Source organism: Spinacia oleracea, chromosome 3 (assembly GCF_020520425.1).
Source record: "Spinacia oleracea cultivar Varoflay chromosome 3, BTI_SOV_V1, whole genome shotgun sequence".
Taxonomy (NCBI): domain Eukaryota; kingdom Viridiplantae; phylum Streptophyta; class Magnoliopsida; order Caryophyllales; family Amaranthaceae; genus Spinacia; species Spinacia oleracea.
Window position 1 is genome coordinate 29,694,310 of NC_079489.1, and position 144,179 is coordinate 29,838,488.

At 37.3% G+C, this 144,179-nt stretch overlaps 2 protein-coding genes and 3 long non-coding RNA genes across 6 annotated transcripts; 3 read left to right on the plus strand and 2 right to left on the minus strand.

The window, feature by feature from the left end:
* Positions 1 to 35,589: 35,589 nt before the first annotated feature.
* On the plus strand, positions 35,590 to 49,649 carry LOC110788820 (proteasome subunit alpha type-2-B). The gene is made up of 11 exons (XM_021993457.2): positions 35,590 to 35,755; positions 35,893 to 35,969; positions 40,212 to 40,276; positions 40,543 to 40,589; positions 41,030 to 41,105; positions 41,706 to 41,773; positions 42,996 to 43,065; positions 44,027 to 44,112; positions 46,399 to 46,461; positions 48,091 to 48,156; positions 49,356 to 49,649. The coding sequence occupies exons 1-11, from the start codon at positions 35,715 to 35,717 to the stop codon at positions 49,402 to 49,404; spliced, it is 708 nt and encodes a 235-aa protein (XP_021849149.1). The 5' UTR covers positions 35,590 to 35,714; the 3' UTR covers positions 49,405 to 49,649.
* A 16,076-nt stretch (positions 49,650 to 65,725) lies between these two features.
* Positions 65,726 to 68,154, plus strand: LOC130470752 (uncharacterized). 2 transcript variants are annotated; one of them, XR_008931474.1, is made up of 4 exons: positions 65,736 to 65,922; positions 66,027 to 66,274; positions 66,930 to 66,994; positions 68,018 to 68,154. It is a non-coding gene; the product is annotated as an uncharacterized lncRNA (long non-coding RNA). The 2 variants fall into 2 exon arrangements; XR_008931475.1 differs by having other exon boundaries at positions 65,726 to 66,274.
* A 2,531-nt stretch (positions 68,155 to 70,685) lies between these two features.
* Positions 70,686 to 92,109, plus strand: LOC110788819 (squamosa promoter-binding-like protein 7). The gene is made up of 10 exons (XM_021993456.2): positions 70,686 to 71,502; positions 76,715 to 76,887; positions 77,839 to 78,038; positions 78,122 to 78,196; positions 78,289 to 78,396; positions 79,537 to 79,651; positions 81,796 to 81,931; positions 83,890 to 84,052; positions 86,274 to 86,852; positions 91,430 to 92,109. Exons 1-10 carry the CDS (start codon positions 70,970 to 70,972, stop codon positions 91,727 to 91,729), a joined length of 2,382 nt encoding a protein of 793 aa, XP_021849148.1. The 5' UTR covers positions 70,686 to 70,969; the 3' UTR covers positions 91,730 to 92,109.
* Positions 92,110 to 107,450: 15,341 nt separating this feature from the next.
* On the minus strand, positions 107,451 to 109,752 carry LOC130470753 (uncharacterized). Its single transcript, XR_008931476.1, has 4 exons — positions 109,610 to 109,752; positions 109,276 to 109,517; positions 108,698 to 108,761; positions 107,451 to 107,672 (listed from the first exon to the last, which is right to left on the minus strand). It is a non-coding gene; the product is annotated as an uncharacterized lncRNA (long non-coding RNA).
* Positions 109,753 to 114,438: 4,686 nt separating this feature from the next.
* On the minus strand, positions 114,439 to 116,894 carry LOC110788803 (uncharacterized). Its single transcript, XR_008931477.1, has 4 exons — positions 116,597 to 116,894; positions 116,263 to 116,504; positions 115,686 to 115,749; positions 114,439 to 114,660 (listed from the first exon to the last, which is right to left on the minus strand). It is a non-coding gene; the product is annotated as an uncharacterized lncRNA (long non-coding RNA).
* Between the last annotated feature and the right edge of the window lie 27,285 nt (positions 116,895 to 144,179).

Below are 144,179 nucleotides of genomic sequence, written 5' to 3' on the forward strand. Positions count from 1 at the left end.
AATTTAAATACAACTGAAATTAAATTAAACTTTTTTGGATTCAATTATAAATTTATATGAGCTTTAAATTTTAATTAAATTTGTATGTTTCCGGTTAGACTAGAAATACATTTTTATGTTTAAAATTAGTAAAGCATACGAATTTATTGGTTTAAGTGGGAGCCCTTTTAGTCATAAACTCTTGATTAGGTCTACAAATCCTTAAGGTTAAAACAACTTGATTAGAATTAATAAGGACTGAATAATTGGTAGATTATTGGTGCCCTTGATTAATTGCTGCAAATGTTTACGTGATGCATAATGTGTTTTACTAACCAGCTATGTGGGCCATTCATGATAATGAATGGGTGAATGGTATATATATGTATATGTACTGTTTTGCAGGTTATGAAGTGACTAGTATGGCCCAAATAGGATAGAAAATATGGTCTACGCACCATTAATTTGAATGTAATTGGTCTAAAGTACCAAAGTTATTTTTCAATTCAAATATGGTCTGCGTACCATCAAATAGTTGTAATTAGTTATAGCTTATCCTATTTGAAGAAAATGGTGCCTCCCACGGAGATTTTCAAGACGGACTTTGAAGTCAAAGCTTCAAGATGAAGTCGGGCCATACTAGATCACATTTATCTTATGCATGCTTTAAGTTATTTATTGCTTTAAATATGTCTTAATTATGCATGAGATTGTGGCTTGATTATGTTGCATGATTAAGCATTTTAGTTCACTTAAAATCTAACCAACATAGTAAGAGCCTTAAGTTCCAAACTTAAAAATTGAGTTAAAAGGTGCCATGCCAAAATATACACTTGCTTGGATATCCTTTACATCAATCTAGTAATAGTTTTCGCTCAGCGAGGTGTTACTTATTGGTCCTAAAGGGGCAAGGTACACAAATAATTGTGAGTACATGTTAGTTTTGGTGAAACTCAACGATATAAGTAAGGAGTCCTTTTATGTCGTGGCAAAATCGATAGGTTTACCTAATAAGTTCTTAGACGTACCTATCAACCAAGAATAGTTTCTAGACTATTAGCAAAAGGCTTTTGCTTACCTAAGATGTTCTAGGATTAAGTCGACAAACTGCGCTTAGTTCTTCAATGATTTTAGGATCTTGGAATCATTTTATTCACACCTGCCGGAACACATAACTTGAATAAAATGCTTAATAAACATTGAATTATGCATGTATGCTAGAATTTAAGTTTATTAAGAGAAACTGTGAATGGTTATTTATTTGTTTATTCTTTTCAATTGTAGTTTTTAATATGGCAAACAACAATTCATTCAACATTCGATCAATTCTCGAAAAGGAGAAGTTGAACGGGAAAAACTTCCTTGACTGGCAAAGGAACTTGCAAATAGTTCTTATGCAGGAAGAAAAGGAGTATGTCCTAGATGAGGCGATGCCCGAAGCCGCAGGCGACGGGGTCACTCAGGCAGCCCTCAATCGTTGGATTGATGCCAACAAGGATGTGAAATGTCTAATGCTCGCCACCATGAGTGCGGATCTGCAGAAAACGTTCATCAACTCAGATGCTTTCACAATCATCAGTGAGTTGAAGAACATGTTCCAAGATCTGGCTCGAGTCGAAAGATTCGAGACTCATAGGCAAATTCTTGAGACCAAGCTTAAGAAAGGCGAGCCCGTAAGTCCACATGTTCTCAAAATGATTGGACTCATTGAGAATATGAGTCGGCTGGATCAGCAATTTTCTCAGGAAATGGCTATAGACACCATCCTCCATTCTCTTCATAGCGGGTATGATCAGTTCAAACTGAACTACAGTATGAATAGTCTGGACAAAACGCACACTGAGCTTCACGGTATGTTGAAGACCACTGAAAAGACGCTCAAAAGTGATAAGAAGGATGTGCTTATGGTGTGTGGGGGCAAGTTCAAGAAATCTGGAAAGAAGAGGAATGCTAAGAAAGGTGGCGACAAGGCCAGCCCAACTAAGCAAACTAGCGCCAAATCTGTAAAGAGGAAGGTCAGTCAACCCACTTCTGAATCCGAATGCTTCTACTGCAAGAAGAAGGGGCATTGGAAGAGAGATTGCTTGAAGCTAAAGGAAGATCAGAAGAACGGAACAGTCGTTCCATCTTCAAGTATTTTCGTTATAGACTGTATACTTGCTAATTCAACTTCTTGGGTATTAGATACAGGTTGTGGCTCACACTTATGTTCCAATCCACAGGGACTAAGAAGAAGTAGAAAGTTAAGCAAGGGTGAAGTCGACCTACGAGTGGGAAATGGAGCACGGATTGCTGCATTAGCTGTAGGAACTTACTTTTTGTCGTTGCCCTCCGGGCTAGTTTTGGAACTGGAAGAATGTTTCCATGTTCCAAGTCTTACTAAAAACATCATTTCAGTTTCTTGCTTAGATGCTAAGGGATTTTCTTTTTTAATAAAAGACAATAGTTGTTCGTTTTATTTTAAAGAGATGTTTTATGGATCTGCTAGATTAGTCAATGGACTTTATTTATTAGATCACGACAAACAAGTATATAACATAAATACCAAAAAGGCCAAAAAGGATGATTCAGATCTCACCTATCTGTGGCATTGTCGATTAGGCCATATAAACTTGAAACGCTTAGAAAGACTTCAAAAGGAAGGAATTCTAGAACCATTTGACTTAGAGGATTATGGTAAATGCGAATCATGTTTACTTGGCAAAATGACAAAGCAACCTTTCTCTAAAGTTGGAGAAAGAGCAAATGAACTATTGGGTTTAATCCATACAGATGTATGTGGACCAATGAGTACAAATGCTAGAGGTGGTTTCAGCTACTTTATCACTTTCACTGATGACTTCAGTAGATATGGTTATGTCTACCTAATGAAGCATAAGTCTGAATCCTTTGACAAATTCAAGGAATTTCAGAGTGAAGTAGAGAATCAATTGGGCAAGAAGATTAAGGCACTGCGGTCTGATAGAGGCGGTGAATATCTGAGCTATGAATTTGATGACCATCTGAAAGAATGTGGAATTCAATCAGAATTGACTCCTCCTGGAACACCACAATGGAACGGTGTGTCGGAACGGAGGAACAGAACCTTGCTAGACATGGTCAGGTCAATGATGGGTCAGGCCGAACTTCCATTAGAATTTTGGGGACATGCACTAAATACAGCTGCACTCACTATAAATAGAGCTCCGCCTAAAGCTGTCGAAAAGACTCCATACGAATTATGGTTTGGAAAGCCTCCAAATGTGTCTTTTCTTAAGATTTGGGGATGTGAAGTATACGTCAAACGATTAATTTCAGACAAACTTCATCCAAAATCTGACAAATGTATCCTTGTGGGCTATCCAAAGGAAACAAAGGGGTATTACTTCTACAATACATCTGAGAACAAGGTATTTGTTGCTCGAGATGGTGTCTTTTTGGAAAAAGATCACATTTCCAAAATGACAAGTGGGAGAAAAGTAGACCTCGAAGAAATTCGAGTCGAACAACAAACTCTAGAGAATGCTCAAGATGACATTCAGGATGAAACTCAGAGATCTTTAGAAGAATCTGGTGAGAATCATGGTCAATCTAGAAATGTTACCCCGCGTAGATCGCAAAGATATAGATCTCAACCGGAAAGGTACTTAGGTATTTTGACGAACGAGAGCTATGACGTTCTATTACTTGAAAGTGATGAACCTGCGACTTACAAACAAGCTATGACGAGCCCTAGCTCCAAGCAATGGCAAGAAGCCATGCAATCTGAATTAGACTCCATGTCTGAAAACCAAGTATGGGATTTGGTCGATTTGCCAGATGGCTACCAAGCCATTGGAAGCAAATGGGTTTTCAAACTGAAAAAGGACAAGGATGGGAAACTTGAAGTTTTCAAAGCTAGATTGGTTGCAAAAGGTTACAGGCAAGTCCACGGTGTGGATTACGATGAAACCTTTTCACCAGTTGCAATGCTGAAGTCTATTCGGATAATGTTAGCAATCGCTGCATATTACGATTACGAAATATGGCAGATGGATGTCAAAACTGCTTTCTTAAACGGCGTTTTAACAGAAACTGTGTTTATGACACAGCCTGAAGGTTTTGAGGATCCAAAGAATGCTAAAAAGGTATGCAAGCTAAAGAAGTCAATCTACGGATTGAAGCAGGCATCCAGGAGCTGGAATATACGTTTTGATGAAGCAGTCAGTGACTTTGGTTTCATCAAGAACGCGGACGAATCTTGTGTATACAAGAAGGTCAGTGGGAGCAAAATTGCTTTCCTAGTATTATATGTCGACGACATATTACTTTTCGGAAATGACATTCCTATGTTAAACTCTGTCAAGATTTGGCTTGGGAAATGTTTTTCGATGAAGGATCTAGGAGAAGCACAGTACATATTGGGCATCAAGATTTACAGAGATAGATCTAAAAGGATGATTGGACTTAGTCAAAGAACTTATATCAATAAGGTGCTTGATAGGTTCAAGATGGCAGACTCCAAGCGAGGCTACCTACCCATGTCTCATGGAATGACCCTAAGCAAGACTCAGTGCCCAAAAACACTTGATGAGCGTAGACGAATGAATGGGATTCCATATGCATCATTGATTGGTTCAATAATGTATGCTATGATATGTACACGCCCAGATGTTGCGTACGCACTCAGTGCTACGAGCAGATACCAGTCAGACCCAGGAGAGGCGCATTGGACTGCTGCCAAGAACATTCTGAAGTACCTGAAAAGGCACAAAGATGACTTCCTGGTCTATGGTGGAGATGATGAATTAATTGTTAAAGGCTATACGGACGCAAGTTTCCAAACCGACAAAGATGATTTCAGATCACAGTCTGGGTTTGTCTTCTGCCTCAACGGAGGAGCAGTAAGCTGGAAAAGTGCTAAGCAAAGCACCATTGCGGATTCTACAACTGAAGCGGAGTACATTGCTGCACATGAAGCAGCAAAGGAAGCTATATGGCTAAGGAAGTTCATAGGAGAACTTGGTGTAGTCCCCTCCATTAAAGGACCAATAGCCCTGTATTGTGACAATAACGGAGCTATTGCACAGGCAAAGGAGCCTAGACACCACCAGAGAGTCAAGCATGAACTTCGTAGATTTCACCTTCTACGAGAGTTCGTTGAAAGAAAAGAAGTCGAGATAAGCAAAATTGGAACTGATGACAACATATCAGATCCATTGACTAAACCTCTGCCGCAGGCGAAGCACAACTCGCACACTGCAGCTATGGGAATCAAGCATATTGGAGAATGGCTTTGATGTCTCTGTTTAATGTTTTAAAGTTTTATAGTTTAAATCTTTGTAAAACACTATTGGTTAATCATTCACAATAAATGAAAAGAATTCATTTTTCCATTTAATTTGTGGTTTATTAAATGATGAGTCCCTTCAATTTGACGATATATTCAAGATAGACTGTCAGGACCAGTCCTGTGACTAAGAAATGTCTATCAAGTGAACTTGAAAGTCAAAGGTTGAAAATGGTCCCTAGTCGGAGTTTTCTATAAAATTGGACGCATAGAAAACGTTAGACGATTGGAATGCAAGATGACTAGTAGTTCTGTTTCTTGAACTATGTGGACATGGCAATGTCATAATCATTTGCATAGATACTTACTTTGGGAAGACTAGTATCGGACAAGACCTATGAAACTTTACTGTAAGAGATGAAAATCTGTCATAAGTAAATTTCATTAAAATTATTAGACACTAAATCCTCAATACCTGAGTGATTTGAGATTACTTGTTTGAGAACTGGTTGCTTTGACGTTGACCAACCGTCGCACCGTAAAAGGAGGCTATAAAGGCAACGCTCAGGTAATCACCTATCAAACGAAGTCTAATCTCAAGATCGCAAGATTGGGATTGTCCTCCCATAAATCGGGATGAGATGCTTAAAAGTTGTACAAGGCCACTCGGAGAGCTAGAAACTGTGAAATGCATGGCCGTGCTCGGATGAATCATAGGCTATGATTATCTGTCTATTTGATCAGTTGAACTCTGAAACCGAGGAACACCTCTAGACATAATAAGGATGACAACTCTTACCTTATGTTCAAGAGCAAGCATCGAGCGACAAAGGATTTAGGAAATGCACACTTGTCCCTAAGGACAAGTGGGAGACTGAAGGAAATAATGCCCTTGGTCAAAGTATGCATTCTATGTTAAGTCTAATAAATGCGGTTCAGTATTAATTAACAAGTTAATAATTCAGTGAGATCAAGTGAGCTGAATGCCTAGCTAGAGGCCGCTTCAGTTCAAGTGGAATTAATGATATTAATCCGCAGCTTACTCTTGACTGAACCCGTAGGGTCACACAAATAGTACGTAAACGGATCAAGTATTTAATGGCATTAAATACTCCATCTATGGATATTCGGAATCGACAGATCTTGGTTTCAGTGGGAGCTGAGATCGTCACAGGCAAGAAATGAATACTCCGGAAACGATGATATTGCCGGAAACGGAAATATGGATCGTATCGGAAATATAAATATTATCCAAGTCGTAGATGTTGCAGGAAACGGAAACATGGTACGTATCGGAAAATATTATCGGAAATGGAAATATTGCCAGAATCGGAAATATTGCCGGAAACGGAAATATTGTCAGAATCGGAAATATTATCGGAATCGGAAAATAATTCCGGAAACGGAAATATTAAATATTTGTTCGAAACGGAAATTAATTCCGGAATCGGAAATATTAAATATTGTTCGCATCGGAAATGAATTCCGGAATCGGGAATTTAATCGGAAGCGTATCGTACGAATTAGCATCGGACGAGGCCCGCTAGACGAAGGCCCAGCACGAAGCCAGGCCGTCGCCCAGCGAGCCAACGCACACCAGCGCACGCCAAAGCCTGGACCAGGCCCAGCGCAAGGCCAGGCCCAGCCAAGGCCTTGGGCGCGCGCGCGGAGCACAGCAGTGGGCCGAGCGCTGTGCGCCTAGCGTGGGCCGCAAGGCTTGCGCGGGTGTACGATGCTCGTGCATTGCTTGTGCGGGAATCCTGAAGCAATCAGGATTCAAAGTGTGATTAAATCCTAAAACTATTAGATAATGATTATTTAATTAGAGTCCTAGTAGGGTTATAATTAAATAAATTAGTATCCTAATAGGATTCCAAAACCCTTTCCATAACTCTATAAATAAGTGCCTAGGGTCACATATTTTCATAGATTATTCAAGTATTCAAAGTGAGTTTTTGAGAGAAAATTCAGACACATTTCTTGACCTAAGAGTGCCGAAAATCTTTAGTACCTTAAGGGCGATTCTAGTTGGTCAATCTTAAGGCGGATCCGGACGTGATGTGGACTATCTACGGAGGGACGACACTTGGAGTCCTAAAGACTTGTTCTTGTTCGGTTCGGGCGCAGCTAGGGAAGGCACGCAACAAAGAGTATGCATCTAAACTATGCTATATGATTATGTGTAAATAATATGTATTCTTGGCTAAATGGTTTTTCCGCATGATTTATGAATTGTCATATGTATCATAACCTAACAATAAATGCTTGAAAAGGAAAGCTAGCTTATAAAATCTAAGTACAGATTTAAGCAAGCAATTGGGAATTGGAACTGTATTTTAAGTGAAGCTAATAAGCATTTTAGTTTCATAAAATATACATGATTCTTATAGATATATAAGAAGTTTAGTGGGAGTACTTAAAACTTAATTGGTCCTATGTGTATTACACACATATCTCTCTATTGTGAAATAACATTCAAATGCTAAATACTTAGATTTGAGATTATTCATCAATGATGGACCATGGCGAAACTTAGTACATACTGGGTATTAAGATCTATTTACAAAGATCTTATGATATTGTTTTGGATTAAGTAATGGCATTTACTAAATCAAACACGAAAGTCTCCATTGGAGATATTCGACCCATGTGAATAAATCTAAGTAAAGGATGTTTGAACTATGTATAAGCATTTACTAAGTTAAACATCAAAGGATCTAAATAAGATTCTTAACCTATATTATATGTCAAAGAATTTAGCTGAATTTAGTATCTACTGAAACTAGATAAGCTAAAGTTACATGAATAGAATTCAATTGGGAATTATTCTGCAAAAGAATTTATCATGTATGATATAATATGAGGATCGCCAAAAACGTATCGTATGACTTTAGCCATGACGAACATATACCAATCTCTATTGATCTAAGTAAAGATCAACTAGATTGAGATCAAGAATACTTATGGTACTTGAAAAGGTACATAGGAATAGTTCTTGATTCAAGGAAATAAATATATGCTAAATATTGATGCTACACGCATAAACACTGGCAAAGGATCAAGCAAGACCCTTTGGAGTTAACCATTGATAAGGACGAGCTATAGAGCATCGTGTTTTGAAAATGGCAACATGGGTTGGAGACCATGAGTTGTTGCGTGGGAAATTAAAATAATAATTTCTATGTTCTAAGATATAGTTGGAGAGTCTTCCACATATCTATGAACTGCTTGGATAGGTAAATCCAAACAAAGCATCACTAGCAACCTATACAGTTGAAGTAAAAGTAATTATTGCCTAAGAAGCAATAAAACAGGGTTGTTTAAAGTTCTTCACTGAACTTGGGTAGATCACCTATCTGCTGGCTTGATGGTTCTTCATTGAAAAATGCGTAGAACCACTCTTGAAGCAAGAAAAACGTCTGCTAACTTGATGGTTCTTCATTGCAAAATGAGTAAAACCACCATCGAAGTAAGAAAGACTAGATCACATAATAAACAAACTCGAAAAGATCTTATCATCATATCTCAAAGAACATTCGATGAAAAGGATGTTAAGATTGGCAAAGCATGATAACTAAACCTATGCAACAAGTGAGAAGCAACACTCACGTTGTAGCACTGGAAATCAAGCATAGCTTTGAATTCCATGAAATGTTTTAAAGATGGGTTAGAGGCCCATGGTTGTAAAACATTGGGGTTGAACATTTATCATATATGAAATGAATTTTCATATTCCATTTAATCTTGGTTTAGTATTAAATGATGAGTCCCTTCAATTTGACGATATATTCAAGATAGACTGTCAGGACCAGTCCTGTGACTAAGAAATGTCTATCAAGTGAACTTGAATGTCAAAAGTTGAAAATGGTCCCTAGTCGGAGTTTTCTATAAAATTGGACGCATAGAAAACGTTAGACGATTAGAATGCAAGATGACTAGTAGTTCTGTTTCTTGAACTATGTGGACATGGCAATGTCATAATCATTTGCATAGATACTTACTTTGGGAAGACTAGTATCGGACAAGACCTATGAAACTTTACTGTAAGAGATGAAAATCTGTCATAAGTAAATTTCATTAAAATTATTAGACACTAAATCCTCAATACCTGAGTGATTTGAGATTACTTGTTTGAGAACTGGTTGCTTTGACGTTGACCAACCATCGCACCGTAAAAGGAGGCTATAAAGGCAACGCTCAGGTAATCACCTATCAAACGAAGTCTAATCTCAAGATCGCAAGATTGGGATTGTCCTCCCATAAATCGGGATGAGATGCTTAAAAGTTGTACAAGGCCACTCGGAGAGCTAGAAACTGTGAAATGCATGGCCGTGCTCGGATGAATCATAGGCTATGATTATCTGTTTATTTGATCAGTTGAACTCTGAAACCGAGGAACACCTCTGGACATAATAAGGATGACAACTCTTACCTTATGTTCAAGAGAAAGCATCGAGCGACAAAGGAATTAGGAAATGCACACTTGTCCCTAAGGACAAGTGGGAGACTGAAGGAAATAATGCCCTTGGTCCAAGTATGCATTCTATGTTAAGTCTAATAAATGCGGTTCAGTATTAATTAACAAGTTAATAATTCAGTGAGATCAAGTGAGCTGAATGCCTAGCTAGAGGCCGCTTCAGTTCAAGTGGAATTAATGATATTAATCCACAGCTTACTCTTGACTGAACCCGTAGGGTCACACAAATAGTACGTAAACGGATCAAGTATTTAATGGCATTAAATACTCCATCTATGGATATTCGGAATCGACGGATCTTGGTTTCAGTGGGAGCTGAGATCGTCACAGGCAAGAAATGAATACTCCGGAAACGATGATATTGCCGGAAACGGAAATATGGATCGTATCGGAAATATAAATATTATCCAAGTCGTAGATGTTGCCGGAAACGGAAACATGGTACGTATCGGGAAATATTATCGGAAATGGAAATATTGCCGGAATCGGAAATATTGCCGGAAACGGAAATATTGTCAGAATCGGAAATATTATCGGAATCGGAAAATAATTCCGGAAACGGAAATATTAAATATTTGTTCGAAACGGAAATTAATTCCGGAATCGAAAATATTAAATATTGTTCGTATCAGAAATATATTCCGGAATCGGGAATTTAATCGGAAGCGTATCGTACGAATAACGAATAAGCATCGGACGAGGCCTGCCGGACGAGGGCCCAGCACGAAGCCAGGCCATCGCCCAGCAAGCCAAGCGCGCCACACGAACAGCCAAGGCCATGCCAGGCCCAGCGCAAGGCCAAGCCCAGCAGGCCGTGGCAGCGCGCATAGCGCGCGCAGCTGCGAGCAGTGGGCTGCGAGCATTGCTGCAGCTCGCGTGGGCTTGTAGCTCGCGTGGGCCGTGCGGCCGTGTGGGCTGTGCGCGGGCATGGCCTGCACGCTTGCGGGTCATGCTCGCGTAAGTGTTTGTGTTCGCATACGAAACCTAAAACGTGCAGAATTCATTTAATGATTAAATTCCTAATTCTATTTGATAAATTAATTAAATAAGAGTTTTATTATAATTCTAATTTAATTAATTCGTATCCTAATAGGATTCCAATTCTCTTTCCATACCCCTATAAATATGTGGCCTGGGTTCACAATTTATAACGAGTTATTCAAGTATTCAAAGTGAGTTTTTGAGAGAAAAATTCAGTCACACATCTTGCTCAAAAATGCCGAAAATTTATAGTATCTTAGGGGCGATTCTAGTTGGTCAATCTTAAGGCGGATCCGGACGTGCTGTGGACTATCTACGGAGGGACGACACTTGGAGTCCTAAAGACTTGTTCTTGTTCGGTTCGGGCACAGCTAGGGAAGGCACGCAACAAAGAGTATGCATCTAAATTATGCTATATGATTATGTGTAAATAATATGTATTCCTGGCTTAATGGTTGTTTCCGCATGATTTATGAATTGTCATATGTATCATAACCTAACAGGAACAACCACGAATTAATGTGATTGGGCGAAAAGAATTGAACGAACGAACAACGAAACACACACACACACACACAATCGTGTGTGCGCGTGCGCGGGCGAAGGGACGAAGGCAGCAGGCACAGCGGCAGCGCGCTGGCGCGCGGGATAAGAGGGCGAGGGCGCTAGGCGTGCAAGAGAAGGGTGAGGGACGTGTGACTGGCGAGAGGCAGCGGCGCACACAGCAATAGCACCACGCGCACAGCAGCACACAAGGGAAGGCGAGATGTGCGGTGCGGCGAGAGGGAGTGGGCGACGAAGGAAGGTGATGGGCGAGCAACGAGGGCACGAGCACGCTAGTGTTGTGCGGCATGCGGGTGATCCGGACAAGAGAGGAGAGGGAGAAGGAGTGTGGGGCAAGAAAAGCAAAAGAGGGTTTATGAAAAATAAGGGGATCCTTTAATGAGGGGAGTCCTATTTATAGGCTCCCAATTTCTAATGGGCTAGGCTTAGGAAATTAGTATTGGGCTTAGGGAATTAAATGATTGGGCTAGCCTAGAGGTTTGAATTAAATTCTTTTGATTGGGCTCGTTTAATAAAACGAGTTGGACTTTTCATTTAAAACCCAAACCTTTTAAAATTACTTGCGACCCATTAAATTTCCCGACTCGAAAATTAAATTATTTTCGTAATTAATTAAAATAATAAATATTATAATTAATTAAAATACATTAAAATAATATTTAAATGCAAAATAAATTCTAAAAAATCGTAAAATGCTTTATAAATATAATAAAATATATTTATAAATATTATAAAAATACAAGGTATTACAGTTTATTCATTATTTTGGTGTGTGGTTGGCTTCCAACACCTCTCTTCCTTTTATGGATATTTTCTTTTACCCGTTGGAAGCTAATTCTTAATTAATATGTGAGTCAAGAGTCGTGTCAAGTGTCGAGTCTTGTCTCCATGATTACTTGTTATTAAATGGAATTTGCATGTAGATTATTATATTGTTGAGTGAAGCATGTTAGTTTAGGATTCCATTCTAGCTTGTTCGTACTCAACTTTCGCTGACTTCGTGCTTCATGTTTCCTTCGGTCATGGCCTTTGCCTTAATGACCCTATGATGATCCATCATTGAATTTGCGTTGTTGGGGAGTAGATTTTAAATAACAGGTTTGTAGAGATAACTTGCAGGAGAAGTTATCGACATGGGATTGAGTTTGAGAGATTATTCCTCTTCCGCATATATAAACTCTATAACTATTTTATAATCATGATACTTTAATTACTTAAACTTTTAGTTAATGGAATTTGAACTATTTAATGTTTTGTTTTTGGGCCTTAATGGTTTAGAGCTGTACGATGGCCATAAACTATTTATTATGTTTGAAACTTAGTTAAATTATGCTGCTTAATTCTGGTAAATAGCCTTAGCCGTTATCATGGTGGCGGTAATATCTTGGTAATTCCTGTATTTACGTTGCAAAATGGTTTTATAAAAATAAGGAATTATTAGGGTGTTACAAAGTGGTACTTGCAGAGCTCTAGTTTAAGAGCTGCTTTGCATTAAATAATAATTCAAGGTGGTAATTCCTTAAACTACGATCTAAAAACTACTTAATAGTAATTCATACTATTTGAATGGATTTGCTGAGCTTTAGGATGTTTGAATTTTTTTTTTCTAAAGTTAAAACGTTATTTTTGAGTACTCAAAATTTTGAAAAGTCAAATACCAATTATTTTAAGTTATTTGAAATTAAGTAAAATTTCGAATTTTATCGATTTAATTTTAACATTAATCCGAATTTATTAAATTCGAAGTAAATTCGAATTATTTTCGAATTTTCTGATTTTATTTCTTTTGAATGTCTGAATTTTCAAATATTTATTTATTTATTAATTAATTAATTATTTATCCGGAATTATCAATTTTTAATTCATTTTGAAGAATATCACGATACAACTTATTGATTTTGAAGAATATCAGGATACATGATGAAAATAAGACCTCGGCTAAAATCATCAATAAGACCTCATTGATTTCTGATTCCTTTCGAAAAGAATTTTAGCTGTTTACCACTCTATAGGAATCAGAAATCATGTAATAATATGAATAATACAGGATGAAATCAATATTAGGGTGTCTAAAGGAACGAGAAATCATGTAATTTGATAATTAAGAATGTAATTAATTGAAGGATAAAGATGTAGAACAAAATTAAGAATACAAACCATGAAATTCGGAGTGTGGAGAGTCGACTTCACCAGATATTGAAAGGAAGCGGCGGTACAGCAAGTGCATCGACGAGCAAGCGGCGGCGATACTGGCAGTGATGTGCGGTTACGATTTGGATTTTGCGGGAGGATGAGTTCAAGGGTTTTTGCGGGAGGTTGGAAATCTAATACTTAGAAAGTTAATTAGATTAGGTTTTTGGTTTTGCGTGTTTTTAAAAAAATTTAGATTTTGTTTTGCTGCGCCATGTTAAATTGGCGGAGTTTGTTTTTAAAAATAAAATAAAATAAACAAATGGGAATATAGTACACCCTTCTCACATTATTCAAAACACAGCTTTATATGTTATTATTTTGTATACATGTATACAGTACATATAATTATTTTTTATTATGGTAAAAAAATATAAAACGGTTACATAAGCTAACTGTTCTCTATTCTTTTCCCACAGAACTGTTATTAGTGAAACCGTTCTCTATTATCCTATGAAACGCTTAACACATGTAACCGTACTCTATCTAGCGTTACTTATTTCGACTTTTGTAGTAGTGAATTATTTTCAGAAATTCGAATAAATCAAGTAAATTATTCGACTATTTATTTTAATTTTCGATTTTAATTTTAATAATTTCGCTTAGATTTGAAGTTATTTATTAAATTAATTTTGAAAATTTTCAACTATTTCTAAGTGAGAAAGGGTAGATTAAGAAGGAAATTTAATTTATGTATGCATCTAACACTACTACAAAAGTTGGAATAAGAAACGCAAGATATAGAGCGGTTAAGTTAGAAGAGTGTTTTCCGCAAGTATACAAAGCGCCTATCTTAGTTCACTGTTATTTGAGAAAAGAAATACAAAGCGCCTACCTTGATAACTGTTTTTAGTGATGTTCTCACAATAAAAAATTAAAAACTCGGTTCATCCGCCTTCATTCACCCTTCTTCACTGCCATGGATAAATCGTCACTTTAGATCTCCCCTCTCTCACATTAATTTGTCAAATTACCCTAACACCTATTTTCAAAATGGTTTTATTCGATGTTTTCAGAGTGCTTTTATTCGAAAAATGGGGAGATTATCTCTCTTTGTTTTCGTCAACCTTTCGATCTTCATATTAAGCCTATTAACGCTCTATCCTTGTTGTTCGTTGGTTTGTAAACATAAATAGTGATGGAATCTTTGGGTTTTTACTTTTGGTTAATTACCAATATATTTAATGGGTTCTTTCACCATTTGAAAGCCTTGGTGTTCCTGGTGGAAGAAATATGTCGTTATATCTCCTTGCCTCAATTCGTTTATCTTTCCATCTTCCAGGTAAGTTTTAACCAAAGTTTCTTATTATTTACTTTTTTTGTCTATTGCAGATTTAATTAAAGGAGACGAGAAGATTAGCCGGAACTCAAAGAATTTTTTCTGTTCTCGTATGTATTTGTTCTTGATTAAGAGGTAAAATAAAATATTTTCCATGATTTGGTTATTTCTAGATCTGTATTTTTTTTCCGATTGTAATTTCTCAGTTGACTTGAATGTATTCAAAATATTACGGAGTATTTAACTCGTTTAGGTCTAAATTTTCTTTTGGTACATAACTTTCTAGATTTTGTACGGATAATTTGATTGTTGTACTTTAAAAAATGATGATGATTTTGCTTGAACCTAATTTTCTCCTTTTTTATGCAGATTAATCAAAGTAAGAACTCATCAGAGAACTAGAATCGAGTACTTTGAAGATTTTTGTACAATTTATATTTTCGTAGTCTCTTTGTACAATTTATTATTTTCGTAGTACTTTGAAGATCCTCTTTTGTCCATTAAAGAATACTATGTATTTCAAATGTTGAATTATATGAAAATTCAATTACGAAGTACTCCGATGTTTTAATATATTTATTTTTTCCATATAATTTGTATTCCACTTTTGCAGATTGAGAATTTAGATATTTAATTATTTTATGGAAATAATATACCAAAAATGGTGGCGTGTTGCTACTAAATAATATAATTTCTTTTTTAATTTAAAAACAGGGAATATAGAACGGTTGCCTTTAACAACTGCTTTGTATGCTAATGGAAAAGGAATAGTAAATAAAGCAGTTGTCTACGTCAACCGTTACGTACTTTAATGTTTATTTTAACGGTTAACTATGATAACCGCTCTATATTCCTTCTTCATTTATTGTTTTTAGGAAGGGTATATAGAGCGCTCTTCTCAAACCACTGTAATGTATGATTAGACATATAAAGCGCCTCTTCCAACTGCTTTATAAAGCGTTGAGCAGGAGAGCGCCTCTAAGGCGCTTTATAAAGTCTATTTTAACAGCTCTATATTCCCATTTTTGTAGTAGTGTAATTAAGTGCTAAGTGTTAAGTGTTGATTGTATGATTAGGTATTTACAGTTTGATCATGTTTTATCTTGCTTTATGTGATTAATTGCATCATAATTCATGATTAAGCATGTATTTGTGCATTGAATATGTTAAAGTTTAATTATTTTGGGGAATTGGATTATTTTGTTTGGAAACGCGTTAGTAAGACGTTTAAGTTGTGTATTTTCAGGATTTAAGATGTTGCTTTCAAAGTTCTCAACCTAGGACACCTAGAGAAGTTGGATTGTGAGACTCCACACATTTATGCAAAGAAAATTGATTTTGCTTGTAACTACTACGCTACGGTCCAGAATTCGCCTCATCTAAGGAATACGGATGTCATGTCTGAGATGGTTATCCATTGCTTGCCTCATAAGAATCCATACATAGAGCTTAAGAATCGATTTTATGATATGCATTACGAAGATGGTACTCCTAATTACTTTAAGTATGGTACTCCTGATGGTAGATGGAGGTATGACATGGAGGTCATGACCACTATTTTAGAGCTTGCAGAGCAATGTTTTGAGGATGGTAAAATGGTAGAGAATATCAACTTAAATCACATGGAGGGTGATAGTGATGTGGAGAATCCTATGAATGAGGATAGTGATGGAATTGTGGATGAGGGTAGTGATGATGATGTTGTTGAGATTGAGAATCCTAATCCTATAATCCCTAAACCAACAATTGAGATTTCTAGTGATACTGAAGTTGAGCCTAAAGCTAATAATGAAGTGATTAGTGTGCTACAAAAAATGAAAATGATGAGGATATGGAGTATGATTCTGATCCTGAAGAAGACATGGATGATCCTGAAGATCAAGATTTCACTCCAGAGCACTACAACGAGAGGAATGATCTTCGAGTTGCCTTTAGCATTTGAGTATTGTAATAGTTAGTATTCATTTATCTTGGTTGAATAATAAAGTAGCAAAGCTACTACTTATGGTTTTAGTAATTCATTATTTATGGTTTTAGTGGAATAACGTATGATCCAAAGGATGTATAACTCTTTCGTTGAAGTAATAAAAGAATTTAGATTCTTTTCGTATGCTTAAATTATAAGTTCTTATTTAAGTTGAGTGATTATAGCAAAGGGATTTATTGTTATTTCTTCAATGAAATTCTACATGTGTGGTGGTTGAATTTTCTACCACTTAATTTTGGTGATGCAAACAAAGTCAGGAATTGGCCCAAGGGTGGCGCCACTTTTTCCCTTAGGTCCGAAATTTTCGTGACCTTATGTGTGATTGTTTTGACTTGTTTTGTTGAGTAATGCTTTAGTAATGTCGCATCCAACCCAGTCTTTAAAGTTAGTCTTTTATTCTATTCAGGAGAAGGAACATGGCTAACCAAGGGATTGCGGATGTGGTTAGGCAATTAGCTGAAGTAGTACAGAACCTAGCTCATGTTAGAAATAACCCAGTGAATGATCCGGCTGGGGAAATTTTTAAGAAGGTGGCCTAGAGTAAGCCTCCTCTATACCAAGGGGAAGTTGACCCAAGTATATTTAAGAACTGGTTAAGGGAGTTCGATAAGCTAATAGTAGCTGTGAATTACCCAGAGAACCTTAGGGTTAATATTGTTGTATATTACCTTAGGGGAGAAGCTGATCTATGGTGGCAAAGGTGTGAAGAGACCTTGAAAACTATGCCTAACTTTGGGTGGTAAATGTTTAAGGTTGCCTTAAGAAATAAGTTCTACCCACCTTACCTGAAAAAGAAGAAAGCCCAAGAGTTCATTAAGCTGAGGATGGATGGGTTGTCTGTGACTGAATACTATTCTAAATTAATAGAGCTGTCTAGGTTTACACCTGAAGTAGTGGCAACGGAAGAGCTCAGGGCTCAAAGATTCGAGAGTGGACTGACTATGGATTTACAGTTGATGTTAGTTGGAGAGACCTTTACTAGCCTAGATACCCTGTATGCGAAAGCTTCTCATTTGTATGGCTTGCAACTAAGGAGGAACGGAGTTGGTGAGAAGAGAAAGGATATTGGGAACTAGAATCAGGGTGGTAACCAACCAAATCAGAATAACTTCAAAGAGAACAAGGGGAACAACCAATTTCAGTTCAAGGGAAACAATGGCGGAAACCGGAATAACAACTTCCACAACAGTAATGGAAATAGAAACCAATATGCAGGAAATGGAACAAGGGTTTACGAGTGCAGACGCTGCCATAACAATCACCCCGAAAAGGATTGTGATGGTAATCCAGTGATCCGTAGGTTCTGTGAGAAGCCAGGCCGTAGAGAATTTGAATGTTGGGCTAAGAATGGGAAGCCTAACCAAAACAACTCTCAGAGCAACCTCCAGAACAACAACCGAAATAACCAAAACCGGAATGGAGGGAATAATGAGAATAATGGTGGAAACCAGAGAGGTTACCAAGGTGGTAACAACAACAACCATGGCCAGAATAATGGAAAGTCTGGGGGAAGCTATCAGCAAAATGGGAACCGAAACACCAATGGGAATGCCAATGGAGGTGGCTATAACAAAGGAGTTACCCAAGGAAAGCTGGATGTGATTACTAGGCAAGAAGCAGAAACTTTGTCTGACGTTATAGCCGGTAATTTTTCTATTAACTCCATTTTAGTTAAAGTACTATTTGATTCTAGTGCGACTTATTCGTTTATATCAGTTGGTATTTTGGAGAAACTAGGATTGAGAGAACCTGAAGCAATTGAAGTTCCTATAGTAATACCAATAAGTAGGATAGTAAAGTGTACTAGGATCCATAGAGATGTACCTTTGACCTTAGCCAAACCATATTCTTATCTAGCCCAATCGAATTTAAATTGGGGGAACTAGACGTGATTCTAATGATGGATTGGTTGACAATGTTCAAAGCCAAGATCGATTATGAGAAGTAGAAGATTCATTTGAGGTTTAGTTTAGGGAAAGTAGTGGCCTGTCGTCGTTTAGGGAAGCCTAGAAGTGTAGGAATCATCACGACAATGGAGCTAGTGAAGCTAGTCAGTAAAGGAAACCCTATGTTCTTGTGCAATGTGAGAGACCTTGAATATGTGATGAAGGAACAACCTGAGGACATCGCAGTAGTGAATGAATTTTTGGATGTGTTTCCGGAAGAGATCCCGGGAACGCCGCCCAATCGACCCATAGACTTTACCATAGACTTAGCATATGGAATTGCACTCATTTCAAAAGCTCCTTACTGGATGGCTCCAGCAGAAATGAGTGAGTTGAAAGGTCAGTTGGAAGAATTGCTAGAGAAAGGTTATATCAGACCAAGTGCATCGCCTTGGGGAGCGTCAATCTTGTTTGTGAAGAAGAAGGACGGAAGTATGAGACTCTGTATAGACTACAGGGAGCTCAATAAAGTCACAATCAAGAATAAGTATCCTTTGCCTATTATAGATGATCTGTTTGACCAATTGAAAGGAGAAGGAACCTATTCCAAGATTGATTTGAAATCAGATTATCATCAGTTGAGAATCGCAGACCACGATATACCAAAGACTGCATTTTAGGACTAGATACGATCATTATGAGTTCACTGTTATGCCTTTTGGTTTAAGCAATGCACCTGCTATCTTTATGGACTTAATGAACCGAGTATTCCATGCATTCTTGGACAAGTTTGTAGTGGGTTCATAGATGATATATTTTAGGTTATGATACATATGACAATTCATAAATCATGCGGAAACAACCATTAAGCCAGGAATACATATTATTTACACATAATCATATAGCATAATTTAGATGCATACTCTTTGTTGCGTGCCTTCCCTAGCTGCGCCCGAACCGAACAAGAACAAGTCTTTAGGACTCCAAGTGTCGTCCCTCCGTAGATAGTCCACAGCACGTCCGGATCCGCCTTAAGATTGACCAACTAGAATCGCCCCTAAGGTACTATATTTTCGGCACTTTTGAGCAAGATGTGTGACTGAATTTTTCTCTCAAAAACTCACTTTGAATACTTGAATAACTCGTTGTAAATTGTGAACCCAGGCCACATATTTATAGGGGTATGGAAAGAGAATTGGAATCCTATTAGGATACGAATTAATTAAATTAGAATTATAATAAAACTCTTATTTAATTAATTTATCAAATATAATTAGGAATTTAATCATTAACCGAATTCTGCACGTTTTAGGTTTCGTATGCGAACACAAACACTTACGCGAGCATGACCCGCAAGCGTGCAGGCCATGCCCGCGCACAGCCCACACGGCCGCACGGCCCACGCGAGCTACAAGCCCACGCGAGCTGCAGCAATGCTCGCAGCCCACTGCTCGCAGCTGCGCGCGCTATGCGCGCTGCCACGGCCTGCTGGGCTTGGCCTTGCGCTGGGCCTGGCATGGCCTTGGCTGTTCGTGTGGCGCGCTTGGCTTGCTGGGCGATGGCCTGGCTTCGTGCTGGGCCCTCGTCCGGCAGGCCTCGTCCGATGCTTATTCGTTATTCGTACGATACGCTTCCGATTAAATTCCCGATTCCGGAATATATTTCTGATACGAACAATATTTAATATTTTCGATTCCGGAATTAATTTCCGTTTCGAACAAATATTTAATGTTTCCGGAATTATTTTCCGATTCCGATAATATTTCCGATTCTGACAATATTTCCGTTTCCGGCAATATTTCCGATTCCGGCAATATTTCCATTTCCGATAATATTTCCCGATACGTACCATGTTTCCGTTTCCGGCAACATCTACGACTTGGATAATATTTATATTTCCGATACGATCCATATTTCCGTTTCCGGCAATATCATCGTTTCCGGAGTATTCATTTCTTGCCTGTGACGATCTCAGCTCCCACTGAAACCAAGATCCGTCGATTCCGAATATCCATAGATGGAGTATTTAATGCCATTAAATACTTGATCCGTTTACGTACTATTTGTGTGACCCTACGGGTTCAGTCAAGAGTAAGCTGTGGATTAATATCATTAATTCCACTTGAACTGAAGCGGCCTCTAGCTAGGCATTCAGCTCACTTGATCTCACTGAATTATTAACTTGTTAATTAATACTGAACCGCATTTATTAGACTTAACATAGAATGCATACTTGGACCAAGGGCATTATTTCCTTCAGTCTCCCACTTGTCCTTAGGGACAAGTGTGCAATTCCTAATTCCTTTGTCGCTCGATGCTTGCTCTTGAACATAAGGTAAGAGTTGTCATCCTTATTATGTCCAGAGGTGTTCCTCGGTTTCAGAGTTCAACTGATCAAATAAATAGATAATCATAGCCTATGATTCATCCGAGCACGGCCATGCATTTCACAGTTTCTAGCTCTCCGAGTGGCCTTGTACAACTTTTAAGCATCTCATCCCGATTTATGGGAGGACAATCCCAATCTTGTGATCTTGAGATTAGACTTCGTTTGATAGGTGATTACCTGAGCGTTGCCTTTATAGCCTCCTTTTACGGTGCGACGGTTGGTCAACGTCAAAGCAACCAGTTCTCAAACAAGTAATCTCAAATCACTCAGGTATTGAGGATTTAGTGTCTAATAATTTTAATGAAATTTACTTATGACAGATTTTCATCTCTTACAGCAAAGTTTCATAGGTCTTGTCCGATACTAGTCTTCCCAAAGTAAGTATCTATGCAAATGATTATGACATTGCCATGTCCACATAGTTCAAGAAACAGAACTACTAGTCATCTTGCACTCTAATCGTCTAACGTTTTCTATGCGTCCAATTTTATAGAAAACTCCGACTAGGGACCATTTTCAACCTTTGACATTCAAGTTCACTTGATAGACATTTCTTAGTCACAGGACTGGTCCTGACAGTCTATCTTGAATATATCGTCAAATTGAAGGGACTCATCATTTAATAAACCACAAATTAAATGGAAAAATGAATTCTTTTCATTTATTGTGAATGATTAACCAATAATGTTTTACAAAGATTTAAACTCTAAAACTTTAAAACATTAAACAGAGACATCAAAGCCATTCTCCAATATGCTTGATTCCCATAGCTGCAGTGTGCGAGTTGTGCTTCGCCTGCGGCAGAGGTTTAGTTAATGGATCTGATATGTTGTCATCAGTACCAATTTTGCTTATCTCGACTTCTTTTCTTTCAACGAACTCTCGTAGAAGGTGAAATCTACGAAGTACATGCTTGACTCTCTGGTGGTGTCTAGGCTCCTTTGCCTGTGCAATAGCTCCGTTATTATCACAATACAGGGCTATTGGTCCTTTAATGGAGGGGACTACACCGAGTTCACCTATGAACTTCCTTATCCATATAGCTTCCTTTGCTGCTTCATGTGCAGCAATGTACTCCGCTTCAGTTGTAGAATCCGCAATGGTGCTTTGCTTAGCACTTTTCCGGCTTACTGCTCCTCCGTTGAGGCAGAAGACAAACCCAGACTGTGATCTGAAATCATCTTTGTCGGTTTGGAAACTTGCGTCCGTATAGCCTTTAACAATTAATTCATCATCTCCACCATAGACCAGGAAGTCATCTTTGTGCCTTTTCAGGTACTTCAGAATGTTCTTGGCAGCAGTCCAATGTGCCTCTCCTGGGTCTGACTGGTATCTGCTCGTAGCACTGAGTGCGTACGCAACATCCGGGCGTGTACATATCATATCATACATTATTGAACCAATCAATGATGCATATGGAATCTCATTCATTCGTCTACGCTCATCAAGTGTTTTTAGGCACTGAGTCTTGCTTAGAGTCATTCCATGAGACATGGGTAGGTAGCCTCGCTTGGAGTCCGCCATCTTGAACCTATCAAGCACCTTATTGATATAAGTGCTTTGACTAGGTCCAATCATCTTTTTAGATCTATCTCTGTAAATCTTGATGCCCAATATGTACTGTGCTTCTCCTAGATCTTTCATCGAAAAACATTTCCCAAGCCAAATCTTGACAGAGTTCAACATAGGAATGTCATTTCCGATAAGTAATATGTCGTCGACATATAATACTAGGAAAGCAATTTTGCTCCCACTGACCTTCTTGTATACACAAGATTCGTCCGCGTTCTTGATGAAACCAAAGTCACTGACTGCTTCATCAAAACGTATATTCCAGCTCCTGGATGCCTGCTTCAATCCGTAGATTGACTTCTTTAGCTTGCATACCTTTTTAGCATTCTTTGGATCCTCAAAACCTTCAGGCTGTGTCATAAACACAGTTTCTGTTAAAACGCCGTTTAAGAAAGCAGTTTTGACATCCATCTGCCATATTTCGTAATCGTAATATGCAGCGATTGCTAACATTATCCGAATAGACTTTAGCATTGCAACTGGTGAAAAGGTTTCATCGTAATCCACACCGTGGACTTGCCTGTAACCTTTTGCAACCAATCTAGCTTTGAAAACTTCAAATTTCCCATCCTTGTCCTTTTTCAGTTTGAAAACCCATTTGCTTCCAATGGCTTGGTAGCCATCTGGCAAATCGACCAAATCCCATACTTGGTTTTCAGACATGGAGTCTAATTCAGATTGCATGGCTTCTTGCCATTGCTTGGAGCTAGGGCTCGTCATAGCTTGTTTGTAAGTCGCAGGTTCATCACTTTCAAGTAATAGAACGTCATAGCTCTCGTTCGTCAAAATACCTAAGTACCTTTCCGGTTGAGATCTATATCTTTGCGATCTACGCGGGGTAACATTTCTAGATTGACCATGATTCTCACCAGATTCTTCTAAAGATCTCTGAGTTTCATCCTGAATGTCATCTTGAGCATTCTCTAGAGTTTGTTGTTCGACTCGAATTTCTTCGAGGTCTACTTTTCTCCCACTTGTCATTTTGGAAATGTGATCTTTCTCCAAAAAGACACCATCTCGAGCAACAAACACCTTGTTCTCAGATGTATTGTAGAAGTAATACCCCTTTGTTTCCTTTGGATAGCCCACAAGGATACATTTGTCAGATTTTGGATGAAGTTTGTCTGAAATTAATCGTTTGACGTATACTTCACATCCCCAAATCTTAAGAAAAGACACATTTGGAGGCTTTCCAAACCATAATTCGTATGGAGTCTTTTCGACAGCTTTAGACGGAGCTCTATTTATAGTGAGTGCAGCTGTATTTAGTGCATGTCCCCAAAATTCTAATGGAAGTTCGGCCTGACCCATCATTGACCTGACCATGTCTAGCAAGGTTCTGTTCCTCCGTTCCGACACACCGTTCCATTGTGGTGTTCCAGGAGGAGTCAATTCTGATAGAATTCCACATTCTTTCAGATGGTCATCAAATTCATAGCTCAGATATTCACCGCCTCTATCAGACCGCAGTGCCTTAATCTTCTTGCCTAATTGATTCTCTACTTCACTCTGAAATTCCTTGAATTTGTCAAAGGATTCAGACTTATGCTTCATTAGGTAGACATAACCATATCTACTGAAGTCATCAGTGAAAGTGATAAAGTAGCTGAAACCACCTCTAGCATTTGTACTCATTGGTCCACATACATCTGTATGGATTAAACCCAATAGTTCATTTGCTCTTTCTCCAACTTTAGAGAAAGGTTGCTTTGTCATTTTGCCAAGTAAACATGATTCGCATTTACCATAATCCTCTAAGTCAAATGGTTCTAGAATTCCTTCCTTTTGAAGTCTTTCTAAGCGTTTCAAGTTTATATGGCCTAATCGACAATGCCACAGATAGGTGAGATCTGAATCATCCTTTTTGGCCTTTTTGGTATTTATGTTATATACTTGTTTGTCGTGATCTAATAAATAAAGTCCATTGACTAATCTAGCAGATCCATAAAACATCTCTTTAAAATAAAACGAACAACTATTGTCTTTTATTAAAAAGGAAAATCCCTTAGCATCTAGGCAAGAAACTGAAATGATGTTTTTAGTAAGACTTGGAACATGGAAACATTCTTCCAGTTCCAAAACTAGCCCGGAGGGCAACGACAAAAAGTAAGTTCCTACAGCTAATGCAGCAATCCGTGCTCCATTTCCCACTCGTAGGTCGACTTCACCCTTGCTTAACTTTCTACTTCTTCTTAGTCCCTGTGGATTGGAACATAAGTGTGAGCCACAACCTGTATCTAATACCCAAGAAGTTGAATTAGCAAGTATACAGTCTATAACGAAAATACTTGAAGATGGAACGACTGTTCCGTTCTTCTGATCTTCCTTTAGCTTCAAGCAATCTCTCTTCCAATGCCCCTTCTTCTTGCAGTAGAAGCATTCGGATTCAGAAGTGGGTTGACTGACCTTCCTCTTTACAGATTTGGCGCCAGTTTGCTTAGTTGGGCTGGCCTTGTTGCCACCTTTCTTAGCATTCCTCTTCTTTCCAGATTTCTTGAACTTGCCCCCACGCACCATAAGCACATCCTGCTTATCACTTTTGAGCGTCTTTTCAGCGGTCTTCAGCATACCGTGAAGCTCAGTGAGCGTTTTGTCCAGACTATTCATACTGTAGTTCAGTTTGAACTGATCATACCCGCTATGAAGAGAATGGAGGATGGTGTCTATAGCCATTTCCTGAGAAAATTGCTGATCCAGCCGACTCATATTCTCAATGAGTCCAATCATTTTGAGAACATGTGGACTTACGGGCTCACCTTTCTTAAGCTTGGTCTCAAGAATTTGCCTATGAGTCTCGAATCTTTCGACTCGAGCCAGATCTTGGAACATGTTCTTCAACTCACTGATGATTGTGAAAGCATCTGAGTTGATGAACGTTTTCTGCAGATCCGCACTCATGGTGGCGAGCATTAGACATTTCACATCCTTGTTGGCATCAATCCAACGATTGAGGGCTGCCTGAGTGACCCCGTCGCCTGCGGCTTCGGGCATCGCCTCATCTAGGACATACTCCTTTTCTTCCTGCATAAGAACTATTTGCAAGTTCCTTTGCCAGTCAAGGAAGTTTTTCCCGTTCAACTTCTCCTTTTCGAGAATTGATCGAATGTTGAATGAATTGTTGTTTGCCATATTAAAAACTACAATTGAAAAGAATAAAAAAATAAATAATCATTCACAGTTTCTCTTAATAAACTTAAATTCTAGCATACATGCATAATTCAATGTTTATTAAGCATTTTATTCAAGTTATGTGTTCCGGCAGGTGTGAATAAAATGATTCCAAGATCCTAAAATCATTGAAGAACTAAGCACAGTTTGTCGACTTAATCCTAAAACATCTTAGGTAAGCAAAAGCCTTTTGCTAATAGTCTAGAAACTATTCTTGGTTGATAGGTACGTCTAAGAACTTATTAGGTAAACCTATCGATTTTGCCACGACATAAAAGGACTCCTTACTTATATCGTTGAGTTTCACCAAAACTAACATGTACTCACAATTATTTGTGTACCTTGCCCCTTTAGGACCAATAAGTAACACCTCGCTGAGCGAAAACTATTACTAGATTGATGTAAAGGATATCCAAGCAAGTGTATATTTTGGCATGGCACCTTTTAACTCAATTTTTTTTTTAAGTTTGGAACTTAAGGCCCTTACTATGTTGGTTAGATTTTAAGTGAACTAAAATCCTTAATCATGCAACATAATTAAGCCACAATCTTATGCATAATTAAGACATATTTAAAGCAATAAATAACTTAAAGCATGCATAAGATAATTGTGATCTAGTATGGCCCGACTTCATCTTGAAGCTTTGACTTCAAAGTCCGTCTTGAAAATCTCCGTGGGAGGCACCATTTTCTTCAAATAGGATAAGCTATAATTAAAACTAATTACAACTATTTGATGGTACGCAGACCATATTTGAATTGAAAAACAACTTTGGTACTTTAGACCAATTACATTCAAATTAATGGTACGCAGACCATATTTTCTATCCTATTTGGGCCATACTAGTCACTTCATAACCTGCAAAACAGTACATATACAATATATACCATTCACCCATTCATTATCATGAATGGCCCACATAGCTGGTTAATAAAACACATTATGCATCACGTAAACATTTGCAGCAATTAATCAAGGGCACCAATAATCTACCAATTATTCAGTCCTTATTAATTCTAATCAAGTTGTTTTAACCTTAAGGATTCGTAGACCTAATCAAGAGTTTATGACTAAAAAGCGCTCCCACTTAAACCAATAAATTCATATGCTTTACTAATTTTAAACATAAAAATGTATTTCAAGTCTAACCGGAAACATACAAATTTAATTAAAATTTAAAGCTCATATAAATTTATAATTGAATCCAAAAAGTTTAATTTAATTTCAGTCGTATTTAAATTAATTCATGATTTTAATTTTAGTAAAATAATTAGAATAAATAAAATATATTATAATTACAATATTCAAAATTAAAATCCAAGAAAATAATTTAAATTATTAATTTTAAAATTAATTAAAATTACGTAAACTGAAATTTTCAAATTAAACATTCAAAACGATCTAATCGCAACGCAAACACCCTACGCATCGCACGCCCATGGGCCACACGCACACAACCATCGCTGGCCATGTGCGCGCAGCCCATGCGCTCGTCGCATAGCTGCTGCATCTTCCCATCGCAAGCCATCGCACAAGTGGTGCTCGTTGCGCGCGCGCCAGCGCTCGATGCACGCGAGCCATCGCTCGCTGTGCGCGCTCGCCAGCGCTTGCTGCGGGCGCTCCAGCGCTCGATGCACGCGAGCCATCGCTCGCTGTGCGCGAGCCATTGCTCGCTGCGCGCGATCGACGCTGGGCGCAGCGCTCGTGGCACGCGAGCTTGCGCTCGCTGCGCGCGAGGCTGCGCGCGCTTGCGCAAGGCAGTGCGCGTTGTGGCGCAGCTCGCTTGCTGCCCACACGCGACTGCCGTGCCTTGCCTTCGCCCAAGCCCATTCGTCCATAGCTCGTGGCCCACGACACAAGGCAGGGCTGCTGCCTTGTGCTCGTGCACCATGCCCTTGCTCATTGCATTCGTGTCGCACGGGCGACGAGCTCCCTTGCTCGTCGTCGCATGCCCGCACTATACAACACCCCTTAAGGGTAACACGTAGCGTCCATTGCTTTGTGCGTGCAAGTTATATGAACGAATCGCATAAAAATTTAAAATTTATATTTAAAATTACTGACAAATTAATAAATTAATATTAATTTCATAATTTTAGGGCGAAAAATCGAAAATTTATTATTCAATTGATTTCCGATTATCATGGATTCAAGCCTAGGTCATAAAAATTTAAAATTTATCATAAATTTACAATTTTTATGGTGGTTTTTAATCATAGGTTTCTAATTAAATTATAATTAATTATGAAAATCAAATTAATTCTAAATTATTCTAATTTTCAACTAATTAATCATAATTACAAATTAGATTGCATAATTAACAAGGCTAGGCATTCAAACTTGTTAAACATATACAGTAGGTCAATCAAAAATTCAAGATTTATCAACAAGAATCGCAAATATTTAATTTAACATCTTAAATTTACGAAATTTTGCATTCGAAAAACTAAAACCTTCGAAAAGTCATAGTTAGGCTTCGAATTTGAGAATTCTGGGTTCGGCAGAAAAATACTAATTTTGTCAAAATTTTAGAATGCCTTTTACATGCGGAATTGACACAAAAATTACTCGATTTGGATGAGTAACGAAGAAACTGCCGAAAAACTGCGTACGTATAATTAAATAAACGCAATTTGCAATTAATTAACAATTACGAAAATTAATCACCCCTTTTAATTCTTGCAAATTTGTAATATTTAACCATGTTCATGCAATTTAGATTATGAAAATAATAAGAGGCTCGTGATACCACTGTTAGGTTATGATACATATGACAATTCATAAATCATGCGGAAACAACCATTAAGCCAGGAATACATATTATTTACACATAATCATATAGCATAATTTAGATGCATACTCTTTGTTGCGTGCCTTCCCCAGCTGCGCCCGAACCGAACAAGAACAAGTCTTTAGGACTCCAAGTGTCGTCCCTCCGTAGATAGTCCACAGCACGTCCGGATCCGCCTTAAGATTGACCAACTAGAATCGCCCCTAAGGTACTATAAATTTTCGGCACTTTTGAGCAAGATGTGTGACTGAATTTTTCTCTCAAAAACTCACTTTGAATACTTGAATAACTCGTTGTAAATTGTGAACCCAGGCCACATATTTATAGGGGTATGGAAAGAGAATTGGAATCCTATTAGGATACGAATTAATTAAATTAGAATTATAATAAAACTCTTATTTAATTAATTTATCAAATAGAATTAGGAATTTAATCATTAACTGAATTCTGCACGTTTTAGGTTTCGTATGCGAACACAAACACTTACGCGAGCATGACCCGCAAGCGTGCATGTCATGCCCGCGCACAGCCCACACGGCCGCACGGCCCACGCGAGCTACAAGCCCACGCGAGCTGCAGCAATGCTCGCAGCCCACTGCTCGCAGCTGCGCGCGCTGCGCGCGCTGTGCGCGCTGCCACGGCCTGCTGGGCCTGGCCTTGCGCTGGGCCTGGCGTGGCCTTGGCTGTTCGTGTGGCGCGCTTGGCTTGCTGGGCGATGGCCTGGCTTCGTGCTGGGCCCTCGTCCGGCAGGCCTCGTCCGATGCTTATTCGTACGATACGCTTCCGATTAAATTCCCGATTCCGGAACATATTTCCGATACGAAAAATATTTAATATTTTCGATTCCGGAATTAATTTCCGTTTCGAACAAATATTTAATATTTCCGTTTCCGGAATTATTTTCCGATTCTGACAATATTTCCGTTTCCGGCAATATTTCCGATTCCGGCAATATTTCCATTTCCGATAATATTTCCCGATACGTACCATGTTTCCGTTTCCGGCAACATCTACGACTTGGATAATATTTATATTTCCGATACGATCCATATTTCCGTTTCCGGCAATATCATCGTTTCCGGAGTATTCATTTCTTGCCTGTGACGATCTCAGCTCCCACTGAAACCAAGATCCGTCGATTCCGAATATCCATAGATGGAGTATTTAATGCCATTAAATACTTGATCCGTTTACGTACTATTTGTGTGACCCTACGGGTTCAGTCAAGAGTAAGCTGTGGATTAATATCATTAATTCCACTTGAACTGAAGCGGCCTCTAGCTAGGCATTCAGCTCACTTGATCTCACTGAATTATTAACTTGTTAATTAATACTGAACCGCATTTATTAGACTTAACATAGAATGCATACTTGGACCAAGGGCATTATTTCCTTCAATATATTAGTGTATTCAAAGAGTGAAGAAGATCATGCTGAACAATTAAGGTCTGTGTTGAGTACATTGAGAGACAACCAGTTGTACGCCAAATTCTCGAAGTGTGAATTCTGGCTGGAGAAGGTTGCATTTTTGGGACATTTTGTATCTAAAGAAGGAGTTGCAGTGGACCCTGCAAAGACCAAAGAAGTTAGTGAATGGCCTACACCTAAGAGTGTCACGGATATTCGAAGCTTTCTTGGTTTAGCTGGATATTATAGGCGTTTTGTGCAAGACTTTTCTAGGATAGCCAAACCAATGACGACCTTGATGAAGAAAGAAGCTAAGTTTGAGTGGAATGATAAGTGTGAGGAAGCATTCCAAGCCTTGAAGACGCGATTGACAACCGCGCCAGTGCTAACTCTGCCAGACAAAAGTGGTACTTACTATGTATATAGTGATGCGTCGAAGAATGGTTTAAGATGTGTATTGATGTAGAATGGGAAGGTGATTGCATATGCGTCAAGACAGTTGAAGATGTATGAATCCAATTACCCTACCCATGACTTAGAATTAGCTGCCATAGTGTTTGCATTGAAGATATGGCAACACTATCTGTATGTTGTGAAATGTAAGATATTCACGAATCACAAGAGTTTGAAGTACATTTTCACACAAAAGGACTTGAATATGCGCCAAAGAAGGTGGTTGGAATTGATCAAAGACTACGATTTGGACATCCAATACCACGAAGGAAAGCAAATGTAGTTGCAGATGCCTTGAGTAGGGAATCAAGCCATAGTGTGAATGCGTTAGTAGTTGCTAACTAGCTGTGCAAAGATATGCAACAATTGAATCTGGAAATCGTGAGTGGTGAATTTCTGGAGGAATGATGAATGCATTAACTATCCAACGGTCAGTGTCTAATGAAATCAAAGAGAACCATGCTAGAGATGTTAAGTAAGAGCGAATCAAGGAGAAGATCGATTTCGCAAGGAAATGAAACGAATTTCAAGATCCACGGGGATGAAAGCTTGAGGTACAAAGGAAGGTGGTGTGTGCCTCAAAAGTTTGGTGAATTGAAGGAAAGGTTGATGAAAGAAGGTCACAATATGTTAGCTATAATAACCATTAGAACAACTTAACTAGATATTACGTATATACGAACTGAACAAACCACTGCTCTAAAAGACAATTTCGCGCTACCTCCGATGTAGTAGATCACTTGTGGTTGCCCTCCAAGGTTAACACGCCACCAAGGTTTGTGTGCACTCACAAGCCTCAGTTGGAGACCATAATACTTTCTCAGAAGAACAGAATAGTGTTTGAGAATTTGAGAGAGAATGCTTGAAACGATTTCTGTGAATGTGTTTTTATGAAGAACAGAAGAGAAGTATTTATAGGGGAGCTGCAACAGTCATAAATGGCTAGTAGTAGAGTAGTTGAGTGGTTACCACATTTACTAGGTGATTAAGGGGCAGTTAAAACATCATTTAGTGTGGGTTAATGAGACAATTACGGAATTAATGGTTGATTAATTCTTTATGCCCGTTAGAACTAATTAAGACCACTTTTGACCAAAAAGAATAACCCTGCGCACAAAACCCACCCCACCCCCGCGAATCGCATTCGCCAAGTACCAATTACCAAGGCCCATGGCCCACGACCCGACCCGCGCGCGCGCGTGTGTGTTGTGTGTCCACCCATTCCACTCTCATGCTTTCTTAAGCAAATGATTCCCTCAAGTCCCCAAATATAAACAATAAATGTAGATTGTGTTTTTCCCATGTGGGACTTTTCATATTCCCACATTTTCCCATTTCCCAATCATTTTCTTTTGTATTCTCACTAGGATTTCCAGCAATCCCCCACAGGTCCGAAGATGAGAAGAAAAAAAAGAAAGAAATGAAAGAATTGAATTTCTAGGCAAAACAAACAATTGAATAAGTATCAATGTCTTGCGACTTGAATTGACACTTAGTGACATTCAAGCTAGGATTTCTTTCCTACCAAGTGACTTTCGTTTTGAACTTAATAGGAGGTTAGAAACTCGTTACTCAAAGCACACAATTGAACATGTATAATATTCTGAATCTCCACCAATAAAAGTGACGCATTATAATGGCCATACCTCCATAACCTGGATGCTCATAGGTGCTCCAGAGAATAGCCCATGCATTTCTCATAGGAAGTGGCCTCACTTCCACACCTAAGTAGGTGAAACCCATCAAGTGTGAACTACATCACACCACCAAATATATGGATATGGGTTCATTAAGAGCCGTATGCTCAACCTCGTTCAATAATAGCAAGCACATCAAAAACATCTAAGGGATGGACAAAAAAAAATTGTGCTTCTAAATTATCACATAATGTTCCCCTTTGAACTCATGGTGAGTAGGAGTTCATTACCTTACACTTCATCCAATGGGTCTCAAGCCCACCCCCTCCGGCGTTTCCAAAACTAGTTTCTTACACAGGCCTTTCGTTAACGGATCTGCGATATTCTTTTTAGACTTTACATAGTCTAGTGATATCACTCCACTTGACAGCAATTCTTTGACAGCCTTGTGCCTCAAACGAATGTGTCTCTTCTTCCCATTGTAGGCTAGGTTGTTTGCCACGGCAATAGTAGATTGAGAATCACAGTGAAGTGCAATTGAAGGAGCTGACTTCCCCACAGTGGAATATGTGCAAGCACGTTCCTCAACCATTATGCCTCATGACCTGCCAATTCAAGAACAATAAACCCAGATTCCATAGTAGACATAGCAGTACAAGATTGCTTACAAGATTTCCAAGAAATAACTCCACCCCCTAGGGTGAATACATAACCACTAGTGGAGTTGACTTCATCATTCCCGGATACCCAATTGGCATCAAAAAATCCCTCCAACGCTCATGGAAACTTGGAGTAGTGCAATCCCCAATCCATGGTGCCCCTTAGGTACCTAAGCAACCGCCTCAAAGCACCCCAATGCTCATTGCTTGGGTTATGAGTGTACCTGCTCAATCTACTTACAGAATAGGCAATGTCAGGTCTAGTATAGTTCATGAGAAATATAACACTACCAATAATTTTAGCATACTCAGATTGATAAACAGGATCACCTTTGTTTTTCTTTAAATGGATTCTTATATCATAGGGGGTCTTGATTGGATCGACATCGAATGAATCAAACTTTTTAAGAAGTTTTTCAACATAGTGAGCTTGAATGAGACATATGCCATTTGGAGTTCTAATAATTTTTACTCCCAAAATCACATCTGCCTCACCCATGTCTTTCATTTCAAATTTTGAACTCAAAAGTTCTTTTGTTTCATTCACTCGATCCAAATCAGTACCAAAAATTAGCATTATCATCCACATAAAGACAAATAATCACACAACCAAAAGAATCATGTTTATAATAAACGCAAGAGTCACCTTCATTTACATGATATCCATTACCAGTCATTGTCTTGTCAAACTTGTCATGCCACTGCTTAGGGGATTGCTTAAGCCCATACAATGACTTGACCTTTGTTCTCTTGACCTGGGACAACAAAACCTTCAGGTTTAACCATATAAATCTCTTCATCTAAATAACCATTCAAAAATGCAGTTTTCACATCCATTTGATGCACAACAAGATCATGAATTCATGCAAGAGCAATTAAGGTTCTAATGGTTGCGTTACAGGAGAGTATGTATCAAAGTAATCAATGCCATGTTTTTTAGTAAAACCCCTTACCACAATCCTGGCCTTATACTTGTCAATGGATCCACATGATTTTAACTTTTCCCTAAAGATCCACGTACAAGTAATGGGCTTGCAACCTCTAGACAGATCAACCAATTCCCAAGTATTATTACTTAGGATTGACTGAAGCTCGCTATCAATAGCCTCTTTCCAGAAAACTGCATCTACTGACCTCATTGCCTCTTCATAGGTTCTAGGGTCGTCTTCTAAAATACATACATACACAAAATCATTAGTAATCAAGAAAGGTTCAGTTAGAAAAGCAGTAACGAAATCATCACCATAACCTGTTTGCTTTCTTGCCCTTTTGCTTCTCCTTGGCTCTAAATCAGACTCATTATTAGTACTGGAAGAAGGAGCAATGGGTAAAATATTAGAAGTTCTAGAAGATGGTACATCACTACTAATGCAAGAGATTTTTAAAGGAAAAGTGTTTTTAAAAAACTCAGCATCTCTTGCTTTAATAATGTTACCACTTGCATAAGAGTCGTTAGCACCTTTAACTAGAAAACGATAAGCAACACTTTGATAAGCATAACCAATAAAGATAGAATCAACCATTTTGGGACCAATCTTGTCCCTTTTGAAACTGGGTATGGCAACCTTTGCTAGGCACCCCCACATTTTCAGGTATTTCAGGCTTGGTGCTCGACCTTTCCATAGCTTATATGGGGTCTTATCCAGCTTCTTGTGAGGCACCCTATTCAAAACATGACAAGCAGAAAGAATAGATCCCCCCCCCCCCACATATTATCAGGAAGCCCATAACTAATAAGCATTGAATTCATCATATTTTTCAAAGTTCTGTTTTTTCCTTTCAGCAATCCCGTTTTGTTCGGGTGTGTATGGAGCCGTAGTTTCGTGAACTATACCATTCTGTTCACAAAACGCCTTAAGAGTGTTAGGGTTATACTCACCACCCCTATCACTCCTAAGTCTCTTGATTTTCCCGTCTAGCTGATTTTCAACTTCAGCCTTGTATTTGAGGAACATCTCCTCGGCCTCATCCTTTGACCTGAGAAGATAAACCATGGTAAATCTAGAGCAGTCATCAACAAAAGTAATGTAATACCTTTTACCACCCCTGCTCTCATAGTTTTTAATATCCCCCAAATCACTATGAACAAGTTCTGGTACTTCTGTCTGTCTATCAATTGATTTAAAGGGTTTCTTTGCAAATTTTGCTTCAACACATACTTCACATTTTGCAAAATTAGTTTTAGAAAAATTTGGAATCATGTTTAAGTTTTTAAGTCTTTTTGATTGAAGCAATATTAACATGACCCAATCTAGCATGCCATAAATCAACAGACTCAGCAATATAAGCAGAAGAAGTACTAGCTTTCTTATTCATAACTTCAATGGAAACATTAAGGTAAACAACCGTCTTTGGTTCGTCTGCTTTTTTCGCTTTACCCGTTTTGCCAATTTGTAGTAGAAATTGAGTTGGAATTGTAGTAGAAATTGAGTTAGAAATGTAGTAGAATGTAGAAGGAAGTTAAGAAGTTTTTTGAGAAGTTATTTTGTGAAATGGAGTGAATCGGTTTTGTTGCATGTAACAGTGTACTTTGCATTTGGGCTATTTATAGCAATGTATTTTAAAGGAGAGTTAAATGACTGTTCCTCTTTGAATTTATATTTTAAAAATTTAACTTCTTTTGATATTTGTACCTTTTTGTGTGATTTGTTAATATTAGTGTTCTTTTTTGGGTTTTTGTTAATGTTCTTTTCTGATTATTTTTCTCTGTATTTTTTTTTTTTGCATTTTTTATGTTTGTTGCGTTTTATTACAGTATTATATTTGTGCATTTTTAGGCAGGTGCACAGTGCTGTAAGTGCACACCCCTATATGATCCGCGCGTTGCTCCAAACCCAAGCAATCTATGTATAATTTGTAACACCCAAACAAAGAAAAAACAATATTTTTTTTAAAAAAGGTTCCGCTTCATTTTTCTTGGCATTCTCGGTATAAATCTACCGATCTTGCTTGTTCAAGGGGTCTCTCAAACCTCAAACCTCAGACCTCAGACCACAAGCATATTTCATCTCTCTTTTTCCTCATCTCCGAATCTTGTTAAGCCGCTATGGGAGACAGCCAATACTCATTTTCTCTCACCACTTTCAGGTAACAATTGCTGATCTTTTCTGAAAAATCACCTCAATCATACTCTCTAATTCAACAATAATGATTCTGAACTGGGTTTTTGGTACTTTTGATTTTGAAATTTGATTTTTTGATTTTGAAATGCTGCTATGAAACAGCCCTTCCGGTAAGCTGGTGCAGATCGAGCACGCTTTGACTGCTGTTGGTTCTGGGCAGACTTCTCTTGGAATCAAAGGTACTTCAAATCACTGATTTGTGTTTTCTTCTTGTTGGGGTTTTTGAGTAACTTTTTATTGTTTGTTTTTGTTGAATTTCATGGAAGACCTACTTTTAGAATAGTTATCAGCGGGTTCTGCAATTACTGTAATGTTGCGTTGTCTTAGGGTGGGTGTGGAGTGAGATTTTTGGGTGAATGATTATCATTTCTATAGCGGTATGCCATAATGCCTATCATCATTTACTTATAATAAAAATACCTTGATAATTGATCTTAGCGGTTTCAAAAAGTATTTTGCATTGTTTGATTCGTTTTGGATGGTGAAGATCATGTGTCCAGCTGGTCAGTAGCTTTTGTTCAAAGTTAAACTACTAGTTTGCAACCCTCTGAAGCTTATGATGGATGATCCCTTGCGTATCTTGCTTTAACGTGCACTTTCTTATTTATGAAACTGTGGTCATTTATTTGCCTTGGTTTGATTCTTATAAGGCCCTTTTCCAGGCTCTTGTTGGTTGTGTGTGTGTTTGTTGGTTGAGGGATGCTTTTTTGTTGGTTTCTTTGCTCACTTTTCTCTCTCGAATTGCCTGTTTTGGCTTGCTATTGGACGAAGCTAGGGCAAAATTCCGTACAACTTAGCAAAGTGGGTTGACCAATTTCTAATGAACATGACTACTGTACATCATCAATGTCTTACAAAGTATATATTAAACTAACTGCATTATCGTGAGCCAACACATCCGAATCTTTCGGTCCTTTTCCTCAGTTTGTACAAGACAATTACTTAAGAGATTGGAAATGACTTTTGAAAATATTTCATGATTACACTATCTGTTATCTTCTCCAAATGTGAATCTTTCCATTGATTGTTAGAAAATCTCTTGTTACCACCTAGGGGTGTGGAGTATGAGTTATACATATTCGGTAATGGAGGTACATTATTTTTGTGAACGAGTCTTTGAGTATGGATGTAGGTGAGGCTATTGTTGTAAAATCTCTAACAAGTAATAACTCGTATTCTCTCGTTTCTTCTTTTATGATAATACTCAAACTCTTTGCAAACTGTAGTATATGTTTGATGTGATATGGAGCTAAATAGATCAATTTTGAAGTCTCAACTAAAGAGCCTAAGGGGGCGTTTGGTATGGGGTATTGAAAACAGGAAAAGAGAATGAACAGTGCAAGTTCCGTTTGTTGTTGTTTGTTTGTCATTTCAATCATTCCCTTTACCCTCTCTTTACCCCCAAAGTCCTCTACTTTGATTCCCACACCCCCATGATATTTCCATTCCCTTTCCCTAAGCCACTGATACACCGCGTGCCCATCACTGCTCCACCAACACTATTCGGCCGGCAGCTAGGGCTGCCCTCATCAGGATCGCCCCACCATCACCATCTTCACCGACGCTGCTATGCCGCCCTATCAACACCCGTTACAAAATCAAGCCACCACAACCATCCCGACCACTCGAATACCACCTGAAAAATCAACCTCACCACCCAAAAATCAAAAGCACAACCAACCAAAAAACTAGACCCACCACCCGAAAACCAAATCCATCCATCATAACCTCCTAAAACCACCTCAAATCAACCACAACCATCCAAAAATTAAGCCTAACCACCAATTTCACCCACGTACCCCCAAAATACCACCCACCCATCCCAAAAACAAAATCCAACAACTGCAATACCAGATGTCCAGATCTAAGAGAGAAAATAAAATAGGGGAGGAGACAGAGATATATTTGCCTTGAGGCGATGGGGAAGGGAGGCGCCGGAGAAGGGAGGCGTTGGCCTTGGGAAGGGAGGCGCCGGAGAAGGGAGGCGTTGGCCTTGGGAAGGGAGGCGCCGACCATGGGATGGGAGGTAGTTTAAGGTGGTGGTGGATGTTCATTGTTTGGTTGTTGTAGATTGTGGAGAGGAATGACATTGGTGGTTGATATTTTTGATATTTCTAAAACAAACATGTAAAATCAAAGACTTTTGCTTTCTTTTCTCCTTCTTTCCCTTTGTTGTTTACATTCCCTTTCCCTTTGTTCAACCAAATCCCCCCTAAGAGATTATAGTCGGTATTGGTTAGTGGTTGCACAATGGAATTCTTCATCTTCATTTTCTGGGTCTTTATAAGGAACTTTTTTCTTGTAAGCTGTTGTATTCAGTGTTATAGGTGAAGAGTCGGTTAATCACTTAATTGTCTTTTACTTTTCTATCCTTGGGCACTTATTCCTTGTTTGGGATTAGTTGGTTGCAAACCAATTCTACCAAAGACATTATGCTTTTAGAAGAACAAAGAAAGGCTTTATTATTGTCATATGGAGGATGGTTTTTCTTTTGGTATCACTTTCTTGGTGAATTTGGATAAAAAAACTATTTATTTCTCTTAGAGGTCTTCGACAAGCAAAGTTAAAGTTGATGGTCTATACTCTATAGGTTCTTTGAGAAACTAAACTTCAGGGATTTATAAGATAGTTAGAAGAAAAGTGTTAAACAAGAATCTTTGTATGATGAAGGACATAAGCCAAAACATTCTTATTACGAATGAAAAGATCAAGGATATATGGAGCTCATTTTTAAAAGGTGTGCCCAGATGCGGGAAAAACCGTACCCACCAGCCTAGATGCAGCGCAGGTGAGGCGCGACTAGACGGGTGCTTTGGAAGTGGCCCTGGGCGCATTGCATCGGGCCGCTTTTGTGCTTTTCACATATTTTTTTAAACTGTTAAACTTGGCGACGTGTTTATCACACACCACCCCCTTTTCACTTTAAACAATCAAATTCAGTTTTTTAGTCAAAAAGAAGAGAGAGAAAGTAACATGGGTAATTGGTAGCAAGTGGGAAAGTTGTTTAACTTTATCATTCCTTAAAAGTAGATTGCTTTTTTCTTTTCTAATGGTCAGTACGTCGGTCTTCAATTTTTTTTTAACTCTAAATTTTAAAAGTATTGCTGCTGGCTGAATACTTGTGAATTTGTGATAGTGACTATGCATTGAAGTAAACATCCCTCCCTTCTTTTCATAATTATTCTTTTTAAAATCTTATATATATATAATTATATATATATATATATATATATATATATATATATATATATATATATATATATATATATATATATATATATATATAAGATAGCTTTTCTCCATCCATTTGAACAAGTATCCTTGTTTGATTTATTTCAGACAAAATAAGTTCCGATAAGTTAAGTTAAGTTCAGTTAAGCTCAGATAAGTTCAGATAGAAGAGTACTTGGATGAAGGGAGTTAAGCATGATATAAAGAAATTGGAAATTCATAGGACTTGATAGAGTTGAATGGAGGAAGAGGATAAATGTTTTGACATTGATTGAAGTTATTTCTCTTGATGCTATCACATAGGTGCAGTCAAGAGTGAGGAGAGGCACTTGAATCTTTTGTTGTTTGTTTGTTTGTTGATAAAGTTTTATGTGATAGTAGGTCACATCATTTTACCCAAGCATGCTTTTTATGTCATTCTTACTTATGAAATACTTAAAAAAAAAAAAATCAATCCACATTCCCTTAATTTATGAATTTGTGCTAAACAAGCCTCTATGTTATACATTCCCTTGATAATTTTACCAAAGCTTTCTTTGTGCATGTCTTTCTAACTTGGAAGAAAAATAAAAGAAATTTAATCCACATTCCCGTAATTGATGACTTCTACCATAAAAGTATACAAGCATTTATAAAATACACATTTGTTTGCGAAATCACGATGACTCTACCACCTCAAGACAGTAAAACTGAATCCAACTGTTAAGAACAGAAAACCTAATTCCCGCTTTTGATAGCAGCATGTGAAGAGTGGATCAAGTTGGATCCTTAAATCTGGTGAATTGATACTCTTGGTATAGGTTTTGTTGATTGCTTGATAAAATTATGAAACTAGCTCAGCCCAAATTGAAAGTCAACAATACCTTAATCTTTTTCTTGCTTTTCCATTCCGTTCTTGCATTTCATTGGAGGTTAACCTCGTAGGAGTCCTAGCTTTTGTTTAGTTTTAAGAAGCCTCAGATTCTCACATTTGAGGCCCTGAATATTCTGCAAACAGGTTATTTCTCCGCTGATATGACGTCTATTTGAGACAGGCTAATAATGCATTTGTTTACTTTTTCCATGTCTTTTTGACGTATGAGTTCAAATTTCTGTTTATGCATTTAGTTGGCCTTCGAGAACTTTTTCATCTGTTTGAACTTCGATGTATACTGAACTGAAGGATATATTGTCTTGTCTGGTGGTTGCAGCTGCTAATGGTGTCGTTATTGCTACCGAGAAGAAACTTCCTTCAATCCTGGTTGATGAAGCTTCAGTAAGTGGCGATAAAAGTGTTAGATTTATTTTTTCCGGTCTGTGTCTATCTTATTATTATTACTATGTAGGGAAAGTAGATCTTTGAAGTTTGTAACAGCATGTAATTATTAAACTGATCTATGCAGAACAGTCCCTATAGAACACACTGTTAAAAGATTTTTCTCTTATGAAATGATGTATTATTTTGTGCTTCTGTTAATATCTCTTCAGCTCCCATTATCGTGTTTTCTTATTGTTTATCAAATATATTTTCTTTTACTTCAGGTCCAAAAGATTCAACTTTTGACTCCTAACATTGGAGTTGTCTACAGGTTAGCTTCATCTGCTCATATTTCAGGAACTGCTAGTAATTAGTGCCTCTTTGGAGATATTCTGTGAAGTGGGGGTTGTCTTCCGCTCCTAATTCGTTCCTGGTAGTTATAGATTATCAACGTGATTGCTGCTTCATTAGATTGAATACCATAACAATTTTAGGAGTCTGAGTCTTACTGCAATAAACGACCACAGTTGTGGTTTCAAGTGCAGTTTGCATTTACCACAATAATGTCACAGCCCTATGGAAGTGATTAACTAAGAATTGAATCATGAGGTTGAGCCCAAATTTCTGAAAGATTTGTGCAGTCATGGTTTTTGTCATATATTTCTATTTTGTTGGAGATTGATGGTAGCATTGTTTTACCTTAAATCCTCCAGTTGATCTTGATTCATGTCTTCATATTTTTATTAATTAATTTTATTTTCATATTTATAGTGGCATGGGTCCCGACTCTCGTGTTCTAGTCCGTAAAAGCAGGAAGCAGGCAGAACAGTATTATAAACTATACAAGGTACCTTTTAAGTTCTATTTGTTGATCTCTGTTGGCTGTGGATGTTCAGCTTTTGGTCTTGTAGTTGTCATATGGCGGTTCTCCATTTATGGCATTCTTGTGATTGTTTTGTGCTAATACTCTCTTTTTGGGGGATATCTGGTTCTTGTTTGCATTTAAGAAGGGTTTCTTAGTACTTCGTGTATCTTTTTATTTTGTAATTTCACTGCTTTGGTATGTGATCAGAGCGTTTTATCGTTTAATGAGTTCCTCTTTCTTCTCCTCGAAAAATTTATTTGTAATCATGGACGGAACATTGCACTCTTAAAGTGATTCATTTTTTTTAATGTGTGTATGAATGTGAATAAATCTTTTTTAAGGGAATTTGTCTGAACATTGTTTTCCTAATGGAATTTATTTGAACACCGTTACTTGCATGCTCAATTATTTTGTGTTCGAAAACCTATTTTCACAATGGTCCCTCTTTGGTCTCTAGTTCATTATTTGAAACATGATGGATGTATTGGTTTTGTTGTTATTTGGGCAGCTTTCTTCCCTATCCCTTGTATTTACTCTCATGTATGTTCGATTGGAACTAACTATTTGCAAATTGCGTGTTAGGAACCCATCCCTGTTACACAACTTGTTAGGGAAACTGCTGCAGTCATGCAAGAATTCACACAATCTGGGTAAGATTGAATTTTCGGGTCACTTTATTATTTGTATAATTTGTCATCAGTATATGGTACTCGAAAATTGGAGTTCTAATGGATCCAACCTGGAATAATAACAACTGTATAATAATAATAATAATATTGTTATAATTATTATAATTTATATCCGCCTTCATTTCAGTAACAAAAAGTAATGACTGTTGTGCTCATCTTGGTCAGTGGTTTAAAAAGTTTTTCGTAGCCAAGTCCGTAGTCCATACCTATCTATGGGTTTCTCTTTGTTCCTTTTTGCGCTTCTCAATGCCATAAGATGGGTTGCTCTTTCTTCCTGGGGTAAATCAATGCCACCAGATGGGTTGCTCTAAGTCATGGCATTTACCTGTGTTATGCTTCACTAATTCTTGGAAAGATTTTTTAAGGATGGTGCTTAATTTAGTCTGACTCCCTACGTCTGCTAGGTTGGCAGTATAAGAAGGTTATACTGGTGTATATTTGCAAGTTGCAGTATCTGGAGTTTTTCTGACTTAACCAGTATAACGACCAATCAATTGCAGGTCTTTGGTCTTGTGGGTTGAGGGAGGGTATCGGGAGTTTGATTCTGGTTCTGTGTCTTGTTGTTTGTGGTCAGGTTGAGATAGTTCCAATTGGTATGAGGGATGTAATGTTCTCATAGCAAATCTTGCAGGTCATCATACTATGTTCGAGTGGTATATTTGGTTAGGCATAGGTTTCATACGGAGTTTATCATACAAATTTCGACTGGTATATTTGGTTTGGCATAGGTTACATGGATGGTGATTGTTTTTTATGTGACTGGAAAACATTAGTCATTTCTCATATTTTTTCCAGGTTGGGTCAATTTTGGTATGGGGCCAAAGTTGTATCTTAGATTTTGCTTAGAGTTTGTTTCTGCTTGGTAATTCGTAGTGGGTATCGCAATATCGGGTATAGATCGGTTTTTCCGTCTAAATCATCGATGGAAACACCTTTCAGATGTGTATCATATTGCACATTAGTCAGTTCAAATCTTGTTAATGTAAATCATACAATTTTACCAACAACAATGTAGAGATACTAAAGAAACAGCCGGGTCTAAATGTTATTCTCATCTGTTGAAACAGGTTTAGATCCATTTATGTAACTATTATTTGTTAAAGTTGCTTGTATCTGTTGCATTAGTTGTTTCTAGTCCATTAATCATTTATATTCTACTGCGCCCTTTTTTAAATGTGCGCAGTGGTGTGAGACCCTTCGGAGTATCTCTTCTGATTGCTGGATTTGACGAAAATGGTCCACAATTATACCAGGTACTGATGGATATGCTTCATCTTTGATTTTGCATGTGCATGTGTATAGATTGTCAATGTTAGTTTGTAATAGCTTCTTATATGGAGTTCGGAAATGAGACAGAATTGTAAATTCGTTTTAATGTGTGTTTTAATAAATATTTTTGAAACTGGAGTCCCCTTCTTTTAATTGTAAAGACGTATATTAAAAAGCAGGCCCAAGTGTTGACCTTTAGTATAAATAGCTTTAAGGTATAAAAATGTTAAGGCCTTGTGAAACTAAAAGTACGTTGTTCGAAAAACTTTAGACGGAGACTATTTTCCTCTCTACAGATTGATGGATTGATAATTGATAATTGATGTCGTTGCTGAAGTGCTAGATTTATAACTATACAAGATCCTGAAACAAATAGAAATTTAAACCTTGAACATAATTTTTTGGAAGGAAGGTGCAATGCCCTCTCACTTGTTTCGTTCTTCTTTCATACCCTCGAGCCTCTTAAGAGTTTGTTCTCTCATCGTATATTATTGGCAATCTTTTGATCTTTCTTCTGAGTGAAACTTGCTTTCAGCTGACAAAAGAGAAAAGAAAAGGGAAAGTTTACTTCCAGCTGAAAGAATCCATAGCAATTATGTCTATATAACTCATTCTGCATTCACCAATATTTCAAAAGAAATTTAGGTACCTTATAGCGTGGAGAAAGCTTTACAGAGCTGAAGTTTATTTGTGATTTAAAAACTAGAACATCAGTGGAAAGTCGTCAAATCATTTAATTTTTATAAAAATTTACTATATGTCTGTCTAGTTTTATTTTGGGTGAAATTTCCATTTCTAATAAGAATGAGAGCCTTCTGCACATAATTTGTTTGATTGATTTTGCTCTTTACTTTCCTTATGTTAACTAGACTCGAGGGTCAATTAATGCTCGTTAGGGTCTTCACATTCCTCTATAGATATTGAAAGCATTTAATATTTATTCAGGTGGATCCCTCTGGCTCGTATTTCTCATGGAAAGCTTCAGCAATGGGAAAGAATGTCTCCAATGCGAAGACTTTTCTTGAAAAGAGGTAATGAGATACTGGTTCTGTCTATGAATCATCTCTAATTCTCTACATTGTTTGAATGTCTCCATCGTGTTAGCAGCTAAGACTAACATACAGTTCAATTAACGGTTGTAAAGATAATTTTCTGCATCTTACATTTACTTGATTTTCTTCAACTCACACATTTCTTGCATGATCAGTAAACTCTGTTTTTAAATATTATGTCTTGTTTAAAAAATACCCAATTGCTCAAATGCATCCAAATCTGTTAGAACTTAGAAACTATGTTGATTTCGAGGTCCTGGGCTCTGTTGTTTGCAGATAATTGTTTGTGATCGGCCTAACTTAAAGTGTTCAAACATCCGTAATAATGACGGGATGTTGTAAACCAAACATCAGTATGCTTTAACATAATACTCAAGTAATATGTGGGATAGTTGGCTAAAACATTTTGCCCGAGTATCTAGCATGGTAGCAAGATTTCAATATTTAAACTGGAATTTGGGGTGGAAAATATGCTAGAATGACAACACATTTTGTAGGTTATGTCAACCAAACACAGATTTTCTTTTTCTTATTTATTTCTTTTTTATATCACATAGTTTGTAAGGTTAATTCCACTCAGTACAAGTTTTCTTCAATATTTTTTAATGAATGTAAAACCTTAGTTCTCAAAAAACTAGCCAACTTCACAACTTTGACAATAAGTAATTGGATTATGCTTGAAGGTTGTTGAATACCATGTTGATATGGAAGGAGAAACTTATACTACTCCCGCCGTTCCTAAATAATCAACAGTTTGACTATTAAATTTTCCAATGGACAAGTTGACCAATAATATATTTCATATGTAGTTATATATTTTAAATTAATAAAAAGTACAAAGAAGTTATCATATCAAGCCATACATTTAGACTAAACAATATTTTACAAGATAACATTTGTTTATTTATTGTTGCGATTATGGAAAGAGCAGAGAGAAAACCCCAAATTTTCTCCCTTTTTTTTTGTCTCTTTCATTTATACACCAAAAAAAGCATGTGAACCCCTCCTTATTTTATTTTAAAGTAACGGTTTGATGTAAGGTGTGAGCCACTTCTTCTGAGAATCTGCATAAGGAGTAAGTGACTAAAAACCTTCCTTAGTCCCCGTTCTCCTTTTTTCATTCCAAAAAAGGTGATTTTTCTATAATTTCTATTTTGACCCCTTTGTAACAAGTATTACTATTTTGACTTTTTTATACAGAAAGTAAATCCGACAAAAAATTTAAAAAATTGTGCATCTGGCCTGCAAAAGGTGTGCGGGAACGCCTTGTGCCTAGGCTCCAGGGACTTTTGCGCCTTGGTTAGCCTCGCACCTTAGCTCACAATTTGACTTTTTACATTCGCCGACGCATGACTTTGACCATTAATGTCTTTAGTTGTCTATAAATATAAATAAAATGTATAAAGTTGATGTTTTGAAAATAATATAGGAAGAATCTAACAAGGTCTCACATGGCTATCTTTTTCCTTTTTTTTTAAATCACTAAAGATGGTCTAGGTGAAGTTTGTAAATCATCAAAGATAGTCAAGGTGAAGTTTGTAAATCACCAATTGTATTTATAGTTAATGCTTTGAAGTATTTATTTGATTAGTTATATCAGAGCAACTCGTCAGAAATAACCTCCTAAGAACATGTTTGTTAAACCACTTCAATATTTTCTAGAAAACAAGTCCAACTGAATCTTTAAAGGCTGCATGCCAATGTTTTATCTAAGAGAAGGCTTGATACGACATTCTTCCCCATCTAAATGGACTTTTGCAATGATGAACCATCCTTAACGACTTCCTGTTAAATTTATAATGTTTGGCTTATCTTTTTATTAACTTTAGGAAAGTAAATATGTACCAAAAAGTCTTATTTCTTTTGCATGCCAATTTCTAAAACCTTATCCGCTGGCATTTATTGACAAAATCACCTAATTGGAGATAATGATGAGGGTGAATTGGTCCTACAATTTTTCTTCGCTTGAAATTTCCATGTTGGAGTTTCTCAATGTGAACTATTTCTAAGCACCATATTTAAAATGGGTTCTTAGTTTCTTACTAATTTCACTTAAAAAGATGAAAATAATTCATTATTGTCCCTTTCAAATCAAGCTGATGTATCAGGGCAGACTTTTGTTATCCTTTTTATTGTCCGTTATACATGCACATGTGCACACTCACATGCATGCACTCTTCTTTATCCATCGTTTGTTTCAGTATGGCAAAAATAAATGTCACGTACTAAAGGCGTTATCAATAAAGAATTTGTTATTGGATGCAGGTATACTGATGATATGGAACTTGATGATGCTGTCCATACAGCTATATTGACGTTGAAGGAAGGGTAATAAACTGTTGAGACCTTGCACCTCCCTCCCCTGCTGTATATGTGTGTTTTCATGTATATGCATATGCCAGATTCGTTAGATGATCATGTGTTTGTATTCTATGTTGCTGAAGCAGATCACCCCTCCCCCCACCCCGCAACCCCACCTCTCCACAACAAATAAAAGAAAACAAAGTAAATATGTTTGTTGGTAGTGTATTATATCAACAATGGGGACCAATGAGCAGGTTCAATGTATTGCTTGAGACTTGGCTTTCCTAGGCACCTTTCAAATTGATTCCAAAACCATTACTTTGACATAGAGTTGGGGTTGTAACAGTGGTTTCATGATTCCTTTTAACTTTATGTACAAACTTTTTTTGATGAGAAAATAAACCTCCTCTTTACAGACAGACAAGATGCGTAATTTTTTTTTATTTTTTTGTGGGGTGAGAGAAGACAATTTTTTCTTTTGTTGGAGCTGAGTGAAGTTTTGTTGTCATGAATTCATACTTCTTCAGAGTCGAATGGATCTGGTTTTGGATCTCGGTTAGAGCTTTGTGAAGTTTTGCCTTCACTAATTCATACTCCTTCAAGAGTTGCAGAATCTGATTTTAGATCTTGGTTGGAGTTTAGGCAGAATCAATATTAATGGCGTCATTTGGTAATTGGCTTTGTGACAGCTTATTGATTGCCTTTTTTTTTCATGTGGTTAAAGAGCCAAATCTATATTTGGGAATTGGCATTTCAGCAGCCTTTTCTCCTTGACTTTTGCTGTTTTGCCCAAAAGTTGTTTAGTTTGCATAACAATCCAAGTATCCAACTTCCAACAACTAATTTTACCACACTTCTTTACAATATCTTATACTACAAGCCACAACAAAGGTCAAACCAGGCAAGTGAACCAGCCAACGACCTTAACTTTAAAAGCTAACTATAACTTTCTGTTAACCTAGAAGAACATCACCAGTGATGGCTACCAGCGACTCAGCGAGTGATGATGTGATCAGATCCATTTTCTGTTCCCAGTACAGAGATGGCAAAAACAAGCATTGGCTTTGGCACTGTAGGCAATTCGTGAATTACGATTTGTTATGCGATTAGTTACTGTTTATTATGCAATTAAGTGAAGGCCGTTGGTTTGGAAAAGATTTGGTATGAGAAAGGTTAAAACTGAAGAAATAGCACCGTGTCTGGTATTCTGGTTTATGCTAATCAAAGAGATGTGTTGTGATGTGCGGTGCTTTGTGATTTTGGCAGCCTGATGCATGGATTTCCTTGTGTTCCATGAAATTCGCTGCGCTCAGTATTCCTGTCGTGAACAAGTAGTGCCTCTTCTTGCCTCAAGCGTAATATTCAAATTGGCTTGTACAGGTTTCCGTCGCTTGCTGAATGAAAATGACAAGTTATACCGATTGATGATGCGCTAAAAAAATATTTCTTTAAACAAGATGATCTATTTCAATAGGTTTTACTTTCTCTCCCGTATCTTTGTAATGGGCAATACAACACGACAAGAGAAATTAGGAGTAGTCTGGTAGTTTTATGTCATGGATGGTTGAAATATATGTAGTGTCATTGATGTCATATGATGTGGGTTTCCAACTAGTTTGGTATCTCATCAATTACTATTGGTGCATTATGCAGTTTTGAAGGCCAAATATCAGGGAAGAATATTGAGATTGGGATTATTGGCACTGACAAAAAGTTCAGGTGCGCTTTCTCTTATATTTTCCGTGTTGAATGAGTCCTTTTCAGTGCCAGCTGAATTGTGGGTTTCTGTGTTACTTTTAATTTCTCTCTGGAGAGCTTATCTATGAGACTGTGAGGCAAAGGTAGATACCACGATCCAGTCATGTCTGGAATTTTGTTTCAAAATAAACTTCGTTTCTTTTGCTCAAGGATATTGATGTCTAATAATAACAATTTATAGCTTACAATATGAAAAATGCAATTGCTACTTTTGTGTCTCCAAATGTACTGTGTTACGAATTTGGCTAGTATAACTAGAGAAGTTAGAGGTTTCATCTTGGATATTTCACAAAGTCACAAGGAAATTTATTAAGGGTTAGAGAGAATATTTACCCAACGATGCAACGCTTTTTCTGTATATTGATATACTCTTCACGTGTGTGTGGCCGTGTTTCTTTTTCTTACTGTTTTTGCCTCCGTCTCCCTGTTGTCCCTTCTTTCTTTATTTCTTCCTTTCTTTGTTTTGGCCCGTTTGGGGGAATTTTGAGAGTCAAGTTGCATTATGAGAATGGATAGAAGGAAATGCAGAGGTTCTGCATTGTTCATCACATCGTCCCACCTTTCAACAACCAGTCTGCCAATATCAGTATCCTTTTTCTTTGAGATGCAACTGGCTTTCTGTCTTGTACTTGTTTGCATACCAATTTGTGCTTCCAATCCTGGATTCTAAAGTGTCTTCCATTTGTCCTCATCCCCGTGTTGTTTTTCAAGTTTTGCATCAGGAAGTAGTGTAAATAAATTTTGGGTACTTGGGGATGTCTTTTGATGAGAGGGAGACTGACGTGAATGGCAGGGGGTTGTGTCTCGACATTATTCCTTTTCTTTATCGCTTGACTTGTTTGAGCTATGCACTCCTATTCTTTATCGCTTGACTTGTTTTCGTTGGCAAAGCTCCCAATATCATTCGGATACAGTACTATATATGATGTAATTCTGAAATGTTGAGCTGATGTTAATTTGTTTAGCTTTATCTTTTTGTTGCATTAGAAGTCAGAAATACGAGCAGGTATCATCTTGAGTGCTGTCGTTGCTGATTTTTCTGTATTGTCTTGGAGTCTTTGTTTTCACTGGATTCTCAGTTTTCTGCATAATTGAGTGGAATGTAACTCTAACAATTGGTCTTTTAAGCTTATTAACAGTTGGTTGAATTCAACTTGCAGGGTACTAACTCCTGCTGAAATTGATGACTACTTGGGTGAAGTTGAATGAACAATGATTTTCAAGTGGATGGCGTAAAATAGATCTTGAATTGACTCAGCAATGTGTCTTGAGTTCCTTTATCTTTTGCACGGAACTGTTCATTATAGTTCAGTGCTGATTTACTGGTTCATGTGTAACTGTTAACTTTGAGGACTTAGAAAATGATCTATATAGCGTGTATGCAAACCATCAAGTGTTCATTGCTCTCATGCAACTTCGATTGTAGAATTTATGGGTAACAGATTGTTTTAGAATGTCTCAACGTCCTTATGCTAATTTGATAGTATTACTTTGCCATAGTGTCGTTGCTCATGAGTTTCTGCAGCGCCTGAATATCTTCCTCTACAGTCAACAATCCATTCCCAGACCTTAAAACTATCACGACGAATATTTGCATGATGCATATTCTATGCATTTATTTGCCCTATGCTTGCTAAAGCTAATAAGCTACATCCGTTCTGAAATGTTGTTTGCTGATCAAAAGTTTGAAACCTATATCTGATGTGATAAATAGATGTTCACTGAATGAAATTGGTTTTTGTTGATAACTGGTTTATGTGTCCTGACATAATGTAGTTACTGAAATCATAAGTCAAAACTCTAGAGTTTTAAAATAACTCTACAAGGTAGAGTTTGAGCGTATCAACCATTGAATGAAAAATCAATGGTTTATAACTTTATATATTATCTTTTCAAAAGTTCCTCTATTTTTTCTGATCAATATGAGCCATTGATGTTAAAATGTATGGTTTAGATAAAATTCTACCTTGTAGAGTTTTATTAAAATTCTAGAGGATCTGGACTCATATTTGTTCATACAATGGCTAATTTCATTAGTTTAAAAAGCTATTAACATTCCTGTTTCCTAAATAAAGGATTTAAGGATATTGTATCAGATCGAAGGTTCTTTATTCAACCATGATCAATTTATTCATTTTTTGTCTATTATAGTTGACCAAAGATTTTAGTGGTTAAAAATGGTTGCTGTAAAACAAAAACCCTCCACCTTCTCCCTAAACAAACAATCCAAAACACAATCCTTCGGAGTTGTAAGTTCTTCGGAGTTGATGGTCTAATCTCTTTCAAAGGCAAGACCTGGTTTAAGAATGTTTTTTGCGATCTAATGGCAAAGGTTACAATCGACGCCTTCGCTAGTGGTTGTAGTAGACTTAATTTCACTTATGGATAAAGGTGAAGTTGGGGGCAGGGTTTAAAATTTTGAAAAAGAGAGGTCACTTAAGCTTCATTTCTCAACATTTTGCAGAGTTCTCTTTGATCTCCCGAGAAGCTAATCTCGTGTTTCTAGAACTTCTACATCAATATATCACCCAATTTTTGAATGAATCTAACTTTTTTTTGGGGGGTAAAATGTAAGCAATGTATTAATACCAAAAAAAGAGAGCAGTACAAGGAAAATGGTACAACACCCAACAAACCAACAACTACAAACAACAGCCTAAACAAGACCAACTAAAAGAAAAAAGAAAGAATAAACATGTTCAACCTAGTTAATCATCGGTACCACAGGGCAACCTTGCTTTAACTCATTGAACCAAACAATAACAACAGCTAACTTTAAAATAAGGTTGCTCATTAAAAAGTATCATCGATTTTGAACTTGAATATTGGACTTGAACTTGAATATAGAACTTGAATATTGAAAATAGGAGGCTAAATATTCAAAGATTAGAACATTTATGCTCAAAAGATCTCATCTTTGACATGCTCCAAGACTTGAACTTGTTCTAGTTTAAAGAGAGTTTGCTCTCATTTAAACATCATTGAACTTTGAATATTAAAATTGAATATTGAACATGAAACTTTGAAGTTCATGAGTTCTAGTTTGAAGAAGAAATTGCACTTCTTCAAACATCCTTAAACATTTGCAAAGTTAGGATTTTTGTAAAACTTGTATGATGATTGTTGTAAGGAGCATTTTGAAAAGTGAAGACCTCACTTACTAATCATGGTTTTCGAAAATAAACATTAAGGATTAGAACTTTGAACTTGAAATGGAGTATGGAAGATCATTTGAAGGGAGATTCAAGTATGAAAATCCCTCAAAGATTACTCCTTTTTGTGTTTTTCCAGTTTATCTAAGTATGAACTCACATAAACATCATGGGATTATTGAAAAACTTGAAGATTAGAAGCATAGAAAGTAGAAAATGTAGAGATTTAGGTACTCGAAATTACCTAAATTTTCTAGGTTGGTGCCTCCAAGTTTTTTCCCCAATTTCTTTGATTGTCGGAGTATAACTTTAGGAAATTTGTGGAATTTTGAAAATTTTGAAGGTGGGATTTTTACAACATTACGACGCCTAGAATCTGGTTTATCTCCCCCTCCATTCGTCTGAAATTGGGGAGTATTTACAGGAAAAATGGCTGGAAAATGCCATCAAGGCCGGCGTCAGGCGCCAACCTGCCCCAGGCACTATGCCAAGTCGGCACCAGGCGCAGAGCCTGCTGGTAGAAGGACGATTACGACCTTCCTTTAGGCGTGTTGGCACCCAAGGATGATCATCCTTTTTGGAGTTTTTCTAATATGTTTTGTACTATTTCTTGGAGGTTAAGAATTGCATTTATGTCTTTGAAAGCGATGTTTTTGAGGATTTTACGGGTTTGACGAGGTGTACTGTTTTTGCTCGGTTTTGTGGGTCGCCGCCAAATTTGGATTTGCTAATATTTGATTGGAAACGTGCCTTAGAGAGTAATCGTGGCATCCGTTTCGAGAGGTTTTGTTTGGAATTGAATTTTGTACCAAGTCCTGGGAGGGGAACAGACTTGGGAATTGGATTTTGGATGTTTGGACTTGGAATAAGTTCGTTGAATTTTAGCAATTGAGATTTTCCGCTCGGAATTACACCAACTTGAAGCTAAGTTAAGTAGGATCGTCATCGTCCATAAGGGGAGACACAAATTAGGTTTCTACAGAAGCCCCCACTTTGACTGAGCTTTCGGCTAGGAAAGCGCAAGTCAAAGTTTTCGAATGGGACGGAGAATGGTTAAGATGCTTTGTAATCAAGACCATCCAATGTACGTTGATACCTGCATAAAAACAAACGTTAGAAGAAGAAAGGAAAAAATCGGTCGAGTCTGCCTCTGGACTAGTTTGATGACTCCGATCTTGTATGGCTTGGACCTTTCCGAACCTTGCTTAGAACGGAGCTTGGCGTCGAAATTTTGTATGCTTTCGATTTTTAAATTTTGTATACCTTGGGTTGAGTCCGTTGGGTGCTTGGATTTTGCTTGAAATGCCGCTTGGGATTTGTCTGGTTTAATCCACTAGGGAAAAGGCTTATATCCGATAAGGAATATTTTTTGACGATTTGAAATTTTCTTGGATTTCCCATAGCATGGGTCCGTTGCGAGAATTTTGCTTGAATTCGTGCATTATTCGGAGTTTGTACGCAAAGACATTCATCTGCCTTTATTTGCTAAAACAGGCGAATACCCGCATTTGTCGGAAGATGCTTCGACTTGATGTTTGATGATTGGTACAGAAAACTATAGTAATCGCGGACAATCATCATGGGAGACCGCGCAGAGGGAGAGATCCCCTCGCGCATGGTAGCAGCAGCGGCACCAATGGGGCTGCAACGCCAGGAGCTGATGCTGGCTATATATACTCCTTCGAGAGTTTTTGGCCGAGAGCACCATTTGCATTTTGTTCTTCAAATTTTTTTGGTTGTTGCTCTCCAACTTTTTCTCCTTGCTCTTGCTTCCTCTACACTAATCCATGTAAGTATTTTCAATTTTGCTTGTGAAATTACCTTAGGAGCATGTGTAGAATAAATCTCTTGTACTCGAATGATTTGCATTGGGTTTTTTTTTCTTGTACGAGGCCTACAAATGTTGCTCCCTTTGGTAGGTATGTTGAGAGGATCTTGATTTTGTATGTATGTTTGTAAAATATTTAACTTTTGCCCAATTTTGAGGGAGGGCCATTCATTGGTATATTTGAACATGTTGATGGTGTTTTTGTATCTTGAAATGTTGGAATATTGATGGAAATAGGTGCTAGGCCTTTTGAACTTGCAATGAAAATTGTTTGGTAGCCACCTTGAACTTGAACTGTTGGAACTTATAGAGCTTTAGAACTTGAACTTTTGAAATTTGTACTTAAAATAGTAGATGCCTTGCTTGTCATAACCATGCCCGGTCAGAGATTTTGAAATTTGAATTTTGTATAGGAGCCTTGAGTGGTTGCTTCTTGAACACGGACCTTGAAGGGTCTTACTGGGAAATGGTAGGGTTGGATAGCCCAAGCATTGATGTAGACTTGAGTAACTGCTTAGGCACAGATTGTTAAGTTATGATACATATGACAATTCATAAATCATGCGGAAAAACCATAAACCCAGGAAAACATATTATTTACACATAATCATTTAGCATAGATTAGATGCATACTCTTTGTTGCGTGCCTTCCCTAGCTGCGCCCGAACCGAACAAGAACAAGTCTTTAGGACTCCAAGTGTCGTCCCTCCGTAGATAGTCCACAGCACGTCCGGATCCGCCTTAAGATTGACCAACTAGAATCGCCCTTAAGGTACTATTATTTTCGGCACTTTATAGGCAAATGTGTGACTGAATTTTTCTCTCAAAAACTCACTTTGAATACTTTGAAACTTCTGTTATAAATTGTGAGCCCTAGCCTCATATTTATAGCGGTATGGAAAGGGAATCGTAATCCTATTCAGATACAAATTAATCAAACCTAGAATCCTACAAGAACTCTAATTTAATTAATTTATCAAATAGAATTAGGAATTTAATCATTAACCGAACTCTGCATGTTTTAGGAAACGTGCACGAACACAAACACTTGCACACACACGCACGACAGCCACGATGGGCCTCATGCGTGCGCGCGAGCAGCAGCCCACTCAGCGCCCGCGCGCGCTGCGCGCTGCGCGCGCTGTGCGCGCTGTGCGCTGCGCGTGCTGTGCGCGCTGTGCGCGCTGCGCGCTGCGCGCAGCCTGCTGGGCCTGGCCTTGCTGTTTGTGCGGCGCGCTTGGCTTGCTGGGCGATGGCCTGGCTTCGTGCTGGGCCTCGTCCGGCAGGCCTCGTCCGATGCTTATTCGTACGATGCGCTTCCGATTAAATTTTCCGATTCCGGAATTCATTTCCGTTACGAACAATATTTAATATTTCCGATTCCGGAATTAATTTCCGTTTCGAACAAATATTTAATATTTCCGTTTCCGGAATTATTTTCCGATTCCGGTAATATTTCCGATTCTGACAATATTTCCGTTTCCGGCAATATTTCCGATTCTGGCAATATTTCCATTTCCGATAATATTTTCCGATACGTACCATGTTTCCGTTTCCGGCAACATCTACGACTTGGATAATATTTATATTTCCGATACGATCCATATTTCCGTTTCCGGCAATATCATCGTTTCCGGAGTATTCATTTCTTGCCTGTGACGATCTTAGCTCCCACTGAAACCAAGATCCGTCGGTTCCGATTATTCATAGATAGAGTATCTAATGCCATTAGATACTTGATCCGTTTACGTACTATTTGTGTGACCCTACGGGTTCAGTCAAGAGTAAGCTGTGGATTAATATCATTAATTCCACTTGAACTGAAGCGGCCTCTAGCTAGGCATTCAGCTCACTTGATCTCACTGAATTATTAACTTGTTAATTAATACTGAACCGCATTTATTAGACTTAACATAGAATGCATACTTGGACCAAGGGCATTATTTCCTTCAGTCTCCCACTTGTCCTTAGGGACAAGTGTGCATTTCCTAATTCCTTTGTCGCTCGATGCTTGCTCTTGAACATAAGGTAAGAGTTGTCATCCTTATTATGTCCAGAGGTGTTCCTCGGTTTCAGAGTTCAACTGATCAAATAAACAGATAATCATAGCCTATGATTCATCCGAGCACGGCCATGCATTTCACAGTTTCTAGCTCTCCGAGTGGCCTTGTACAACTTTTAAGCATCTCATCCCGATTTATGGGAGGACAATCCCAATCTTGCGATCTTGAGATTAGACTTCGTTTGATAGGTGATTACCTGAGCGTTGCCTTTATAGCCTCCTTTTACGGTGCGACGGTTGGTCAACGTCAAAGCAACCAGTTCTCAAACAAGTAATCTCAAATCACTCAGGTATTGAGGATTTAGTGTCTAATAATTTAATGAAATTTACTTATGACAGACTTTCATCTCTTACAGTAAAGTTTCATAGGTCTAGTCCGATACTAGTCTTCCCAAAGTAAGTATCTATGCAAATGATTATGACATTGCCATGTCCACATAGTTCAAGAAACAGAACTACTAGTCATCTTGCATTCTAATCGTCTAACGTTTTCTATGCGTCCAATTTTATAGAAAACTCCGATTAGGGACCATTTTCAACCTTTGACATTCAAGTTCACTTGATAGACATTTCTTAGTCACAGGACTGGTCCTGACAGTCTATCTTGAATATATCGTCAAATTGAAGGGACTCATCATTTAATAAACCACAAATTAAATGGAAAAATGAATTCTTTTCATTTATTGTGAATGATTAACCAATAATGTTTTACAAAGATTTAAACTCTAAAACTTTAAAACATTAAACAGAGACATCAAAGCCATTCTCCAATATGCTTGATTCCCCTAGCTGCAGTGTGCGAGTTGTGCTTCGCTTGCGGCAGAGGTTTAGTTAATGGATCTGATATGTTGTCATCAGTTCCAATTTTGCTTATCTCGACTTCTTTTCTTTCAACGAACTCTCGTAGAAGGTGAAATCTACGAAGTACATGCTTGACTCTCTGGTGGTGTCTAGGCTCTTTTGCCTGTGCAATAGCTCCGTTATTATCACAATACAGGGCTATTGGTCCTTTAATGGAGGGGACTACACCAAGTTCTCCTATGAACTTCCTTAGCCATATAGCTTCCTTTGCTGCTTCATGTGCAGCAATGTACTCCGCTTCAGTTGTAGAATCCGCAATGGTGCTTTGCTTAGCACTTTTCCAGCTTACTGCTCCTCCGTTGAGGCAGAAGACAAACCCAGACTGTGATCTGAAATCATCTTTGTCAGTTTGGAAACTTGCGTCCGTATAGCCTTTAACAATTAATTCATCATCTCCACCATAGACCAGGAAGTCATCTTTGTGCCTTTTCAGGTACTTCAGAATATTCTTGGCAGCAGTCCAATGCGCCTCTCCTGGGTCTGACTGGTATCTACTCGTAGCACTGAGTGCGTACGCAACATCCGGGCGTGTACATATCATAGCATACATTATTGAACCAATCAATGATGCATATGGAATCCCATTCATTCGTCTACGCTCATCAAGTGTTTTTGGGCACTGAGTCTTGCTTAGAGTCATTCCATGAGACATGGGTAGGTAGCCTCGCTTGGAGTCCGCCATCTTGAACCTATCAAGCACCTTATTGATATAAGTGCTTTGACTAAGTCCAATCATCTTTTTAGATCTATCTCTGTAAATCTTGATGCCCAATATGTACTGTGCTTCTCCTAGATCCTTCATCGAAAAACATTTCCCAAGCCAAATCTTGACAGAGTTCAACATAGGAATGTCATTTCCGATAAGCAATATGTCGTCGACATATAATACTAGGAAAGCAATTTTGCTCCCACTGACCTTCTTGTATACACAAGATTCGTCCGCGTTCTTGATGAAACCAAAGTCACTGACTGCTTCATCAAAACGTATATTCCAGCTCCTGGATGCCTGCTTCAATCCGTAGATTGACTTCTTTAGCTTGCATACCTTTTTAGCATTCTTTGGATCCTCAAAACCTTCAGGCTGTGTCATAAACACAGTTTCTGTTAAAACGCCATTTAAGAAAGCAGTTTTGACATCCATCTGCCATATTTCGTAATCGTAATATGCAGCGATTGCTAACATTATTCGAATAGACTTTAGCATTGCAACTGGTGAAAAGGTTTCATCGTAATCCACACCGTGGACTTGCCTGTAACCTTTTGCAACCAATCTAGCTTTGAAAACTTCAAGTTTCCCATCCTTGTCCTTTTTCAGTTTGAAAACCCATTTGCTTCCAATGGCTTGGTAGCCATCTGGCAAATCGACCAAATCCCATACTTGGTTTTCAGACATGGAGTCTAATTCAGATTGCATGGCTTCTTGCCATTGCTTGGAGCTAGGGCTCGTCATAGCTTGCTTGTAAGTCGCAGGTTCATCACTTTCAAGTAATAGAACGTCATAGCTCTCGTTCGTCAAAATACCTAAGTACCTTTCCGGTTGAGATCTATATCTTTGCGATCTACGCGGGGTAACATTTCTAGATTGACCATGATTCTCACCAGATTCTTCTAAAGATCTCTGAGTTTCATCCTGAATGTCATCTTGAGCATTCTCTAGAGTTTGTTGTTCGACTCGAATTTCTTCGAGGTCTACTTTTCTCCCACTTGTCATTTTGGAAATGTGATCTTTCTCCAAAAAGACACCATCTCGAGCAACAAACACTTTGTTCTCAGATGTATTGTAGAAGTAATACCCCTTTGTTTCCTTTGGATAGCCCACAAGGATACATTTGTCAGATTTTGGATGAAGTTTGTCTGAAATTAATCGTTTGACGTATACTTCACATCCCCAAATCTTAAGAAAAGACACATTTGGAGGCTTTCCAAACCATAATTCGTATGGAGTCTTTTCGACAGCTTTAGACGGAGCTCTATTTATAGTGAGTGCAGCTGTATTTAGTGCATGTCCCCAAAATTCTAATGGAAGTTCGGCCTGACCCATCATTGACCTGACCATGTCTAGCAAGGTTCTGTTCCTCCGTTCTGACACACCGTTCCATTGTGGTGTTCCAGGAGGAGTCAATTCTGATAGAATTCCACATTCTTTCAGATGGTCATCAAATTCATAGCTCAGATATTCACCGCCTCTATCAGACCGCAGTGCCTTAATCTTCTTGCCTAATTGATTCTCTACTTCACTCTGAAATTCCTTGAATTTGTCAAAGGATTCAGACTTATGCTTCATTAGGTAGACATAACCATACCTACTGAAGTCATCAGTGAAAGTGATAAAGTAGCTGAAACCACCTCTAGCATTTGTACTCATTGGTCCACATACATCTGTATGGATTAAACCCAATAGTTCATTTGCTCTTTCTCCAACTTTAGAGAAAGGTTGCTTTGTCATTTTGCCAAGTAAACATGATTCGCATTTACCATAATCCTCTAAGTCAAATGGTTCTAGAATTCCTTCCCTTTGAAGTCTTTCTAAGCGTTTCAAGTTTATATGGCCTAATCGACAATGCCACAGATAGGTGAGATCTGAATCATCCTTTTTGGTATTTATGTTATATACTTGTTTGTCGTGATCTAATAAATAAAGTCCATTGACTAATCTAGCAGATCCATAAAACATCTCTTTAAAATAAAACGAACAACTATTGTCTTTTATTATAAAGAAAAATCCCTTAGCATCTAAGCAAGAAACTGAAATGATGTTTTTAGTAAGACTTGGAACATGGAAACATTCTTCCAGTTCCAAAACTAGCCCGGAGGGCAACGACAAATAGTAAGTTCCTACAGCTAATGCAGCAATCCGTGCTCCATTTCCCACTCGTAGGTCGACTTCACCCTTGCTTAACTTTCTACTTCTTCTTAGTCCCTGTGGATTGGAACATAAGTGTGAGCCACAACCTGTATCTAATACCCAAGAAGTTGAATTAGCAAGTATACAGTCTATAACGAAAATACCTGAAGATGGAACGACTGTTCCGTTCTTCTGATCTTCCTTTAGCTTCAAGCAATCTCTCTTCCAATGCCCCTTCTTCTTGCAGTAGAAGCATTCGGATTCAGAAGTGGGTTGACTGACCTTCCTCTTTGCAGATTTGGCGCCAGTTTGCTTAGTTGGGCTGGCCTTGTTGCCACCTTTCTTAGCATTCCTCTTCTTTCCAGATTTCTTGAACTTGCCCCCACGCACCATAAGCACATCCTGCTTATCACTTTTGAGCGTCTTTTCAGCGGTCTTCAGCATACCGTGAAGCTCAGTGAGCGTTTTGTCCAGACTATTCATACTGTAGTTCAGTTTGAACTGATCATACCCGCTATGAAGAGAATGGAGGATGGTGTCTATAGCCATTTCCTGAGAAAATTGCTGATCCAGCCGACTCATATTCTCAATGAGTCCAATCATTTTGAGAACATGTGGACTTACGGGCTCGCCTTTCTTAAGCTTGGTCTCAAGAATTTGCCTATGAGTCTCGAATCTTTCGACTCGAGCCAGATCTTGGAACATGTTCTTCAACTCACTGATGATTGTGAAAGCATCTGAGTTGATGAACGTTTTCTGCAGATCCGCACTCATGGTGGCGAGCATTAGACATTTCACATCCTTGTTGGCATCAATCCAACGATTGAGGGCTGCCTGAGTGACCCCGTCGCCTGCAGCTTCGGGCATCGCCTCATCTAGGACATACTCCTTTTCTTCCTGCATAAGAACTATTTGCAAGTTCCTTTGCCAGTCAAGGAAGTTTTTCCCGTTCAACTTCTCCTTTTCGAGAATTGATCGAATGTTGAATGAATTGTTGTTTGCCATATTAAAAACTACAATTGAAAAGAATAAACAAATAAATAACCATTCACAGTTTCTCTTAATAAACTTAAATTCTAGCATACATGCATAATTCAATGTTTATTAAGCATTTTATTCAAATTATGTGTTCCGGCAGGTGTGAATAAAATGATTCCAAGATCCTAAAATCATTGAAGAACTAAGCACAGTTTGTCGACTTAATCCTAGAACATCTTAGGTAAGCAAAAGCCTTTTGCTAATAGTCTAGAAACTATTCTTGGTTGATAGGTACGTCTAAGAACTTATTAGGTAAACCTATCGAATTTGCCACGACATAAAAGGACTCCTTACTTATATCGTTGAGTTTCACCAAAACTAACATGTACTCACAATTATTTGTGTACCTTGCCCCTTTAGGACCAATAAGTAACACCTCGCTGAGCGAAAACTATTACTAGATTGATGTAAAGGATATCCAAGCAAGTGTATATTTTGGCATGGCACCTTTTAACTCAATTTTTAAGTTTGGAACTTAAGGCTCTTACTATGTTGGTTAGATTTTAAGTGAACTAAAATCCTTAATCATGCAACATAATCAAGCTTTTGATCTCATGCATTTTAAGACATATTTAAAGCAATAAATAACTTAAAACATGCATAAGATATTTGTGATCTAGTATGGCCCGACTTCATCTTGAAGCTTTGACTTCAAAGTCCGTCTTGAAAATCTCCGTGGGAGGCACCATTTTCTTCAAATAGGATAAGCTATAACTAATTACAACTATTTGATGGTACGCAGACCATATTTGAATTGAAAAATAACTTTGGTACTTTAGACCAATTACATTCAAATTAATGGTACGCAGACCATATTTTCTATCCTATTTGGGCCATACTAGTCACTTCATAACCTGCAAAACAGTACATATACAATATATACCATTCACCCATTCATTATCATGAATGGCCCACATAGCTGGTTAGTAAAACACATTATGCATCACGTAAACATTTGCAGCAATTAATCAAGGGCACCAATAATCTACCAATTATTCAGTCCTTATTAATTCTAATCAAGTTGTTTTAACCTTAAGGATTTGTAGACCTAATCAAGAGTTTATGACTAAAAAGCGCTCCCACTTAAACCAATAAATTCATATGCTTTACCAATTTTAAACATAAAAATGTATTTCTAGTCTAACCGGAAACATACAAATTTAATTAAAATTTAAAGCTCATATAATTGAATCCAAAAATTTAATTTAATTTCAGTCGTATTTAAATTAATTCATGATTTTAATTTTAGTAAAATAATTAGAATAAATAACATTTATTATAATTATAATATTCAAAATTAAAATCCAAGAAAATAATTCAAATTATTAATTTTAAAATTAATTAAAATTACGTGAACTGAAATTTTCAAATTAAACATTCAAAACGATCTAATCGTAACGCAAAACACCCTACGCGTTGCACGCCCATGGGCCGTACGCACACAGCCATCGCTGGCCATGCGCGCGCAGCCCATGCGCTCGTCGCATAGCTGCTGCTTCCCTATTGCAAGCCTCCGCACGCATTGGTGCTCGCTGCGCGCGCCAGCGCTCATCGCACGCGAGCTATCGCTCGCAGTGCGCGCGCGCGACATCGCTCGCTGGGCGCGCGACATCGCTCGCTGGGCGCGCGAGCCATCGCTCGCTGGGCGCGCGACATCGCTCGCTGGGCGCGCGACATCGCTCGCTGTGCGCGCGAGCCATCGCTCGCTGGGGCGCGACATCGCTCGCTGGGCGGGCGACATCGCGCGCTGTGCGCGCGAGTAATGCTGGGCGCAGCGCTCGTGGCACGCGAGCTTGCGCTCGCTGCGCGCGAGGCTGCGCGCTCTTGTGCGAGGCAGCGCGCGTTGTGGCGCAGCTCGCTTGCTGCCCACACGCGACTGCCTTGGCTCGCCCTTCGCCCATGCCCATTCGTTCATTGCTCGTGGCACACGACACAAGGCAGGGCTGCTGCCTTGTGCTCGTGCACTACGCCCTTGCTCATTGCATTCGTGCCGCACGGGCGACGAGCTCCCTTGCTCGTCGTCGCATGCCCGCATTATACAACACCCCTTTAAGGGTAACACGAAGCGTCCATTGCTTCGTGCGTGCAAGTTATATGAACGAATCGCATAAAATTTAAAATTTATATTTAAAATTAATGACAAATTAATAAATATTATTAATTTCATAATTTTAGGGCGAAAAATCGAAAATTTATTATCCAATTGATTTCCGATTGATATGGATTCAAGTCTAGGTCATAAAAATTTAAAATTTATCGTAAATTTACAATTTTTATAGTGGTTTTTAATCATAGGTTTCTAATTAAATTACAATTAATTATGAAAATCAAATTAATTCTAAATTATTCTAATTTTCAACAAATTAATCATAATTACAAATTAGATTGCATAATTAACAAGACTAGGCATTCAAACTTGTTAAACATATGCAGTAGGTCAATCAAAAATTCAAGATTTATCAACAAGAATCGCAAATATTTAATTTAACATCTTAAATTTACGAAATTTTGCATTCGAAAAACTAAAACCTTCGAAAAGTCATAGTTAGGCTTCGAATTTGAGAATTCTGGGTTCGGCAGAAAAATACTATTTTTGTCAAAATTTTAGAATGCCTTTTACATGCGGAATTGACACAAAAATCACTCAATTCGGATGAGTAACGAAGAAACTGCCGAAAAACTGCGTACGTATAATTAAATAAACGCAATTTGCAATTAATTAACAATTACGAAAATTAATCACCCCTTTTAATTCTTGCAAATTTGTAATATTTAACCATGTTCATGCAATTTAGATTATGAAAATAATAAGGGGCTCGTGATACCACTGTTAAGTTATGATACATATGACAATTCATAAATCATGCGGAAAAACCATAAACCCAGGAAAACATATTATTTACACATAATCATTTAGCATAGATTAGATGCATACTCTTTGTTGCGTGCCTTCCCTAGCTGCGCCCGAACCGAACAAGAACAAGTCTTTAGGACTCCAAGTGTCGTCCCTCCGTAGATAGTCCACAGCACGTCCGGATCCGCCTTAAGATTGACCAACTAGAATCGCCCTTAAGGTACTATTATTTTCGGCACTTTATAGGCAAATGTGTGACTGAATTTTTCTCTCAAAAACTCACTTTGAATACTTTGAAACTTCTGTTATAAATTGTGAGCCCTAGCCTCATATTTATAGCGGTATGGAAAGGGAATCGTAATCCTATTCAGATACAAATTAATCAAACCTAGAATCCTACAAGAACTCTAATTTAATTAATTTATCAAATAGAATTAGGAATTTAATCATTAACCGAACTCTGCATGTTTTAGGAAACGTGCACGAACACAAACACTTGCACACACACGCACGACAGCCACGATGGGCCTCATGCGTGCGCGCGAGCAGCAGCCCACTCAGCGCCCGCGCGCGCTGTGCGCGCTGTGCGCTGCGCGTGCTGTGCGCGCTGTGCGCGCTGCGCGCTGCGCGCAGCCTGCTGGGCCTGGCCTTGCTGTTTGTGCGGCGCGCTTGGCTTGCTGGGCGATGGCCTGGCTTCGTGCTGGGCCTCGTCCGGCAGGCCTCGTCCGATGCTTATTCGTACGATGCGCTTCCGATTAAATTTTCCGATTCCGGAATTCATTTCCGATACGAACAATATTTAATATTTCCGATTCCGGAATTAATTTCCGTTTCGAACAAATATTTAATATTTCCGTTTCCGGAATTATTTTCCGATTCCGGTAATATTTCCGATTCTGACAATATTTCCGTTTCCGGCAATATTTCCGATTCTGGCAATATTTCCATTTCCGATAATATTTTCCGATACGTACCATGTTTCCGTTTCCGGCAACATCTACGACTTGGATAATATTTATATTTCCGATACGATCCATATTTCCGTTTCCGGCAATATCATCGTTTCCGGAGTATTCATTTCTTGCCTGTGACGATCTTAGCTCCCACTGAAACCAAGATCCGTCGGTTCCGAATATTCATAGATAGAGTATCTAATGCCATTAGATACTTGATCCGTTTACGTACTATTTGTGTGACCCTACGGGTTCAGTCAAGAGTAAGCTGTGGATTAATATCATTAATTCCACTTGAACTGAAGCGGCCTCTAGCTAGGCATTCAGCTCACTTGATCTCACTGAATTATTAACTTGTTAATTAATACTGAACCGCATTTATTAGACTTAACATAGAATGCATACTTGGACCAAGGGCATTATTTCCTTCACAGATATCCTAGGCGTTGGTGTAAACTTGAATTACCGCTCAGACACGAATATCCTAGGCATTAGTGTATACTCTGAGTAGTCATTTGGATCGAATCCTTGATCTTGAGGCGGATTTGGGATAGCCGAGTTTGTTTCACCGCTGGGGATATTGGAAATATTTGAATAGACTTTTGGGACATTCTAGATTGAATTGGCATTGCCAGCCCGTCTTATATATGAACCATCCTTCCGTTGGGGATGCCGAGGCATTAGAACTTGGGCTAGTATATGATATCCCCCAGATTGATTTTGATTTTTGATTCTGTATTCTTTGATCATTTAGTATGCCTCTCCGCCGCACGAGGAGAAAGATTGCTGAGGGCTCGGCCCCCCGAGCCGCTGAGGATCGGAGGATGCCTCCGACAGTGAGGTTGAGGAGCTAGACGAAGTTTTGGCTGAGGGGGCCGGTTCTCGCTGGAAGAACCGCTTCAGTAGTAGTGGCTGGAGACCGGAGGACTTGAAATATAACCGACCACACCATTTGTCCTACCGCCCGCTCATGGGCGTGGTATGCTACTTTGAACTTCGTCTTGCTTTACTTTCGGACCATGCTTGTCCATACTATCTTGTTTTTGTTCGATATAGCCTGAGACCAAGCTACTCCGCTGGTTCTGGTCCTGGGGAGAGATAATGGGTGCCTTCAAATATCTCTGGGATTCTCCCGATACGCGAGCCTTGTTGGAGCATTCAGGGTTTACCACTTTCTGGATGGAGATCTAGGGATTTGAGGGCGACGTGGGCGTCAAGGTGCGGACGCATGCCATATTGGAGTGCTGGTGGGGCACCACTTTCTCATTTCACATGTGATGGGGAGAGATTACGATCACCCCTTTCGAGTTTGCTATTGTAACACCCTAATAATTCATTATATTAATAAAACCATTTTCCAACTTAAAATAAAGGAATTACCAAGATATTATCGCCACCACGATAACGGTTAAGGCTATTTACTAGAATTACGCAACGGAATTTAACTAACTTTCACACGTAATAATAGTTAATGGGCTCAATACAAATCGGAACCATTACGGCCCAAAAAAAAAACATTTAAAATCCATTAACTAACAATTAAATAGTTTATGTAGTCATGACTATAAAAATAATAGAGTTTATAAATGCGTAAGAGAAAAACTGTAATCCCCCGTAAATTTATAAATTTTATTAATATATTTTAACGTATATTATTTATATTTAAATAGAATTTATGAATTTTAAGTAATAAATATATAATTAACGTATATTTATTTTATTTTAAGTACGTTCTAAATATTTAACGATTTTTGAACTTTATTATATTTATATATCAAATGTATATTTAATTTTATTTAAATATATTCTAAATATTTTAACGGTTTGTGCAATCAAAAATAATGTTTGAATTTTAAGTTGAAAAGAATTCGAATTACGAAAATCGATTGAATTTAGAAAACGATCTCATTCGGTTTTAAATTCAAATCCTAAAACTAATATCCTAAGTCTAGCCCAAATGGGTAAAGCCCAATAGTATAAACCAATAAACCCATACTCCCTTCCTCTCATTCAACTTCACGTGAAAACTAAAACAAAGCAAAAACCTCCTTCTCTGTTCTTCCTCCTTCACGTTCGTTTGCTCCTCCTTGCGCAGCCACCACCTCACCACCGTCGGACGCCGCCTCCGTCGCTGGTAACCTCCTTCTTCTTCGTCGTCCTTCTCCTTCCTCTCCTTCTCTGTTTCTTCTTCATCCCCGTTTTTCTCCCCTCCTCAAGCTTCTGTTTTTCCTTGCACAGCCGCCGCGGCCCAGCTGCGACCACCAAGCCAACCGCACCGCACCACCTGCACCTTCGCCGTGGCCCTGCCCATTCGGCTTGCTCGTCCCTCCTTCCTCCTCCACGCAAGCACAGCATTCTCTTGTTTCGGTTTGTTTGCGGCAGCCACCACCACCGCACGCACCACCAGGCCTGACAACCTCCGCAAGCCGCCGCCTTGCCGCCGCCGTGATCTGTCCGCCGACCAACCCTTCCCTCTTCTCTTTTTGGTTATTTCTTAAACCCTAAGTAACTAATTATTTTAATTTTGTTTATTAAATTAATTTATGTTTCTTGAATTAAATTTATGATTTTTATGATTAAGTTATGAAATTTCAGATTATATGTTGTTGAAACTAATTTAATTATTTTCAGATTTGTTAATTACGTTAAGTTAGGGTTTTAATGGAGTTTTAATAATTTAATTCATGTTTCTTGAATATAAATTATAAGCTTTTATGATTAAGTTAGATTTTCAGATTACATACTATGCTTAATTAATAATTTAATTTTCAGATTACATAATTGAATTGAAAAAAGAATTTTTAATTATTAAAGTGTGAATTTTTAAGGTTTTTAATGATTAAATCATAATAGAATGACTATATATTATTAAAGCTATTATTTTTACGATTTTAAGAACGTTGATTATGTTTTGTGGACGTTTGAAATTATTCTATATTGCTGGAAATTTTAAAAGGGATGTTTTATTGGAGTTTAGAACGTTTTGGGATCATTAGTTTAATAGTTATTATGCTTGGAGATTATTTAATTAAGTTTCGATATTGGGGAATGTTCTAAATAGGTTTAGGATGTATTTAGAATACGTTAGTGTTGCTGTAAATTATTAGGAATTGATTTGGGTACGTTTCTTGATTGTTTTAGGCGGAGAATTCTCTCTAGGCGACTTTTGAAAGTGTTAAAGTGGCCTATCAGTTTGTTTACACAAGGTACGTACATACCTGTGTGCTTGGAATGAGTGTGATTTGTTGAAACCATATTGAAATGATTCATGAACTTCGTTATGTCGAAATGATTAAGGAACTTGGTTATGTTGAAATTGTTGATGAACTAGGTTATGTTGAAAGTGCATGTTTAATATTGTTGGATGGACATGTTAAGCATATATATTTCGTTATGAGAATTATAGCATGTTGGTATGGATGATTGATGCGAACATGTTGGTTGGGAACATTAGATTATTATTTATATATATTGATTCAGATTGATTGTTTATTGTTCCCTTTTAGCTTTTCACTACTTTATAAGGGCCGAGGACCTTGTTTAGTAAGTTGAAACCTTATACCCATATAGAGGGGTTGATCAGTATTAAAGGAAAGGTTGAATTAATTGGAATAAGTCTTGTGTGACATCTCTGTGATCACTTGCTTAATTCAAAGATAAAAGAAGTTGTGTTTACTTGTTGAATATAATATTTATGTTTGATGAGTCATAACCAAGTATTAAAAGTTAAGTCATGTAAAGTGAACATGAGTAGCAATAGCTTTAGACTGTGCACGTCTAAAGTGTCGGACAATCAGGAGTTGGGGTCATGGGTCGCCTATGGCTTTTTCTGGGGCCGGATTGATCACCGGTTCTATTTTATTCAAAAGTCCCTCGATATCGCAGGTCATTGGGGTTTACGGAGTCGCGCCCGTACCTCGTCTTCCTTAGTGAAGAAGAAGAAGTTTCTAGTAGACAACTCAGTCCATTGACTATTTCAATTAAAATAATGTTAATGATACAAAGGTCTAGTTCAGTCAAATATAGTCTTCAAGTCAACATATCTTGATTATCCTTGCTTATGTTTTATTTAGTACCATGTTAGGATTGTTCGTTTAATAGAATCATGTTAGGATTATTATCGATTTAGTATGTAGTACTCAGCTTTGCTGATTACGTGCTTTTGCTTGTGCATGTTGATCATGGCTATGCCTTATTGATCCTGTGATGACCCAATCTTTGGTGAGCAGTCTCTAAGGATCAATAAGCATTGTCCATCTGCAGGTTTGAAGATGTTGCATCATTGGGATCGGGAATAGAGAGCTTGTATTTAGTTTTGATTTGCTAAGTTGACTTGGGTTTGTTAATTGGGACTTTAAACTTGTCGTACTATTTATATTTCCTTATTTTTGTTGGATGATTTTTGGGACTAAACCTGTAATCGATTATTTATAAACCTACAGTTAGTTTTATGTTTTCCGCTGCAAAATTCTGAATAAGCCGTTACGTTTTCACACGGGCGATAATGCCTTGATAATTCTCTACGTTTTATATTAAAAGATTATTTTAGAAAAGAGAGAATTGTCGGGGTGTTACAAAAACATCTCTCAAACTCAATCCCATGCTCGATAACTTCTCCCGCAAGTTATCTCTACAAACCTGTTATTTAAAATCTACTCCCCAACAACGCAAATGCAATGATGGATCATCATAGGGTTCATTAAGGCGAAGGCCATGACCAAAGAAAACATGAAGCACGAAGTCAGCAAAAGCTGAGTACGAACAAGCTAGAATGAAATCCTAGGCTAACATGTGTAGACGTCTACATTTGTCCCTAGGCCCGACACTGTGTGTTCGATGATGAAACCAAACACCGCTTGACTAAGCTTTCCTAAGCATGCAATGAACGATCCATGACTTACTGATAATCCCGTAAACCACATTTCCATTTTTTTGAAACTTCTATTTATAGTAACTGGTATGCTTAAAACGCTGCTTAGAATAGTAACCATGTAAGATAAAATATCTAAGTGTTTGAATCGCCTTACGATTCACCATTAGGTAAGGACTAAGAGTTGTTGTCCAACTCGTGTTCCTAAAGGATAGAAAAACGTGATAAGATTCGGCAAAAAACCGATAAGACTGGAATAGTGAAGTAAAACACCAACACTGGAAAATTCCAGCTCTGGCAGAGTGAGCGTCACACAATTCCAGAGCTCAAACCATAAGCGCTGAATAATTCCAGCGCTACAGTTTGCTTCTTATACAATCACGCCAAAAGATAGAATTATCCAGTTGTCACCAGAACAGATCTGACGCACAAATGGCACATAATTTGCTAAAAATAAATTTTTGTAATATTTTAGTCAAATCGTTCGTATTAATCCTGATGATTACAATTTACAAATGAGTATATTCAAGATTTGTTAATTATGTACTCCCTCCTTTTCTTTTTATTCTTTACATTTGTTATTTTGCACGCGTTTTAACGACAAATTAATGTGCATTGAGATTCCTCTATTTTTTATTAAATTTAAACAAGGAAAATTACGTTTATTATAATGTTTTCACTTTTATCAAAATTCTGACATTGGAAAAGCGAGAAAAACTTAATGTCCCAATGGAAAAGTGTGAGAGATTAATGACCCAATGAATTTAATTGGTTAAAATAAACATTGGACACAAATTTTTGATAGAATATTAAAACATTTATGTGATAATATAAAAGGAAATGTAAAGAACGTTTTAAGACACCAAAAAAGAGAACGTAAAGAACAAAAAGAGACGGAGGGAGTAGTAATTTCAGGGAATCAGTCAAACAATTTTCGAATATCCGGACATACACGGAATCCAGCTAAAAATGATAGAAGTGGGGGTCCGAATAAATGATGCTTTTGGAAGCATGGCTCGGTTAATTCCCATGTTAGTGTCCCAATGTTGGTCGATGCTGCTTGGAAGGGCGACAAGGGGTGTAGAGATAGCTCGTGGGCTGCGGCTGTGGGGGTGGGCAGTCGAAGGCGATACCTACAGGCATATCTCGGGCACAAGATAGAATTTACGCTTCATCCCCTATCCAGGCAGAATGCAAGGCTATTCTTAGAGGCATCCAGGAAGGGCTAAAATGTGGTACAAACATCGTTATCAAAACGGATTGTAAAAATGCTATGGATCACATCAATAACCCACACTCAAGCGCACCGAAGATAAGACCAATCGTTCGAGAAATTATTAGTCAAGCTAGGTTAGCAGCTTTCATGATTGTTCTTAAAGTTAGTAGAGCCACAATTCGTCAGACACATTGTCTAGCACATAGGGCAAGAACAGATGTTTTTATTCCGTAGTTTGTGTATCTAGGTGTAAACAAAAAAGGTTAAATTGATTTTTACCACCTAAAAAAATTGATAAATTGTTTTTTACCACCTAAAAAAAATAAAAGTTGTCTTTTACCACCTAAAAATAAAATAAAATTTGTTTTTTACCACCTCTTAACCGAAAAAGTGCAAGGAAATGTTATGCGGATCCATTTCGCGGACTATATTTTTTGTTTCCTTCTCTTCTCCCACGATTTTCATGCATATAAGCTACCATTTTCTCTTATTTCTCATTAATGCACATAACGTTTTCATCCATTTTATAGTTAAGAGGTGGTAAAAGACAATTTTTATTTTATTTTTAGGTGATAAAAAATAATTTTTATTTTTTTAGGTGGTAAAAAATAATTTATCAATTTTTTCGGTGATAAAAAACGATTAAAAAAAAAAAAGTAATTTAGTTTTAAAATTTGTGACCTTCCACCTACCGCAAAAGGTATTTACGCTTATATTCTGAAGGAAAGGCGCGCGTGTGTTCGGCGTTATCAACACGCGTACTCTAAAATAGAAAGGAAATCAATCAATAAACACATGTCAAACAACGGCCCAAAAAACACAATGTCGTCATAATTAGAATTCAGTTGATTTTACTTCACACCAAACAGATAAAATTAAATTAAATTAAATAAAAAATCACATTTTCAGACCAGAAAAAACCACCTAATCGCTGACTTCTCACCAGCAACACCCAACAGCTAAACCTTGCTTCCTACCCTTCCCATTTTCTCTCATCTCCAACAACCATCACCTAATTAGGTAATGCTTCCCCAATTCTTCTACAATTAACCGTTCGTTCGTTTGGGTTAAGGTTTGGGTTTGTTCATTTTGGCTATGGATTTACCTCCGTTGACCGGTGGAGGTGAAGAATCGGGGACGCCATTCGAGTGGAGTGATCTCTTTGACTTTACAATCGATGATCAATTACTACTTAATCTCGACTCTTCTGACAATCAGAAAATTCAGATTGAAACACCGGTGGTGACACCGGCGGCGGTGGGGGATGGCGAGGGGTTTGGGAAGACGCTGCCGGTAAATGGAGGAGGTGAGGGGTCGGCTGATCGGGTGAGGAAGCGAGACCCGAGGATGATTTGTGAGAATTTTTTGGCTGGGCGAGTGCCGTGTGCTTGTCCGGAATTGGATGCGATGATGGCCGAAGAGGAAGAAGAGGAAGCTGGGCCGGGGAAGAAGCGGCCAAGGATGGGGAGGACTCCTGGTGTTGCTAAGTGTCAGGTGCCTGGGTGTGAGGTTGATATTCGTGAGCTTAAAGGGTATCACAGGCGACACCGGGTTTGTTTGGTGTGTGCCAATGCGAGTTCGGTTCTGATTGATGGTCAGAGTAAAAGATATTGTCAGCAATGTGGAAAGTAAGTTTGTTTCTCCATTTATCAACCTTTTTATTTAATTTTTTGTTTTTTGAGATTTTAGTTACAGAGCTCACTTGGCGTTTATAAACTTGTTTACTTCTCAGTTCATCATTTGAAGTAGTTTTAGAATTCTCCATAGATGCTTAGAGTTATAAGCAAATTACGGAAACATAGGAATTTGAAATTGTTGCAATTCAAAACCAGAGGGTAGAATTCTGAATGATGTTGCTAAATTGATTGGTAGATGTTGATGTTAGTGGCTGACTATTTCTGATATTTGTTTAAACATTAGAGAATTTGGTGGATTTATGAATTTAGACGTTGTATTTTTTAATTAAGACAGTATCTATGCCATGGTTTCATCTAAAAGCTAAATTTTTTTTAGTTGGTTTTGGAGAGTAGCTGGTCGCTGCTGCATTCACTTCTCTCTGCTCTTTCTGATTAACTACTGTTTTGTAATTGGAGTTGTATGGTCAAATTTTCCTTTGTCCTATCAAGAACTATGCTATATCAACAACTCAATGCTTTCTATGAACTCCTTGCTCCTTCTATCTAATACTTTATTTTCCAGAAAGGGTTGGAGGGAGGGGGAGTTTTGAAATATACGGGCAAAATGGTTAGGACTGTATTAGACATTTGCTTGCCATAGGGGAGCTCTTGCAGAATTTGTGCGTGAGTGAATGTGAGCTCCTCTGCTATGGTGCGTGTGTATCCTTAAACTTATGTCAAGCAAAGGAGGGGAAAATATTGATGGTTAATCCTATACTAAATTGCATGCAATCCATTTCTATCTCGGGAAAGTAGTAAATGGTTCCCATAACTTAGGTCGATAGTGCAATCAGCTCCTTTAACTTTCAGCCCTAGTAAACTGGTCTTTTAACTTTTTCTTACACTGAAAATTAATCCTAACCTACATGCATCAATCATCGATGTATGATATTTGATTGATTAAAACCATAAAAAAAAAATTTGTTTGGAATTATATAATTTAGTTTAAATTATATTCTCTTCATAGTTAGTTGTGACTCGATGGCAAGACCACTCATTTCTGAGCACCATCCTTTTCGTAGCAAAATGCTACCCTTACAACCAGCATTGGTGATTGATTTGAAGTGCCCTTTGTAACACCTACTTTTTGAAGATCAGTATCATGTATCAGGAATACAATAGAAGTGTGGTGCAAGAGAGAGAAGGGGCAGGAGGAGGAGAGAACGATGAATGTTGAGGGAGGGGGCTGGTGTAGGGAGAAAGGCTATAGGTGTAAGATTTTGGGTGGTGAACGGGGCACAGGAGAGGAGAGAGAGAGAGAGAGAGAGAGAAGCTGGAGGGGAAGGAGTGAAGGACGAAAGAGGGGCGATGGAAGAGAGCGAGGGCAGTACTGCCAGTACCTAACTTGGAAGGGACGGGAGACAAAATGTAGTGAGACGGGGGGGGGGGTTGTTGTTCTATATCTCAACCAGATGCGTAGATGTAGGATTTTGGGTGGTGAACGGGGCAGAGGAGAGGAGACTAGGAGAGAGAGAATCTGGAGGGGAAGAAAGGAAGAATCGCAGTGGAAGAGAGAGAGAGCGGTACCTGGGAGGGGAGAGAAAGTGAAAGGGGGCGGGGGGTAGGGGTTTTTACTTATCGACCGACACATGTTTTTTGTTCTAGAAATTTCTTATTCTATGACTATGGTTTTAATTCTTAACTTGGTACGACGGTGAACTAAATGCCCCTCATTGCTGTTGTTAGTTCCTATAATTAAATAACAGATAATAACTTGGAACACAATGATTTGATGATTTTAAGCATCATCTAGGTTTAGGTGAGGTGTAAGTAAATATCTTTGTTGGATGATTCAATTTTGTTTCCTCATGTCAATGACAATAGTACCAGAGATTATTTGTTTGTAATTTGTAAGAATCATTGAGGTATGAAGGTGGTGGAGAGGAGAATGATGAGAGATGTAGGGAAGTAACTATGTTGGAGAATAAATTTAATTCCGGAAAAGTGAACATAGAGATAGGCAGAAGGTAATTAGTATTGATTTGCAAAAAGCCTTAGCGAACTAAGTACCAAGGGAAGTGTGATGGTGTTTAGGCTAGAGTAAGAATACCAAAGCTCTATTGACAAAGGGCTTAGTCAAAGGATTATTTTAGTGAGTTTGTTCTTTTCTAGTTATGGACAAGCTTATAAACTATCCTAGTGCAGGTTCCTTGGTGCATGGTAATTGCCAACAATTAATGACAGCTTTGATGATTGTAACTGAAGGAATTGTCTATTACTCATGCAGACTCGGGAGAGAAACTTTAGATTTGACAGGTCCGAGTTAATATAACTGAAAACTTGTAGAATATTCGTAATATTGCAATTAATTTTTGGGTGGCTTAAATGGAGAAGTTCCTTCCGAGTATTTTGTAATAAGAAATTCCTTCCATTTATGAGGAAAAATTGATTTGGTTAGTGATTAGCCCAACTATCCTTTGTTGAATAGTGTTGGCCAACTAAGCAAGCAAATCCAATAAGATAACAATGGCGTGGATGGGGAAGGATTTTTAGGTTGGAAATCATATGAGAAGAGATAAATCAAGAGGTAGGTGGTAAGAGATAAGGAGGGACTTACTTCTATTAATTAAAAAGTGTGAGCAGCACTACTAAGTGTTCGGGTTTGTAAAGAGGAAATACGGTTGCTTCAACTATTTCCTTAGATCCCCTTCTCAGGATTGCTTTAAAAGAAGAGGTAGGCTCAAGAAGTATTGGAATGGGATTATTAGGAGCGATCTTTCTTTATTAAATCTTATGTAGGATATGGACCTTGAAGAGCATCAACTTAGGATTGAGGCAATTCACCCTAAGTAGGATATACCCCAGTGCTTATATGGTGCACCTTGGAACATCATGTTATGCTCATTGTTGAACCTTTTTTTACAAATAAAATTCAATTGAAGTTGAATGGAGAAGCTATTCTTTGTTTACTACGTGTATCATGCCAACAGGAGCCTCTTCTATACACACTTCAACTTCCTCAAAGTAGAACTAAGCTTGTCAAGGGAAAAGGAGTAAGAAGATACAGGGATACCCGGTTCGTGGTACGTGGCCTCAAACCGTGAACATGGTCGGCTCGTCCCCGGTAGGCGGTGGATCGTGACCTAGATCGCCGGAGGTGACGAGCCATTTTGGTTTACTATACATCTGAATTTTCACCCAAAATATTTGTGGGCATTTGGTCTCATATGGTGAGGCGACTCATGGTTGCGATGTCGTACTTTCCGATGGTCAGAAAGATGGTCGGAGAGTATAAAGTGATGGCCGGAAAAAATGTCGGGGACGGTGGTGATCGGTGAAGGTGAGGAGTGAGGAGGGAGATAACATGTGGGGTATGTGTGGGGTGAAGAGCTGAAAAATAATACAAAAAAGTAAGTGGGCTAGGCACTTTAATTAAAATATTAATAGTAATAGTGTGTCACATGATTTTTATCCGCTCTTTTCAGAAAGCAACTTTATTTAATCCCCTTCTTTAGTTTTTGACAACTAGTTTAATTTTTTTACATCTTTCACCTTCCCTAGACAAACACTTTCACCTTAACTCATTATATACAGAGTACCATATTACTTTTTGGCCGATGAATAATGACACAATTACTGTAAGTATTTTAAAAAAAAGTTACTATAAAAAATAGCAGAACGTTCCGGGTTCTTTAGAAGTTACGTTCCGCGTTCCATGTTCCCGCACCGTGTTCTGGCCGAACCCACGTTCCATGTATCATTGAGAAGATATTAGCTACAAAACAAAGTTTAAAACAGAAATAAGCAATTTTCCTGTCAATTACATTGAAATCTAATACTTTGTATTATTTTTAATAGTTTAATACTTCCCTCGTTCTCTTTTACTTGCAATGTTTTGACTTTTCATGTCTGTCCATGCATAACTTCAATCATTAATATCTTCAAGTACCAATAAGTAAAAATTAAGAAAAAAGGATTTTTGAAAATGTACATTAAGACGAACCTACCAATACTGCACATGAGTCTATTTTCCTTATACTCCATGGGGTTTTAATTATGTACCCACTTTCCAAAACCCGGTGTTCTTTTTGTTATACCCATTTCTATTTTATTCTATTTTTGGCAAGCATATTTTACCATCTTCCCCCCTTTTTCCAAAATAATTACACCTTTCAATCATCTCTCTCCTTCTTTACCCACCTTTTTCTTACACCAACCCACTATTACCGATTATTTTAGTACACTTCTCTTACTTTTTCCACCTTTTTCTTACACCCACTCAACTCTCCTCAAAACAAGAGTCTACATTAATTAATTGGGTATAATAAAAATAATTAAACGGAGGGAGTATATTTATCACAAGAAGTTATTAACGAGAAGTGTGTGAATTGTGGCCAAAGTAAATTTGTTGCGAGTATAAAAGAATGGATGAAGTACTATTAATCTACAGGAGGTTTATACGTAACTTGCAAATTCATTTACACTTTTCCATATGAGTAAGATGTTCATTAGTGAATCTAAAAGAATGGTTTCATTAATAATTTTTTTGATTTCACTGATGATTATAGAATGAACTTCACTGATTATTTGCAATTAATGTTTCATTAAAAACCTTAAAACAATGCTTCAGTTTTGGTTGTAGATATAATGTGTCCGTTTCTAAGTAGTTGCACCATTTTGACTTTTGGCACTATTCACTTATCTTACTTTGACCATAGTTTTCTACTAATAAATAATAACAAATATTATTATGTAAAATGTTATTGTGTTTGTATAAATGTATATTTTAAATATATCAACCTTTTATAATTTTTACTAATACATAATTATAAGTATTGGTGGTCAAAATTATGCGTTGGCAAACGTGCAACCGTGCAAGTCAAAATGATGCAACTATTTTGAAGCAGAGGAAGAATCACTTAATTACTTAATCAATGTGAATGTGAAGTTCATTTTCATGAACCTTGATTGGTAGGTTGCTTAGTTACATTCAGGTCTTTTATGGATTTGGTAATGTATAAGGTTCTTGTGATCATGTCAACTTCCACTGATGTTATTGAGTGTAAATTGAGGTGGAAAAGTGCGAGCTTAGAGGGGTATTGGTTATGTGAACATTTTTAGGTTGTGAGAGAGTTAATTGTTCTAATAGCGGATATCAGGTGTTAGTGAATAGTTTTAGTGATTGATTTCATGCTCAAACATCTTCTTCGGTGCTTTCTGGCAGGTTTCACGTGCTGTCAGATTTTGATGAAGGAAAACGTAGCTGTAGACGTAAACTGGAGCGTCACAACAACAGACGGCGAAGGAAGTCTTCAGATTTCAGAGGAGCTGTTGAAAAGGAACCTCTGGGTGATGTGCAGACAGAAGATGTTTTTTCTGATGGTGAAGCAGGGAAAGGTATCATCAAATCTAATCATATTCATAGGCCCTTTCTTATGTAAATAAATGAATATTATTACCAAAAACAATCGAGTAAAGATACAAGCCGAGGCATCAGAAATCCCATAAACCTACGTGGTCGTTATTTTCTGAGTTGATAACTAAATGTTCACGAAACATATTAGAGTAAAGATACAAGCTGAAGACGTCAGAACATCTGTTAACCTACATAATCTGAATTACAAGAAGACGGCAGCCTATTTCGATTCTAATGTGTTAACATAAAGAACAATACTGACTTTTATATATTATGGCCCGCCAGCATTGCTTAAAAATCTAAACGTTGAAGGCCTAATTTTATCCCATTCCCCCCACCCCACCCCTCAATTATGGGCTAAGATTGTGAAACTAACATTGTAAAACTGGAAATATGTACAGTGTGAGACACATGCAAATCTATATGGAAGGTAGACTTCCATTTGATTACCCCAGCAATATTGACTCAATTTGCTGAGGTTAGCCTTCATGCCCTGAGACTATAGAGAAGTGCATGACGGCTTCATCAATTAACTTGACCAATATAATATCATCCTTTGAAATAACGCGTTTGCAAAATACAATTGAGTATTCCTAGTTTCTTAGATTTCTTTTCAATATCAATATTTGAGTTCCCTTCAATCCATTTAAGATCCTAGTAATATATTCTACTGCTAGGCAAACAGAAAAGGGAATAAGGGGTCTCTTTGTCTTGACCAATCTTTGCAAAAAGAGGCTTAGAAGGAGAAGCCTTTATTAATCAGGTTTTATTGTACAATTTTTTGAAGATTGTATTTATGATAGTATTATTTTAGATTGTTAGATGGGAAATCAATCTTATGATATCTGGTTTTCAATTACTGATGTCCAGTGTGGTGAACATGCTTTTCTGGAAAGATATGTACTCTCTTAAGAAATATATTTCTTTGATAGATAATGCATGGTCTAGCAGTCAAATTGCTGAGAGGGAAGATTCTAAAGATGGAACTTTGTCAAACCTTTGCTCTGCTTTGGAATCTCAGAACATCGAAAGTGACAGTGTTTTGACTTTTACTCAAGTGAATAAAGTAATAGATAATTTGGAGCAAGATTCTTCTCCACCTTCCGACACAAAGAGTGCTTACTCATCTGTGGTAAGTTCTATTAGTATTTTTTTCATTTTTTTTTCAATTACTCCCTTATTATAAAATTCATTAGTTAATAATTTTTGTTGTAGTGTCCTACAGGTCGAATCTCTTTTAAACTTTACGACTGGAATCCAGCAGAATTCCCTCGACGACTTCGGCATCAAGTATTTTACTGATCATACTTAGTAGGGAAATTATTGTTTCTTTCTGTGGTATAGTTATCAGGTGTACCTGACTTGGTAGCATATTTCTACAGATATTCCAGTGGTTGGCAAGCATGCCTGTTGAGTTGGAGGGATATATCCGTCCTGGTTGTACAATATTGACTATATTTGTTTCAATGCCGCAGTATATGTGGGTTAAGGTAAGGTTTTTAATGATGTTCCATGTCTTCATGATATAACGCTTTTCATTATAGTTATAAGGAGGAAAATTTGATGAATAATCTATTTTATCTGAGTAGTAATATTAGTAGAAGTAATAATTAAAAAAATTTAACTAAAAAAAAGTTTCACGAATTTAGGAAATTTGTATTGTCTGATTTGAACTTTTTTGGTTTGATCTGGCTTGGTCTTTGGTTAAGAATTATGTTACTCAGACTCAGGTACTAGTGTCGGACACGGTACGTGTCCAAGTGTCCGGCTCCGCTAAGGCCTTGTTCTCTTCACCTGGTTATGATTTTTCTAGTCTGAATGTTTCTGTGAGTGTTTTTTGCTTTTTCTGGTCTAGTCTGGTATGGTATGGCCGTATGAGTATGACCTGTCTGATTTAATAATCAATAAGAATAACGTGAAGAGAACAAAGCCTAAATTGTAAAAAACTTCCATGATTTTAGATAAAAATGAAGTGTCCATACCCATGTCCGACAAGGTTACTTGACCCTTCATTTCAACTACGTATCTGTCAGACATGGGTAGAACACTTGGACACTTCATTTTTGGCCAAAATCATGACAAAATTTTACAGCTTAGTGGACACTTGGACACGAACTCTAGCCGGAGTAACATAGGTTTAGAATAACTAATAAAGTCCTTAAGTAAGTTGAACAAAACATAGGTTTGAGACGAAAAGGTCATTTTGAGACCTGAATTCCTTCCTCTCCCGTTTTTTCTTTATTATAATGGTAGTGCACAGTTTTTAAGGAATTGGGTAAATGGCTTGGGGGAGGGGGGCAATCTTTTTTTTGGTTTTTCAGGTTGAAAGATGATTTGAATTTTAGAAAACCTTTGCGCCTTTGCAGATTGCCATTTGTGGATTTCAACTCAAGCAAATGTTGAAGTAAATTTTTTTAAGACCTTTTAAAACCTAATTTCTACGAAATGGCTTCTATTCGACTTGCCTTGGCCTCCTGTCGACCCCTTTCACGACGGGCTTGTGACGGGTGATACCATCGTAAATGTTCTCTTTTGACGGGAAATTTCGTCGCTGATAATGCTTTTTCTAGTAGTGGACCTGTCCATCTTTGACCTTATATGAACAAAAAATTTATGTACCCTTTGTACAGCTGTTTGATGACCCTGTTTCATACGTACAAAGCTCTGTTGGAGTTGGAGGAATCCTGTCTGGCAGAGGCGCTGCTTTGGTTTACTTGAATGACACGAGTTTTCGCATTATGAGAGGTTAGTCGACTCTTTTCTGTTAGAGTCTACAGAGTTTAGTTGTATCCATTTTCATGTTTTTTTTCATGTTCTTGTCTGGTACTATTATTTTTGTTGCTTCTCTTGGTTTATTGTTCTTTTTATTTATTGTCAATTTAGTGGGGACAAAGTTTGTATATGCAAGGATTCCAATTTATTTTTTGATTCTCTGTCAAATTTATTGGTAGGGTCCTGTACATTTATGCAAGGTTTGAGACTAGGGAAGTATTAAAATAGAGATTGTTCCTCATCTTTGAATCCTAAGCCTCCATCTTCTTTAAGACTTTCTAAAAGCTTTATGCTTCTCCAATAAATCGGCCTTTTCTCCAGCGTTGAGCTCCACCTGATCTTGATGATTAGGCTAGATATTTTTATGTGAACAACTTTTGGCATCAAGTGAACTGACAGGACATGGGCTACCATTGCCACCATCGGGCTAATAATGAGAATCAATTTCCCAGCCTGGGAATATTACAGAATTTCCACGAGGTAAGTAATCTTCTTCAAAACAATATCAAACAGCAAGTTAAATTTGTTAGCGGACCTCCCATCCAATCCATTGGACACCTCAGATATGTGCTTATTTTACATACCCAGGGGCTTTTCATTAATCTGACAGAAATAGATGGAGTGGTTTGGAGAAAAATTAAATAAAGGATTTTTCCAGGCTGACCACTTATCCCGAGATATTACAGAATTTGTCCGAGGTATTCTCTAAAGGGTTCAAGGCACAGGGGGATAGTGTTTAAAAAGAACAAAGCATCATCCGGGAAAAATAAATGATTGATACTTGGAGCTCTTTGCTATTCTTCAATCTCTGATAGCTTTACTCTCCTTTAGATCCACCCCTTTCTGGACAGAAGTTCAATCCGTAGAATGAATGGGAACAATGAGTCCCACACACCACACGTAGGTTTAAAATTTGAAGTCATTGGAAGGCGCCCCATTTACAAGTATAGAGTACGAAACTGTACAGATGCATTGCAATACCCAATTCTTTCTGCGAAGCTGAAAGCTCTTAAAACATTTTCTGCAAAGTCCCATCTAATTCTGCATAGGCCTTATTAAGGTCAATGTTCAAGATTCCTGCAAAGTTTCCCCCTTCTCCTGCACTTTTTAAGTGTAGGAGCTCATGAGCAATTAATTAGGCAATTGTCTACGAGAATTTTTCTCCGGACGAATGGCTTTTGAGAGTCTCCATCTCCAAAATATCACCCACCAACTTTTTTAGTTGCAGGACTAAACATTTCAAGATGATTTTATACATGATATTGCATGAGGCTATTGGATGAATTCATGATGCAACCTCCGGTCTCTCCTTTTCTTGGAATAAGAGCTATGAACGTTTTGTTAGTTTTTTTAGTGCATATAGCCTCCTGCAAAGAAATACTAATTTCATCACATATCTCCTCTCCACTTTTAACCCAGAATTTCAGGGAAAAAAATAGGGGGGGGGATGATGATGACTTCTGAGCCCAGGAGACTTCAGAGCTTTACTACTAAGAACTTCTGCCTTGATATGATTTGTCAAACCCGAAACTTAACTGCAATAATGTGATTTGTAGTTTGACAAGCTGCACCAAGCTGGTTACTCATCCAATATGCAGAGTGTTTTTTTTTGGTGTTTTGCGGTTTGTGGCTCAACTGTTTCTCGAATTGTACTATCAAACAAATGCGATAAGTTTTTCTAGCTTAATTTCATAACATTGTTGTCGTAAGTTCTATCTGCTATTGATAACTGAGTTTGTAGTTTCTTAAGCATGTATCTATGTTTTTGGTAAACCTCAGTCGAACACTCGAACCTCAAACCACTATATTTGAATTGCTGAAGGGATAAAGAACTGTTTCCTTCCAAACAATAAAGGTTTTAAAGGTGCAGTTTGACAATATGAACCACATGGTGAAACAACCTTTCCTCCAATGTTCATAGAACTCTTATCCAAAAAAAACCCAATGTTCATAGAACAATGGATCCCGTTGCCTCTATTTCATAGTCTCCATATTAAGAATTGTTTTCTTTGTATTTTGAATTTATTTTGTAGACGGATAAGAAAATTATAGTCCTTTAAGCAATTTTTGGTGGTGTAACATCCAAATTCCAACCATGTATAACTTCTTATGTGCAGAAGGAGCTTCCGTGATGAAAGTGAAGGTTGCTGTTCGAACTCCAAAACTTCACTATGTCTATCCTCCTTGTTTCGAGGCTGGAAAACCAATGGATCTTCTTGCGTGTGGAAGCAATTTACTTCAGCCCAAGTTTCGGTATGATGAAACTTTTTGTGTTCTCTTTCTTTATATAGGTGTATTATTGTCTATTCTAGTGTTTGCATATGAAAGCTCGCAATGAATTAGCGGTTGTGCTTTTTTTTTTGTCCATATTATTGCATTAATTTCTTTCATTTTTCTCTTGTATATTCTTCTCTAGCACATGATTCACCTGTATCTAATTACAGCAGCGTCCAGGTTTTTGCTGATGTTTGTTGTGGATTTATCAACATGTTTTTACCTATTTTCTAAGCTGATATTGGTACTAGGAATCTTATTTTTTGAGTAAAAACTGGTACTAGGAATCTTAACCATTGTTTCACCTTCCGTCTTTTGTTTCAAGTTGTTTTTCCCCTGCTAACTATTCATTGTATCAATTATTTCTCTAAAAGTTGGAATTTTGAATATAGATAAGTGTAGAGGTTGGTGTCTTATATGTAATGACAACTTTTGCATGGCGTTTTGTGACTTTATCATTTGGTGGTCCAAAAGATGCTAATGGTGTTACTCAGTGAGTCAGGGCTGGTTATGCTGCTTAGTTGATTATGTGGTGGGGGGAATTTTCTGATGTGCATTTTGGGATATGTCAATGAAATGACTGATTAATCCTTAAGCCCAAGAAACACCCCCTGCAAACTTTTGTTAAATTGCAGGTGATGCAAGTGATGTTCTTCAACACTTCTTAAACATTTTTAGGGAAACGCACGTATTGGATTGTGTACTTGTTAAGATTCTATTGGTGTTCAAACAATCTGGAGAGTAGATTGTGCTTCTTCCACCCTGAGCAATTTTGCAAGCTCACCCATTTCCCACTTTCGAGGTCTTTTCTTTAAATGAAAATTCCGTCCATGTTACCCAACCAGAAGACAAGGTTTACGAACTTACAGTACTTTTTTAAGGTTCAAACTTGCAAGGCCTTTCATACGCACGATTCTCTCAAATCTTTGTAGAGGACAATGAATGAGATACTAAATGGTTGCTCCATTTCACGTGGGTCATCCTATATGATCTTTATTCCTCGCCTAACTTTGTACTTGACTACTGACAAGAATAAAGAAGTTACATGAGATACACATTTCCATGAATTGAAGTGGGCACCTCATGATTACGCAGAAGTGCGATCCAACAATTCCTTTGGAGTTCATTTGAATTGTTGGTCACTAGGTGCGTAAGGAATTTGAGGTTGGAGAGAACTACGAGGAATTAGTTTTTGGAGAGAACGCACTCCAACAATTCTTGGACATTGGGATCTTAATAGGCAAACCTCCCTATTTTTTTGTATGTAAATGAAGGGGGGAGGATTTAATGGTAATACTTTCTTGGATATTTGGTTCTTACATGTTTCATTCCCAAACTAAAAAGAGGCATAAAGGAGAAGTTTTCAGATAGACCTTTAAAACGATATTTAGGCAGGGAACTACTTTGTTTTATGAGTTGTGTGTGGGGAACCTTCCTTTTATGATAGTTTGGTTGTACAATCAAACCTCTTACCAAAATCCTGAGTCAAAGCTAATTTTCTGACATTGGCTATGACAAAGGTGTGGGCCCTTTTCTTTGTCCTTTTGTTCCTTCTGTTCCTTTTCCTCAATTTTCTTATTCTTTCTCTTCCTCTTGAGATGTAATTTGACGCAATTGAAAATTCTGATGTGTCTAAGCTAGATCCTGCTAACGAATTTGACACTTCTAATAAGTTATAGCTACAAGTGGGGACTATGCCATGTTTGACCCTATCTTTCAAGTGTGTAACATAGTGTATTCATCAAAACTGTGCGCTGTTCAATGTAATTGAACAGCTAATGGGTTTTGGCATCTCCCATTTAAGTACTTTAGAACTGCAGAAATCAATATTTGTTTATTCAGGATTCTTATGAATGTGCTTCTAAATTTACCACTCGGTAGTCGTAATGTTTTTGTACTATGGGATCACTTTTGACCAAAGTGGTTGTTCCTAATAGGTCTCTCATATCATTTGCTGGGAAGTATCTTGCACATGATTACTATGTTGCTTTTCCACGTGGAAAGGGAGAAGACAAGCCTACCATTGACCATGATCGTCAGTTCTGCAGAATATATGTGCCACACACTGAACCAAGTTACTTTGGTCCTGCATTTGTTGAGGTTAGTAGTGGGTGAAGTTCATCTCTTTTTAAGAATATTTGAAATTACTAGTCAGTTTATGCCTCCTGAGTCCTGGCTTTTCTGTTTTATTTAAGAGTTTAGGAATATTTAATAGTATTGTACTTTCTAATGGTTGGCGACATGTACTACATCCATGGGGAAATCTCACATCTTAAGTAAATTATGTATCTGCTAGGAAGTCTGGAAGCTGGATAAGGTATACTGGATCATTTCAGAGGCTCTAGCTTAATATTTTCACTATTTAGTTTGGAGCAGTCACTCACTAGTTTCGGCTACTGGCTTGTTTAGTTTGAAAAACTTTTAAGTCATCACATTCATTGCTGATGAAATGCGGGGGACAGGATATTCTGCTGTACATCAAATTGTGATGGTTTTTTTATTTTATTTTATTCCCAGTCCAAAAGAATTGGAATGTGGTTGAATATATAGAGAGATCCGAGCAACTAACTAAAGAATGTTGGAAGATGATTTGGAATTTATGATATTCATGATTACGACAGAATACATATATTGTTGATTTAGCCTTTGTTTTTTTTATGGTACATGGATTCTTGGGCATCTCTAGTACCCATGTGTCCGTGCGTGAACATATTGGCCATATTGAGGAATCTGTACACTGGTAACAATGTTCTCTCTTGGTGCCTTGATATTTGACTTTGTTGTACCATTATCTGAGCTTCGAAGATAATCGTTTGTCCCTTAGAGTTTTGGAATTTTTTATTTTGCATCTCACACTAAATACGCCATATGGTGTTAAATTTGGTTACTATTTCCTTGATGGTAATGAAAGACACAAAACCCTTTTATAGTAACTTGTAATTAAAAAAACCTCAATTATACCTTAGTCATTACTTTTTTTCTATAGGTGGATTAATCAGTATTTTTGTGAATATTATTTGTGTTATTCGGGTTTTATCAGCATTAATAAAATAAACATTGTTATTTAAGGAGTACCTTAGGGATGTTTTCAGTTTTACACTATAATTTGTGTTTATTTTCTACAATATCTTACTATTTTCTAGTTTAGAAGAGAAAAACAGGGGGGAGGGGGGGGGGGGGGGGGGTGTGTTGGAGTAAATTAAAGTTGAGAAAAATTTTAAATGCTGAATTAAAAATTGTCAAATCTCATGGTACTACCATGAAAATCGACAAAAAGTTGCATACAAGATGGTAATGACTAACGAGCCAAGTTAGCTTGCGAGTTACTCTATCTTGGCTCAATATTTTCATGACCCGAGCATAGCAAATAGGCTCAAAACAATTTTAACTGATGTAATTTTACACATTAAGGAGTAATACATTTGAAATTATTTCTGGTAAATACTTTGCACAAAACTTATGAGGATCTCAACATATTCACAATTAGACTACGCCACCAAATGGAGAAAGAGAAAGCTGCAGATAACACGAGGAACCAAATTCAGGAAGTAACACCCATACTCTATCAATCAACTACAATGATCATATCATTGCGCCTACTGGTTTCTTAGGCTTGTTAGGGATCTTCTTGCTGCTCTTGTTAAGCATGGCTTAACCTATTCTAGAAAACTCTTAGCCTTAAGAATGTAAAACCTGGGACTTAATTCAAAAGTTGTTCTGAGAAATTTTGATTCATATGTTTCAGTCTCTTCTAGAGTTCTAGACAAGGAGATTCTGTAGAAAATAATCCAACATTTGCCTAGTCTTCTAAAAGCAGTACCATCTTTGAGTAATTCAGGAATTATCCAAGCTTTAGGGGATATCTTCCCAGAACAATACATTTTACCTACAACCTTAGTAGCTAGTCAACTTTTTTTTTTTAAAGTGCAGGGTCGTAGAGGAGGAGAGAGAAAGAAAAAGTGGGTTATCAACAGCTCAAATACTATTTTGGGAAGATACCCTTCAAAGCTTGGATTTTTCCTGAATTAATCAAATATGATACCGTTTAGAAGAACGAGCAAAGGTTGGATTGTTTTTACAAATTTTCCTTTAAACAGTTCATTTAGGTGGAGAACGAGTGTGATCTATGGTGCTTACTAATGTCTTAGTCTTGTTATTAGAGCGCTTCTACCTTCTCTTTGGGTTTTGCAGAATGTGGTTTAATCTATCTAAAAAACTTTTAATGATGTAAATTGGACTACTTCGGTCTTAAGTATTAAATCTTGTTCTGAGAATTATGATCTGCATGTTCTAAGCAGTATGCTTTAATTAATTCATACAGGTGGAGAATGAGTGTGGTCTATCCAACTTCATACCGATTCTGATTGGAGATGAGCATGTCTGTTCTGAAATAAAAATGATACATCAAAAGCATGATTGCTCTTATTGTAGAAAAAAGTTACACTGTAAATCTAGTGGTTCTTCATATGGAACTTGTGAAATTTCATGCTCAAGACAAGCTGCTTTGTCCGAGTTTATGCTGGATGTAGCATGGTTGCTTAAGAGGCCTTGTTCTGAGAAGCTTCACTGCATCTTGACGTGTTCTCAGATTCAGAGATACAATGGCTTGTTAAAGTTCTTAATAAGCAATAGATCTACTTCCATCTTGGAAAAAATTTTACAATCTCTGCAGATTGTGTTCGATGAGGTGGATTCCTGTGATGTGACCAATGATGATACTGATATTGATAGGAGGTTGTTGAAGGAACATATTGTTCATGCTAAAGATTTTCTTCGTCAAAGCGCCCATAAAAAGGAATTGATCTTGCATCAGGCTGAGGGTTGTATTCCAAAAGTTGACAAGTGTTTGGGAAGTTTCGCTCACGATGACTTGCTGCCTGTTGATCGTACTGCTTGTCAGGTAATGCATCAAAACTCTTTCTTTTTTTTGTTTTTTTTTTTGTTGGGAGCTTCACTATTCTACCTCATGGTGATAATCCAGTAAACTTCTCTAGCAAAACTTTGAGACTTCATTATTGTTTCAGTCATTGAGTGTTTGTAACTATGTTACTTGGACTCGGGTCCCCATGTCGGACTGTCCACGTGTCTGACTTGGGTGTTTTGTGGGAAAAAAATCATGATTTTGGTCCAGAATGAAGTGCCAATGTCCATACACATGTCCAAGTGTTGAGGATCCGACACGGGAACTTGAGGTAAAATGAAGAGTCCAAGTAACATAGGTTTGTAACTCGTGGTTTTGGTGTTTCCAAAGACCGGTTGAATATTATTTCTTAGCATGGAAAACTTGTCATCATCTCTCTCTCTCTCTCTCCTTGTTTTCTCTCTTCCTCCATGTCCCTATCTTTGTCCCCGCCATTTCTCTAGCTACCGCAGTACCACTATAGTAATTGAAAAACTAGGGCTAGGTACAGAATGACAGATAAAAGGAATGCATGAGGTGAACAAATGTGTTAGACTAGTCGTAGGAGTGTCGTTTTATGATTTGTGGGAGAAGAGATTTAGGTATCGACGGGAAGGAAATTATGAAGCGGGCAGTGTAATCCCTAAATTGTGAATTCTAGTTCATTGTAAGTGATCTTTTTATTTTTGAAATGTTTAATGAGCTGCATGAGACAACCCAAATGTTGTTTTGGCTTGTCGTACTCATATTAGTTTTGAAAGGTTGGGCCTCCCCTCCCAAAGTGTTTAACACACTCAACACACACGCTCTAATAGAATCCCAAGTGCGTCTTGGAAAAGACCCTTTGACAATACATCATGACGTTAGACAACTTATTGATAACTAATGCATCTTAGGGCCTGTTTTGTTAAACATCTTTCGATGAAGCAATAATGAACTCATATACATTTGATTTTAATGGAAACTAATGCATATGGTAGGGTAAGTGGAAATAAAAGGGTGACTTTTTATGCCAAAATTGAAACAACCATTTTTACAAATTCAAAGAATGACTTTTTAAAGTATAGTCAGTCCTCTCCCCCGTATCCACCACCATCTCTATATTTATTACTCGGTGTTCTTCTCCTCCTTTGCGGTTCTACATTAACTTTGATGCATCCCATTCCTATTCTACCGCAATCCCTCGATCTCCACATTTCCAAATTCCTGCTTCTTTTGCAACTTTGGCGGAAAGTGAAGAAGAAAATGGATCATCTCCAAATCAATTTAAAAAATTACATCGAGGAAAGAGAATGGTCCATGTTACAGAATGCAGTGTTGAGACTTGGAATTGGAGTGAAAGGTGAGGATTGTTAGTTGTTGGTGGCGGAAGGTGATATTGTGATAAGAACAGAGTTTAATAAAAAGTGGCTGATGCTTTAATTTTTTCTTTGCAAAGGAAAATTGGGCAGGGGAACGATGCATGCATTAGACTTGTGTTAAATGTGCTAGTCCTATTATTGAGTTTTTGGCAAATATAAAGTGGTAGCTCAATTTATCGTAATTATGTATTTGAAGGTGCCAATCTTTGTGGAGATAAGTGGTGCATGAGTTTTAGTTTGATTTATTGTGGAGTTAAACTAGTGAGGTTGATTTTGTAGAAAAGAGGAGAAGGGGATAAGAATCATATGGGAATTGATAAAGATTTACTTGAGTTCTTTCCAAGCAAATCAAGCTAAAATCGTTTAATTTTATGGTGTGATTGAATTAAAGAGCCTCTTAAATTCAAACAGTAACCTCAACTATGGAGACTCTTCCTTATTATTCCCAAATAAGAGTTATTCCACAATAATCCGGACTATGGGGGAGGTATTGACAGGCTAAATCGCACTCCTATCAAAGATAAACCTAACGTTCACCAACTAAAAATATAGCAAGGGAAGTAGGGATCGTATCCACAGGGAAATAGCGTTCTTCTACTATCAATTGACTAATCTAGACTACTGGTAACAAGAATTGGAGTGGTTTGTATATTAAACTAAAGCAATTAATCAAATCGGGAAAATAACAATATTTAAGGAATCTAGGGCAGCGGTTCACCATAAACACAGACCGGGATTGGACAACGGACAATAACAATCAATTAACAATCATAACTAGGAAAACATGCATCTCTCGAATCTTATGAATTCCTTAGGATAGAACAACTAGCGGGCTCTCGCTACGTACTAGAAATAATTCCTATCTAATAGCCACAGACCAAAAACATTAGATTTATACCTCTCGGCGCATAATCTAAGGTTAATCAAACTCAAGTCAAAATAGGCCGGCCGAACAGAATTGACGAGCAATAATAATAAGCTATAGAAATTATAATCAATCAATCAAATATCATGTCCACATATAATCCCAATCATGCATTCATGGATCCCCTAAACCCTAGAAATTAAACTACTCACTCATGATAATAAATAGCAAAGCAATTGACATAATGGGAAACATGATTAAAACAATAAAACGAATTAAAGTAAGAAACAATACCGAATTGAAGAACAATGAAATAATAAAGCTTGAATTTTTACTTGAAATTAAGAACTAAGTGTTTGAACTATTTAGAGAGAAACTAGAAATAAACTAAGTATTCCAAACTAAAATAAAAGATGTCACTAAAAATATAAGGGGCTAGTATTTATAGTTTGCCCAAAATAGAGCCCAAAATCGGAAATAAAAACTCGGGAAATACGCTGGAGGTTGGCGTCGCCCGATCGGGCGAAAGGCTGCCCGATCGGGCATTCTGCTCGACAAACAGGCCGATCGGGCGGAATGACCGCTCGATCCGGATCGGGCGGAGCCCGCCCGATCGGGCGCGTGTTGAAACTGCACGATCCTCCATCTTCAAAACGTCATATCTCCTTCGTTATTCGTCGGAATCAGGCGAATGACCACTTGTTGGAAAGCTATTGACGTCTAGAATCCAACCCGATTGAAATTACTTCATTTGGAGTTGTAGAACTTGAGTTATGCTTAAAATAGTGGACTATAGACATTTTTTTACTTCCTTCGTTATTCGCTTTGCTTCAAAACTCTTCAAACTTAATGTTTGTGCTCTCGAAAGTACATAATCTCTTGTATTGATTCAAATGAGTAGGAAATGCACAAAAATATGCTAATTCCTACAATGATGAACTTGAAACTACAAACACACTACAAGGAGCACATTAGTACTAAAAATCGCTCCGAAGAGCTCATTTGAGATCAAAAAGTACTAAGGGACGGGGGTAAAAACTCTATATAAAACACACATATCAGGTATCTTCCCAAAATAATCTAGCGATCCAAAAAACCTGGTTTAGAAGATAATGTGTCGATGTCGAATAATATAAGTGGTTTCCCTATTTTCTTTTAACTACATTTCCTTTTAAATAATCATCTCCTTCATCTCCATCTCTCTCCTCTCGTGTCTCCCTTTATCCGTTTCTTTCTTCAAAGTTAGATTTTGAGTACTGCGGTAAAAGGAAGGTTGCCCCTTACTGGTAGGTTCACAACAATCTTCAACCCAAGTATTCTGTCACTTTTCCGCTTTGTCAACCATTGGGCTAGTGCAACCTTTTATTTTTCTCTTATTCGTTTGTTTCGAGCTTCCTGAAATCCTATTCAACTGGAGTGGTTTACTCTTCCCCACGTCATTCTTATTCATTCCATTGTACAAATCCTTCACCTTGGACTAAAAAAAGTATTAGCTTGTTGTATACAATTTTTTTCAGATGTTTCGCTACCTAAAATGGTCATTTAATGATTTAAATGAACAAGTATAGCCAATTGACTGTAAATAACATTATTTTCTCCCATGAAAACCTTTTTATTTATATTATTATTTAGTTTGAGGATTTTTGGATTTTGGGCAGACAAAAAACTGTCATTGGTGAGTGGGTGAGGGACGTGTTTGGGCAGGGGTGGGATGGTGGTGGTGTCTGTGAAGGGGAGGTGTGGTACGGCGGTGGCTGTGTAGTGGAGCCTCGAAGGGGGAAGTAGTAGCTACCTGGCTGGGAAGCACAATAGATAACAGAAGAGAGAAAGTATAATTGAAATTTTAACCGGTTAAACAAGTTCCTGGTCATACCGGATCATTCTGGGAATGTAGCTCCTGTAGTTTGAACTATTGTGGAATTACACGTGGTTGGATTTATCATGGGAAGATAAACCATAGTTGGTGTTATTCTTGTGAATTTTTCCTATTATGAAAGCTTTGATCTAAAGTGATATGTTCTTGGCTACATCTTGTTGCTTGAGCTCAAGTCAAGCCGTGACTTTAGTTTCTGAGTTTGGGGCAAGTGTTGCAAGCTGAGCAGAGATACTTGAGCTTGGCTTATTATTTACCCTAAAAATTGTTTGTGCGTCATAGAAAATGTCTACATTTCTTGTTCTTGCGAAACCACAATCTGAAACAATCTTTTAGTATATGTAAGAGAAGTCCATCTGTTAAATATTCGTTTTTGCTCTCTACATTGGGCAACTATCGTGTCCTTCTGCTTTAACGTTCAAGTGTTATTGCTGCTTATTTCTGACATGTAACATTAGTTTCTCACACTGTATCACAGGTTACAGAAATGAGAGTAGACAATAATTGCACAGTTTTGGAATATTCAAATTCTCAGAATGAAGGGGAATCTATTTCACTTATAAATGGTGAAGTTACAATGAATGTTAAAGACAACAGAGAATGGGCAAGGAAATCATGTAACAACGTGATATCAAAGAAATTCGTAAATACTCGGCCATTAGTTTATATGATTGCTGTAGTAGCTGTTTGCTTTGGTGTATGTGCAGTTGTCTTGCACCCTTACAAAGTTACCAAAATTGCTGTAACTATCAGAAGGTGTGTATTTGACAATACTTGATAGTTGTGTGACTAAGATGGTCATCAACCTGACCATGTATGAGGAATTGCCTGGATGGATCTAGACGGCAAAGCCCTCATGTAACTAAGACGGTCATCTACGCCACAATTCCATTGTATAAATCGTATTCAGATTGTTGTGGTTATGACTGCATAGGAGCTCCAAAATCTTGATTCATCATGCTGGAGTTAATTTTTTGTATGTATGCAGCTGCTCTTGTACATATATATAAGCATGTCAAATAATATTAGTTAGGGATTTAAATTAGGTAGAGATTTAATTTTAGACCCTCTTTTATTTAGTTTTATGTATCCTATATTTCAATATTTGTATTGAAACGAGCAGCAAATCTTTTACCCCAGTACAGTTTTAGTTGTATATTTTTTTTTTTGACAGTCACAAAACAAGAAAACCCTACCGCCCCTCATGGAAACCATTAATCCTTGCTGATATTGCAAGTTTACGGGCATCCAAGGTGGCTTGTCTATTTGCATACATGATTTTACAGAAAGAAAATTTATTCCCTAGGCACGTTATATCATTGGTGATTCTTGAGATTTCTAGTGGCGTTGTTTCCTTACTCCTTAGGCAGTCTACGAGTATTTTGCAGTCCGTCTGAATAGTGATGTCCTTGTGGCCATTGTCGACGCACCATTTCATGAGTAGATAGACGCCTTTTGCTTCGGTGTCTAAAGCTGATGCACCCCTTATTGGCATACTCATTGTTGCCACTGTTCTATTATCCACGATGTTATAGATCCTCCATCCTACTCCACTGAAGCTTCTTCTTGTGTTCCTCTTATCCCTTTTCCAAGCACCATCCACGTTGGCTATCATACCAGTTTCTGAAGTGTTTAGTGATCCCATTAAGATGTGTATATTTCCACTTTGGCTTGTATGATGTGTGGGCTATCCCTTTGAGCTGATCTGGCCTTCGTCTCTATTCTGTGTTGGATAGTTTGGCTTGCCTTGGCTAACCATTTCTGCATGATCTCTATTAAAGTCGTTGGGCTTGGCTCCTCCTTTCTGAATAAGACATCATTCCTGTATTTCCATATTGCCCATAAACCTGCAAAAAACATGTTAGTAGAACTATAATGATCGTCATCTTGTTCTGTCAGCATCTTAATCCAACCCTTGACCCAATCTTGGATAGGTATTAATCGTCCAGTTGCTGTGTTTATTCCCAGTGGGCTAGTGAGCCATAATCTTTCTGCCCATTCGCAATCCCTAAGCAAGTGAGCCAGTGTTTCGTTTTCCTTTTTACAAAGGGCACAAACAGGGTCCAAAATGATCCCGTTGCGATTGATATTATTTTTTGTTGCTAGTGCATTGTTGCATACTTTCCATATGAACACCTTCCACTTATGGAGAGTATTGATGATCCATAGTTTCTTCCAAATCCTGGAGTTGTCGATATTGGAAGTGTGGACCTCGCTCTTGTTTATAAGGTAAGCATATCATGTTTTGACTGAATAAGTCCCTGTGGTTCTTGAGTTCCATATGAGCTCGTCCTCCATTGGGCTTTGTGGTACATGGATTTTCAGGATCCTATGTGCATCATTAGACGAGAAATGCCTCCAAATTAAATCCTGATTCCAATTTTTCCTATTGATGTCGATTAGGGTTTCCACTTTCTTTAAATTCTCTTGGATTTCTGGTGGCGTATTTCTCTTGAATTCCAGTTTTTCTCCCGTAATCCATGCATCCCCAATTGTGTGTATTCGTTTCCCATTACCCAGTCTCCACCTCACCCCTGATTTGAACTCTTTAGCTACCTTAGTGATGCCTCTGTATCCCCACGACCAATTAGTCTTGTTGTTGCCTTTCATTGCTGCTTCCATTGGGAGCATATGGTACTTGTGTTTGTACAATTGTGACAGGATGCTGTTCTTGTGTGCCTCGCAGCGGCGCAGCGCCATGCATATTTGAACAGGAGAGCTTTGTTAAACATTGATGTATTCCTAATGCCCAGTCCTCCCATTCCTTTTGGTGTTTCCAGCAAGTGTTTATTTTTCCAGTGTATGCCCCTCTCCTTTCCTTTAAACTTCCAGAAAAAGCGTTTAATCATGGAATCTAGCTTATTTGTGATACTTTTTGGAATAAGGAAAACTGACATTACATGACTGCACAACGTGGATAAAATTCCACTGATAAGTATCAATTTGCCGGCTTGGGTCAGAGTGGACGCTCCCCATGTTGAAATTCGAGCGTTGACCCTGTCGCATAGAATTTTGAACCCCGCTATTTTTGAAGCAGAGAACGTTGCAGGTGCACCTAGGTAGGTCCCAAATTCCTCTTTGTGTTGGATGGCTAGGATATTTTTCAATTCTTGCTTTCGTTCTTCTGAAGTATTAGGGCTGAACATAATGGAAGATTTGATAGATTGATGATCTCCCCAGATAGTTCGCAAAATTCTGCCAATGTTGTATTGAGTGATTGGCATCCACTGTTGGTTGCTTGAATAAAGAATACTGCATCATCCGCAGAGAACATATGTGAAACCGAGGGAGCTCGCCTTGCAATTTTGATCCCTTTGATTTTTCCTTGATCTTCTAAGTCGCGAATTTGGTGAGAGAGTACCTCCATGCATAATATGAAGAGATAGGGAGATAGGGGATCGCCCTGTCTGAGTCCACATTTATGGATGATTTGTTTGGAGGGTTCACAATTGATTAGAACTTGGTACCTTACCGTCGTGACACACTCCATGATCATGTTGGTCCATTTGGGTGGGAATCCTATACCTTGGAGAGTCTTGCGCAAGAAATCCCACCTGATTCTATCGTACGCTTTATTCATGTCAATTTTAACAGTTGCCAGATTCTGTTTCCCTTGTTTTCTTCTCTTGAGATGGGTCAGAATTTCATGGGTGACAAGACTAGCATCTCCCATTAACTTTCCTTGTACAAAGGCACTCTGGTAAGGGCCTACTATGTCTGGTAGGATGTTTCGAAGTCGAATTGTAAGACACTTGGACACGATTTTATAGACCACGTTGCATAGGCTGATTGGTCTAAAGTGTCCTACTTCCACCGGATTGGAGATTTTTGGGATCAATGTGATGAATGTGTGGTTCCATTCCTTCAGTATGCGCCCATTATTGAAAAAACTGTGCACACTTTGTAGTGTATCATGTGCCATTGGTGTCCAAAGTTTGTGGAAGACCGCTGCGAGAATTCCATCAGGCCCAGGAGATTTATTACTTGCAATGGATAGGGCAGCTGACTTAATTTCTTCGTCTGAAAAGTCAGCATTGAGCATTCTCAGGTGTTTATTTTGCAGTTTCATATCCTCCCATTGAAGCTCAAAATTTCTAACAATATCTCTGTCGTAGCTCGTATTGTTGGTGGTGTCGTGTACTCGAAACAACTCCCCAAAATATGATGTAAATTGTTCTTCAATCTTGGTTTTGTCTGAAACCCATTCTCCCCTTGTATCCTTGATCATGTAAATTTCATTGTTTTTTGATCTTTGCTTCGCTGCACTATAGAACAGTGCCGATGATGAGTCTCCCCATGTATTCCAATTCAGTCTAGACCGTTGCTTCCAAAACTCCAATTTGATGCGAATCTCTTCCTCTTTATTTTTTCTTATCTCAACTTCTCCTATTCCTTCATTGGTTTGGGTTTGGTCCTTCAAGTGGTGTACTTGTATGCTCCCCATGGACTTAGTGATATCTTCCCAATCTAGCTTCCTCTCTTTTTTATAATTTCGACACCAGTGATAAGCTTTAGCCTTCATATTTCCCAACTTCCTGGAAACCGCGTGTAATCCCCCGTAATTTTATAAATTTTATTAATATATTTTAATGCATAATTAATTATATTTAAATAGAATTTAAGAATTTTAGAAATAATAATATAATTAACGTATATTTATTTTTATTACATTTTAAATATTTCAACGGTTTATGAAATCAAAAATAATTTTAGAATTCGATGTTGAAAAGAATTCGAATTACGAAAACACGATTGAACTTATAAAACAATCCTAACCGGTTTTGGATTCAAACAACTCTATTCTAATCCTAGCCCAAATTGGTAAAGCCCAAAACAAATAACCCATATTTCCCCATCATTGTTTCAATTTCACGTGAATATGCAAACCCTCAACCTCCTCTTCCCTTGACGTGTACTTTGCTGAACTGTTGCACCCTTGCAGCGTCACCACAGCCGTCGACCAACCACCACACGACCACCAGTCCTCCTCCACCGTCTGGTATTTCTCCTCCTCTCCATTTCTTGCTTCGTGCATTCCTTCGTTCCCTTCTCCGCTTAATGGTGGTTCTGTTTTCCACATCCACCGAGCCGTGCGACCACCTTCACCCTGCCGCCCAGTCGCGTCATCAACCACCACTCCACCGGCGTCGATGCCCCAACAGTCGTCATCCTTGCCGCAGCCCACCGCCAGCTTCTCTTCCCTTCTTCTTTCTCATTCCTTCTTTCTTTTTCTCTCCTAACTGTTTGTTCTCCTTGCTCACAGCCGCTATGCTGCCGCCTAGCCAACCACCAGTCACCGGCCGTGACACGCCGCCGGATTCCTTGCTGCTGCGCCGCCCAGCTACCGCCGGCCAGCCTTCCCTCTTTGTCTCTCTTTTTGGTTAATTCTTAAACCTTAAAACTAATTAATGTTTTAATAATTTAAATTATGTTCTTGAATTTAAATTATACTTTTTATGATTTAGTTAGAATTTTCATATTATATATTATGCTTAAATAATAATTTAATTTCCAGATTATGTAATTGCATTGAAATAATGATTTTTAATTACTTAAAGCATGGATTTTAAGGTTTTAATGGTTTTAAACCATGGTAGGATGATTGTGGATTATTAAAATTATTGTTTCAATGTTCTAAGCATGTTACTTTGGTCTTGGCGAAGTTTTAAACGAATTTATATTGCTGGAAATTTAAAGTATAATGTTTGCAAAGAGTTTTCAACGAATTTCAATCACTAATTCAATAATTATGATGCTAGGAAATCAAATGTTCAAGTTTTAATGTTAGGGAAGGTTCTAAATATGTTTAGGATGTATTTAGAATGCTTTATTATGGTTGCGAATGATTAGAAATTGATTGGGAATATTTGTTGGTTGTGTTAGGCGGAGAATTCTCTGTAGACGACTTTTGAGATTGTTAGTGGCATATCAATTTGTTTACACAAGGTACGTACATACCTGTGTGCTTGGAATGCGTGCTAATTGTTGAAACCATGTTGAATTTGTTGTTGAACTTGGTTATGTTGATATTATTGTTGAACTTGGTGATGTTGATATTATTGACGAACTTGGTTATGTTGAAATTGCATGTTTAATACTGTTGGACGGACATATTGAACTTATATTGCATTATGAGAATTGTAACATGTTAGTATGGATGATTGATACAAACATGTTGGTTGGGAACACTAGATTATTCTATATGTTGGTTTGGATCGATTGGTTATTGTTCCCTTTCTAGCTTTTCACTACTTTATGAGCGCGGTGCACCTTGTTTAGTAAGTTGGAACTTTATACCCATATACAGGGTTGATCATGGTTAAAGGAAAGGTTGGGTAAATTGGAATGAGTCTTGATTGATGCCTTTATGATCACTTACTTAATTCCAAGATAAAAACAGTTGTGAACAAAGGTGGATTGTATGCCTTATGTGATTGTTGAGTCATAACAGAGTCTCAATTTGTAAATCATGTAAAGTGAAACTGAGTAGCAATAGCTTTAGACTGTGCACGTCTAAAGTGACGGACAAACAGGAGTTGGGGTTCATGGTGGTAGCCCATGGCCTTTTCTGGGACCGGATTGATCACCGTGTTCCATTTTTTATTCAAACGTTCCTCGATATCGCAGGTCAGTGAGGTTACGGAGTCGCGCCCGTACCTCGTCTTCCTTAGTGAAGACTGTTGGACGGACAACTCGGTCCATTGTCTATTTCAACTAAAATAATATTATTGTTATAAGTCTAGCCTAGTCTAGTCAAGTATGGTCGTCAAATTATCATGTTTTGTCTGCCCTTATTTATGTTCATTAGTATCATGTTAGGATTGTTCGTTTAATAGTATCATGTTAGGATTGCTATTGTTTTAGTATGTAGTACTCAGCGTTGCTGATTACGTGCTTTGTTTGTGTGTGTTGATCATGGCTATGCCTTATTGATCCTGTGATGACCCATTTTGGTGAGCAGTCTCTAAGGATCAATAAGCGTTGCCCATCTACAGGTTTGAAGATGATGCATCATTGGGATCGGGATTAGAGAGCTTGTATTTATTTTTGTTTTGCTAAGTGGCTTGGTTTGTTAATTTAGACTTGAAACTTGTCATACTATTTATATTTCCTTATTTTCGTTAATTGGTTTTTGGATTTAATATGTAATTAATTATTTATAAACCTAAAAGTTAGTTTTATGTTTTCCGCTGCAAAATTCTGAATAAGCCGTTACGTTTTCACACGGGCGATAATACTTTGATAATTCTCTATAGTTATATTTATAAAAAGGGTTATTTTTGAAAAAGGGAATTGTCGGGGTGTTACAAAGTGGTATCAGAGCTAAGGTTTTACTTTAATAAATTTTTAGGCGCCTAACTATCTAGTTTTAAAATAAATCTCTTAAATCGAGCTCCTACGTATTATAGTGTTAAAAAAAATTGGTACTTTTTTTGGGGGCCGAATTCCTTTTATCTTGTTTGAAAGTATATAACATTAACTTATTTATTTGAATTAAAGTGATAGTTTCGAAATTTTTAGTTTTCCTATTATTTATTATTCAAAAAAATTGGTACAATTCTTTTAAAGAAGTTCGAAATTTTTAGTTGCTTTAAGAGGTTATAAGTCTTTGTTTTAGGAAATATAAATTCCTTTTTTTCGAATTAATAACTTTATTTACGACTTTATTCGCTACGAATTTTCTTAATTTATTTTATTTTATTAATTTTATATTTTTGTTTATTTATTATTTGATTTTCTTATTTTCCTATCATTATTCTCGTTTTATTTTATTATTTAGATTACTTCAATGTTTTAATTTACGAGAGATGGGTAGTATAAGAAGGGCATATAAGATAGAATTACATGTGCATTAGTAGCTAGTTAATTCTAACATAAGAAATTAATTGTTATGTACGTGCATGTGTTTATTGTTTAAATGTTGCAATTATATGTGCATAATAGAAATTGTTTGCTTCCACCAAACTTATTGTGTTATCGAATTTTGATTATGATTTGGTTGAAATTAAAGTCATTAGTGAGACCTGGAATTGTTCATTTCAGGAATAAAATATTTCATTCCAAGTATACCAACATAGGATCTCTCGAGAAAGATCGATATAGAGACCACTAATATTTTTGTGAGAAAGTGGTGTTTAGATGTGAATATCTTGCTAGGATTTAAGAGCAACCCAATTGTACTAAGTGATCATGAGAATGAAATGGATTATGAGTCTGACATTAATAGTTACACCAGCTTTGAACGCACAATGCGTCATATATTAAGAACAGGAGACCCTGATAGGGATGAGGGTTATATTAAGAACAGGAGACCCTGATAGGGATGAGGAAACCCTTCGCGAGTTTGACCGTGCTAGAGGGCATACTAGAGTTGATATTTATAATGTAGTGATACTAAGATAGAGGATTACCTCAGTCTCAGAGACTACGAAGATCCACAAGGCAGAGAAAACTAGCTTAATATTTTAATACTGAGGATGAGGATTAATTTAAATACGAGCCCTTTTACTCCAGAAAGCTATAAGAAATCAAAGAACAAGATTGATAATGTTTCCCTCTAAGATTGTTTCATTATTTATTTATGCTGGGAATAATGTGGGACAAGTCGCCCAACGGTAGTTTAAATTTATTGCATAGCGCTTTTATTTTATTTTGGGACAAGTACGTTACTATGGTTTAGAAATTGTTATTAATATTCTTTTGAGGAATAAAAGTTTCTTTTGAGGAATACAAGTTTCTTTTGAGGAATTAAAGTTAAATATTTAATTATCCAAGTGGTCAATGATTTAGTTTGGGCACGCGAAGAGGAATAATTTCTTTTATTATTATTATTATTTGTGATGATTGAATTTGATTTGTTTTCCCTCGATCGGATGTCCTTTATGTGAATGTCGTTCACGAATGATCGAGGAGGATTATTTTGCAATGATTATTGCACCTTCGTAAATGATTGTTGCACTTTCGTAAATGATTTTTGGAATATTGTTTATTGAGGCGATCTCAATGGTCAAATCAAATATTGCTTGATATAGAATGACATGTAAGTAGTGTTTAGAACCTAAGATAGAGTATATTAATTTCAGGTCGTGTTATAGAATGACCAACAATAATGACTTAGTTGTTGCTATTCGCCTCTTGGCGGAAAAGCTGATCCAAGGGAGAACTGAGCGTCCCGATTCTACTGGGGACATGTTTGAGAGACTAGCCAAAGTTAAGTCACCATACTTCAAGGGGGAAACTGATCTTACTTTTTAGAGAACTAGGTTAGAAAGTTTGAGAAATTGTTTGAGGCGGTGAACTGTCCTTAGAATATGAGAGTGTGTCAAGTTGTCATGTATTTGAAAGATGAAGCTGATTTATGGTGGAGAGAGAATAGAGTTTCTAACACCCCGACAATTCTCTCTTTTCTAAAATAACCTTTTAATATAAAACGTAGAGAATTATCAAGGCATTATCGCCCGTGTGAAAACGTAACGGCTTATTCAGAATTTTGCAGCGGAAAACATAAAACTAACTTTAGGTTTATAAATAATCTATTACAGGTTTAGTCCCAAAAATCAACCAACGAAAATAAGGAAATGTAAATAGTACGACAAGTTTAAAGTCCAATTAAACAAACCCAAGTCAACTTAGCAAATCAAAACTAAATACAAGCTCTCTATTCCCGATCCCAATGATGCAACATCTTCAAACCTGCAGATGGACAATGCTTATTGATCCTTAGAGACTGCTCACCAAAGATTGGGTCATCACAGGATCAATAAGGCATAGCCATGATCAACATGCACAAGCAAAAGCACGTAATCAGCAAAGCTGAGTACTACATACTAAATCAATAATAATCCTAACATGATTCTATTAAACGAACAACCCTAACATGCTACTAATGAATACAAACAAAGGCAGACAAAACATGATAGTTTGACGACCATACTTGACCAGACTAGACTAGGCTAGACTTTTAGCAATAATATTATTTTAGTTGAAATAGACAATGGACCGAGTTGTCCGTCCAACAGTCTTCACTAAGGAAGACGAGGTACGGGCGCGACTCCGTAACCTCACTGACCTGCGATATCGAGGAACATTTGAATAAAAATAGGACACGGTGATCAATCCGGTCCCAGAAAAGGCCATGGGCTACCACCATGAACCCCAACTCCTGTTTGTCCGTCACTTTAGACGTGCACAGTCTAAAGCTATTGCTACCCAGTTTCACTTTACATGATTTACAAATTGAGACTCTGTTATGACTCAACAATCACATAAGGCATACAATCCACATTCGTTCACAACTGTTTTTATCTTAGAATTAAGTACGTGATCATAAAGGCATCAATCAAGACTCATTCCAATTTACCCAACCTTTCCTTTAACAATGATCAACCCTGTATATGGGTATAAAGTTTCAACTTACTAAACAAGGTCCTCGGCCCTCATAAAGTAGTGAAAAGCTAAAAAGGGAAAAACAATCAACTGATCTGAATCAACATATACAAAGTAATCTAGTGTTCCCAATCAAACATGTTTGCATCAATCATCCATACTAACATGTTATAATTCTCTTAATGCAATATAGGTTCAATACGTCCATCCAACAGTATTAAACATGCAATTTCAACCTGACTAGGTTCGTCGATAATATCACATCACCAAATTCAACAATAATATCAACATAGCCAAGTTCAACAACAAATTCAACATGGTTTCAACAATTAGCACACATTCCAAGCACACAGGTATGTACGTACCTTGCATAAACAACTAATAGGCCACTTTAACACTTTCAAAAGTCACCTAAAGAGAATTCTCCGCCTAAAACAACCAACAAGGATTCCCAATCAATTTCTAATCATTCACAACTATAATAAAGCATTCTAAATACATCCTAAACATATTTAGAACCTTCCCCAATATCCAAACTTGAATATTTGATTTCCTAACATCATAATTATTAAATTACTGATTGAAATTCGTTGAAAACTCTTCGCAAACATCATACTTTAAATTTTAAGCAATATGAAATCGTTTAAAGCTTTCCGAAAACCAAATTATCATGCTTAGAACATAAAACTAATAACTTTAATAATTCAAACCATTCTATCATGATTTTAAAACTATTAAAACCTTAAAAATTCATGTTTTAATAATTAAAATCCTTATTTTAATTCAATTATATAATCTGAAATTAAAATTATTAATTGTGAAAAACATAAAATATAAAATTCATCATTAACCCATAAAAACTATAACTTAATTCAAGGAAAACATGAATTATATTAATAAAACGTAATTAAAACATTAATTAGTTTAGGGTTTAAGAATTAACCAAATCAAGAGGGAGAGAGGAGGCTGGCCGGCGAAGCACAGGCGGCGCTGCACAAGGCGCTGGTCGCGGGGGACGGGCGACGCGGCTGGAGCCTGGTGGTGGTGATTACGGTGGTCGCACTCTATCGTGCTTGGCTGCCGTCGTGAGAATAAAGAGACAAGAAAGAGGATGATAGAAAACGTTGGTCGGCGAGCTGGGCGGTGCAACAGCAGTGCACGGTGGCAGTGATGGTGCGGTGGTGACTGCCCGGAGAAGAAAAGAAGAACCAGTAAGTTAGGAGAGGGAACACGAAAAAGAGAAAGAAGAACGGACGAGAGGAGAAGGAAGGAGTTACCGAGTGGAGGAGAGCGGCGGCGTGACAACGACGACGGCCAGGCGGTGCCTGGTGCGGAGGCTGACGAAGGAGGAGGCTCGAGAGTAATTTTTTTTTTTTTTTTTTTACAGGTTCACGTGAATGGCAAGAAGAAGGGTTTTGTGTATTTGGTTTTGAGTTTCACGTGAAGTTGGAAGGGAAGGGAGGAGAAATTTTGGGCTTACTTGTTTTGGGCTTTGTCAACTTGGGCTAGGAATAGAATTGAGTTTGTTTGAATCCAAAACGGTTAGGATGGCTTTCTAAATTCAATCGAACGTGTTTCCGTAAAACGAATTCTTTTCATTGAAAAGTTCTAAAACTATTTTGATTTCATAAATCGTTAAAAATATTTAAAATGTAACCAACTAAAATAAACATACGTTAATTATATATTTATTATTAAAATTCGTAAATTCTATTAAAATATAAATAACTATACGTTAAAATATATTAATAAAATCTATAAATTTACGGGGAATTACAATCTACCCCTCTTAAAAGAAGTTTCGTCCCGAAACTTGACACGAAAATTCACCCATTTCTCAAAGGTTTTCAACTTATTCTTACTGGAGAAGTACTATGTGCCACTCTTGTGCACTCTTTTGCCAACTAAAAGTTACTTGTAATATTCAAGAACACATTTTCTTATGCGGAGAATCTATTTACTTGCATCAACATGTATAAGTTGCTAAAAATAAGCATAAAATGCATAAAAATACCATAAAAATAGGTAAAAAGCGCGAATTTCTATCGCATTCTACCCCCTTAAAGAAAACGAGTTACGCCCTCGTAACTCATCTCAGGGAATGACTTTTATTCAACGAATTCTGCCCTAATACTATATTTTCACTCAAATCATTCCAGCAAGTAGAACTTCTTCACTTCTTTCCCATACAATGTCTCAACATGTGACATCTTACTGCTCGCATGGTAACTATTGATGTGCGAAAATTCAATCAAATCTAGATGATCTCTCAATTTCTCTTTAAAGCCAATAGTACACTCTCGACATATCTCCCATGGTTTGGTTAGCGCTCTCAGGCTGACCATCGGTTGCAGGGTGGAAAGCAGTATCATTTTCAATGTTGTCCCAAGATCCAACTGGACCTTTTTCCCCAATTTCAGACTTTTATGGTCGGTAAGGATCTCAAATGTTTTCCCCTAAAGGTAATGTCTCTAAACCTCAAAGCGAACATAATAGCAGCTAGTTATAGGTCATGAGTAGGTTAATTAGCTTCATAAGGTTTCAACTAACACGACAACGAGTGCGGAAGTCAAACATTCTTTTAAACTCTTGAAAGCTACTTCACATTTCTCACTCCATTTGAATTTCGATTCCTTTTTCAACAAGTTGGTCACTGGTTTTTCTTTCTTCGAAAAGTCTTTCACAACCTCCTATAATAGTCATCTAGGCTTAGAAAATTTCAAATATCGGACACGTTCTTTGGAGTAGGTCACTCACTCACAGCTTGAATCTTAGCAGGATCTACAGAAACTCCTTCTGCTCAACTTTTCCTTTTTACCGAACCTCATTACGCCTTTAATAGATGTATAACTTTTGGCTTAACTCTTAGATCTTACACCAATTCATGTGTTTCCTCCCATCTTTTCAATACAACAATGATTTCTAACGATCCTGGACCACTGGAATCTTCTCTTAAATTTATTTCCTTACGTAACATAGTTCTCAATCAATTTAGTCCTTCACTTTTCCGTCGGTGTCACTTATACACATATGACTTCAAGATTTGTATACTTCATTTAATAAAACTAGATTCTTTCTAAGCGTCTCCAAGTAATTCTCAAGTGTTTGTCATGCTCTTTTTCATTCCTTGAACAAATTGGGATATCATCAATAACATAATAACGAACTTAATTCGGAATTCGTAGAAAATCTCATTCGTCAAATCCATAATTAATGCAGGTGCATTGGTTAACCCAAAAGACGTTACTCTAAACCCTTAATGACAATAACGAATCCTAATGAGGTCTTAAGTATATTCTTATCAGCTACTCTCAATCGGTGTTACTTTAAACCCAAATCAGTCTTCGAGAACACACTCGCCCAATTAAATTGGTCCAATATGTCATCTATTCTAGGCAAGGGATACTTGTTCTTGATGGTGTTTAGCTCCCTAAAATCGATGCATAATTCCATACTCTTATCTTTCTCCTTAACAAACAACACATGAGCTCCCCACGGTGATGTACTAGGCTCTAAAATAACCCTTATCGAACAACTCTTGCAATTGTGTCTTCAATTCGTTCGTTTCAGGAAGTGTCATTTTATATGGTGCTTTGGATATAGGTGTCGTTCCAAGATTTAACTCTATAATGAACTCAAGGGCTCTAGTAGGTGACATACTCGCAATTCCACTCGTAGACACATCCATGAATCCAATCACAATGGGAACATCCTCGATTTTCACTCCAACTTCTTTACTCACCTCTAACACACTACAGAAAAATAGTTCACACTCTCTATTCATCAATTTCCTCACTTGCATTACAGAAATCACTAAAGGTTCTTGGACTTCTAAAAACATCCACATGAGGTCAACCTTCCCATAGGGTTTCCTTAAACTTACTTTCAGAATTTCACAATCTACCTTAGCCTTGTAAAAAACTTGGCCAATCCATTTCCAGAATTGCATCTAGGTTTCCCATTAAACTCTATCAAGTCAGAAAGAAAACGCAATCTTTTATCTTCAAAGGAAAGTTCTTAAATAACTTGGTACACCTTAAGGTTACACCAGTAGGTATACTAACAGGTAAATCAATCACCTCAAAATCTACCAACTTCAGACTCTTAATACGAGATGACGAAACAAAAGAATAAGCTTTCCCCGAATCAAATAACTTTCTAACTAGCACGGAGTTAATAGAAAAGTAACAGAAACTAAGTCAGCAGGTCGTTGAGCTTCATTTCGACTTATCACATGCAGTTTACCGGGCCTTGTGATGGTTGTTATTGCACATGTTACAGTGATACACTCTCTCAGATTGGTTCCTATTGTTGTGGTTATTTCCCTGGTTGTTCCTTCCTTGAAAATTTCTATTTCTATTTCCATTCCCATTGATATTCTTATTCATATTCCTCTTGAAATTCCCTTGGTTTTCCCCAACATTAAACTCTTTTCTTTTCTCCCCATAAACATTTTTCTTGTCCCTTTTGGACTACAGGCCATAAATATGAGCAGCTCTCCCATACACAATATCTAAAGACATAGAGGTTTCCCCACCTAATCCTAAGGTGGTCATGCTATAAGTCTGCATAGTATTCAGCTATGGTCGTGCTCCCCATACTAAGGTTTATGAATTCTTAAACTTTTTGCTTTCTCATAAAAGGTAGGGTAAAACTTTCCCTTAAGGTAGTAATAATTGAATCCTAATTGAATCTCTCAGCAGCGCTAAGCCTAACTCTATTCTCTCTCCACCATAAATCGGCTTCATCTTTCAAATACATGACAACTTGACCCACTCTCATATTCTCAGGACAGTTCACAACCCCAAACGATTTCTCAAACTCTCCAACCCGGTTTTCTAAAAAGGTAGGGTCGGCTTTTCCGCCAAGAGGCGAATAACAGCAGCTAGGTCATTATTGTTGGTCATCCTAGAGCGCAACTTGGAAGTAATATGGAATTCTCAAAACGAAAAGAATACTTTAACTTTTATTACTAACTCTATAGAGGTTTAATACATCCTTGAAAAGAATAAAGAATAACTTAAACTCCTATTGCTTTAACTTTAAACTGTTGTAGCTTTGCTACTTATTCTCCAAAACATTTAAGAACAAACTAACTATCACAACTTCAAATGTTTAAGGCATCTTGTCTATCTGTTCTTTCCTTGGAAATTTGTGAAGTGAAATCTAGATCCTCAGTATTCGTCGATCTTCTCAAAGGATCTTATGTTGGTTTACTTGGAAAGAAGCGTTTTATTCATGAAACAAACAACTTAAGATCTTACTAACGATTTCCCAACCAAAGCATAATCAGAATTCAATAAAACAATAAGTTTGGTGGAATCAAACAATTTCTATGCACATTTACATGCAACAGTTAAACATTTAACACATGCACATAGCAAGTAATTCTTATGCTAGCAATTAACTACTAATGCACATATAATTCTATCCTATATGCCCTTTCCTATATTACCCATCTCTCATAATAAATCATAATAGGTCAAACATTGAAGAATTTAAAGAATAAAACAAGAACGATTAAAAAAAAAAAATTATTAAACGAATAAATAATAAACGAATATTTTTTTTATTTATTTTTTTAAACGAATAAATAATAAGAAATTTTTATTAAACGAATAAATATTTATTAAACGAATAAATATTAAACGAATAAATATATTTAAGGAATAAGATTTTTATTTTATTTTTTTTGAATATATTTAATTTAATTTCAAAAATAAAGAAAAACGTACTTAATTCACATAAACGAAAAGTTTCGAATAAATAAGTTAATTCCGAACTTAAATAAGAAATGTTAATATACTTTCGAACAAAATAAAATGAAGTTGGTCCCCAAAAAAAAAGTACGCATTTTTTTAATGATATAATAAGTAGAAGCTCAATTCTAGGAAATTCGTTTTAGGAAAAATAGCTAGTTTAGGCGCCTAAAAATTTAAAAAGTAAACACGAAAAATCAATAAAACCTATAGCTCTAAAATACCACTTTGTAACACCCCGACAATTCTCTCTTTTCTAAAATAACCTTTTAATATAAAACGTAGAGAATTATCAAGGCATTATCGCCCGTGTGAAAACGTAACGGCTTATTCAGAATTTTGCAGCGGAAAACATAAAACTAACTTTAGGTTTATAAATAATCGATTACAGGTTTAGTCCCAAAAATCAACCAACGAAAATAAGGAAATGTAAATAGTACGACAAGTTTAAAGTCCAATTAAACAAACCCAAGTCAACTTAGCAAATCAAAACTAAATACAAGCTCTCTATTCCCGATCCCAATGATGCAACATCTTCAAACCTGCAGATGGACAATGCTTATTGATCCTTAGAGACTGCTCACCAAAGATTGGGTCATCACAGGATCAATAAGGCATAGCCATGATCAACATGCACAAGCAAAAGCACGTAATCAGCAAAGCTGAGTACTACATACTAAATCAATAATAATCCTAACATGATTCTATTAAACGAACAACCCTAACATGATACTAATGAATACAAACAAAGGCAGACAAAACATGATAGTTTGACGACCATACTTGACAAGACTAGACTAGGCTAGACTTTTAGCAATAATATTATTTTAGTTGAAATAGACAATGGACCGAGTTGTCCGTCCAACAGTCTTCACTAAGGAAGACGAGGTACGGGCGCGACTCCGTAACCTCACTGACCTGCGATATCGAGGAACATTTGAATAAAAATAGGACACGGTGATCAATCCAGTCCCAGAAAAGGCCATGGGCTACCACCATGAACCCCAACTCCTGTTTGTCCGTCACTTTAGACGTGCACAGTCTAAAGCTATTGCTACCCAGTTTCACTTCACATGATTTACAAATTGAGACTCTGTTATGACTCAACAATCACATAAGGCATACAATCCACATTCGTTCACAACTGTTTTTATCTTAGAATTAAGTACGTGATCATAAAGGCATCAATCAAGACTCATTCCAATTTACCCAACCTTTCCTTTAACCATGATCAACCCTGTATATGGGTATAAAGTTTCAACTTACTAAACAAGGTCCTCGGCCCTCATAAAGTAGTGAAAAGCTAAAAAGGGAACAACAATCAACTGATCTGAATCAACATATACAAAGTAATCTAGTGTTCCCAATCAAACATGTTTGCATCAATCATCCATACTAACATGTTATAATTCTCTTAATGCAATATAGGTTCAATACGTCCATCCAACAGTATTAAACATGCAATTTCAACCTGACTAGGTTCGTCGATAATATCAACATCACCAAATTCAACAATAATATCAACATAGCCAAGTTCAACAACAAATTCAACATGGTTTCAACAATTAGCACACATTCCAAGCACACAGGTATGTACGTACCTTGCATAAACAACTAATAGGCCACTTTAACACTTTCAAAAGTCGCCTAAAGAGAATTCTCCGCCTAAAACAACCAACAAGGATTCCCAATCAATTTCTAATCATTCACAACTATAATAAAGCATTCTAAATACATCCTAAACATATTTAGAACCTTCCCCAATATCCAAACTTGAATATTTGATTTCCTAACATCATAATTATTAAATTACTGATTGAAATTCGTTGAAAACTCTTCGCAAACATCATACTTTAAATTTTAAGCAATATGAAATCGTTTAAAGCTTTCCGAAAACCAAATTATCATGCTTAGAACATAAAACTAATAACTTTAATAATTCAAACCATTCTATCATGATTTTAAAACTATTAAAACCTTAAAAATTCATGTTTTAATAATTAAAATCCTTATTTTAATTCAATTATATAATCTGAAATTAAAATTATTAATTGTGAAAAACATAAAATCTAAAATTCATCATTAACCCATAAAAACTATAACTTAATTCAAGGAAAACATGAATTATATTAATAAAACGTAATTAAAACATTAATTAGTTTAGGGTTTAAGAATTAACCAAATCAAGAGGGAGAGAGGAGGCTGGCCGGCGGAGCACAGGCGGCGCTGCACAAGGCGCTGGTCGCGGGGGACGGGCGACGCGGCTGGAGCCTGGTGGTGGTGATTACGGTGGTCGCACTCTATCGTGCTTGGCTGCCGTCGTGAGAATGAAGAGATAAGAAAGAGGATGATAGAAAACGTTGGTCGGCGAGCTGGGCGGTGCAACAGCAGTGCACGGTGGCAGTGATGGTGCGGTGGTGACTGCCCGGAGAAGAAAAGAAGAACCAGTAAGTTAGGAGAGGGAACACGAAAAAGAGAAAGAAGAACGGACGAGAGGAGAAGGAAGGAGTTACCGAGTGGAGGAGAGCGGCGGCGTGACAACGACGACGGCCAGGCGGTGCCTGGTGCGGCGGCTGACGAAGGAGGAGGCTCGAGAGTAATTTTTTTTTTTTTACAGGTTCACGTGAATGGCAAGAAGAAGGGTTTTGTGTATTTGGTTTTGAGTTTCACGTGAAGTTGGAAGGGAAGGGAGGAGAAATTTTGGGCTTACTTGTTTTGGGCTTTGTCAACTTGGGCTAGGAATAGAATTGAGTTTGTTTGAATCCAAAACGGTTAGGATGGCTTTCTAAATTCAATCGAACATGTTTCCGTAAAACAAATTCTTTTCATTGAAAAGTTCTAAAACTATTTTGATTTCATAAATCGTTAAAAATATTTAAAATGTAACCAACTAAAATAAACATACGTTAATTATATATTTATTATTAAAATTCGTAAATTCTATTAAAATATAAATAACTATACGTTAAAATATATTAATAAAATCTATAAATTTACGGGGAATTACAATCTACCCCTCTTAAAAGAAGTTTCGTCCCGAAACTTGACACGAAAATTCACCCATTTCTCAAAGGTTTTCAACTTATTCTTACTGGAGAAGTACTATGTGCCACTCTTGTGCACTCTTTTGCCAACTAAAAGTTACTTGTAATATTCAAGAACACATTTTCTTATGCGGAGAATCTATTTACTTGCATCAACATGTATAAGTTGCTAAAAATAAGCATAAAATTCATAAAAATACCATAAAAATAGGTAAAAAGCGCGAATTTCTATCGCATTCTACCCCCTTAAAGAAAACGAGTTACGCCCTCGTAACTCATCTCAGGGAATGACTTTTATTCAACGAATTCTGCCCTAATACTATATTTTCACTCAAATCATTCCAGCAAGTAGAACTTCTTCACTTCTTTCCCATACAATGTCTCAACATGTGACATCTTACTGCTCGCATGGTAACTATTGATGTGCGAAAATTCAATCAAATCTAGATGATCTCTCAATTTCTCTTTAAAGCCAATAGTACACTCTCGACATATCTCCCATGGTTTGGTTAGCGCTCTCAGGCTGACCATCGGTTGCAGGGTGGAAAGCAGTATCATTTTCAATGTTGTCCCAAGATCCAACTGGACCTTTTTCCCCAATTTCAGACTTTTATGGTCGGTAAGGATCTCAAATGTTTTCCCCTAAAGGTAATGTCTCTAAACCTCAAAGCGAACATAATAGCAGCTAGTTATAGGTCATGAGTAGGTTAATTAGCTTCATAAGGTTTCAACTAACACGACAACGAGTGCGGAAGTCAAACATTCTTTTAAACTCTTGAAAGCTACTTCACATTTCTCACTCCATTTGAATTTCGATTCCTTTTTCAACAAGTTGGTCAATGGTTTTGCTTTCTTCGAAAAGTCTTTCACAACCTCCTATAATAGTCATCTAGGCTTAGAAAACTTCAAATATCGGACACGTTCTTTGGAGTAGGTCACTCACTCACAGCTTGAATCTTAGCAGGATCTACAGAAACTCCTTCTGCTCAACTTTTCCTTTTTACCGAACCTCATTACGCCATTAATAGATGTATAACTTTTGGCTTAACTCTTAGATCTTACACCAATTCATGTGTTTCCTCCCATCTTTTCAATACAACAATGATATCTAACGATCCTGGACCACTGGAATCTTCTCTTAAATTTATTTCCTTACGTAACATAGTTCTCAATCAATTTAGTCCTTCACTTTTCCGTCGGTGTCACTTATACACATATGACTTCAAGATTTGTATACTTCATTTAATAAAACTAGATTCTTTCTAAGCGTCTCCAAGTAATTCTCAAGTGTTTGTCATGCTCTTTTTCATTCCTTGAACAAATCGGGATATCATCAATAACATAATAACGAACTTAATTCGGAATTCGTAGAAAATCTCATTCGTCAAATCCATAATTAATGCAGGTGCATTGGTTAACCCAAAAGACGTTACTCTAAACCCTTAATGACAATAACGAATCCTAATGAGGTCTTAAGTATATTCTTATCAGCTACTCTCAATCGGTGGTACTTTAAACCCAAATCAGTCTTCGAGAACACACTCGCCCAATTAAATTGGTCCAATATGTCATCTATTCTAGGCAAGGGATACTTGTTCTTGATGGTGTTTAGCTCCCTAAAATCGATGCATAATTCCATACTCTTATCTTTCTCCTTAACAAACAACACATGAGCTCCCCACGGTGATGTACTAGGCTCTAAAATAACCCTTATCGAACAACTCTTGCAATTGTGTCTTCAATTCGTTCGTTTCAGGAAGTGTCATTTTATATGGTGCTTTGGATATAGGTGTCGTTCCAAGATTTAACTCTATAATGAACTCAAGGGCTCTAGTAGGTGACATACTCGCAATTCCACTCGTAGACACATAGATGAATCCAATCACAATGGGAACATCCTCGATTTTCACTCCAACTTCTTTACTCACCTCTAACACACTACAGAAAAATAGTTCACACTCTCTATTAATCAATTTCCTCACTTGCATTACAGAAATCACTAAAGGTTCTTGGACTTCTAAAAACATCCACATGAGGTCAACCTTCCCATAGGGTTCCTTAAACTTACTTTCAGAATTTCACAATCTACCTTAGCCTTGTAAAAAACTTGGCCAATCCATTTCCTGAATTGCATCTAGGTTTCCCATTAAACTCTATCAAGTCAGAAAGAAAACGCAATCTTTTATCTTCAAAGGAAAGTTCTTAAATAACTTGGTACACCTTAAGGTTACACCAGTAGGTATACTAATAGGTAAATCAATCACCTCAAAATCTACCAACTTCAGACTCTTAATACGAGATGACGAAACAAAAGAATAAGCTTTCCCCGAATCAAATAACTTTCTAACTAGCACGGAGTTAATAGAAAAGTAACAGAAACTAAGTCAGCAGGTCGTTGAGCTTCATTTCGACTTATCACATGCAGTTTACCGGGCCTTGTGATGGTTGTTATTGCACATGTTACAGTGATACACTCTCTCAGATTGGTTCCTATTGTTGTGGTTATTTCCCTGGTTGTTCCTTCCTTGAAAATTTCTATTTCTATTTCCATTCCCATTGATATTCTTATTCATATTCCTCTTGAAATTCCCTTGGTTTTCCCCAACATTAAACTCTTTTCTTTTCTCCCCATAAACATTTTTCTTGTCCCTTTTGGACTACAGGCCATAAATATGAGCAGCTCTCCCATACACAATATCTAAAGACATAGAGGTTTCCCCACCTAATCCTAAGGTGGTCATGCTATAAGTCTGCATAGTATTCAGCTATGGTCGTGCTCCCCATACTAAGGTTTATGAATTCTTAAACTTTTTGCTTTCTCATAAAAGGTAGGGTAAAACTTTCCCTTAAGGTAGTAATAATTGAATCCTAATTGAATCTCTCAGTAGCGCTAAGCCTAACTCTATTCTCTCTCCACCATAAATCGGCTTCATCTTTCAAATACATGACAACTTGACCCACTCTCATATTCTCAGGACAGTTAACAACCCCAAAAGATTTCTCAAACTCTCCAACCCGGTTTTCTAAAAAGGTAGGGTCGTCTTTTCCGCCAAGAGGCGAATAACAGCAGCTAGGTCATTATTGTTGATCATCCTAGAGCGCAACTTGGAAGTAATATGGAATTCTCAAAACGAAAAGAATACTTTAACTTTTATTACTAACTCTATAGAGGTTTAATACATCCTTGAAAAGAATAAAGAATAACTTAAACTCCTATTGCTTTAACTTTAAACTGTTGTAGCTTTGCTACTTATTCTCCAAAACATTTAAGAACAAACTAACTATCACAACTTCAAATGTTTAAGGCATCTTGTCTATCTGTTCTTTCCTTGGAAATTTGTGAAGTGAAATCTAGATCCTCAGTATTCGTCGATCTTCTCAAAGGATCTTATGTTGGTTTACTTGGAAAGAAGCGTTTTATTCATGAAACAAACAACTTAAGATCTTACTAACGATTTCCCAACCAAAGCATAATCAGAATTCAATAAAACAATAAGTTTGGTGGAATCAAACAATTTCTATGCACATTTACATGCAACAGTTAAACATTTAACACATGCACATAGCAAGTAATTCTTATGCTAGCAATTAACTACTAATGCACATATAATTCTATCCTATATGCCCTTTCCTATATTACCCATCTCTCATAATAAATCATAATAGGTCAAACATTGAAGAATTTAAAGAATAAAACAAGAACGATTAAAAAAAATAAATTATTAAACGAATAAATAATAAACGAATATTTTTTTTATTTATTTTTTTAAACGAATAAATAATAAGAAATTTTTATTAAACGAATAAATATTTATTAAACGAATAAATATTAAACGAATAAATATATTTAAGGAATAAGATTTTTATTTTATTTTTTTTGAATATATTTAATTTAATTTCAAAAATAAAGAAAAACGTACTTAATTCACATAAACGAAAAGTTTCGAATAAATAAGTTAATTCCGAACTTAAATAAGAAATGTTAATATACTTTCGAACAAAATAAAATGAAGTTGGTCCCCAAAAAAAAAGCACGCATTTTTTTAATGATATAATAAGTAGAAGCTCAATTCTAGGAAATTCGTTTTAGGAAAAATAGCTAGTTTAGGCGCCTAAAAATTTAAAAAGTAAACACGAAAAATCAATAAAACCTATAGCTCTAAAATACCACTTTGTAACACCCCGACAATTCTCTCTTTTCTAAAATAACCTTTTAATATAAAACGTAGAGAATTATCAAGGCATTATCGCCCGTGTGAAAACGTAACGGCTTATTCAGAATTTTGCAGCGGAAAACATAAAACTAACTTTAGGTTTATAAATAATCGATTACAGGTTTAGTCCCAAAAATCAACCAACGAAAATAAGGAAATGTAAATAGTACGACAAGTTTAAAGTCCAATTAAACAAACCCAAGTCAACTTAGCAAATCAAAACTAAATACAAGCTCTCTATTCCCGATCCCAATGATGCAACATCTTCAAACCTGCAGATGGACAATGCTTATTGATCCTTAGAGACTGCTCACCAAAGATTGGGTCATCACAGGATCAATAAGGCATAGCCATGATCAACATGCACAAGCAAAAGCACGTAATCAGCAAAGCTGAGTACTACATACTAAATCAATAATAATCCTAACATGATTCTATTAAACGAACAACCCTAACATGATACTAATGAATACAAACAAAGGCAGACAAAACATGATAGTTTGACGACCATACTTGACCAGACTAGACTAGGCTAGACTTTTAGCAATAATATTATTTTAGTTGAAATAGACAATGGACCGAGTTGTCCGTCCAACAGTCTTCACTAAGGAAGACGAGGTACGGGCGCGACTCCGTAACCTCACTGACCTGCGATATCGAGGAACATTTGAATAAAAATAGGACACGGTGATCAATCCGGTCCCAGAAAAGGCCATGGGCTACCACCATGAACCCCAACTCCTGTTTGTCCGTCACTTTAGACGTGCACAGTCTAAAGCTATTGCTACCCAGTTTCACTTTACATGATTTACAAATTGAGACTCTGTTATGACTCAACAATCACATAAGGCATACAATCCACATTCGTTCACAACTGTTTTTATCTTAGAATTAAGTACGTGATCATAAAGGCATCAATCAAGACTCATTCCAATTTACCCAACCTTTCCTTTAACCATGATCAACCCTGTATATGGGTATAAAGTTTCAACTTACTAAACAAGGTCCTCGGCCCTCATAAAGTAGTGAAAAGCTAAAAAGGGAACAACAATCAACTGATCTGAATCAACATATACAAAGTAATCTAGTGTTCCCAATCAAACATGTTTGCATCAATCATCCATACTAACATGTTATAATTCTCTTAATGCAATATAGGTTCAATACGTCCATCCAACAGTATTAAACATGCAATTTCAACCTGACTAGGTTCGTCGATAATATCAACATCACCAAATTCAACAATAATATCAACATAGCCAAGTTCAACAACAAATTCAACATGGTTTCAACAATTAGCACACATTCCAAGCACACAGGTATGTACGTACCTTGCATAAACAACTAATAGGCCACTTTAACACTTTCAAAAGTCGCCTAAAGAGAATTCTCCGCCTAAAACAACCAACAAGGATTCCCAATCAATTTCTAATCATTCACAACTATAATAAAGCATTCTAAATACATCCTAAACATATTTAGAACCTTCCCCAATATCCAAACTTGAATATTTGATTTCCTAACATCATAATTATTAAATTACTGATTGAAATTCGTTGAAAACTCTTCGCAAACATCATACTTTAAATTTTAAGCAATATGAAATCGTTTAAAGCTTTCCGAAAACCAAATTATCATGCTTAGAACATAAACTAATAACTTTAATAATTCAAACCATTCTATCATGATTTTAAAACTATTAAAACCTTAAAAATTCATGTTTTAATAATTAAAATCCTTATTTTAATTCAATTATATAATCTGAAATTAAAATTATTAATTGTGAAAAACATAAAATATAAAATTCATCATTAACCCATAAAAACTATAACTTAATTCAAGGAAAACATGAATTATATTAATAAAACGTAATTAAAACATTAATTAGTTTAGGGTTTAAGAATTAACCAAATCAAGAGGGAGAGAGGAGGCTGGCCGGCGGAGCACAGGCGGCGCAGCACAAGGCGCTGGTCGCGGGGGACGGGCGACGCGGCTGGAGCCTGGTGGTGGTGATTACGGTGGTCGCACTCTATCGTGCTTGGCTGCCGTCGTGAGAATGAAGAGACAAGAAAGAGGATGATAGAAAACGTTGGTCGGCGAGCTGGGCGGTGCAACAACAGTGCACGGTGGCAGTGATGGTGCGGTGGTGACTGCCCGGAGAAGAAAAGAAGAACCAGTAAGTTAGGAGAGGGAACACGAAAAAGAGAAAGAAGAACGGACGAGAGGAGAAGGAAGGAGTTACCGAGTGGAGGAGAGCGGCGGCGTGACAACGACGACGGCCAGGCGGTGCCTGGTGCGGCGGCTGACGAAGGAGGAGGCTCGAGAGTAATTTTTTTTTTTTTTTTACAGGTTCACGTGAATGGCAAGAAGAAGGGTTTTGTGTATTTGGTTTTGAGTTTCACGTGAAGTTGGAAGGGAAGGGAGGAGAAATTTTGGGCTTACTTGTTTTGGGCTTTGTCAACTTGGGCTAGGAATAGAATTGAGTTTGTTTGAATCCAAAACGGTTAGGATTGCTTTCTAAATTCAATCGAACGTATTTCCGTAAAACGAATTCTTTTCATTGAAAAGTTCTAAAACTATTTTGATTTCATAAATCGGTAAAAATATTTAAAATGTAATCAACTAAAATAAACATACGTTAATTATATATTTATTATTAAAATTCGTAAATTCTATTAAAATATAAATAACTATACGTTAAAATATATTAATAAAATCTATAAATTTACGGGGGATTACAGAGTTAGGCTTAGCACTGCTGAGAGATTCAATTAGGATTCAATTGTTACTGCCTTAAGGGAAAGTTTTACCCTACCTTTTATGAGAAAGCAAAAAGTTTAGGAATTCATAAACCTTAGTATGGGGAGCATGACCATTGCCGATTACTATAGCAAATTTATAGCGTTGTCGAGGTTTGCACTTGAGGTTGTAGCTACAGAGGAGCTAAAGGCTCAAAGGTTTGAGCAAAGGTTGACTGATGAGATCCAATTAGGATTAGGTGGGGAAACCTTTACATCTTTGGATATTGTGTATGGGAAAGCTGCTCATATTTATGGTTTGCAGTCTAGAAGGGACAAGAAAAATATTGTTCTTGGGGAGAAAAAAAAAGAAGAGAGTTTAATGTTGGGGAAAACCAAGGGAATTTCAAGAGGAATGTGAATGAAAATGGGAATGGGAATGGATATGGAAACTTTCAAGGAAGGAACAAACAGGGGCACAACAATAGGAACCAAACTGAGAGAGTGTATCACTGTAAGATGTACAATAACAACCATCCTGGTAGGAATGGTAAGGGAGAATTAATGAACTGTAACTATTGTCAGAAAAAGGGGCATAGGAAGTATGAGTGCTTTAATAAGCAGAAAAAGGAACAAAATGGTAATGAGAGTGGTAACCAGGTGAAGTTGGGATTTAACCAGTCAAGAAATTAGAGTTCGAAGCCTATAGGGTCACAAAACAGCCAAGGAAACCTCCATAAGTCTGCTAATTAGAATAACAACCATAACAAGGCCCCGGGTAAACTGTCTGTGATAAGTCGAAATGAAGCTGAACGACCTGTTGACTTAGTGTTTGTTACTTTTCTATTGACTCCGTGCTAGTTAGAAAGTTATTTGATTCAGGGAAAGCTTATTCTTTTGTTTCGTCATCTCTTATTAAGAGTCCGAAGTTAGTAGATTTTGAGGTGATGGATTTACCCGTTAGTATTCCTACTGTTGTAACCATAAGGTGTACCAAATTATTTAAGAACTTTCCTTGTGAACTATTTTTCGGTTGTGTGAGCTAGATGTGAGTTAAGAAGTCGAAATGAAGATCGAGGATGTTCCAATTGTGAATGAATGCATGGATGTGTTTCCTAGTGAGATTGCAGGTATGCCACTTGCTAAGAGCCGTTGAGTCCCCTATAGCCTTAGTTCCTAGAATGACGCATATATCTAGAGCACCATATAGAATGACACCTCCTGAAATGAGCTAATTAAGACAAAGTTGCAAGAGTTGTTTGGTCAAGGAATATATTAGGCCTAATGCATCACCGTGGGGAGCTCCTGTGTTGTTTGTTAAGGAAAAATATAAGAGTATGGAATTATGCATCGATTTTAGGGAGCTAAGCACCATCAAGAACAAGTATCCCTTGCCTAGAATAGATGACATATTGGACCAATTGAATGGGACGAGTGTGTTCTCGAAAACTGATTTGGGTTTAAAGTACCACCGATTGAGAGTAGCTGATAAGAATATACTTAAGACCTCATTAGGATTCGTTATTGTCTTAAGGGTTTAGAGTAACGTCTTTTGGGTTAACCAATGCACCTGCATTAATTATGGATTTGACGAATGAGATTTTCTACGAATTCCGAATTAAGTTCGTTATTATGTTATTGATGATATCCCGATTTGTTCAAGGAATGAGAAAGAGCATGACAAACACTTGAGAATTACTTGGAGACGCTTAGAAAGAATCTAGTTTTATTAAATGAAGTATACAAATCTTGAAGTCATATGTGTATAAGTGACACCGACGGAAAAGTGAAGGATTGAATTGATTGAAAACTACGTTACGTAAGGGAATAAATTTAAGAGAAGATTTGAGTGGTCCAGAATCATTTGAAATCAATTGTTGTCTTGAAAAGAGGAATGTATGAATTGGTGAAAGTGCTAAGAGTTAAGCCCAAGAGTTATACATCCATGAAAGGCGTAATGAGGTTCACTAGAAAGGGAAAGCTCAGTATAAGGAGTTTCTGTAGATCCTACTAAGAATCAAGCTGTGAGTGAGTGACCTACTCCAAAGGAACGTGTCTGATATCTGAAGTTTCCTAGGCCTAGCTGACTATTATAGGGGGTTTGTGAAAGACTTTTCGAACAAAGAAAAACCAATGACCATTTTGATGAAAAAGGAATCGAAATTCGAGTGGAGTGAGAAATGTGAGAAAGCTTCCTAGATTTTAAAAGAGTGTTTGACCTCCGCACCTGTTGTCGCGACAATTGAAACCTCATGAAATCAATTACCCTACCCATGACCTAGAGTCAACGGTTATTGTGTTCACTTTGAACGATTTGGAGACATTATCTTTATGGGGCTACATTTGAGATCCTTACCAACCATAAAAGTCTGAAACTTTGGCAAAAAGGTCTAGTGAATCTTGGGGACGACATTGAAAATGAGTACTGCTTTCCACCCTGCGATCGATGGACAAACTGAGATTACTAACGGAAAATATGTTGAGAGACTGTGTTATTGACTTTAAAAGTAATCGGGACGACCACCTAGATTCGATTGACCTTCTTGCAACAATAGTTACTATGCGAGCTTTAAGATGACACCTGTTGAGGCATTGTGTGGAAAGAAGTGTAGAAATCCAACTTGCTACGATTTTAGTGGAAATACAGCATTGGGGACATGATTCGTTGAAGTAGGAATATCCAAAGTTATTCCCTGAGATGAGTTACGAGGGCGTAACTCATTTTCTTTAAAGGGGGTAGAATGCGATAGAAATTCGCGCTTTTTACCTATTTTTGTAGCAATTTTATGCATTTAATGCTCATTTTTAGCAACTTATACATGTTGATGTAAAGCAAATAGATTCTCCGCATAAGAAAAAGGTGTTCATGAGTAACACAAGAACCTTTAAGTTGGCAAAAGAGTGCACATGAGTGGCACAAGTATTTCTCTGGTAAGAATGAGTTAAAGACTTTCAAAAAATGTGTGAGTTCTCGTGTCAAGTTTCGGGACGAAACTTCTTTTAAGAGGGGTAGATTGTAATCCCCCGTAATTTTATAAATTTTATTAATATATTTTAATGAATAATTAATTATATTTAAATAGAATTTAAGAATTTTAGAAATAATAATATAATTAACGTATATTTATTTTTATTACATTTTAAATATTTCAACGGTTTATGAAATCAAAAATAATTTTAGAATTCGATGTTGAAAAGAATTCGAATTACGAAAACACGATTGAACTTATAAAACAATCCTAACCGGTTTTGGATTCAAACAACTCTATTCTAATCCTAGCCCAAATTGGTAAAGCCCAAAACAAATAACCCATATTTCCCCATCATTGTTTCAATTTCACGTGAATATGCAAACCCTCAACCTCCTCTTCCCTTGACGTGTACTTTGCTGAACTGTTGCACCCTTGCAGCGTCGCCACAGCCGTCGACCAACCACCACACGGCCACCAGTCCTCCTCCACCGTCTGGTATTTCTCCTCCTCTCCATCTCTAGCTTCGTGCATTCCTTCGTTCCCTTCTCCGCTTAATGGTGGTTCTGTTTTCCACAGCCACCGAGCCGTGCGACCACCTTCACCCTGCCGCCCAGCCGCGTCATCAACCACCACTCCACCGGCGTCGATGCCCCAACAGTCGTCATCCTTGCCGCAGCCCACTGCCAGCTTCTCTTCCCTTCTTCTTTCTCATTCCTTCTTTCTTTTTCTCTCCTAACTGTTTGTTCTCCTTGCTCACAGCCGCTATGCTGCCGCCTAGCCAACCACCAGTCACCGGCCGCGACACGCCGCCGGATTCCTTACTGCTGCGCCGCCCAGCTACCGCCGGCCAGCCTTCCCTCTTTGTCTCTCTTTTTGGTTAATTCTTAAACCTTAAAACTAATTAATGTTTTAATTAGGTTTTAATAATTTAAATTATGTTCTTGAATTTAAATTATACTTTTTATGATTTAGTTAGAATTTTCATATTATATATTATGCTTAAATAATAATTTAATTTCCAGATTATGTAATTGCATTGAAATAATGATTTTTAATTACTTAAAGCATGGATTTTAAGGTTTTAATGGTTTTAAATCATGGTAGGATGATTGTGGATTATTAAAATTATTGTTTCAATGTTCTAAGCATGTTACTTTGGTCTTGGCGAAGTTTTAAACGAATTTATATTGCTGGAAATGTAAAGTATAATGTTTGCAAAGAGTTTTCAACGAATTTCAATCACTAATTCAATAATTATGATGCTAGGAAATCAAATGTTCAAGTTTTAATGTTAGGGAAGGTTCTAAATATGTTTAGGATGTATTTAGAATGCTTTATTATGGTTGCGAATGATTAGAAATTGATTGGGAATATTTGTTGGTTGTGTTAGGCGGAGAATTCTCTGTAGACGACTTTTGAGATTGTTAGTGGCATATCAATTTGTTTACACAAGGTACGTACATACCTGTGTGCTTGGAATGCGTGCTAATTGTTGAAACCATGTTGAATTTGTTGTTGAACTTGGTTATGTTGATATTATTGTTGAACTTGGTGATGTTGATATTATTGACGAACTTGGTTATGTTGAAATTGCATGTTTAATACTGTTGGACGGACATATTGAACTTATATTGCATTATGAGAATTGTAACATGTTAGTATGGATGATTGATACAAACATGTTGGTTGGGAACACTAGATTATTCTATATGTTGGTTTGGATCGATTGGTTATTGTTCCCTTTCTAGCTTTTCACTACTTTATGAGGGCGGTGGACCTTGTTTAGTAAGTTGAAACTTTATACCCATATACAGGGTTGATCATGGTTAAAGGAAAGGTTGGGTAATTGGAATGAGTCTTGATTGATGCCTTTATGATCACTTACTTAATTCCAAGATAAAAACAGTTGTGAACAAATGTGGATTGTATGCCTTATGTGATTGTTGAGTCATAACAGAGTCTCAATTTGTAAATCATGTAAAGTGAAACTGAGTAGCAATAGCTTTAGACTGTGCACGTCTAAAGTGACGGACAAACAGGAGTTGGGGTTCATGGTGGTAGCCCATGGCCTTTTCTGGGACCGGATTGATCACCGTGTTCTATTTTTTATTCAAACGTTCCTCGATATCGCAGGTCAGGTTACGGAGTCGCGCCCGTACCTCGTCTTCCTTAGTGAAGACTGTTGGACGGACAACTCGGTCCATTGTCTATTTCAACTAAAATAATATTATTGTTATAAGTCTAGCCTAGTCTAGTCAAGTATGGTCGTCAAATTATCATGTTTTGTCTGCCCTTATTTATGTTCATTAGTATCATGTTAGGATTGTTCGTTTAATAGTATCATGTTAGGATTGCTATTGTTTTAGTATGTAGTACTCAGCGTTGCTGATTACGTGCTTTGTTTGTGTGTGTTGATCATGGCTATGCCTTATTGATCCTGTGATGACCCATTTTGGTGAGCAGTCTCTAAGGATCAATAAGCGTTGCCCATCTACAGGTTTGAAGATGATGCATCATTGGGATCGGGATTAGAGAGCTTGTATTTATTTTTGTTTTGCTAAGTGGCTTGGTTTGTTAATTTAGACTTGAAACTTGTCATACTATTTATATTTCCTTATTTTCGTTAATTGGTTTTTGGATTTAATATGTAATTAATTATTTATAAACCTAAAAGTTAGTTTTATGTTTTCCGCTGCAAAATTCTGAATAAGCCGTTACGTTTTCACACGGGCGATAATACTTTGATAATTCTCTATAGTTATATTTATAAAAAGGGTTATTTTTGAAAAAGGGAATTGTCGGGGTGTTACACCGCGTACATGGCTGATCCTACTGAGTGGTTGGTCCACTCCTTTTCCAGCTCTGTAGTTAGATCTTCAAAGGTTAGGCACCATGTTTCAAGTTTGTATGGACGTTTCTTTTTGCCATGGCTTGGTTTGAGCTCAAGTATGATTGGTGAGTGGTCAGAAATAAGAATTGGGAGGTTTAAAATACTTGCTGATAGGAATAAATCCATCCACTCTTCTGAGCATACCCCCTTATCAATTCGTTCGTAGAGGGTCTTGTTTCCTTTTTGGTTATTACACCATGTATAGCTGACTCCGTTGAATGGAAGGTCTATAAGTCCATTCCCAATTTTCCACCATATGTAATCCGCCCATCCTGCAATAGTATCACTTCCACCAAGTTTATCTTCATACTTATCAACTTGGTTAAAATCTCCCATGTACACTACTTTACTACTCAGAGAACTTCTACTTTGTGTAAGCTTATTCCAAACTGCTAGTCTATCACACACTGCCGGAGCACCGCAAAGGGAAACTAGGGACCATTCATTGTTCCAAACATCCACAACATTACACGAGATGGCATTACAGTAAAAAAAACCTAAAGATAAAACTACTGTGGGGGCACTTAACAAGGCTAGCCCCCCACTTAGGCCTACAGCATCTACACCCACTATATTATTGAATCCATAGCCATTAAGCAACCATCTAAGACTAGGTACATCACATTTTGTTTCCATTAGAAAAAGGATCTCTGGCTTAAACTTTCGAACGAGCCATTGCAGGAATGAAACTGTAGAGTTGCCCGAACATCTTAAACCTCTACAGTTCCAGGAAAGTATCTTCATATCTTGTTTGGGTGAGCCTTTTGGGCTCCCACACCAATTCCACAGCAGATCCCCCCAATGAGAGGGAGGTGTCAATATCTTCTTTCCCATTCAGCTTCAGCAATACTGGTGGAGGGTCTAAGCCTCCTTCTTGTTTCTGTTTCTTTACCTGGCGATTGTTAGTTCCCGAATTTGCCCTTGGTGCCCTTTTCTTTGGCAGAATGTTCTTTTGAATATGATTCTGCTCTTTCGGTGCTTTTCCATTCATCGATTTCCAGGCTTGTGCGCTTTTATGGAGCATTCCAGCTAGGAATCCTTTTGATGTCCACGTTTTCCTAGCTTTGATCATTTTGTTGTCCAGATTAGGGTTTGGGTGAGGGTGTGGAGATGAAGGGTGGGATGATTTTGTTGCTTTTTCTGGTGACAGATGGGGGGTTTGTGTAGATTCATCTAAGGTTGATCCATTTTCCGATGGTGGGGGGCCCTTCGGGTGTTCAGATTGTTTCCTTTTGTTTTGTTGCAGTGGTGAGTTTGGGGAGTTTGACATGCTGTGGAAACTTTCCGATTCCGATGAGGAATCGCTATCTGAAACAGCCGAAGAGTAGTTTGAGGATTGGGTGTCTTTGTGTGGGTTGAGTTCGACATGGGGTTGGTTATGTATGAGTGGGTCAGTTTCATAAAGTTGGGGTGGTGTAATTCGATCCGCTGGTAGTTGAGTGTATGGTTCCATTAAGGGGTCTTCAATCCATAGATCATGAAACAAGTGGACCTGGGTTGGGCTCTTAAATATTGGTAGATCAGGTAAGAGGACCTCCTCCCACATCTTGTCCATGTTGTTTTGGTCTAGGTTGGTTTGGGTTATATTACTCGAAGCATGTTTTGGTGTTGGTTATGGCTATTGTGTAGTTGGGCTGGTATCTCTTTCTCATTCATTTGGATATCAGAAGTGTTGGGCTGGTTGAAAATTTCTCCTAGTGGGCCCATTTTCGAAGTGGATAGTGCTGACAGTTCAAACGGGTGGGATATGTGGTCCATAATTTGTGGTGGGGTTGGGTGGAAAGAGAATTCTGTACTTTGGGGAGTTGGACTTAGATTGTTTCCAAAAGTGGGTGCAGTTATTTGGATAGGGTAAGTGGGACCCACATGCGAATGATCACCCCCACGATCTTCCTCATACATTAAAACATCATTAAAAGCACACGTACCTTCTTCTTCATGGTTGGTGTGGTTCTTAGATAGTAAATTCCCCAATTGCCCTTGGCATCTATTGCACTGACTACATGGTGCAGTCATTATGAATGTCGTTGGACCATATCTCCCCGTCGGGAAGCCATTATCGCAACCTCTTCCTTCCGACGACGTATCCGGATCATTTGAACCTCCCGATTCTTGGGAGGAATCAGACGTGTCATCCATGTCGTCTTCTTCATCGCCATTATCGTCACTGGATTCCGAGATTCTTGGACTTTGAGGCAACCCCAAAAGATTCGGGATTGTTGTAGTGTATTTAGAGATTGCAGCAAGACCTCTAATTTTGTTGGAGTATAGTGGGACATCATTGTCATCAAATATGATATCAGCATCTCCCTCATTCATTTTCTTCATTACCTCCATGATATCTTCCTCAACGCTTTGCAGCGATTTCTTACAGGCTACTGTTTTGTGGCCTTTTTTGCCACATTTTATACAGAATCTAAAGACTTTTTCGTACCTGAAATTCACCCACGCTAGATGGCCTTCTTCATACTCAAAATAGCATCCAGGTGCCAGTGGTTTGGTTAAGTTGATGCGAACTTTCGCCTGTAAGTGGGGCCTTGCTTTGTCTTCCTCATCTGGAATTACCACTAGGAGAGGGTGCCCTAGCTTGGAAGCCATTCTCATCACCACCGCGGGACGGACGTATAGGAAGGGGAGACCCTCAAATCTTATCCACAGTGCTGACTCTTTTGCCGTCACCGATCCCGGTGTTGCCCCAAAGAACCATGGTTTTAGGGCTAGTAGTGCCCCTTCGAAATTCAGTTGACATAGATTGAGCAGATTTAGACAATCTTCCGCATCTTCAAAAAAGAAAAGAAAGAGTTTCTTTCCCACCTTTTCTACCAAGATGTTATCTCGTTTCTGCCATTGGTTGACCCAATTTTGAATTTTGTTCTCCGAGAATTCCCTCGAATCCTTGAATCCTCCCATAACACAGTTGTTGAAGCAGTTGTCGGCCGGGAATAGCGATGCAGGAGGTGGTGTTATTTTGGGCCCACGACGGGTTAGGATGAATCTTCGGTCAGCTGGATTGACTAAATTGTGGTTGAGTTGCTAGATTTGGTGGTAGAGAGTAATGTTTGGTGTAGAAGTGTTACTTCTGGTTCTTGCTTTTATTGCCTCAAATGTAGGATGAGGTAGTTGGAACAGTACATTGGTACATGAATGCTAGTTCTCTTAGAACCGGGAAGGGTTTGGGATTGGTGGGGTTGGAATTTTGTGTAGTGTTTAAGGTGACAGGCCCGTGTTTTGGGTAGTTGGTAGGGGGTCGAAAAAGCACGAGGCTAATGCGTGACCTCGTCCCTCGTGGGTGTGACGTTTCTCTTTGTCAAATCAAGTGTAATTGGATTTCCTGTGAGTTTACATCCAATTGACTAGTAATATAGGAGTCGCCATTCAGTTTTTAACGACAATGAGAAAAACTGACAAAACCCGGTTATCGTGACATAAAGGGAGTTCAATTATGTTTGACCACGACGGCCATAGGTTCCCTTGTGATCCCTGGTGTGGGGATCTCTCAACATACACCCGCAAGGTAGAGATTGAGGGTTCGGGGGACTGTAACTACCGAGAGGAGTACTCGCTCTTCGATAACTCCAGAGGCAGGATATCCTTACTAGTTCAGCATAAATAATTGAAGGGACATGCGTTAGCTATTAAACTAATCTGAGTCGATTTTAACAATATGCAACATATAATACTAGATCGATCGCGATTATCTGATTTAGATTGTTTTAAGGGACCTAGCATGATAATCCAATTTCCCAACATATTATCTTTATTAGGCGCGATAGAACAATCAGATTTGATTAGTTTAACAGTTCATAAAAGGGTGAGGAAAGCAATTAAATCACGCGAAGGGGCACATTACGACGCACCCTTGAGAGGTGCATCACGGTTCTCAGAAAACTAACCACTTTGACTTTGCTATTTCTCCTTTTATTTAACGAATCTCAAGTTACGGGACAGGATACGTTTGTGAGGGGGGTCGAAAAAGCGCGAGGCTAATGCGTGACCTGTCCCTCGTGGGTGTGACGATTCTTTTTATTCAATCAAGTGTAATTGGATTTCCTATGAGTATACACCCAATTGACTAGTAATATAGGAGTCGCCATTCAGTTTTTAACGACAATGAGAAAAACTGACAAAACCCGGTTATCGTGACATAAAGGGAGTGCAATTATGTTTGACCACGACGGCCGTAGGTTCCCTTGTGATCCCTGGTGTGGGGATCTCTCAATATACACCCGCAAGGTAGAGATTGAGGGTTCGGGGGACTGTAACTACCGAGAGGAGTAATTCGCTCGTCGATAACTCCAGAGGCAGGATATCCTTACTAGATCAGCATAAATAATTGAAGGGACATGCGTTAACTATTAAACTAATATGAATTGATTTTAGCAGTATGCAGCATATAATACTAATTCGATCGTGATTATCTGATTTAAATATCATTAAGGGACCTAGCATGATAATCTGATTTCCCAAAAATATTATATTTATTAGGCGTGATAGAACAATCATATTAGGTTAGTTTAACAGTTCATAAAAAGGGCGAGGAAAGCGGTTAAATCATCGAAAGGGACACATTACGACGCACCCTTGAGAGGTGCGTCAGGGTTCTCAGAAAACTAACCACTTTGACTTTGCTATTTCTCCTTTTTATTTAACGAATCTCGATTATGGGACAGGATACGTTCTGTTCGATTTATGGATCGATTGCGACAGAACGCGTGAACAGTTTCGCAGCGAGAGGCTTGGGCTCAGGGGTTTTGAGTCAATACTCAGAATATATTATGTGTTGTTGTATGTTGTTTCACGTCGAAACTAGGGGTCTATTTATAGGGAAGAGTTTGTAAAAAGATAGAATTGCAGAGTTCTAATCCACAAAGAATTAGGAAAAGAAACGTACCCAGGTATTTTCAGCGCCCAGGCCTGGGCGCCGAAGATTTCGGCGCCCAGAGCCAGGCGTTGAAAATAGGGTCTGGCAGTTCTTTGTTTAGTCAGATTCAGATTCTAAAATCCGTAGAGTTTGAGATTAATTTGAGTCTTTTAGCGCGTATCAATTTGTGACGGAAGGCGTCTGGGCCCATTACGAACTCTAGGCTCGTTAGGATTTTAATTAATACGTAACTCTTATTTCCGAATCCTTTTAGGAATAGGATTCTCGCAGTTTTCTATCTCATTTAGGATTTATGTTGGAGTGCAACACCTAATTCTGACAGGTTTCTATCTTTTATGATTTGCCACTTTTAGAAGCTACCTTTTACGGTAGTTACTATTTTTAGCAGGTTTCCATAAATAGCAGGTTTCGGGTAAAATGAAATGGGGAATCGAGATTCGTTTATTTTATAGGAGATGCGTTGTCAAGTGGAGTTTTTATGCTTTCATCATCGAACATTTCCCTTGCGGGAATGGGGGCAAAAGTAGGTGTCTACAGTTAGCCCCCACTTTGACTGAGTCTTGGAGTAAGACGATGGTCAAAGTATTAGACGGAGTGCGTCGCACAAGCCATGGTGTATGTGACCTGTTTTGCGAGGGTCTCACGAGCCCCCGAGTGATAACATTTGACTTAAGGGTCATCACTTGAAGTGTCGACATATCCCTCACGTGTCATTGGGATTTGTCAACTTATAGTATAGAAACTTCCTCACTTTGTCATTGGAAGGATCTAAAGGTGCGTAGAAAACTCCCTCACTTTGTCATTGGGAGTAACTACAGATGTTTTCGAAATTAAAGCTGTAAAGTGTAATTGGGCCTGGCCAAGCCCAATCACGAGGTAAAACGTTTTTAAAGATTCTCATTTTCAGGGCTGGCTAAACGAGAAAACCCCCTTGTTTTTATAGGAAGTAAAACGAAGGAAAATCCAGTACCCTTGTTTTTATAGGAAGTAAAACGAAGGAAAATCCAGTAAAAGTTATCGCTGCAGCGACTAAGGACCTGCGCTATTAGTGACGCAGACCCCGCCCGCTGAAGGTGGGCGAGCCTGTCCTCTGAGGGGGACCCCCCGTCCGCTAGAAGTGGACGAATCTGTTTGATGTTTTTGAAAATAAGGACCTACGCGGGTTGTGACGTAGACCCCGCCCACTGAAGGAGGCGAACCATGTCCGCTGAGGGTGGACACCCCGTCCGCTGAAGTGGACGAATCTGTTTGAAATTTTTGAAAATAAAGACCTACGCGGTTTGTGACGTAGACCCCGCCCGCTGAAGGTGGCGAACCTTGTCCGCTGAGGGTGGACACCCCGTCCGCTGAAGTGGACGAATCTGTTTGAAATTTTTGAAAATAAGGACCTACGCGGTTTGTGACGTAGACCCCGCCCACTGAAGGTGGCGAGCCTATTTTAAATTTGAAGACTTTATTTTTCGAAAACTGAGGACCTGCGCGGCTAGTGACGCAGACCCCGCCCGCTGAGGGTGGGCGAGCCCAATTTGAATTTCTTATCTATATATTATACTAAAAGAGAGGAAATCAATGTGGTGATGACAAATGTCACTCATTGATTGGCCTCTCTTTTAGAAATAAAAAAATTATAAAAAATAAAACATTCTATAGTTATTTTGTTAACTTTCATCTCATAAGAATATTTGATTCTATTTTCCTTTAAAAAAAAATCACTCTATACATGGGAAATATTGTGTAAATTATCTTTTCTATACTTTCATAACAAATATAACCAATTTAAGATTATCTTTTTATAAAATGAAACATTACTATTGTATAGACATTTAGGCAACGATATAAAATCTCGATTTAGGTAGTACATCATATAAATAAAGAAATACGGAAACTCGTTCGTTAAAATGTATACTAATTTATTTATAATATATTCAGTATCGATTAGAAAATTCTTATTTTAACACAATTAAATGACACATAAAAATATGATCAATTAGTACAAAAGATGTATTTATTTCATCAAAATAAACCAATACATACTTAATCATTCCTATAATAGTATATCAAGCTAGCTAAATAAGGTAAAACAAAATTGAATTGAAATATATAGCTAAGTCTAAAAAATAACTTAAATTTTTAAAATATATATTACCATTTTACTTAGGCATGTACTATGTATCTACTAATGTTTTAATTTCTAGCACCATTAAAAATTCGTGAACTTTTTATCTTACAAAAGTATGTACTCTTGATTTATTAATTTAATAACCATTTCCTAATTATATACTACGAACGTTTTATAGACAAATTTATCAAAAGTTGGTGGGAAAATTTGCACAAGGAAGTGTCACGTGTCACTCCTGGTGTTTGTTTTAGTATAATGTAATAAACATTATACTACGAATAATTAATCCATTATATGGAGTACGTAGTAGTATTTTTATAAAAATTTAAGTGTAGTCTATTGATTTGTACTTACATAATTAAAATACAAATAAATAAGAGAATCAACCAAGTCTGAATAAGATTATAAGAGTGTATAAAAAAATTACTATAGTACTCTATAATATTTAAACAACTAAATTCGATAAATATAACCGCCAATTATTTTACTATTTTAATGTAGTATATTTAGAAACTAATTTCAATAATTATCACCGTCGTTGATAGTAATTATGTAACTTTCTTAAACATGAGTAAAAACTTGCGTAATCTAATCTATCTACTACTCTATTGCGCAATAATTAATATAATTCATATATATTTTTTCTAAAATCTTCTAATTACTTATGGTAATAATCGATCATACTACGAACTACGTACTTATTTATTTATGTCAATAAATTTCTTAATTTAAATATATATATCTATATACTCCCTCTGTTTTTAAATATTAGTCATCTTTTGACTTTTTCACCCGTTTCAACTCAATATTTAAACGTAAATATCTCCAAATACGTATGTTAAAAAAGTATAAAATTTTGATATTGTACTAACCAAACATTGAGAAGAACAAAATAAAATATCATATAAATATGTTTTGAAATACGTATTGGAAATAAATTAGAAGATTTTCTTCGATTGTGAATAGTTAAAAGATTACAGATATGACTAATATTCGAGAACGGAAGGAGTACTCCATATATTATAATAAAAGAGAAGTAAATCGACGTGGTGGTGAAAATGTCACTCTCTAATTTTCCTCTCTTATAACGTGAATAGCCGAATATCATGTTTTGTTTAGAAATTGTGTCATACTACGTATAATGGATGTGAATAATGTATAATGAACGTTTACCTTTGATCGTTTACTATTTTTAATCCAAAGAAATTTTTGTGCATGAAATTTATGATAACCGGTCGACATAGAAAATCTTATTATAGTTGAACATGTACTATCAATTAAATTATTATAATACTATCAAATTTTTAAGCATTTGTGTCATATAATAATCAGGATATGCATAACAAACGATAACTCTTGATTTAATATATTTGACAAGGTTGTTTCAAACATTTTATAGGCCCGATGTTGACTAACAAAATGAGATCCCTAGCCACATACTTTTTCATGACGGGCCCTGACCTATACTTAATCTTAAATATCAAAAACAAAATTTGCCACATTCTCATTATCGTAATACTTTTATACGAAGCACGGATAATAATTTATCCGCTCATATTATTGAACTCTTAAGGGCATATTGATTATAATTAACTAATCGTAATCAATTATTTCCAAAATTATAAGACTTAGATGATTAACTTTACTTATTATTAATATGTTTGCAATAAAAAATATATTTTATATCTTAATGTAAATGATTGCAATGTCACATTAAAATTTTGTGCAAAATTAAATTTTTATATGTAAATGGTGCATCCCAATTGATGATGGCGCGAGTTTCAATTTTAGATTGGGCTGACTAAAAAGATAAACGTAGATGATTGCCTAATGTTGACCAATGCTGACTAACAAATAGAGATTTGTTGTTGGCAGACGGGTATAAGGATAACATGTACACACTTTACTGATGGGGCGAGTTTGAATTGATTTGACTTGGGAACACTCACCCAATCTTAATTATTTATGTCACTTTTAAATATATTTTTTTATCAATATTATAGCTAATACAATCAATTAAAATACTTTGTAATAAACTAATGTCAATACATTTAAAGTTAGTTGGAAGAAAAAGTTGATTGTTTATCGAATATAGGGATGTCAGATTGTTAGTGGGACGAATCTTTTGGAAGATCCCCCCGTAGATCCTCTCCAAGTGGGCAGGGATGGAGGAGAATTTGGTGGGTGGTGGGGGGTAAAAATGTATACGGCGTGGTTGACGGGGCAAAAATGAATTTTAAAATTGGACCCGCCTACGTCTCTAATCTTTCATCTAATTGATTATGAATATATTAAATAAAATTTACTACTAACTTATATATTATATGTTTTTTTATTTACTCAATGTAATTACTCTAATTAGACAAACAAATTGTCAAATAATCTAGAATAGAGTTGTAAAATTCAAAACTCCTTTACCAAAATTTAGTCTAGGTGTGGGTTTGAGGCGGGTGTAGATACACGCGAGGGGGGTGATGAAGAGGGGATGAATTTTATTTTAATTTGTACCTCTCGAGACGGGGATTGAGAGGGGTGGGTATCGTTCCATCGTGGATGGAAAATGATGGGTATGAGAACTTTAGGGGGGCACGAGTGTGCAGGCCCCGCTTCTCCTAAAAGTCATCTTTAACTTAGTAAAGTAAATGGTGTAGGTAGTTGTTAAGAGATCGGGTAATGAAGTTGATTGGGATATTTTGTGAGTATTAAGTGCGCATTACTATCGAAGTAAAGAGTGATGAGATAACTTATGATTGACACAAGTGGTGAATGAGAATGAAAATAATTTTATCTATGTACTCTAATTTGTTTGAGTTGGTTTGATAAATGAGCAATGACAAACTTATCAGTAACTAATTTTAATTTGGAAAATATATATAATCTCTATTTTGTTATAATTTCCTAACAGATTTCATACAAATTTATGTATAGATTATAAAAACCGTGCATCGCACGGGTACTATACTAGTTTTGCCTATGTAGAAGGGCTTTTGTGATTACAACCTGTTGGTGGGTCGTAATATTTCCTGATTAGATGTGTCCTATAAGTGGGTCCACATTGTGTATATTTTAACAATATTTTTTTTTGAGATATCCAAACATGATATGGCGCAGTCTGGAAATGTGATTTTGATCGCGCGCTCCTCGTTGAAGTCTATTTTTTCGCGAACCCCCAAGCACTAGGGCTCGTTGGTTGTTTTTCGCATCTTGTAACCATGTTTGGGGTCATGCTCGTATGTGCGAGCGACCTTCTATAGTAGTGTGCTACTCTTAACAAAGCCGTGAGGTGCGACTTTCAGTGAAGAAATCGGCAATTTTCAAGCCGAAATATGGCAGGGCCCAATAGACGTTAGGGTCTTTTGAGCCTGGATTCATTTTCGGCGCCCAGGCCTAGGCGTTGAAATAATTCACGCCCAGGTGGGGCGTTGAAAGTGTTGTTTGGGCTGGTCTTTTGATGACACAGTTGGCCTCTTGTTCATTCGTTTATTTCACTTGGAAGTTCTATGTATTCTCTTCTCTTTTGCTTTTTTCTTTATTTTAAAACGTGATGATTTTCTTGAGAAGCCGTAGCCGATTGGTGGACTACGGTGCTTGTCGCTTTGGGGCGATTATTTTAAGGAACTGTCGCTCTTAAGGCGTACAGTTATTGCAATAGTTGGGCGAGTCTATTTGGCCCGAGGAACATACCTTGAGGTGTAAGACTTTGATCGCTCTTATATTTTTTGAACGTGTTCGTGAATGATGATATGTATGTGCGAACGAGCGTTCATAGAATGGCCGTTGTGTGCGGTCCATTAATCAGTTTGCTTGAATCATTTTTTTGAGCAATGACTGATTTTGAATAGTTTGCTTAGAAGCTTGATAGGGGTCAGGTCCATTCATGAAGTGGGCTCAAACATCGTGCCCTTTCGATTGTTCAAACATTTGCTTCGAGATTTTTTTTATTTTGTTATGGTTATTTCGTAGCTTGGAGCCCCCAAGTATGCATGTTGGGATGCTTCCTTTTGGCGTACGATTTTGTAGGTTCTTTCGAGAAAGATGCCTTGGGGTTCCGCTCGTGTAGGTGCGAGCTATCCCTTCGTGGTAGGTAATATTTTGCTACCTTTAATCCTTAATGTAGAAGTCGCGTAGCTTGCATTTTGAATTTGGGCGATAAGTAGTCTTTGCCTCTTTTACACATGCTCTTTGGTCGTGCCTACATTAGTGCAATATGCCTTACTATTTTTTAGACTTGTACTGTGGGATGGTTGAACTCATGGTGCAACGTAGGCGTGTGTGGCCTAACGGCGTGTCTTAGAATATTCCTCCAGGCGTTGGGATATTATTATTTTTTGTATTGGAGTATTTCATCATGCCTTGTTCAGGTGCTCGAATAAGTGTAGCACCTTCTGCGTGGGTTTGCACGGCTTATTTTTTCGTTCGATGCGAGGATTTATAGGTGTCTCTTTCTTGTTTTTATATCAGGGCAAGATTTAGCAAGCAGAGATATTCAGCGCCCAGGCTGGGGCGTTAAAGATATCGGCGCCCAGCTCTGGGCGTCGAAAATGATTTCTGGGTATATTTTGATGGTTCTTATCCTTGATTTTTCTTTTGCTTTTGCCTTGGAACGAGGTAGACTGTGTAACGGGCGCTTATAGGGCGAGCGTTAGGTGCAGTAGTTTGATCGGAGTTTTGGTGACTCGCGATTTTCAGTTACCCTTGTTAGTGGGGTGACTTTATGTATTCTAAGTAGTGCTTAGAATTTGGGAGGGGTTGTAGCCATTCTAAGGTTCATTTTACATGATTAAAGCTTAGGATTGTGCCCCTATGATGTATGTATAGCATTAGCGTCGAGAATTTGCGATAAAATCGCCATTTCGAGCATTTTTAGAGTGTTTTTCTCAAGCCTCCAATTGTAGCTACGGGATTGGCTTGGTGCTATAATGCTTTGCATACATTTTTATGCATTCACGGTGACACGGATCATGAATAGTTTGAACCAGACTCGTTTAGTGCGAGGTCTGTTCGAGTAGTGGTTTTGCTGCTTCTCTTGTAAATGTCGTATTGTGCGACATTGCCATGGTCAAGGTAGTCACATGTTGAAGTGTGCCTTGACTAAAAGCTAGGTGCCTTTCTTTACCCATAATCATATTTAAAAATCTTTTTGACTCACTTGCAACGTCGGGATAAACGCATACTTAGATTAAACCAACGACTCTTTATTATGTTCGAAGAAGTCTTTGAAAATTATTTAAAATCCGAATCCTACTGTGTACAGTCCGAGGTGTCCTAAGTAGGTTGACTTATAGAAGGGTTCGTACAGGATTACACGAGTGAATCAGAATACTGTTACGATTTTTGGAATGCTGTCTAAGGATTTGCTGGAAGCCAGGGTGTAGGCGTCAAGATATACTTGTGCCCGTTTGGCATGTGCTTTAGGCTTTTAGGGCCATCTTTTCCGGAATTGCGGGAATATACCGTTTTCAAATTGACTTAGATTTACTTGGTGTATGTCTGCACAAAAGGTCAAGGTATACTTAGTTCTTTCCCTATCTCTTTCATTTCACTTTTTAGCCCCCAGTTGCTGTTATGCCTTCCCATTAATGATGCTTTCAGATTTCGATTTTAGATGTCCATTTCATATTCCTGAGTAGGGTGAGCCTTGGTTAAGTGCCAAGTCCTATTGACAATGTACCATTTTTTTTTATTTTTTTTAAAGGGGATTAGCAAGCATTTGAATTACCATGAACGGGTGCCCTGAGTTCGAAGGAACGATGGGGCGATGCCGTAGAACAATCCTCTTTATTGCAAGCTTACTGCCCTTACTACTTGTTGGCGATCATGACTGTGTCTTCTGGTGAAAGAAGGTCTTTAAGCGAACGACTATGTCTAGTGGTTAAAGAAAGTCTTTAAGTGACTTAGTTCGCTTTAGGGAGGGTCAAGTCGAGTACTTTAGAGGTCATGGACGCTTGCGTTAGCCCCCATTCAATTGAGGCAGAGTGATCTTTTGAGTCTTGGCTAAGTGAAGGAAATAATGCCCTTGGTCCAAGTATGCATTCTATGATAAGTCTAATAAATGCGGTTCAGTATTAATTAACAAGTTAATAATTCAGTGAGATCAAGTGAGCTGAATGCCTAGCTAGAGGCCGCTTCAGTTCAAGTGGAATTAATGATATTAATCCACAGCTTACTCTTGACTGAACCCGTAGGGTCACACAAATAGTACGTAAACGGATCAAGTATTTAATGGCATTAAATACTCCATCTATGAATATTCGGAACCGACGGATCTTGGTTTCAGTGGGAGCTAAGATCGTCACAGGCAAGAAATGAATACTCCGGAAACGATGATATTGCCGGAAACGGAAATATGGATCGTATCGGAAATATAAATATTATCCAAGTCGTAGATGTTGCCGGAAAAGGAAACATGGTACGTATCGGAAAATATTATCGGAAATGGAAATATTGCCAGAATCGGAAATATTGCCGGAAACGGAAATATTGTCAGAATCGGAAATATTACCGGAATCGGAAAATAATTCCGGAAACGGAAATATTAAATATTTGTTCGAAACGGAAATTAATTCCGGAATCGGAAATATTAAATATTGTTCGTATCGGAAATGAATTCCGGAATCGGAAAATTTAATCGGAAGCGCATCGTACGAATAAGCATCGGACGAGGCCTGCCGGACGAGGCCCAGCACGAAGCCAGGCCATCGCCCAGCAAGCCAAGCGCGCCGCACAAACAGCCACGCCAGGCCCAGCGCAAGGCCATGCCCAGCAGGCTGCGCGCAGCGCGCAGCGCACACAGCGCGCACTGCACGCGCAGCGCGCAGCGCGCACAGCGCGCACAGCACACGCAGCGCGCAGCGCGCGCGGGCGCTGAGTGGGCTGCTGCTCGCGCGCACGCATGGGGCCCATAGTGGCTGCCGTGCGTGTGTGTGCAAGTGTTTGTGTTCGTGCACGTTTCCTAAAACATGCAGAGTTCGGTTAATGATTAAATTCCTAATTCTATTTGATAAATTAATTAAAATAGAGTTCTTGTAGGATTCTAGGTTTAATTAATTTGTATCTGAATAGGATTTCGATTCCCTTTCCATACCGCTATAAATATGAGGCTAGGGCTCACAATTTATAACACAAGTTTCAAAGTATTCAAAGTGAGTTTTTGAGAAAAAAATTCAGTCACACATTTGCCTATAAAGTGCCGAAAATAATAGTACCTTAAGGGCGATTCTAGTTGGTCAATCTTAAGGCGGATCCGGACGTGCTGTGGACTATCTACGGAGGGACGACACTTGGAGTCCTAAAGACTTGTTCTTGTTCGGTTCGGGCGCAGCTAGGGAAGGCACGCAACAAAGAGTATGCATCTAATCTATGCTAAATGATTATGTGTAAATAATATGTTTTCCTGGGTTTATGGTTTTTCCGCATGATTTATGAATTGTCATATGAATCATAACCTAACAGTGGTATCACGAGCCCCTTATTATTTTCATAATCTAAATTGCATGAACATGGTTAAATATTACAAATTTGCAAGAATTAAAAGGGGTGATTAATTTTCGTAATTGTTAATTAATTGCAAATTGCGTTTATTTAATTATACGTACGCAGTTTTTCGGCAGTTTCTTCGTTACTCATCCGAATTGAGTGATTTTTGTGTCAATTCCTCATGTAAAAGGCATTCTAAAATTTTGACAAAAATAATATTTTTCTGCCGAACCCAGAATTCTCAAATTCGAAGCCTAACTATGACTTTTCGAAGGTTTTAGTTTTTCGAATGCAAAATTTCGTAAATTTAAGATGTTAAATTAAATATTTGCGATTCTTGTTGATAAATCTTGAATTTTTGATTGACCTACTGCATATGTTTAACAAGTTTGAATGCCTAGTCTTGTTAATTATGCAATCTAATTTGTAATTATGATTAATTTGTTGAAAATTAGAATAATTTAGAATTAATTTGATTTTCATAATTAATTGTAATTTAATTAGAAACCTATGATTAAAAACCACCATAAAAATTGTAAATTTACGATAAATTTTAAATTTTTATGACCTAGACTTGAATCCATAACAATCGGAAATCAATTGGATAATAAATTTTCGATTTTTTCGCCCTAAAATTATGAAATTAATATTATTTATTAATTTGTCATTAATTTTAAATATAAATTTTAAATTTTTATGCGATTCGTTCATATAACTTGCACGCACGAAGCAATGGACGCTTCGTGTTACCCTTAAGGGGTGTTGTATAATGCGGGCATGCGACGACGAGCAAGGGAGCTCGTCGCCCATGCGGCACGAATGCAATGAGCAAGGGCGTAGTGCACGAGCACAAGGCAGCAGCCCTGCCTTGTGTCGTGTGCCACGACCAATGGACGAATGGGCATGGGCGTAGGGCGAGCCAAGGCAGTCGCGTGTGGGCAGCAAGCGAGCTGCGCCACAACGCGCGCTGCCTCGCACAAGAGCGCGCAGCCTCGCGCGCAGCGAGCGCAAGCTCGCGTGCCACGAGCGCTGCGCCTAACATTGCTCGCGCGCACAGCGAGCGATGTCGCCCGCCCAGCGAGCGATGTCGCGCGCCCAGCGAGCGATGGCTCGCGCGCCCAGCGAGCGATGTCGCGCGCGCACTGCGAGCGATAGCCCGCGTGCGATGAGCGCTGGCGCGCGCAGCGAGCACCAATGCGTGCGGAGGCTTGCGATAGGGATGCAGCAGCTATGCGACGAGCGCATGGGCTGCGCGCACATGGCCAGCAATGGCTGTGTGCGTGCGGCCCATGGGCGTGCAACGCGTAGGGTGTTTGCGTTACGATTAGATCGTTTTGAATGTTTAATTTGAAAATTTCAGTTCACGTAATTTTAATTAATTTTAAAATTAATAATTTAAATTATTTTCTTGGATTTTAATTTTGAATATTATAATTATAATAAATGTTATTTATTCTAATTATTTTACTAAAATTAAAATCATGAATTAATTTAAATACGGCTGAAATTAAATTAAACTTTTTGGATTCAATTATAAATTTATATGAGCTTTAAATTTTAATTAAATTTGTATGTTTCCGGTTAGACTAGAAATACATTTTTATGTTTAAAATTGGTAAAGCATATGAATTTATTGGTTTAAGTGGGAGCGCTTTTTAGTCATAAACTCTTGATTAGGTCTACAAATCCTTAAGGTTAAAACAACTTGATTAGAATTAATAAGGACTGAATAATTGGTAGATTATTGGTGCCCTTGATTAATTGCTGCAAATGTTTACGTGATGCATAATGTGTTTTACTAACCAGCTATGTGGGCCATTCATGATAATGAATGGGTGAATGGTATATATTGTATATGTACTGTTTTGCAGGTTATGAAGTGACTAGTATGGCCCAAATAGGATAGAAAATATGGTCTGCGTACCATTAATTTGAATGTAATTGGTCTAAAGTACCAAAGTTATTTTTCAATTCAAATATGGTATGCGAACCATCAAATAGTTGTAATTAGTTATAGCTTATCCTATTTGAAGAAAATGGTGCCTCCCACGGAGATTTTCAAGACGGACTTTGAAGTCAAAGCTTCAAGATGAAGTCGGGCCATACTAGATCACAAATATCTTATGCATGTTTTAAGTTATTTATTGCTTTTAAATATGTCTTAAAATGCATGAGATCAAAAGCTTGATTATGTTGCATGATTAAGGATTTTAGTTCACTTAAAATCTAACCAACATAGTAAGAGCCTTAAGTTCCAAACTTAAAAATTGAGTTAAAAGGTGCCATGCCAAAATATACACTTGCTTGGATATCCTTTACATCAATCTAGTAATAGTTTTCGCTCAGCGAGGTGTTACTTATTGGTCCTAAAGGGGCAAGGTACACAAATAATTGTGAGTACATGTTAGTTTTGGTGAAACTCAACGATATAAGTAAGGAGTCCTTTTATGTCGTGGCAAATTCGATAGGTTTACCTAATAAGTTCTTAGACGTACCTATCAACCAAGAGTAGTTTCTAGACTATTAGCAAAAGGCTTTTGCTTACCTAAAATGTTTTAGGATTAAGTCGACAAACTGTGCTTAGTTCTTCAATGGTTTTAGGGTCTTGGAATCATTTTATTCACACCTGCCGGAACACATAATTCGAATAAAATGCTAATAACTTGTTTGAATTGCATGGTTGCTTTAATTTCAAGTTATTATTCATGATAAATGTTTAGACTTTGCATGCTTCAATGTATGTTTTAATTATTGTTTATAATTAAATATCTTGCACTGCAATAAATCCTTTTAGAAAGGTAACAGTAAATTTCCTCGATTGGTAGTGAATCCAAGAACGATTCACGGAAAAGAGAGAAAGTGAGCAATCTAAAATGTACGTTTCTTATATCGACTTTTATGGTTGTTTTCGAATATCAAAATTGAATAGCAAACCAATTGGTGCTTGTGAATTCAAAATACACTGTAGTTTTGAGATCATAAAGCATTGAGTTTAATACGCTCAGCTTTACCAATGGTTAACAACCTAATATCTTTGTCCATTTAATTCTCGAATGAGTCTAGTCCCTAGACATTCGAATAGATCGATGCTTAGAGAACTTTAGAAGCTTCTGGTAAGATCATCTAGTTGAAACAAAATATTCAACATAAATCAAAATGGTAAAGAACCTTGTTGGTGACATTGGACATGTCTAACAAAGTATAAAAGTCAACACTAAAGAATTCAATTCTTAAGACTATAAGAAAGGGTACAAGAAATAGGAAAACAAAGGAACATATGAAAGGAATTTACGATTCCGTTTCTACCTATAAGTTTATGTTTAAAGAGGAGTGACCTAGCAATCAAACTTCCTTGGTATCATATACCGCTTGAGGTTCTTACTTCGGTAATAACTCAAACAATGGAAGCTAGGATACACTAATGACCTACAAGTGGGAAATGAAGCATGGCAATGCTACATTAGTTGTAGGGTCATCTAGTTTGTTTTAAGTCCTTTCAAAGGCTGGAACTTAATGGCTATTTTGTTCCATAATCAGCATACCTAAATTTCTGCTTCAAACAACAGAAAGACTCACATTCAAGAAAAACAAAAACAATGTTTGTTTGTTTATTTGAATGAAATGGTCAATTACAGGTTGAGTCAATATGCTTGATTAAAACAAACAACTCTTTAAAGAACTTTACTAGGTTCAAATCAACCCCTTGATTTGAGTTCCACGAATCTTTGGCATTGTTGCTTAGACCATATCAATAAGTTAACATTCAAAAATTCTATTTTGATGGAATTTTGAAAGTTGATTGATTTCTAGATCATTCAAGACAACTAGTCTTACTTGTTGAAAGTAACAAAAGATATGAACTATTGTTAGAACGCCTAGACAATGAAGTTCAAAGCTAAAGAAAGATTTTATGACTTTATTATTTCACATGGATTTGAGTGAATATAGGTTTATTTACTCAAATGTGATATAAGTTGAATCTGTTTGGCTAGTTCAAAGATTCAGAAGTATAAAATCCACTTGGTAAGAAATCATAAAGATCTAGGTTAGATCATGTTAATGATTACTTGAGACCAAATATGATCATCAATGATTGTGTGTTGTAATTTCACAATCTAACTCCATAAGATATGGCATATCTTAGTTGGAATAATCGAAGTCAATTAGTACTTGATTCGATTAATGATGAATCATAAAGACTTTTCCTATAATTTCTAAAACAAAATGCTCAACTACCACCAAACTAAACCAAATTCGTCAAAGCTATTGAAAAGTAATTTCAGAATAACTTTTCATAAAATATATCTAGAGAGTTGCAAAACTCAGTGGGAGCTTAGTGTTTGTCATTCGACAAACTAAGGCCCAAGTATAGATATATGTTTCATTGTGATTTATTCAAATGAGACACAAGGGTATTGTTTCTACCACGAATTTTTGAGAACATAATGTTTGTTTGCTCGAAATAATGTCCTTTTGGAGATTCGTTTCCAAAATGACAAGTGGGAGAAAATAGACCTCGAAAGTCTTCGAGACGAACAACAAACATAAACGGACATTCCAGAGGCTTTTCGAAGTGCTTCAGAAAATCCGAACTTATTCTTTAAGGATTTTAGAAGTGGCTTTAAAGAATAGACATCTCTTAGAAGACTTTACAAGTGCTTCAAGGAGAACAGAATATTCAAAGGACTTTCAAGTGGCTATTGATATTCTATTGTTTGATGTTCTATACCCAAGTAGGCATAGAATTCAAGTCACTGAAACTATGAGATTCTTCTATTAGATAGTGAAGAAACATAGAGATCAGGTCAATGAAACTATGAGATTCTTCTATTAAATAGTGAAGAAACCTACAACTTGCAGTCAAACTATTATCATGTAGATTAATGAGTTTGTGACTTGTAAGAAAGCTATGACGAAACCCAGATTCCCTAAAATGGTTAGAGGCCATATATAGACTCAAATGTTTTTAAATGGTTAGAGGCCATAAAACATACTCAATGTTTTGATGACAAAATTGAAATTTTGTTGATTTGCAAGAATAGTTTCACACCTATTGGTTGCAAGTTTGTTTTAAGGATAAAAACCATCAAACATGGAATTGTGTTCACACACAAAGCTAGATTAGTTGCTAAAAGTTACAAGCAAATTCACAATGTGGATTGTGTTGAAACCTCATGCAAAATCGTAATGCTTCAAGTCTATAATTCAAGCAATGATTGCATATTGGTAAATATGGCAATTGGATGACAAAAGTATTCCTCAATCAAATGTTGGAATAAACTATGTACATGGCATGTCATAGGATTTGTGGATCCAAATAGATGCTTGAAAAGGAAAGCTAGCTTATAAAATCTAAGTACAGATTTAAGCAAGCAATTGGGAATTAGAAATGTATTTTAGTGAAGCTAATAAGTATTTTAGTTTCACAAAATGTACATGATTCTTATAGATATATAAGAAGTTTAGTGGGAGTACATAAAACTTATTTGGTCCTATGTGTATCACACATATCTCTCTATTGTGAAATAACATTCAAATGCTAATGACTTAGGTTTGAGATTATTCATCAATAATGGACCATGGCGAAACTTAGTACATACTGGGTATTAAGATCTATTTACAAAGATCTTATGATATTGTTTTGGATTAAGTAATGGCATTTACTAAATCAAACACGAAAGTCTCCATTGGAGATATTCGACCCATGTGAATAAATCTAAGTAAAGGATGTTTGAACTATGTATAAGCATTTACTAAGTTAAACATCAAAGAGTCTAAATGAGATTCTTAACCTATATTATATGTCAAAGAATTTAGCTAAATTTAGTATCTACTGAAACTAGATAAGCTAAAGTTACATGAATAGAATTCAATTGGGAATTATTCTGCAAAAGAATTTATCATGTATGATATAATATGAGGATCGCCAAAAACGTATCGTATGACTTTAGCCATGACGAACATATACCAATCTCTATTGATCTAAGTAAAGATCAACTAGATTGAGATCAAGAATACTTATGGTACTTGAAAAGGTACATAGGAATAGTTCTTGATTCAAGGAAATAAAGATATGCTAAATATTGATGCTACACGCATAAAACACTGGCAAAGGATCAAGCAAGACCATTTGGAGTTAACCATTGATAAGGACGAGCAATAGAGCATCGTGTTTTGAAAATGGCAACATGGGTTGGAGACCATGAGTTGTTGCGTGGGAAATTAAAATAATAATTTCTATGTTCTAAGATATAGTTGGAGAGTCTTCCACATATCTATGAACTGCTTGGATAGGTAAATCCAAACAAAGCATCACTAGCAACCTAAACAGTTGAAGTAAAAAGTACTTATTGCCTAAAAAGCAATAAAACAGGGTTGTTTATGTTAAAGAGTTCTTCACTGAACTTGGGTAGATCACCTATCTGCTGGCTTGATGGTTCTTCATTGAAAAATGCGTAGAACCACTCTTGAAGCAAGAAAAACGTCTGCTAACTTGATGGTCCTTCATTGCAAAATGAGTAAAACCACCATCGAAGTAAGAAAGACTAGATCACATAATAAACAAACTCGAAAAGATCTTATCATCATATCTCGAAGAACATTCGATGAAAAGGATATTAAGATTGGCAAAGCATGATAACTAAACCTATGCAACAAGTGAGAAGCAACACTCACGTTGTAGCACTGGAAATCAAGCATAGCTTTGAATTCCATGAATTGTTTTAGAAGATGGGTTTGAGGCCCATGG

Excerpts from the sequence above, each read along its gene's own strand:
- LOC110788820 (XM_021993457.2), top strand. The coding sequence starts at position 35,715 with ATGGGAGACAGCCAATACTCATTTTCTCTCACCACTTTCAG. Across the intron at positions 35,970-40,211 it reads GACTTCTCTTGGAATCAAAG|CTGCTAATGGTGTCGTTATT; the intron begins GTACTTCAAATC and ends TGGTGGTTGCAG. Across the intron at positions 40,590-41,029 it reads AACATTGGAGTTGTCTACAG|TGGCATGGGTCCCGACTCTC; the intron begins GTTAGCTTCATC and ends TCATATTTATAG.
- LOC110788819 (XM_021993456.2), top strand. The coding sequence starts at position 70,970 with ATGGATTTACCTCCGTTGACCGGTGGAGGTGAAGAATCGGGGACGCCA. Across the intron at positions 71,503-76,714 it reads TATTGTCAGCAATGTGGAAA|GTTTCACGTGCTGTCAGATT; the intron begins GTAAGTTTGTTT and ends GCTTTCTGGCAG. Across the intron at positions 78,397-79,536 it reads CGCAGTATATGTGGGTTAAG|CTGTTTGATGACCCTGTTTC; the intron begins GTAAGGTTTTTA and ends CCCTTTGTACAG.